The 133,809-nt window shown below is 42.7% G+C and overlaps 10 protein-coding genes across 16 annotated transcripts in view; 6 read left to right on the forward strand and 4 right to left on the reverse strand.

Moving 5' to 3' along the window:
- Nucleotides 1-1,009: 1,009 nt before the first annotated feature.
- ap3b1a (adaptor related protein complex 3 subunit beta 1a) lies at nt 1,010-40,051 on the reverse strand. 2 transcript variants are annotated; one of them, XM_088281657.1, is made up of 27 exons: nt 39,670-40,051; nt 35,245-35,320; nt 34,020-34,094; nt 33,683-33,778; nt 32,581-32,741; nt 31,910-31,976; nt 29,204-29,386; nt 28,345-28,500; nt 27,200-27,297; nt 27,071-27,125; nt 26,935-27,006; nt 26,807-26,869; nt 26,612-26,744; nt 25,329-25,438; nt 25,075-25,251; nt 24,812-24,998; nt 24,561-24,691; nt 23,182-23,332; nt 22,820-23,030; nt 19,745-19,889; nt 19,597-19,645; nt 19,108-19,214; nt 12,219-12,447; nt 10,142-10,226; nt 9,319-9,416; nt 8,850-8,988; nt 1,010-1,408 (listed from the first exon to the last, which is right to left on the reverse strand). In XM_088281657.1, exons 1-27 carry the CDS (start codon nt 39,789-39,791, stop codon nt 1,252-1,254), a joined length of 3,333 nt encoding a protein of 1,110 aa, XP_088137783.1. In that variant the 5' UTR covers nt 39,792-40,051; the 3' UTR covers nt 1,010-1,251. The 2 variants fall into 2 exon arrangements, with proteins under 2 accessions (XP_088137783.1, XP_088137782.1); XM_088281656.1 differs by lacking the exon at nt 39,670-40,051 and adding an exon at nt 36,512-36,847.
- A 983-nt stretch (nt 40,052-41,034) lies between these two features.
- On the reverse strand, nt 41,035-46,433 carry LOC148319503 (E3 SUMO-protein ligase ZBED1-like). Of its 5 annotated transcripts, none has more exons than XM_088280545.1 (8): nt 46,359-46,395; nt 45,302-45,452; nt 45,000-45,131; nt 44,583-44,902; nt 44,272-44,422; nt 43,954-44,100; nt 41,663-43,573; nt 41,035-41,577 (listed from the first exon to the last, which is right to left on the reverse strand). In XM_088280545.1, the coding sequence occupies exons 1-8, from the start codon at nt 46,377-46,379 to the stop codon at nt 41,168-41,170; spliced, it is 3,243 nt and encodes a 1,080-aa protein (XP_088136671.1). In that variant the 5' UTR covers nt 46,380-46,395; the 3' UTR covers nt 41,035-41,167. The 5 variants fall into 5 exon arrangements, with proteins under 5 accessions (XP_088136671.1, XP_088136672.1, XP_088136673.1 ...); XM_088280546.1 differs by having other exon boundaries at nt 46,352-46,369; XM_088280547.1 differs by lacking the exon at nt 45,302-45,452 and having other exon boundaries at nt 46,359-46,433.
- An 882-nt stretch (nt 46,434-47,315) lies between these two features.
- On the forward strand, nt 47,316-47,969 carry uqcr10 (ubiquinol-cytochrome c reductase, complex III subunit X). The gene is made up of 2 exons (XM_088281800.1): nt 47,316-47,488; nt 47,651-47,969. The coding sequence occupies exons 1-2, from the start codon at nt 47,348-47,350 to the stop codon at nt 47,696-47,698; spliced, it is 189 nt and encodes a 62-aa protein (XP_088137926.1). The 5' UTR covers nt 47,316-47,347; the 3' UTR covers nt 47,699-47,969.
- Nucleotides 47,970-49,442: 1,473 nt separating this feature from the next.
- Nucleotides 49,443-54,943, forward strand: eif2b1 (eukaryotic translation initiation factor 2B, subunit 1 alpha). Its single transcript, XM_088281375.1, has 9 exons — nt 49,443-49,645; nt 50,710-50,811; nt 50,882-51,018; nt 51,293-51,409; nt 52,060-52,172; nt 52,245-52,313; nt 53,362-53,437; nt 53,514-53,639; nt 54,479-54,943. The coding sequence occupies exons 1-9, from the start codon at nt 49,633-49,635 to the stop codon at nt 54,632-54,634; spliced, it is 909 nt and encodes a 302-aa protein (XP_088137501.1). The 5' UTR covers nt 49,443-49,632; the 3' UTR covers nt 54,635-54,943.
- On the reverse strand, nt 52,632-61,542 carry ddx55 (DEAD (Asp-Glu-Ala-Asp) box polypeptide 55). Its single transcript, XM_088281374.1, has 14 exons — nt 61,086-61,542; nt 60,934-60,984; nt 60,511-60,597; nt 59,910-60,001; nt 59,756-59,818; nt 59,010-59,159; nt 57,881-58,070; nt 57,725-57,807; nt 57,117-57,248; nt 56,944-57,036; nt 56,729-56,843; nt 56,419-56,587; nt 56,045-56,343; nt 52,632-54,803 (listed from the first exon to the last, which is right to left on the reverse strand). The coding sequence occupies exons 1-14, from the start codon at nt 61,191-61,193 to the stop codon at nt 54,666-54,668; spliced, it is 1,770 nt and encodes a 589-aa protein (XP_088137500.1). The 5' UTR covers nt 61,194-61,542; the 3' UTR covers nt 52,632-54,665.
- A 593-nt stretch (nt 61,543-62,135) lies between these two features.
- Nucleotides 62,136-69,276, reverse strand: tmed2 (transmembrane p24 trafficking protein 2). Its single transcript, XM_088280773.1, has 4 exons — nt 68,898-69,276; nt 65,690-65,882; nt 63,940-64,047; nt 62,136-62,913 (listed from the first exon to the last, which is right to left on the reverse strand). The coding sequence occupies exons 1-4, from the start codon at nt 69,075-69,077 to the stop codon at nt 62,789-62,791; spliced, it is 606 nt and encodes a 201-aa protein (XP_088136899.1). The 5' UTR covers nt 69,078-69,276; the 3' UTR covers nt 62,136-62,788.
- A 735-nt stretch (nt 69,277-70,011) lies between these two features.
- On the forward strand, nt 70,012-82,088 carry ptpn11a (protein tyrosine phosphatase non-receptor type 11a). The gene is made up of 15 exons (XM_088280772.1): nt 70,012-70,329; nt 70,975-71,097; nt 72,785-72,979; nt 73,949-74,141; nt 74,499-74,618; nt 74,759-74,872; nt 74,969-75,065; nt 75,765-75,862; nt 75,938-76,096; nt 77,119-77,250; nt 77,388-77,542; nt 77,611-77,678; nt 78,081-78,232; nt 78,787-78,905; nt 78,985-82,088. Exons 1-15 carry the CDS (start codon nt 70,316-70,318, stop codon nt 79,052-79,054), a joined length of 1,809 nt encoding a protein of 602 aa, XP_088136898.1. The 5' UTR covers nt 70,012-70,315; the 3' UTR covers nt 79,055-82,088.
- A 3,602-nt stretch (nt 82,089-85,690) lies between these two features.
- On the forward strand, nt 85,691-100,738 carry rph3aa (rabphilin 3A homolog (mouse), a). The gene is made up of 15 exons (XM_088282082.1): nt 85,691-85,881; nt 92,450-92,596; nt 93,731-93,860; nt 94,698-94,775; nt 94,859-95,000; nt 95,991-96,188; nt 96,327-96,406; nt 96,769-96,843; nt 97,555-97,664; nt 97,861-97,987; nt 98,989-99,042; nt 99,216-99,367; nt 99,731-99,812; nt 100,253-100,349; nt 100,463-100,738. Exons 1-15 carry the CDS (start codon nt 85,691-85,693, stop codon nt 100,597-100,599), a joined length of 1,800 nt encoding a protein of 599 aa, XP_088138208.1. The 3' UTR covers nt 100,600-100,738.
- Nucleotides 100,739-102,439: 1,701 nt separating this feature from the next.
- Nucleotides 102,440-125,165, forward strand: ttc28 (tetratricopeptide repeat domain 28). The gene is made up of 32 exons (XM_088281140.1): nt 102,440-102,602; nt 103,133-103,441; nt 106,174-106,321; nt 106,392-106,664; nt 106,916-107,046; nt 107,312-107,533; nt 108,115-108,303; nt 108,673-108,769; nt 109,266-109,462; nt 109,528-109,681; nt 109,763-109,934; nt 110,169-110,337; nt 110,402-110,562; nt 110,985-111,473; nt 111,570-111,762; nt 113,451-113,784; nt 113,905-114,014; nt 114,099-114,228; nt 115,739-115,978; nt 116,045-116,192; nt 117,346-117,486; nt 117,843-117,978; nt 118,147-118,829; nt 119,326-119,573; nt 120,091-120,215; nt 120,418-120,495; nt 120,951-121,104; nt 121,830-121,906; nt 122,388-122,517; nt 122,591-122,698; nt 122,910-123,411; nt 123,649-125,165. Exons 2-32 carry the CDS (start codon nt 103,181-103,183, stop codon nt 124,853-124,855), a joined length of 7,407 nt encoding a protein of 2,468 aa, XP_088137266.1. The 5' UTR covers nt 102,440-102,602; nt 103,133-103,180; the 3' UTR covers nt 124,856-125,165.
- Nucleotides 125,166-125,362: 197 nt separating this feature from the next.
- The window catches only part of pitpnb (phosphatidylinositol transfer protein, beta), a 10,193-nt gene continuing 1,746 nt past the window's right edge, over nt 125,363-133,809 (forward strand). The window contains exons 1-11 of one of the 2 annotated variants that reach the window (XM_088281142.1): nt 125,363-125,435; nt 128,843-128,873; nt 129,288-129,433; nt 129,518-129,609; nt 131,244-131,251; nt 131,699-131,773; nt 131,871-131,954; nt 133,082-133,159; nt 133,239-133,343; nt 133,573-133,695; nt 133,769-133,809. The exon at nt 133,769-133,809 is cut by the window's right edge and continues 44 nt beyond it. In XM_088281142.1, coding sequence (XP_088137268.1) covers nt 125,416-125,435; nt 128,843-128,873; nt 129,288-129,433; nt 129,518-129,609; nt 131,244-131,251; nt 131,699-131,773; nt 131,871-131,954; nt 133,082-133,159; nt 133,239-133,343; nt 133,573-133,695; nt 133,769-133,809 — 803 coding nt within the window. In that variant the 5' untranslated portion in view covers nt 125,363-125,415. The remainder of the gene's footprint in view (nt 125,436-128,842; nt 128,874-129,287; nt 129,434-129,517; nt 129,610-131,243; nt 131,252-131,698; nt 131,774-131,870; nt 131,955-133,081; nt 133,160-133,238; nt 133,344-133,572; nt 133,696-133,768) is intronic. The other variant, XM_088281141.1, reaches the window with a different exon arrangement.

The raw sequence follows: 133,809 nt of genomic DNA on the forward strand, positions 1-133,809 counted from the left end.
AGAAACTGAGAAATGTGGAAGGAGGTGGTAAATCTGTAAAACATTTCAAAAGTTTATTCTGACCCCACAGGGCTGTAATAGTTTGGGAAGTTTCATTACAGTTAGTCTTCCTTTCAGTTTGACCTTTGTTTTTAAATTTGTTGAATTTGAATAAATTTTTAAAGCACTTTTGAGTTTTTCAAAACATTTGATAATACTTCATTTTACTTTCTTTTTTTGTATTTTTTCTTTTTAGCCACTCCCCAACCACCAAACAAAAGGTAACTAAGTAATGTGTAATACGTTAGCTCCAATTACCAACAAACTGTTTGGACCTTCCTTCTTGTGTACAGATACAATACCGGAAGAAAAAAATAAATAAAAATTAGAACTAGAACCCAACAGCGGACTGAAGATGTACTTTCAGTTCGTTTAAATTTTTTGAAAAGCATTTTTGTATTTGATTTCGTTTTTTTTTAAATTTTTGTTTTGTTATTTTATTTGATTATTTTTCATAACCTTGATTAGCAATGCTATGGGAACATGTTTTTGATGAACCCAACCAGGAGAGTGGAGACTTTTCCAATCCACTGTACGTGTGCTACCATTTCCTTTTTATTTTGAAGACGTCAACACGGCTGACGAGGACATGGAAAATGCGCTTGGAAAGCATCAGCGTGAGTAAACAGCTGTGCTGGGGAATGAGTGCGGAGGTGATGGATGCGGGCAGAGTTGGCGTGACAGACGAGCTAACAGGTGTTAGCCGTGGCCTGGCACCAAGTCAAGCATTTCATTTGATCTGTTGCGTAATATCAGCAGTTTTCCTCTGTACGGCTAAACTAGCATCTGCCATATTTGGGCGTTTAAAAAGACAATATTCTACTTGAGGTAAACTGTAAATGTTTTGACAAATTTCTTGTTTTTTGTCAAACCTTCATGCATATGAGGGGAAAATGTTCCGGACCAAAACCTGTAACGGAATTATTTGCACTGCCAATTTGAAATAATGATCTGCTTTGGAATCAAGGGATAGAATTGAAAACACACCTTTTTAATCTGATACAATGATTAATCGATAATTAAAATATTTGTTAGCTGCAGCACTAGTCGACATTGATGTGAAAACAAGAGACTTGTGTGTTTTCAAGGACATTTACTGCAATGCAATTGTGGACAATTCTAACACCTCAGACTAAATGTCAACAAATGTGTAATGTGGCTGGGATCGAGTTTAATGAAAAAAAAAGGGGGGGGGGGCGAGGAGGCCAGGTTCTACACCTGGGTGAGAGCCTGTTTGAGGTCTCGCAGCAACATGGACGCCATGACACTCTTCTCAGTGTTGATGATTAGCTTGCAGACGCCCGCCTCGTCCTTCAGATCCAGAAGAACCAGAACCAGGACCTCGCTGCTCACCGTACGACCCGCAAACCTGCACCGGGCACAGAGGAACAACACCAAGACGCATGAGTTGAAGACACAAATGTGATGCATTCTGCGCAGAAATTGGGCATGTCAGGTTTCATGTTCTTCGTTGTAGAAGAAGAGGGGGGGAAAAAAGACATTTAGAACGCCAGTGACAAGGAAATGTCACATCTCGACTGATGCCCATGTCATACACGGAATATATTTGAATAAAGTCACAATATTTTAGGTTTTATGGACATCACAAGTCATGATTGCTTCTTATTTGTTCGAGAGAAATGACATTAACTTCATGTCACGATCGATCCTCACCAAAATTTGTGTATATGCATGCCCACTTCATTTTCTGAAAATATTTGAACAAGAGCCCCAATATTTTGGATTTTATAGACCTCATTAGGTCAGTGCCTCCACAGGAAGTCCTCACGAATGTTTTCCGATCCCACTCTGGTGATGCAACCCGTATTTTGGGCTCCAGATGGCGTTGCATGTCGGATTTGACAAGAAAAAAAAAAAGGAAGAGAATCGTGCCATCCAGACTGTCAAAAATAAAAAAAATAAAAAAAAAAAAAGATACATGCCGCATACGGGAAAAAAAATGTTGGACGAGGCACGGCCATGGTAAAGTTGAAACATTATTAGTTGGGCATGTCGTAATTTGAGGACTTCCTGTCTTTACATTGAATAAGGTCTCCAGTCTATGAAGAGGCAACAGCTCTGCAACGTCAATAAAATCCACATACACACACACACGCACGCACAGAAACGCACGTATATACATATGTACAAGTTGCTTGTTTATCACCGCTGTGCTGCTTTGAAATGGAGGTTTACATTAAGTAATTGTGCGCAGCTATGCAGTTTCTTTCCAGCACAGACATGAGAGAGCAGCTCTGGTTAACATGGGGTTGCAAATCGATTCTTTCAGAAACTCTCAGCCTGTCTTGCGTGTGTAATGCGCCAATACACTACTTCGGACCGAATGTGAAATACCACGACTCGCCGCTCTCCTGCGTGTTCGCGTGTGTAATTTAAAGGACGAGGATGGACGGGGACACAGGATGATTATTTTTATGAATAAGGACGAAGTGACAATGACGGAAGGGTGCACGGGCTGCGGACGAACCGGCAAAACAGGTCTTAGTGTCAATCTGTGCAATACTTCATGCCCTATGAGACTTTTTTCAACAAAGTTTCTTATTAAATTGTATCAAATCCTCCTACATTTGAGAACAAGTGACTCTCTTGCTGGACTCAAGGTTCCAAACAGTATTGGATGCATTCTCATGCTTACACATTACTAGTAAATAATCGGGTAAAAAAAAATAGTACGTGGGATTTTAAGTAAAAGAGGAAATATTCAGTCGAAAAACAAAATTGTAAGTGTTCGTTGGCCAGAAGAGGAACAGGAACGGAGCGCGTCTATTATCTTGTTGACTGACAGACAGCTGATGGTGTGAGGGCCCCGCCCCAGCCGCCACTCAAACCCAACTTAAAAACTCATTTTATGGACTGCGGCTGTCTATTGAGTAGGTGGGGTTCCCTTATGGCCCCCATCCGTCGCACTAGGGGAATTCCCAGCTCGTAATTTCAATGGAAATGGTCCCGGCGCACATGGTCCCCCCTATTGAGGGTCCTAACAAGAAGGCTGCGACCCACTGCGAACCCTCACCCTTACGCCTACTGCATCTTGGGGTCTCCCGCCCATCCCTGCCATCTGCCACCATTTACCACGACAAGAACCACAATTTCCCCCCGCCCTTCTTCCCCCCACTTAGGCCTGACAAACAGTCCACAAAGGCAGCCACTTAGGCCCGACTAAGGCCTGTCAAGAGCCCCCCCCCCCCCCAACACGGTGAGGATGGGAGCAGGCGTCCCCCAATTAGCATGGGAGGGGCCGGTGGGGGAAGGGCCGACCGTACACAATGCAACCGTGCCCGGCTACCCAAGTGCCTCCGTCGGTCTCTGGGGAGCGTCTAAATTAGCGTCAACAGACCACAGGGAGTTTATCATCCGCCTGTCGCTTGGCTCCCTCAGCCTTAATTAAAATATTAGCCACTTGTCTTGACGCCTCTTCAGGCCCCGCCGCGCTAAATCGGGCCTCAAATGCATTTGCTGCTGCCACGGTCTTCTCTTTCCTGCTTTCCTTCCTTCCGTCGAGGCATTCATCCACGTGCGCGGCGGGCCCCTCCACTAATGGATTTCGGAAATAAATCTTCCATTTACTGGGCCTGTTAACACCAGCCCGAGGTTGCGTTTATTCCGGCTTTCAGGAGATGCCGCTTCAAGTGTAAATAACATTCCTGAAAATTGGCTAGTTTATTTACTCAACTGCAGATGGAAGTAGGGGCGTGTATTTTTATTTATTTATTATTATTATTATTATTTAGAAGATTCTTTATTATGCTAGCAGTGTTCAGCCAACCAGATCTTTTGTCACTTATTTATTGCTAATATATAACGTAAAACACGACAGATTGGTGAGCGCAAACTAGCATGAGAAAGAGATCATACAAAACGTTCTTGGTTCATGAATAACATTTAACCTTAAAAATAATATTTAACACATTTCAATCTATTATATAATTATGGACAGAAAACAAGAACATTGTGTGTTTGAAGAGCAAAATATTCAACTAAACCAAATCATTCAAATAATTGGCTAATTTATTTACTTAAATGCAGATCGAAGGCGTGGCGTGTACGTTTATTTATTTATTATGATTATTATTATTTTTTTTATTTATTTTTTTTTAGAAGATTCAGGGGTGACCCGATACAACATTTTCCACTTCCGATCCGATATTGATATCGCGACCTTGAGTAATGTCAGATTCCGATATCTCCCGATACAATATGAGCAGGAGTGATACATGCTGTAATTTATTTAGTATGAATCGTTAGAAGAGACTTGATCAACCTTTGTTAACCTCCAAAATACGTTTGTATTTTTTAAAATTCCCGGTGACAAATCTAGCACACGATATTATATGGCGTTTAAATAGCAAAGCTGTGGGCAATTTGTGACGGAAATTAGTAAAGTATTTATTTACACGTTGCGGGCGCAGCACTAGCATGCTAGCTGTCCCGTTCCTCCATGATGACCAGCAGTCCGGATGATTTTGACACATTTCTTTGTAAATCTGATTTAAAATGAATAAGTCCTGAAGTGAATAAGATAAAAAAAAATCACCACCCACTCCCTGATTGTTTAGCTAACATATTTCATGAGCGGCGAGGACTCGGTTGAGCGATCTCTCTACCCCACGTTAAAAATGTAATTCTGAAAAACTAATCCAATTTTTTTTTAATTTCTATTAAATGTACCTGTAATCTGATTGGCTTTTTCTGCAACAGTAACGGAATACAGTTACAGTTTTTTTGTACACTAAATACATAACGTTGGTAGATGTCTTTCCTTAAATATATACAATATTACGATATACGATATATTGTGCGGCCCATATGCAGAAATTTTAATCCTGGCAGCCCACATTGGGATCATGATTAAAATTGGATACATTGCGCGGCCAGATAATAATGGCGAGTCAGGGTGGCCGACCCGGGACCATTTTCAAGCGGTGTCAAGCGGTGCGCTAAACGGGTCATTGGTATTCCTGTGCACTTGCCGCAGTTTGGGGCCTAAACGCCGCGTTAATTGCACCGCAGCAAATAGCAAAGCAGAGCAGAGCTGAGTTGAGCCAAGCAGGCAGATTGGCATCGATCGGCGGGGCCCTCCAATTACCCGCCATTCGCCTCACTTCACAGAGCCCGCACGGGTGCCATCTGCCTCCCCTTCACCCGGGATAAAGCCGGCCTCACCTTTACACCGGGCCCCGGTGAGAGTGTGAGGTGGGGGCGCGCGGGACTTACAGGACTTAACCCGTCACGACGGCACAAGCTGCCCAGGAAAAATGGACGCCATTGTGGAGGCGCTCCAGCCGGACGGACGAGTGTCCTTCAAAAAGGTGGTCAGCCAGGCGGGGGCGGCGGCGGCCAGATGGCTGGCGGATATCAGGCCTGATTACAAGCATCAACCCTCCAAACTTGGCCATGAAGCTGTGTCAAGCCACATGTTTTCATTCGCCACATTTCAACCCTCAAGACAGGCCTGGTCAAACTTTGACGTGCAAAATTCTAATTATTTACAGACGGACCGATATACTTTTTTCATTGGCGTCAACATTTTGAATTAAGACGAACTCCAACACCTAATTTGCTGTAAAAGTCTTTCTGCACGTGTTTATTCTTAATATATTAAACAGCTTTTCACATTTGCAACAAGTTCATTTTTGGTCTTTTTTTTAATCTTTGACATCAGATATCATTGTCAATTTTTTTTAGCAACAAATGAAGGCATTATGTCAGACTTAGAAAGTAAAAAAAATAGACCGCTTCGGTATTCTACAGTCAAAAACCACTGCCAAAAATTTGCTTACCTAACGTAACTGCTTTTAGTTCGAACCAAAACAAAACAGGAACAGTTGACAGAACATTGAAATCAATCAATCAATTCAATCATCATCTAAAGATTACACACTCCAGATCATTTATCAGCACTTGGATTTTCTTGTTTAGCTTGAATTTATTATTTATTTTTTTCCCAAAATGTCAAATTGTCAGCCCGATAGTTGCTCTATCCCTAAAAATATTAATTGTCCTCGCCGTTAGGCAGAAAACAAGATGTCCAAATACGGTCAATTTCATATTTTTTCACAAATCAATACTATTGTATGTTACTACATCATGTGTTAAATGTATGCATTACTAATAGGGACGGACATCGCCCCATTAAAAAACGATTCGAACAGAAAACTGTTTGTTTTAAAGTGGAACGATTTGATTCAGTTCGATTTAATATACTCACATCTTTTCACTCATAACCGATTTTCAACACGTCAATTTTTTTTTTTGTTACACTTCTCATGACTAATCAATTTAAGAAGTGGAAAAATAGCTTGAGACCAAATCTATTAGCGCTCGAGGACTGGAACTGTCTGAGAAGTCTGGTCAAACTCTGCATGTCCCTCACTGCCCGGGAGCCGTATGGCATTACATCGAGTCAAGCTTGAAAGTCTGAATGCTTTTTGGACAACAACATCAGAAAATTGCTTACTTAGATACGGTATTTATACAGGCTTGCTTTGTCAAGAAAACTATTGCTGTAATGCTTCGAGAAGAAGGAACTGGTCAATCCGAAGAGGAGCGCATGCACCATCATTTCCCCCAAATTTTATTTACGGCATTAGAAATTGCTTCAAGACCTCGGGGAAGGGTTTGGAGAAGATAATGTCAAAGAGACTTTGTTACGAGGGGGGGGGAAAAAATGCTGTTTATCTTTGTGTAGCTTTAACATTTTAGAACAGCAATGACAATTCTAAAAAGATATTTGGGATTGATTCACTCATTACTGGTTGACCACAGTCAAAGTGGCTTGTGGGAGGAGAAGAAGAAGAAAAAAAAAAGTGAACAATGGCTCAAGTGGGTGTATTAAGGGTTAAATCCTAATTGACGTGTTTTTCTACACAAAGTGCTGGCGTATTTGGGGGCCGGATAACACTCCATCACATTTGCCTTCTAACGGACTGAAAAATGAAGCGCATTTATTTTATTCCGCTTGTTTAGACACAAACAAGAACAGCATTTTCTACATTTGCTTTCTTGCTTGATTTATTGCCATCCTCCCTCGCAGCAATCAATTTGGGCGCTTGGGCAGGCTTGTGTTCCCCCCTAACACAGACACACACACACACACTACCAGCCAACCAACCGTGCACTATCAACCCACCGCCCCCCCACCCCCTCTACCATAAGAAACACTTGGCCAACGTTTGGAGAAACAGCGCTGCACCCTGCTGATCAATACAAGAACTGCGTCTGTTAAAACTGCAGGGAAGGACATTTGTTTTTGACTTATTATTATACATACATACATATACATACATACAAACGCACACACATACATACACATGCCCATGCGCACACGCACACACATGCGCGCGCACGCACTACTACACCCCTTTTGTGTTTGCCACCATCTCCTTCCTCCACCTTCAGTTTTGGGGAATCACTCACACGTGAGTGGGCGACAACCACCAAGCCGAGGAAGCACAACTCTGTCCAATTATCTCTCAGGTGCGCGCGACAGAGAAGGAAGCTCATTAGCACACCCTATGTACACCAATTACACAGCCATCCATCCTGGGGCATTCCCCCCGGCATGTAAACGCACACCCGCACGCAACATGTCCACCTCATTTCAAAGTACCATGGACCGTTTGGAGAAAGGCGGCTCATGAACACCTGACAGTGCTTCCAAGTACTTCCATTGGTTGGATACACAAAGACAATGGAGCCGATTTTGCCCCTTCGCGACCAAGAACATCAAACATGCAACGATCTTAATGTCTTCTCAGATTGTGCAATAAGATGATCCTTCTGTCTGAGGTGCGCAAAGAGAGGATTTCTCATTTTTGTGAGCTCACGTGAGATCACATGTGATCACCCCAAATTTCTGCTTCAAAGGACTTTGTTTCGAGATGGATGGAATATGCAGGCTACTTTATGGTTATATTATCGGCGCAAACCATACGGTAGGGGACAGTGACAGAACAATGCGGATGCCAAAAATCCATGAGTAATCGCTACGGTTTGGTACGCTACGCTACGGTAAGGTGGTCGCAAAGCACTACTTTAGTCTTTATGAAGTCTCTAATCTCAATTTGAAATAGTTCTTTGACACCGATGCAGCAAAACACTACTTTTGTCTAAATGAAGCTCCTCAAACTCACATCAACATAATTCCTTGGCAACATGATGGCACGAGACGGCGGCAAAGACACGTTTAAGTGCCCCGAGGAGGAACGCTGCTCTCGCCCGCGATCAGCAAGTCAGTATCTGGTTAATGTTCTGCCACTTTCACAATAGCCAGAGTGAGGATTGAGAGTCTATTTGTATGTGTTGCTGCGCCACGTATGTTAACATAGCAGTTGTTTGAGGGGTTACGTTCATTTCTGATTAGCCTACATATGGAATTTCTCATTCTATGTCAGAATTAAGATAATGGACTTTGGTTAGAAACAATGACATGGCTTGGTTGAGCATTTTTAATAGCATGATTCTTGATTCTCGTTTGTGTCAGATTTACACAGAGCGGAGCACTTGACCCGTTTATGACGAGCTGTCCTCCGCCCACTGGCCGCGATCACTGTACCATAACGTCCTGGCCTCGGCCCTCCGGCCTTATTCGGACGGTGTTGAATGAGAATGAGAAGCGGCGCGAAGAAATACTTTTAAAAATATCGCTTAAAATTGGTTCAACTGAGTTTAAAGCATGTGGGTGGGGTAAAATTACTTTGAAAAAATGTAAAAGGTAGTATGTATTTGCTCTTCTGCAAAAATGCTGTGATTGCCACATTTTTATGGGAACAACTCATGTTTTGGCTGACCTGTGTAGATGACTCTCAGAGGAGGCCACTGTGCCCACATTGGCCACTGACAGGATTCGCTCGGCGACGGCTTGGCTGGAGATGTCAGTTGTCGCCATGGCGACGGTTGCCGATGTCTCGTTCATGCCCCGGAGTTTACCTGTCGGCGGGAGAGCACAAAAGTGGGTGTTGTTGGATGCTCTGTTCGTATCTTCTCAGTGTGTTTTAAAGCAGCAGCTGTTTGAATGATTACAATGATTACAACATGTATGGAAATTTCCAATCGACTGTATATGGCTTTTCACTGTACATGCTAAAATGAAGCTTTTTTTTCCTCCATACATTCCTGATTTTCACCAATTGCAGTTGTGTCTGGAACGTTATTGCTTGCGACAAACAACAGTTTACTGTACTGTTGTCTTCAACAGCGTGGTTAACTTGTTTTTACACTGTATGAGAGTTGGTCATCGTATTTGGGCTGTGACCTCACTTTGCTCTTGGCAGAAGTCCTTCTCGGAGAGGCTGCAGGGTGTAAGCAGTTCGCCCACAGCAGGCTGGATGAAAACACTGAAGTGCTCCTCTTTGGTGCTGAGCCGACATAAAAATACACGTCACATGGGCTTCACTTTGCAAACAAATCCAATTGCAAACAACATTATTTTTGGAGGGAGGTTTTGTGGCAGGATAGATTCCTCTGTGTCATGGAGATTTTTTGCTAAGGTTATTGACTGCCGTTTAGCGAGTGGACGCGGTCAAGATTATTGGGAGAATAATTGTTATCGCAGAGAAGCGCTGATCAATTACGGCTGCAGTCTCAAGTGAGAATTCTGGCATATAGTGGGATATGAGAAAAGAATGGAGGGGGGGGACTGGAATTATGTTGAAAGAGTGGGGGGGGGGGGGGTAAATGGTGCGGATAATGGATGGAGGGATACTGAACGATATGGAATAATATTAAATGATGCGGAATGAGAAAGCATGGGCAAATTTTGGTGGGACCAGGAAATCTCTGGCATGTTGAAAATTGTCACCAAATTGAATTGAGTGAGCTCAATATCTTGGAATTTAAAATGGGAACAATTTGAATCTGTTATGTTGAATGTGCCATTCGGAATGAATAGGGAATTTGGGGGAAAATTTAATTTTAGGAACGTGAAAAACAATAGCCTTGCGTAGAGTCACATTTTTGGAATATGTTGAATTTGGAATGTGAATGGGATGAATTATGAAGAAAAAGTACAGTAGACGCATAAATGGCTTCTTCCCTGGCTGCAACCCTCTAGTGAGTTCTGTATGATATTTTTATTTTTTACCACAGCTGGAAGTTAGCCGCTTGCGTGGAGTCATTGAAGTCAACGGCCATGGAAACTGTCACGGAGGCCTCTGGATCCAAGCGCTCTGTGGGGAAGAGAGACAAAAGAGGAATGGGAGAGTTTGCTGTGAGTGACAAGGAGGAGGAGGGTGCCAGCAGAGTGGAACAGACAGGTACAGCTGATGCTAGCATTTGTTAGCTCGTAAGGCAAGGCCACCGGTGTGTGTGTGTGTGAGAAAGAGAGAGAAGCCTGTCCTTCAATCTCACAGCACGTTTCCACAACAACAAGATTGTGATGCATCAGCGTCAAGATGAGGTGCGACACAACCAGTTGATAGAATCAAGACAAAAATATAGGGACCACATTTAAAACCTTTTTCGAGATACTTTTACACCTCGTGCATACTTTAAAAACACATTTGTTACAAGACACTGCTTAAATTATTCCTGAGTGCTGTTCTCACTCTCCATCTCTCCAGAAATGGGAGACCATCGCATACCATCACTATGACTGGCTCACAAGGGTCTATAAAAAAAAAAAAAAAAGATGTAAAGAGTGCTTGCTTCAAGCCGTTTGCCACTCCCAGTTCCATCCATCTATCCATTATCTGTAATCTTTCTCCTCACAAGGGTCACGGGGGTTGCTGAGGCCTATCCCAGCTATCTTCGGGGGTCACCCTGAACTGGTTGCCAGCCAATCACAGTTGTTTGTTTCAAATTGATTGTAAAAGTGACACATTTTAAAAAAAAAAAAGGGGGAGGGCATAGGGGAATTAACATAGTAGTAAGGCTGTAAGACTAAAGAAAATAAAATAAAGTTTGGGAAGATGTAAGTATTAAATGGACTTTTTGGCACCTCCGAATTTCCAGTTGGAAAGCAGTGGCTTAAGTACAAAAACACTACAAGCCTCCAAACTTGAAGCTAATAATCATCTACCCCGCCCCCAATCAACACAGAAGCAGCAAGTAAAGATTTGACTGCGTGAATGCCTCCTTTTCTCCCTGCTGGTGTCTGCCTATCGATTCCAATCACCTGCCGTTTGGCCACACCACTTCCTCTGACGACCGATCAATGCGCCGCAATCGGCCGCTCGGCACGCACGGGTGCGAGAATTGGCGGGAGCCACGGCGTCATGCGACAGAATGAGCGTGGGGTTGTGATCAATGCTAACTAGCGGGAATTAGCTCTGGCCGCAATGATGGACTTGGATGTATCAGGACTATCTCAGTGTTTATTTATTTTTTTCCTGACACTACGGTAGGACTTTGACTTATGATTTTAAATTGTTCTGTGACAAAGCGTGTAACTCAATTTGCTGGAATATCAAATACATTTTCCCCATTGAATGAACTGTGAGCGACATCAGGAGCTGGAGTCCGGTTGGCTGGTCAGTCTGCTCGTGAGCGTCTGGGTGTTTGTTGTGATCTATATCAGCTCCTTGTGAATGTTGGAATTTAATAGTTGTCCTGTTCAATATATGTCGAAAAGTGCATTGACAGCTGTGGCTCTCCTTGACCACATGCCGGGGTATTATCGTACCTTCGTTGCATCCACCCCACTTCACTCGAGTGGTGATGCATCTGTAGCTGCATTATGTGTTAGCAATAAACCGCTATTGTTCTTACGCTATGGTAAAGTGTTTTCGTAGGCAATATTTAATTCTTTCAGGTTTTATATATCCGTTTTTATCTGTTGTTGCTCCCTGCGTTCTTAAGTTTGACAGTTGATAAGTGCTGTAAGATTTATGCAAATTTCTGTTAATCTATCTGACTTGTATGTTAGCATTAAACTAGGAGTACTTCCTTCCACTCCTTTCATTTAAAAACACAATGTGTGATTCCCTTTAGTTTAATGTTCGTCTCGCTGCAAACTACAACTGGGTGACAAGCCGCTAAAAGCAAGTGTGCCTGGCATCTTGTTTGGAGGCGTGCCAGAGAGAGCAGCTTTTCATAAAAGCATGTTTCAATAAGCTTAAACGAGTTTAAAGTATGTGGGAGGGGTACAACTACTTTACAACTGTTTTTATATATGGTCTCGCAATCGTGCCGATTTTCATCTCTGTGATGACGGAACTCACCGATGGTGTTAAAACAGTGAATCTTGAGGCTGGCAGGACTACGCTCTCCGACGTGAATCTCCTCTAGGGGGCGCTCACAGCAGTTGGTCAACGTGACCTGCACGGACACCATGCTGGGCCCGAACAAGCAGGGCTGCCGGGGGAAGAGGTACTTTGCAGACAGGCCCTTACCACTCATGTGGTGAAGCAACTCGTAGCTTTTCACCGGCCCGAAAGATGGACTCGTCACCTGAAAAGATTAAAATGAGAGGACATAACATCATTTCAAAACAAAACAAACAAAAAAAAAAGCACTGCTTCAGATTAGAGTAGCGCCCCTCAGGAAAAGCTCTATTAACTAGCAGAGGCCCAATTAAGAAATGCCCTCAGTGGCAGAGGGAAATGGACTAGATGTTCACTTGAATGAAATCCTAATGAATAGAAAGACGAGAGCTCACAAAGGCACTATTCGGAGGCTGCTTTTTTCCTTTCAAAAAGGAGCTTTTTCCCTTTCAGTCGCAGTAAATTACATTAAGCGGAGGGTAAAAACAGCGAGCTCTGACGCTTTGTGGAAAGCCGGCACTCTCAACTTCCCAGGTCTTCACTTGGCCTCTTGATTACTTTAAGAGCACAGTTGACGTCAAATATGTGAATACATCTCTTTTTTTCGCCCTCGCCCATCACTCAGTCCGGGATTTTTTTTTATGATAGACATAGTCCACATAATTTTATGCTCATTGGCGAATCTGGTGGTGGGGGCTGATTTCATTCATTATTTTGTTAGTATTTTAAGGGCATTAATGAGCAAATTTGCATAAGAAGACCACCAACGCAAAATGAACGAGTTCCTGTTTAATTTTTCTGACATGGGTCCAAGTTATTTTTTTGCTGGGCCCCATTATGATAGAAATGGCCATCCAACTTTGTGTTCATCAGGAAAATCTGTGCCGGGGGATTTTTTTTCCTCCCTTTGTACAGCGTACAAATGAGTGTACTCGCCAAAAACTCAAACTGATGTAGCGACAGAAAAGGACCGTAAGTTGCCGCTACAATATACTAATTTTGGGGATGAGTAGGAGAGACTTGTGTGTGTCCCATTAGGATGGGAATGCCCACTCAATTTCGTGTTGATAAGTAATACTGCTCTCTGGGGTTGATTTGGTCCCTAATTTTCAAGGGCACATTAATGAGTGACTTTGCACAAAAAAAAAAAAAAAAAAGAGAAAATAACCAACCACTCTTTAAACTGGTTAATATTTCTTAACTTCCTAGGCAGGCGCAATTTTCAAATTTGTATTTATTTATTTTACTAAAAAAGTAAACATCTCCATGGAGCCAGCAAGGCAGGCCAAGAAAAAAAAAAAAAAAATCTGCGTTGGTGAACAGTAGCAGTAGTCAATGTTTTCACACTAAACATTCACATATGTCAGCCATGTGTGTATATATGAATATGAGTACTTCATAACACAACAGACAAGTGCAAGAGTATGGATGAGTTTCTTTTTTTTTTTTTAGCATGAACAGAAAAATAAACAAGCAACTCATGAGGCTAATTGAATATGGCAGCACAGAAACGTTCATGCAATGTCAATAGGTTTCGTACACCAAACCTAAAAACTAATAAAACTGATATAACACTTTGTGGACCAGTTGAGTGGTTAACACAAAAATATGAGATGGCAGTTTGGTACTAAATCACCTGTGACACGATATCAAGGTTTCAGCAATTGAAATCTGTATAATGTATTTAAAAACTAAGCTCCAAATTCAAATCCACAGGGTCTTAAGTGATAATTAAGACAATCCATTTCTATTCACTGAAAACTTCACAGACACCACCAGGAGTCCTTGACGCCATTCCAATAACAATCTCCTCAATATGCTGTAAAAGGAGACCAAGCAAACATTAGTTAGCGTGGGCGACTATCACGCTGGCAAATTTATCGGAGCACTTTCAGACGTGTCGGTGTCAATAAAGCTGGCCGTAATGTTGGCCGGAGATTTAGCAGCTTGGCTCAAGGTCCCTCGGCACGCGCCTCGTTCGAGCTGCCTTCCGGGAGTCCGGACAGCTTTCGCAGGGCTTATTATCACCCATTTGACACAGTGGACAGTTAACGTCTGACAGCAGTGCCAACGTGAGCTCTTGTCCTCTTCCACAGGCCATAACACCTCAAGTGTAAATAAAGGCAACAAGAGGGATGTAACCTTGACTCCCTTGTCAGCCGTGTCTAAGCCCCCCCCCCCCCTATCCTCTCTCCCCCTCGTCACCGTCATCGTCCTCTTGGCGGACAGCATGAAAGGGAGGTGACAACGAGGGAACACGTTGATTGAGAGGCTCCATTATGCGTCAACTTAAAGGAAGGCAACGTGATGGATGACGCCCGCCGCCAGTCACCTTCAGAGCGGCGGCCGGCGAGGATGCGCTTCCGATGCCTCCGTGGCAAATGACCTGAAAATCCCGCTGACATATCCGAAAGGGTTGACGGGAGCCGGGCGTAGCCTCGCGCGCATGACGGCCCATTTACAAGAAAAGGATGCCGGTGGGGAGATTTATATTGAAAATCCATTTCTGGTTTCAGGTTGTTGGAGGAGGGGGGGGTGTTGGGCAGTAAGCAGCTCGTCTTGCCCTCAGGCAGGAACTTTAAGGTCTAATTGTCCCCTTCAGTGTGTGGAGATGACAATTAATGGAGGGAAGGCGCAAAGACCTTGATGGCAAATTGAATTAAATAAATGTTTGCCACAGCCTAGCGCACCTACTCGCTCATGTGAGTTGGAGTCTCGCTGCGAGGTTACTTCATTTATGCCAATTTATCAGCAAATGAGCTACTCTTAAACCATTAATTACCAAGACTGCGAGTGGCACACGTTAGCACTGATAGACGGAGAACACAAAGTGACACTGTATGCCCTTCATTGAGTCATGTCAAACTATTTGATGGATCCCACCGTACAAACGCTGATGCACGAATGTGCATGTTTAGAAAAACAATGCAATTGACAAGGAGCCCCCATTTCGAAATAATCAAATTACTCAATCATTACAATTTTCATCTAAATCTGGTGTCTCGCAAGCACTGGTAACTGCCCGTCATGGAGAGGTATCGTTCAGTATTCATGGGATGGCAACAAATTAATGGACACACAACCCCGTCGGAAGTCATGCCACACCACAACAACAATTAAATTCTTCTACGTTGACAATTCAATTTGTGTTTTAAAACAGGGAGCTCCTTTCCAATCACCTTGTTTATTAGTGTGACACTAAACAATATATTCGTACATTATTGGATAAGAATCATTAGCTAGCGGCCAAGCCAACAGAGTGAGCGAGCGGCCAACTGCAACCGTGGCTCAATGGATTGTAAAACGTCTTTTTGTTTCTCGTAAACATCTTGATAACACTTGTTTGATAGCAGCCCAGTTGAAGACGACCATGACCGTGACTTCTTCATGATCCTTCTGCAAAATTACACACCCAAAGTTGCATTGCATGTAATCCTACAAATCGCTTAATAAATGGTGCAACGATGATCTGCATCATTAGCTCAACCATCACAGGATTGCGAGTATTGCACTACTGATCACTTTATCGGCGCTCTTATGACTGACCAAATTGTTGCACAGCTGTCATTGGGGTGCTATTACTGCACCAAAAAAAAACAACTTCTACGGAAAGACTTTCTGTACTTATATGTCACGTCGTTGTTTATCGCAGTCTCCTGTTACTGTAATACTAGTGGCGCTCATACTGCCGAGACAAATTCCTTGTGTTTGGCATACTTGGCCAACAAAATGATTCTGTGAGTGTTAAAATACCTCCTTCGGTCCATGCTTTTTTTAAAAACTCCTCTTATAAGAAAAACGAGGCTGTGAGAGGCGAGACAGTTTTGAAAGGAATTCCATAATAAACAATGACAATTATTAAATTAATTGTCGACTAAATCGCATAACCTTGGTACCACCATATGCTTCTGAAAAACAAGCTAAAAAGAAATGATGGAAGACGCAAACATTTCTCAAAGTCAGCTGACAAGCTATTTCCAGTTTTTTCCGCCCATCCTTGGCGAGAGGCAATCGGCACCGTTTGAGTGGCGGCGAGAGGTTTGCTCACAGAGTTCAGGTCTAATTTCGAGTCAGCAGGAGGACTGGGGCTACCCGTGCCGGGTGGTGGGGGGCAGGGTGGCCTGATGGACACCAAATGAACAAATTATGATGGCCCTCTTCTAGGCGTGATGGGGTCAAATGCCACTGACAGTTCAATTTCCCTCCCACTAGCCGCCCGGGCCGACTAATTATGAATGAGACATGATCAGGATGAGGTCTGCGGCTACGCTTGGGATTTAGGGAGGCATCGGTGAGAGTTCCTAATGTCAAAATGTTATTAGAGGGGAGTCGGGGAACACGAGAGAGTGGGGGAGGGTGGCGCGGGTCAAAGACAGTGACCAAGGTTAATCTAAATGCCTTTGATAACCATGCAGTAATTCTCTAAAAGGGCCCGAGCGCTCAGCTGAGACTCGCACGTCGCCTCCGTGGGCAGATTGAGCAGAAATAGAAACGACACCGGGGCCAGACTGTGTGTGCGCGCATATAAAAAGGTGAACTTATTTATCCCGCCGCACATATCATGTATTTATGCAGGGAATTGGCTCTAAATCAGCTGTTAGAATCTGCATTTCTGTCGGTCGGCCTTCACCCGCTCCGCAGGCCGAAAGCGACTGTCAATCATGCTGAGTGGCGGACGGGCGGGCATGGAAAGTCAGAGGGCTGAGAGTCACCCAGCGAGCTGAGGAAGGCGGCATGTTCGGCCGGCCACATCATTAAAGCATAAACTTCGTCTTCACATCACAGACAAACAGGAAAGTCAACAATGCCGTGTTCATCACAAAGTGTACTTGCCATTTCGTTACACTACAGCTTTAGTCAACACTCAAGTAGCCATAGATTTATTAAAAAAAATAAATAAAATAAAAACTATGCTTCGAAAGGGAACTTTCCATTGGAATTAATAGGGAATCAATAGGAATTCACCAGGAACTTATCAAGTTGAAGGATGAATCCTACTAAGAAAATTAGAGGACAGAAAAGCCTACACGCCCCTTAAAAATTTGTTTAATATACAGTAATCCCTCCTTTATTGCTGTTAATTGGAACCAGAAAACCCCCACCAGAGGCAAAAAACTGCCAACTAGAGATTGACTATTTTTTCCTTAAATGTGTAATTTAGATTTGGGGGTGGATTTATGCTTCTATATGCCGTTGCGACCCCCCGAGATGGTTCCCAACCTTTTAAATACTTACACACCAAATTTAACTTTAAAAATGGTAAATGAAAACTCAAGTGCGATCATTCAGTCTGGAGTACACACTGATCCTTAGGGACAATATCACAAAATTTCATGCATCAAAAGTACTCAATTAACACATCCAGGCAACTGTAAATGAAAACCGCTTTTTCTTTCGGAGGCAGATGGTTTGCCGATGTGTCGAACCACCACAGTGTAGCGCCTACTCCTGGCAAGGATGACTTACTCAATGCCAGGGTTTTTCTTTTTCGTCTTACGCATCGTGGCTGGTATCCATAGCCTTCACGAATACCCAATACATTGACAAATAGGTTGGTATCGGCTTGATACTGATATCTGGTATCCGTACGTACGTATTGTCATATCAACTGGACACTTTTTTTTTTAGTTAGTTTTTTTACATTTTGGTTTGACGGTGTGCCTTGGCTCAATAGATCTTGGGAAAGCCTGTGTTCGAGAAAGGCTCTGAGGTAGAAAATACACACAGCTGACGGCGGGGAAAAAGGAAAAATGATCTGGACATTTTCCACCCTCGTGGGAGCAGCAGACGGGATACAAAGTACACACGGCGGCCGAGAGACAGCAGGAAAGGTCGACCATCAGATATACACAAGAAGGACACGTGGGGGGGAAAAGCAACGGAGAAATGGAAGGCAACGGATGGCGTGCGGCACGGGAGAAAGGCCCGGCAAGAGAAATAGAGTTCAAGGGTGCAGGCGAGACAGGCGGTGCGATGGAGGAATCCTGACGGGCCATAAATAGAAGGCGTCAGAAAAGGTCAACACGTCGGCGTCGGGAGCACAAACGTTCCGCAGGGAAGGAGAAGCTCATTTCACCGCCTCAGCTGCGAACAATAGACTCTCAGCACACCTTGATGGAGGAAGAGTTGCCTGACACTTTTTATAATGCGCCAACACACACACAAACACATGCACATAAATCAGGGGTGTCAAAGGTATGGCCCGCGGGCCAGATAAAATCCGCAAAACGGGATTAATCCAGCCTGCAAGAAGATTTGGTAAAGTATAGAAATATGAATAGCCTGATTGAATAAATAGCCGCCCTCAAATTTGCCCAACTGGCCGATATTGCACACAAGTAACTACATTTTATACACTTCACTTTTCCCATAGCATTTAGTATGCATGAACAAGCGAAACAGTAAATCTGTGAGTGTTTCATTCCGTTTGTGTTTCACTTGACATTTACAAATAATGCTCAAGTGAGCAAAGTAAGATGATGGCTGGGGCTATTTAACACACAACCTTAGGTCACTGTTTGTTTAGGAGGGAAAAAAAAAAAATAAAAAAATAATAAATAAATAATTAATAATCAAGTCACGCGACTTGCCTGTCATTTTTAGACAGGTAAGTCACGCCCTCATAAAACAGCTGATAAAGACGAGTCACACGGCACCATCATGTGACACTCTGAAGAAGGCGAAAGACTCGTCGAAACATGTCAGGTAAAAAGATTAACCTAAAACGAAATTGTCTGCTCTAAATGAATCAGTCAAAATATAAATAATAAGAAGAAGACAAAATGAACTTAATACAAATACATATACATACACACACACACGCACGCACGCACCCCCCCACACTCACCGGCATGGTGGCAGCAGAGATGGCAGAGAGCGAAAGGCCTTCCAGGTCGGACAGCAAACTGGAGGAGAGGACCGAGGACTTGGTTGTGGTTGTGGGTGCGGGCAAAACTGACAAACAAAACCACATGATATACAGTCACACAACACTACCAGGTTTTGTGGGAAATCACACATTTTGGGGTATCCCCTTTGTTGGCAGACTGGCTCAGTATCTCCATTTTGTTTTGACCATTCCAACACTGAAAAGAAACGGCTTGAAGGATATTATGACAATAATAAAGGGCTAAACCCGGAGATTTGAGCCGCTTAACATTAGCACATTTACTCTAACTTGGGGCATATTTGATTTGATCTGCAGGCTTTTTACCAGCAATTGAAGTTTGCAAAAAAAAAGTAAAATAAAAATAAGACATTTAAAAAAAAAAATCTATATATATATATATATATATATATATCTATATATATAGACATATATATAAATAAAACTCACAGTCATCGAGATCCAGCAAAGACACTTCCTTTTTGGGCGTGTTTTCCATCTACAAAAGAGTAAATACAGTCAGGTTGGCTAAGTTAGCGTAGAAAGCTAGTAGAAAAAGAAATTATTTTATGCTAAAAGCACAACTATAAAACTTTACCTGAGGTTTGGACTTGGCGCTGTTTTTCCTTTTTTGCTTTGTGGCAGAAACCGAGTCCGAGTCCGAAACAGACTCTGACGAGGAGCTTTCGGCCGACGAGCTGCTATCTTCCGGCATGGGTTTGTCACTACTTTGATCAGAGTCGCTGGAAGACGAATGAAGAGCGTTTCATGTTACCATAAATTCGGGTTATTTCAACATTTACATCGTCCTAATTGATCCAGACTGCTGCTATCTTAATGCATCAAATATCTGCTAAACCCGTTTGGAGAAGTAAAACTACCTAAAAATGTATTGAATGCAGATGCCATTCTTCTGTTCTGGCCTTGCAAAAAAAAAAAAAAAGAAAAAAATTAAACTGCTGAAAATATGCATCGATGTGATAAATAAAAGAACTGATTTTCAACACCATGTTAACCAAAGCTGCTCTCTCATGTCTATGCTGTAAACAAACTGCATACGCACATTGCGTATATTACTAGATTAGTGGACCAACCATGACAGCGTTGACATTCAAAAGCGCCGACAATTTATTCCTACATTTAATTATTTGGCGCTGTCACGTCTTCCGCTGGCTGCTTGCATGTCTGCAACGCACATGTACATTTATGGTAATGTGGCTCATCAGTGATATAAAGCAAGGAAAGAAGCATTGTGGGTAATTGAATTTCATGGTTAACCCATGTTAGCAACAGAGTTTGAAAGTCTGTGCATATTTCACAAAATTGCTGAATACGATGTAAAGGCTCCCTTTCTTAGCAGCACAGTGGTGCTAAACGTGCACTAGTGTGCATCTGAAGGAACGCCACATGCGATGTTCTGTTGTGGTACGCTAACATATTGTAGCGTCTATTATGGATTATGACGGCATTAGTCAGCGAATGTTATTAAAAAACAAAACACCGTTTTTGTACACTCGAGGTTGACGTCCTTCGATGGCGACCACACACTGAGTGTTGTGTTTATGACCTGAAACATCTGCGCACTCAAAGTAACACAACATGACCCATTTGCCACAAGACATTAACTGCAACACGCGCCAATAAAACATATCCGTCCTAGGTTAGAATATACCATTTTAAAATCCTAAAAAATGTTTCAGCTACTCTTTAAAGGTTTTTTTGGGGGGGGGAGTGCGGGGGATTCAGGAACATGCCACATTTTGAATGTGTAAGGTTATATTGTGCATACTACAGAAGCAAAACAAAATGTTTTGTAGAAAGGTTAAATAAAGAAAATGAAAGGGGGGCTATAGGTTATGTTGCTCACACGAGGGCCGATTCGTGGGCAGGATTAAAATCATCCTTCGGCCTTTGTTAATCAAACGCTTTTTTAAAGTTTTTTACTCCCCGGCCCAAAAATGGGCATCCAGCCGAGCCGGACTGTTACCCCCCAGCGACGGACTGCCCAGCTCTGAATTTACAGTAAACTTAACTGAGTGACAAACAGCTTGAAGCAAGCATGGGTTGCCTCTCCTTGGAAGAGGTGCTTGAATGAAAATGAGAAGAGGCGCAAAGAAATATTTTTATCAGCAAGTCTCTATAAACAAAATGGACACGGAATGAAGGTATAAAGGAGACCTGAATGAATTAGTCACAAATGTTTGGGTTCAATAGAAAAGCGAGGGAGCGTTGTTTTAAAAAAATCTGGGAGTACCCCGATTCCCACCAGAGTGCGAACGATTAAACCGCGATAAAGCAGGGACCATCGACACAGAATGTGGCAATTTCACGGCTTAGTTGGTCACGACTGAAGCCCCAATAACTCTGACCATCCTAAAAAAATGCCCTCCTCCCACATGAGTCCCATTAAGGAGCTAATCAAGCAGAATGGTCCTCCACCGGCGTGAGCCACGTTTACATGGCTAATCGCTAATGATTTGTGATTGGCCACTTAGCAACCTGGTGTTAGCAAAACTTGCTATTTGACTCATTACGGCGCGCTTTTCAAATTCACATCCTTCACATAAAGTGGCAGCCAATGCCCGCGCTCTGCCTGACCCTGTTCTTGCCATTTGCCGGCGCAATTAGCGCCGCTGCCACACGCACGCACTAATTAGCGCCGCTCCCCTCTTCCAAGTGCTTCCACTACAAACGCGACATAATGCCCTCATTACAGCCCAACCTAATCAAGCCCACCGTGATTTATGACTTTTTCCTGTTTGCCGCAGATGAAATCTGTAGGCCAAATGAATACTGGCTTTTCATCATGGCCCAAGTGAGAGAGCCGGTTAGCAACACAATTCCCCTCATTAATTTAACAGTCGAACGTAGCAGGCAGGCGCAGCGGTGTAAACACTCATTATTGGGACAAATTGAAGAGACACGGAGCCAGCCAACGAAACGGACGGCGCTGGAGAAATGTAACATTAAATTATCTTGGCAAACGCATTGATCGGTTTGTTTTTCTGACCTACTTTGGATTTTCCAGCAAGGAAATTATTGCGGGGAGGAGCTATGTTGCGAACCCTCTCACAATTGGTGAAAATCCCCAGAGTACGGCACAGTGGTGCTTTGAGATACGAGCAGCCCACTCATGTTTTTTTTTTTTTTTTTTGTGGCTTTGACTTGGTTGCAATAATTTTAGATGCAAATGCTGTATAGTGCCAGTAAATTCTTTTCAAGGCACTTGAGAACAAGCAGCAGTTTGGCAGATAGTGAAAAATTCCTGCAAGGGATGGGGAAAGAGGTTTCATGCTTTTTACAGTCTACTGTTAAACTAAACAAAACATTTGTGTGAAAACAACTTAAAGTCTGTGCAGCTTAATGGTGATGCAAAACCTGCCCAACTCTGCTAACTCACAATACAAAATGCGATCATGCGATAAAGTGGCTCATGAAATTAGCATAAATGTTACAATAGTAATAACCCTCCAGATATGTGAACACAAACACATAAGGCAGCTAATATAGCAACACTCTCAGGCTTATATTTGTTATGCTTTGCAAAAAAAGGCTTTTTGAGCAATTGTGAATGTCCCCTTCTTGTTTGATTCTGAAGACGAAGAAGAAGCAAAAGAACATCAGGGCTTCTTACTTTCACCCGCTTTGGTTAAAACTTGTGCTATTTGAGTACCTGTCAGCTGCGGTTTGTTGGCGTTTCTCTGCCCGAGTCTTTTTCTTCACTGTCTTCTTCTTCTGCAGCTGCTCAGATTCTTTAGAGCTCTCTTCCGATGTGCCGGAACTTTTCCCAGAATCGGTGGAGCTCTTATCAGACTCATTGCTGCTCTCGTCGGACTCACCGCTGCTCTCGTCCTCTTTGTCACTGCCGCTACCAGACTCTGACGCTGTGCACATCAAGCAGAAAATTGCATCAACATGTATGAAATAATGTTTCCCAGCAATATCACAACATCATTTGCACCATGTAGCAAATTTTAAAACTAGTTGTGATCATATAATAAGAGTGTAGACCATGTAATTCATATTGTAGTTAACCTTCACTGCTGCTGCTGCTGCTGCCGTCGTCATCATCGTCGCTACTGCTGTCAGACGCGTCGTCCTTTTTGTCTACGTCCTCATCCGAGTAGAACTTGTCATCCGATTCAGGCGTCTTGGCCTTCCCGACAAGCGGCGCCCACTCGGTCACCTGAGATCGCAGAAGGAAGCACGTTTTAGCCCAATTAAAATTCAACTTTCAAAACAACTTGGAAAAAGATTTTGGGCGTAACGGGCAGAGCTGGGCAGTCCGTCCGGAAGCCCATTTTTAGGGTAGGGGGTGACAAATTTTTTAAAATGGGGTTTAATTAAGCAAGGCCGGAGGTGGATTTTTGTCCGGCCCAAGAATCGGCCCTCGTGCGTGTGATGTGGTCGCAAAACTGCCAAAAGTTCATCTCAACCTACTCGCCAAATGGGCAAACGACAAAAATTGCCTCAGAACATGTCAAAAGCGCCACTACCAACTGTGAGTATTTACTTGCATTGGGTAATCATCTTTTGAGTTTTCCGTGTGGTCCCGGAAGTGCACACAAAGATGATTGCCTGTTAGGGGGTGAGTGAAATGTTATGTTCTATGTGAGATGCCGATTAGCTGCGCAAGGCTATCCAGATCGCGGCCGGAGGGCGGGGGGGCTGACCGGCAAAAAAAGGTCGCAAGCCCAGCTCTGATAATGGGTAACCCAGAACCCATTAGTTTGCTGCAGAAGAAAACATCCAGAAAGACGTTTTCTTCTGGAAGCGTGCATATTCACAGTTCACCATTTGTGATTTCAACCCATTCCCTCATTTTTGGGGGGAACCTATGCCCCATCATTTGTGTAAAACCCACTTATTTGCATGCATGTATATCCTTATTTATTCTTTTTTTTTGCACCAATCCCACTTTGGCATTTTAAAAAATAGTTTTCTCCATGGAAAATAGAAGTCGCATCAATTGTTCATGGATTTTGATTATTTATGGACAGACTGACAGCATGTTTTCACGTACTGCGAAAACAAAATAAAAAATTAATTAAGCTGGAGGAAATTGTCAGTTTTATTTTAAATTGTGTATTGGTTTTATAAATAAATGTGAATTTAATACAGTAAACACAAATAAAAAATTATATATTTTTGTCAGTTTGTCTTTAGAAAAGTACGCTAAATTTTTTTACAATAGAAACATAAGATTTTAAATAGCAAACAGTTTTACTGTCTATTTTTTTTACATGGAAATAGCTAGAAATATTTGTTAGGATTTTAATGGATAATAAAATTAAATGTGGATCCAAATGATTTTATTTAACGTAATTTTTTCATATAGCTCATTTCACTGGGAAGAAAGCAAGTTTCCTGCATTCTTTTTCTGTTTACAGATTTGTGGTATACTAGTAACTTACTGACTCAATGACCTCCACGTTTCTGACTGCCTGGTCAGGTGCCACCGCGGGCCAGTCCGAAAGCTCCTGGTATCCGGTGGCTTTGCTGTTGAGGCTGTGCGAGAGCGTGCCCAGTTGGAAACGATCTCGATCTGAAAAATCGGCAGCAGAAGCAAAACATACAAATAGTCATTGCAAAAAAGGCGGTTACCGCTCTCTTCATGCAGGCCTGGTGAAATGGCAGCGACTATTGTAACGTCCGTGCAAAGCACCTTTGAAGGCAGACTGGAGCACAGGGGCGGGCTTGGGTGCCAAAAGGATGCGGCGGGCGTACTTGTTGAGAGCACCACTCTTGTCGCTGGGCACGATCAACTGCCTTATAAAGCGGGTGCGATCCCGGATGTCGTAGTTCTGGTCGTACTTGCCCAGGTTTAGGATGTACTGGGTCAGCAGCTTGGTCTGGAGGAGACATTACAAAAACACGACACAACTAAGAATCTTCCTTAATTAATTCTGAGCTTGGCATCACCGTCACCTGCTTCGAGTTAGTGAGGTAGAGCTTGGCCGCCAGGTTGACAGCCTGCAGCTTGACGATGTCTTCCTCTGCCGTGAACGTCTTGGCGATCTTGCGCAGAACGTCGGGCGCAATCTTGGGCACGCGCTCACAGTACTCGCCCATGAGCCACAAGATGCTGGCCCGAGCCATGGGCACCTGCCGAGGCCGGCCGGGAGAGTTGAGCAGCACGTCCGTTTGTGGAATAATCTAATCACATCCATGTGGAATCTTACTGTGATTTTGTCGAAGAGCTTGGCCATATGCTTGATGATATCACTGTGCTGGGTGGGCTGGGTCAGCAGCAACTTCCGGATGACCACCACGCTCTCAGCCACCACGCCCTCTGCAAACACCGTCGCAGGCAATATGAAAACATGATTTCTCCTGTGTAAACAATTTGGAGGCGGCCACATCTGGCTCTCATAAGCAAACATTTGTTGTTTTAAAGTATTTCTAGGGATGGAAATATAAACTGCATTTTTTATTTTCTTTTTTTTTTTAAACCGGTGTCGCTACTAGACAGGGGTCCTTCGTGGCCTGCGTGCCTACTGATGACGTCACACTATAATCACTTATTTCTCAAATATATTTCTTTGCCTCTGTTTTTTTACCCCTGGCTGTTCGATTTGCATATTTTGAGTCGCTCAATAAAAAAATTAAATAAAAATACTGGATTACTGTCACATTGGCAAGGCAGCTCCTGTATCACTTCCGCCTATTCCGCATGAAGAAGCAGCTGCTGCAACAGTGGTGGAACGTTTAGGTTTCTCCTTCTGAACCTGTAACAATGAAGTGGTTCACTCGGGCTGCAAGATTGTTAAAACATTTCAGTCTTTACCCTCCGACCATTAATCCGTCTGATTCTCGAAAGCAACGGATCATTGACGTGACGTCTTCAATAGGCATGCAGGACACCAAAGAATGATCCTTGCAAAAGTAACAGTAAATGTATTTTAATTTTATTATTATTATTATTTAGTAACACAGAACAACCAAACACAACAAACAGGGGGGGAGGCAAACATGGAGGCGAAGAAATATATTACGGTACACAGAATGAATGGAAGGATTATGAGTGCACACTGGATATAATGCATTCTCTGTCCAAAGCAAAGTTGTAAGAGCTGCTGTCTTACGTCTCTTCATACACAATCAGTTGGTAGTGGTGCTTTTGACGAGTTCTGAGGAAATTTTTGTCATTTGCCCGTTTCGCGAAAAGGTTCATCATATGCATGAGGGCCGATTCGTGGGCTGGACTAAAATCCACCTCGGGCCTTTGTTAATCAAACCCTATTTTAAAATTAGACAAGCCCACTTGAAAAATGGGTTTCCGGCCAGGCCGGAAAGCCGGACCTTTCCACCCCCGTGACGGACTGCCCACCTCTGATAACTGCAATTGCAGTATGACGTTGCATGTATCAGAAACATTTGGAAGTTGCTTCTAAATCCATCAAAGAAGAACAAGACTTAGAACAATGAGAACATGAGGAGAAGAAGAAGAAGAATGCCACTATACCATCTCTGTTGGACAGCAGCAGCACCAGACCGTTGAGGCATGTGTCAGTCACCTCAGCGATGTTGGTGGCGCACCTTCCGATGGCCTGGATTGTGGCCGCTGCAAAAGCTTTGTCCTGGCTCTTGACATACGTCTGCCGAGACAACCAAAGTCAAGGCCGTCCGCACATCTGAAATTGTGTAGGAGAAGCCAAACCTGGAACTCTCTCAGGATGGTGGAGATGTTGGCCTCATTCGCAAGGTTGGTCAGGATCTCCAGCTGCAAAAGACATTTTGTCATAAAAAGCCAGTCAATTAATAAAATATTGCCAATGCAGATCGTACCTTCAGTGTTTTGATGTGCGTGGTGTCTGTGGATCGGACATAGAAGCTCTTCATGAAGGGCTCAAACATACCCTGTTTAGATTGAAAAATCAGAAATAAAAACAATCGGGGTGTTCTGCATTTGACTGGCACTTGCCTTCCTCTGAATGGACATGGTGGCAATGTTCTGGAGAACCACGTACTGCACCTCTCTGCGACACATGACAAGACAGAAGGAGTCAGCAGCTGGCAGTCGAGTGAGCAGAGGTTACGCTCAAATGTTTACCTGTGGCTCCTCAGCAGACGCACCAGCGACTTGGTCACCACATTGACTTCCTGTTTGGGCGCCAGGTGCCAGTAAAGCTGCGCCACCGCCATCACCACCTCAAAGTACATCATACGCGTAATACATATGTAAATACGCACACATACACACGCACACAAATACATTAAAGACACACGCACACACACACACACACACACTTCCAGTCAGCTTCAAATGGGACACGTGTCCATCCTGCGTACGTGTGCGTGCGTGTGTGTGTGTGCGTGTCAAGGCATCAATAAAGATGGAGAACGTTGATGCGTTTCTGTCATCGTTGGGAAGAAAAAAGAAAAAAAACTTGCAGTGTGTGTCCCATTTTTAATCATTGGGAAGCGGCGAGGAGACCTTGAGGCTGCCGCGTGATGGAGAAGTGCTCTTGACATGTGCGGCCATCTTGTTACAGCAACCAGTTTGTCCATGTAGCTTTGTGTTTAGACAAAATGGCAGCCAGGAATATATCATTGCTGATGAATGTGCGTTTGTCAAGGTACGATGCGCCTCTGGGATTTGGAAGCATGAGCTGCTATATAGTTAAATATTCTCAAGTTAACTTTGCCAGCTACAGTATGGTTGCAAATTTAGCATTTTTCTTTTTAAAGTGTCAAAATCATTAATCCCAGAGCTAAAAAAAAAATAAAAGTAAAAAAGGGACTTAAAAGTTATTTAAATTTAAGTAACTCAATATACCAGGGTTATTATTGTAGTTCTAGAAATGTATTTATTGTTATTTTTTATTTAATTTTGACTTTTTTTATTTAATTTTGTGAGTTTTCAGGGCAGCTTTGTTAGTTATCAATTTTATTAAAAAAAAAAATAGTGTTTTACTTATGTGCAAAAAAACAACCATTTGATTTTGTTAAAATATATATTTTTTAAATTTTAGTTTAGTTATTTAGTTTGTGTGATATAAAATATACACAGTAATATTGTAAAGAAACGTATTACTCTCTAATGCAAGTAACTAGCAACGTACTACATTATGGAAGTAGCTTGCCCAAAACGTTTGGTGAAACATTTGGTCTTCAAACTTTTTTTTTCGTTTTGCAGTATACTTCAACTAGTAACTAGTAAGAAACGGCTTGAAGAAAAAACAGGTGTCAACTCACTGCCGTGTTGCGGCTCTGCAGCAGCGGCTTGGTGTTGCGTAGCAGCAGCCGGTGATCCGGGTCCATCACGTAAGGTTTTGCTTCCGCCGGGTCTTTTTTATCCTCCGAGTCTGAGTCGTAGAAGGTCTTGTCGTCGTTTTCCACAAACACAGCGCCCTGAGATTCATGGCAAGTCAAACACGCAAAGGCACTTTACATCATCGTCACTGACAAATTCTCTGCTTAAAAAATGACGTTAGGTTTACAAGGTTATCCGTACTCGTTTCATTCAAACAAATTAAGGTCCAATGTCGAAGGTAGGAATATAACGGTACATGTACAGGAAGTGGCTCAGGCCTTTGCAAGACACTCATTTCATGAATAAACAGTGCAGCTCAGTCTCTGGCTAACTAACTTCTTGACTAGCAGAGTGCTTATGGAATATGTGCAACTTATTTTTTTTTATTCTTTCTTCCAAAAAAGAAACTCTTAATATTGAAATTTCCCAAAAGACTCATGACATGTGTGCTGCACTGTCCAAAAAAGACAAACATTTGATGTTGCAATTTTCCCAAACAAATGAATACACTTTCCTCAAAAGAATACAATCTATTGTTTTGTTGCACTTCCTTGAAAAAGACAATTGATGTTCCCCCAAGAGAACGGAATACTGATTTTGCACTTTCCAGAAAAGATAATGTTCCACCATCCTAAAAACAAGAACACAAACTATTGATGCTGCACTTTCTAAGAATAAAAAAAAAAGAAATGATTGCTGCTGATGAACCGACCCAATCTGTTAAGATGGCATGGCTAGAGCTCTTCAATTAGAATTCTTCATCCTAAAATATCGTGGTACAGATGGACTGTAGCTGCTCACCTCCTTCCAGGGGCTGGTGAACTGCGTGCGAGCGTAGCGCGTTAGCATGGAGATGATGACCACCTGACCCCACTCCTCCACGTCCACCAGCAGGTTGCACAGCTTGCGGTAGTTCTTGTGGATCAGGTCGATGCGATCCGGACACACCTCCTCAAAGGCCATCACCACGCTGCCCGCCACAAGCTGGCCGGCACCAAGAATTAAAAAAAAAAAAAAGCCCCAAAGTTAGACAAAAATCAACAAAGCGCGTTGAGTTGCTCAGGGGAAACAGACCTCATTACGTCTGCAACGATCGGGGGTGTGGGCTATATTTTCAACTTTGATTGTAGCGAGCGGATCAGTATTGGGGGGGAAAGTGCATGTCAGCGCTTAAAAGTTTAAATTGAGTAATTTTCACAAATGAGAGAAGAAAAATCCATCAATTATACCTCTCCTACAAATCAAAGCAATTCTTTTGTGCGATTCCCCGAGAAGCAGAACTCTATCATTAATTTGTTTGGCTCCATACCTCATTTTTGTATTTGTTTCCTACAGATGGGGTGGTGTTTTTTATTTGTAAGAATAAAAACAAACAGCATGACTGGTATACTACAGGGCATCCAGAACACTCAGCAACATTCAGGAAGACTCCACAATTTATAAATGTGCAGTTTTGGGTACCAACTAAGCACAAGCATTCCCTTCAATGTCAGTTTATGGGAAGTCCAGTCGCTATTTCTAGATGGGGGAAACTGGAAAGTGATTGAAGTCAACCCCCGATATTGCAGTTATTTTGCAATGGGGTATTACTAGAGCCCGACTGATATGGACGGTTGGAGCTCGATTCAGATTCTGATATTTGGCAACAAAATCTTGGAAAACCAATTAATTGGCTGATCAATTACATTTGGGCCACGTGATGCTTACAAAAATAAAGATATGAAAAACAGGCAGAAGATTTGACTGTTTTACAAAACTTGACCCCTTAGTATTTGTTTAACTTTACAGAGAAAAAATGTAAAAAACAAACCCCCCCCCCCAAAAAAAAGGCTGATCAGAATGTCAGACGGCAGCTACTTGTCATGTTGTCACTATGTGTTGCCCCACCATTTGTATCTGAATATACATTGGTCCGCAGGTTGTGACATAGGTAGATAGATTCTATTTGTTATCTTAATTTATGTTAGCAATAAGCGAGTGGAATTTCTTAAAGTGAAACTAAGCTTGTTGGATTTATATGGTCTGCATATCGCGGGTTAGGATGTGAACCACTAGCCTCCAATGCTCAGCGATAAACGAGGTCTTTGCTGCATTTGGCTTGGCGTAATGGTGAGCTCTGTCCCAACTTTCAGCCTCCGAGGTACACGCTCAACGCTATCAAGAACAGTCTTGAGTGGTTTTGAGGCGCCTCCTGGCCACTAGCTACCGGACTCTGACAAACCGGTAATTCGGGACCAAAAAAAAAAAAAAACATGAAACAAATGGCTCTTTTAATAATACATTTCCTCAAAAAATAGGAGGGGCCAAGAGGGCTTTCTTGAATCTGCTAATTAGGCCAGTGGGAAGGCAGAGAGTGCTGGGTCATCATGCCAGTGACAACACTGCACTTTTCTTTTTTTTTATGGATGCTGCATCGTGGAGTCGGACGATCTGCCCGTCCTTCTGAAATTAATGGCCGTCCTACCAAGCCCCTAACCATAGGCCCGCCCTCTCCTTTTCTTTTGCTCTGGTTTCAATTTGGCGACAGCCTGGGTAGGATCCATCATTTATCTTGTAATGGCGACATAATAGATCCATCACGCTAAAACAGCTGCACAAACTCCGCCGACGCTACTGTCAGCACGCCGTCCCATTTTGTCTTTAAAACAGCACCCCCCCACCCCGCAGCCGGCAATGTGTGTCAAAGCCATTTAAGCAAGTAGGTATATTTGTAAAGGTACTGGAAGTGTCTTAAAACATTTTTAAGTGTTTAAAATTTATTCCATGGTCTCACTATGTTGCCAGTTTTCATGCGTGGGTCTGGAACAGTCACTTTAATATGCGGTGGTGAAACATTGCATTTGTTGCATTTCTACAAAAACAAACAAACCGCAAAAAACAGCATACGAAGTCGACTGCCTGATCATCTCATGAGACTTGTAAAACCACACACAAGCATAAAAACCCACTTGTGACATCCTTTAAACATTCACAAGGGGCTTTCGTCATCAATCAGCAGCGGCTAGCGCTTGTGCGATGATGGCATAGTCCCCCGCGCCCCCGATTCCAAGCCTCACATGTGTGCAGAGAAGTCATCTGTCTTCGTTAGCTGGCTCCGGCTAAATATGCCATACATCTGCTCTGCGGCTCGCCGTCCCACACCAGCAGTTGGACTAAGTCGCTTTATTTGTTTGTATAATCACAAGTGTATTCTATGAATACATAATCACAACACACTGCGCATGAGTATAGTGCAGCAAACAAATTAATCATTTTTTCATTGAGACCTGCTACAATAAACATTTTTTTCCCCAAGACATCAGAGCGTGATGGTTTTAAAAAGGGGTGACACGAGCATGTGGTTCAATGAAGGCTTGAGCAGGAGCATGTGAGGACGTGGAGATTTAAGTGGCTGCTAACAAAGCGTGGCATTGCCAGAACAAACTGTGGCGCAGGGGCTGTTGGAGACACAAAAGCGGGCAGAGGCCAAACACTTGACTGGGGCGCCCTCCGGTGGCCCGCACTTACCGTGCTTTTGTCCTTGAGGAGCTTCTCGATCACTTCGATCAGATGCTCCTTCTGCTCTGGATCAAGGCTGAGGAGCAAGATGTGGAAAATAAAACAGAGACCCCATGACATAAATGAAGCACTTCTCTTTACATAAAAAGCCACTGAACTTGATGACATGGAGCTACAAAATTTTGTTTTTAAATGTTACTCTTTGTGCATTAGTTGTCATAGTGACTCCTCAGCCAGCCCCTCCTCAACAATATATCTATAGTAGTTACTATTCATCTTGTGCTTGCAAAAACAATAGCTTTGACTACCTTAAAGTAGACTTTACCCTGCACAGCTTAAAGCAAGCACAATGAACCATTTCAATAAAGCAAGAGCGAGAATAGGAGATAAGGAATATTGTCGCAATTAAAAATTTTATGCGGCTTGACTAGTCAAAACATGGCATTCTGAATAATATTGAGTTTGTGGAATATGAGTTCATCTCAGGAGGCGGCCATTTTGTCACTTCGTTTGAAATCAGTTGTTCAGGACTCAGCTAACAACCAATCACGGCTCACCTGTTCTTAGAAACTGAGCCATGATTGGTTGTTACGTTTGGAGATGCGAGGATTGCTAATATTTGACCAACATCAACAAAATGATCAAATGAACAGTTTGAACGTGCAGTTGTGGGCAGGCACCTGTACAGCTTCTGGATGGCGTGGGCAGAAGTCTTCCTGACGTAAGGCGACAGGTCGGCCGCTGCCTCCTTGATGGCCAACATCATGATGGGGACGATGATGGGGACGCGTATGCTGGACAAAACCCTCAGCGCACTGGCCCGGATCAGCTGGTTTGGGTCCTGTTGCAAAAGATGCGCAACAAACAGTATCCTTTTGTTTAAGGGAGCTCTGCAAGCTTAATGCTAACCAGTGTGAGCCTTCTGGACGAAAATGCTTATTAGTTTTCGTCACATTTAGTCATTCCTATTTGTAATAATTTTAGTCGACAAAAAAATTCAAAAAGGTTTTAGTCTTGTTTTAGTCCATTTTAGTTCAAAATACTCATACAAGGTTTCCACCCAACAGCAAAAACTTTCTCATCAACTACTAAGGATTATTACGCATTACGAACAGATGAAGTGGTAACCGTGGAATCAATGCTCATTGCTCCAATAGGAATAGGTGTCATAAATGTTGACCATCTGACGGTCGTCACCGAAAATTCACGTATGTCACGTCATGTTTTTGTCATCAAAGAGCCACATTTAGCTCATCATCGTCATGAAAAAAAAAAAAAGTTGTATTAACGAAATATTTTGGTCATTGTCATTGTTGACGAAAACAACACAGATGCTAACATATTGACAAATGCCACCGCATCATCCCAAAAAACATACCACCAAAAGGACTGTGCTACTTTCTTATTGGTTATGACGATTACACGTTAGAGCAGGTGTGGGTAAACTATGGCCCGGGGGCCACATGCGGCCCGTTATACGTTTTAATCCGGCCCGCCGTACTTGAAAAAAATTAAACGAATAAACCTTGTTAATGTTTTATTTTCTAAATACTGTGGTTTTTCAGAGACATATATATTGTTATAATGCTTTTGTTCACTTTTATTTAAAATTAAATGTATTTTTTTTCTCCGATGAGGTGAGGTTACCACAACGCTCCAGCCATCTACTCCTGGTCCTGAGCCTCTGTCAAATTTTAGAACCCATTGTAGCGCGCCAATCAAAAAGTTTGCCCACCCCTGCTTTGGAGTGTTACAGAAAGAGCAGATGCTGAACATAGTTACCTTGAGGGCACGCTGGAAGGTGCTGATGGAGAGCAAGGCAAGGTCCTGCTGCTCTTCTGCATATCTCACCAAGTAGACATACACCAGCTTCTTCAGCTGGCAAACGACAAACAAAATGCAACTTGGGAACAAAAACTTTTTCCATGTCCTGAACTAACAATGGTGACGCAGGAAAAATGATGATTATGTTGCCTACTGAAGTCACTCAAGGAAGGTCATGTGCATGGCTACAGATGCAGCAGCCTACTTTCTGAAGCAACCAGTATTACCGTTTTTTTTTTTTGTTTTTGTTTTTTTTGGTGTTCTCAATCACTTGGCTCGGACACAACGGTCATACCTCGATGTTCTTACTCGCTACGTTCTTCACCACGGCGGGAAACAGCTCCGATGCGTTTTTTCCTTTGGCGATCAGCTGTGGAGAAAACATCCATTCGCGTTGACAAGAATAGTTATGTGGAAAGTTCAAAATCCTTACAATAGCTTTCATTTGTCTCTCCAGGTTTTCCAACCGTGTTGCATGGAGGTCACCCTTGCACTGTAATTCCGACCCACAACCATTGGACTCGAGCCCACACTCAATTTCGACGTTCCGGTGAATCACATCACTAAAATGTGGTGGTACAAACACAGTTCCTGACTTCCATCCATTATTTGTACCGCTTCTCCTCACCAAGGTCGCGGGGGGGGCTGGAGCCTATCCCAGCTGTCTTCGGGCAGTAGGGAGGGTACATTCTGTACTGGTTGCTAGCCAATCGCAAGGCACACATCGACAAACAACCATTCAGGTTCACACTCACACCAAGGGACAATTTAGAGTATCCAATCAACCTGCCATGCATGTTCTTGGAATGTGGGAGGGAACCGGAGTACCCGGAGGAAACCCACGCAGGCACGGGGAGAACATGCAAACTCCACACAGAAAGGCCGTAGCCGGAATCGAACCCACGACCTCTGCACTGTGAGGCCATCGTGCTAACCAATCGACCACCATGCCGCCCAGTTCCTGACTTCTTCTTCACATTTATATTGCAAGAGGCAAACTTTGAATCGTTATTCCAGCCCAGAACCACCGGACTACACTTTGCAGTTCGTTTTTACATTCCTGTGAATCATTGACGTAACTTTGTGGTCCAAACATGGTTTTTGACTACTGCTTAACATCAGTATTGCATGGAGTCCACTTGTGAACTAATTGTTCAGCCTCGGATGAGTGGACAACACGCCTTGTTCTTTTTTGTTTCCGGTGGATCACTCAAGTAAAATTTGGAGGACTGTTAGTGATGACTGCTTCACTTTACATCTGTGTTGCATGGAGTCAACCGGTGAGCTGCTTTCCCATTAACCATTAGACTACATGTCACGGTCTGCTTTCCTGTGGACCACTTCACTACAGCAGGGAGGCAAAATCACATGGAATCACCTTGTGAACTGCTAGTCCAGGCCACGGCCACTTATTTTCGCATCCTGTGAATCCCTTGACTAAAATGTTGTGGTTTTGACACCATTTCCGTCACATGCTTGACATCTGTATAGCATGCAATCCAGGGGCACTGCGCACTCACCCCGACGACTCTCTTCATGGCCTCCAATTTGAGCGACTCCTTGCTGCTCTCCAGCATTTCTTTGAGGTCTTCATTCCTGAAGGGGACAAAACAAGATGATAAGTAGCCGGGTAACCCGACGGCACTTTTTCTTGTCAAGGACTTTCCAGTCGCGTGTGAAAGGTCCATAAGGTGCCAAGTGTGTCAACAGACCAACTTGGAAAAGAGAAAAGGAAGCAAAAAAAAAAAAAAAAAGCGGCATTAATCACTTATTTGCTGGAGCAGCTCATTCCTGAGCTAACACCAACACTGCGGCAGCATTGTGTAGCAGTACACAGACGTTTGTTGTGGTCAACATTCCCTACACGATGTACAACGGCATATAGAGCAAATGGAAATTGGCCATTTTTGGCGAAAACGGTATTTTAAATTAAATAAAAATAAATAAAATGGAATTTTGCTTAATACTGAGAGAAAAAAATTATAATATAAAAAAATCCTTAATTGTTCAACGGGTGTTTCAAATGGTCAAAATACATACAAATAGAATCCTTTAAAAACCTGGTTGAGCATTTCTGAGATTTAGAAAAATTGTGTTTGTTGAATGTTTCAGACATCAGAAAACAAGTTTTTTCATTTTTTTTTAGCATTTCAGATAGAAAAAAATACATTTTCTTCATATTTCATGTATTTTTCACTGTATTTTTTTGGGCTGGAGGGGGAGTTTTTGGTCTAAGCAACAGCAACAGTTTTTCTGATTAGGAAATCAAAGGACAAAAATAAAATTCATTTGGGTTTCAGAGATCTGAAAAATATCAAAATTACTTTAAGTTACCAAGAAATTCGCTAAATCTGATCCTTAAAAGTTTGAGCAAAAACATATGTCTTTTAGTGTCTCTGTTTTCATTTCATAGGGTTTTGGATGGCTGACATAAAAAAAGAAAAATGCCTGTATCTTTTTCTTACCTGTAAAACATTACAATTTTGCCGGTTTCCAGATTTTTCTTTTTTTTTTTTAAAAAACATTTTAGTTTTAGATGTCACCAAATGTGAAAAATACTTTTTCAGGATCTTTTCTCCCCTCCCCCCAAAAAATAATGTTGATGTTTCAGCAGTCCAAAAAGCCCAAATGATTTTGTTACCGTTTTAGACCAAAAAAAGTACAAGTGCCGAAATAGCAAAGGTGGTGTGGCAAAAGCCTTGTTGTCGGTCCACCAAACACGAAAGATGAACATTAAACACCAAACTGGACAAGCAAGGGACTGGGATGTCATCCAGACCATCGTACCCGTCTCCAGGCGACTTGTTGGCCGAGAGCGTCAGGATACGTTCTTCCTGGCTCAGCTCGGCCTTCCAGGACAGCTGCAGGTGCTCGGCCGACACCACGGCCGACCTGACGGCCACGGCGGCCTCCGAGCGGAAGGTTAACAAGCGCGCGTCCATGGTGAGAGGCTCTCCTCCCCGCTTCCGTGTCCGTGTCCGCCGCTCTCTGGGGCAGCCGGTTTTGTTTACACAATCACTGCTCGCCTTCTCCCTCTTGACTTTGGCAAATCAAGTCACAAGACTGAATCAGCTCGCTAATGGCGTGTCATTCTTCTGCCACATATCACGCGTCTTTCCGGAACAATCCGCCCCTAGTCACCTGCTGTCGCTATGCTGATTCGTTGGCTTATCTACTCTGGAAACCCAGCTGCTTTTTTGTCATCTCGCAGTGTGTTTGGCATCGCCGATAGCAAGAAGAATGTCAGGAAACAGCCGGGAGGACGTCACCGCCTTGACTTTGCCTCCTGAACTATTTTGTGGCCGTAAACATCTCATTGGGTTCATTCTTTTAAGTTTCAGCTATAAAAAAAAGCATCAACATTCATGTGTTATATCATTTTAGGTATCGGGAAAGACATTAAAAAAAAAAAAATTTTACCATTACAATTCTGATGCCGAGAAGCCACCAGAAAATGTTTTGGGCCTCTCTTATTGCACGTTTGCGGAAAACATCCCAAAATATTTTCTACAGGTTTACGATCGATATCCCAAATCTGCTCCCAGTATTTTGTAAATCCCAAAAAGCATTTAATACGATTAAATAAAAACCAGTTCTGATATACAAAAATCACTTTCCAAAAAAACTTGAAAGAAAAGATTTGACTTAGTAGTTTTGAAAGGTGATAAGCACTGCCTTCCCTCACCACGCCGTGGGGGAAGAAAAAAATCAGATTTTCGTCTTTTCAAATAAAACTTGCCGGAACTGTTATTTTCATAGTTCACAAATGCAAAAAAACATCAAATAAGTGTTTCAGACATCTGAAAAACACCCAAACAAATGTTGCCATAAAAAATAAATAAATAAAATAAAATGTAAATCCAAAAACATGCAAAAAAGAATCTGTTTTGGATCAGAAATATCAAATAATTTGTTTTTCATAGTGTTTCAGATATTTGGAAAACATCCAAATATATTTGTATTTGAATTGGACATCACCCCAAAAAAAACATAAATCCAAAATAGTTGTCATGGTGTTTCAGAGTTACCAAAAACGTCACATTTGGGATGAGTTTCAGAGACCAAAAATATTGTTTCTTTTTTATAATTTGTCTTATTAAATATTGTTTTAGATGTCATTTGATGTTCTTACTGTTCTATTTCTGTGAAATACTTTGAATTTCTTTTGTTTATGAAAAGTTCAATAGAAATAAAGCTTCTGGTTGCCTTGTGTTTCTGATACATACATAATTATAAAGACAATTTTGTGTAATATGAGATAGCTCCAAAAACATTTTAAAAAAATTCTAAAATATATACTGGCTCTCCAGAAAGCAAAGCTCATTTTCTTAGAATCAAAAAACATCAACAATGTTGATTACTTCAGATTTGCTGAAAACGACAAATGTTTTCTGGATCTCTTATTTAGAGGGGGGGGGGAACACTATGCCAAACACCAAAGCCTTTTTTAAATTTGTCGCAACATACTTTGCACGTACTTTTGCGTTTGAAGCAGCCAATATAGGCAACATAGTGTGACATTCCTCACTGCCAGCTCAACGCAAGAAATTCTGAGACGCTAGCTAGTGAGTTGGACCTCTGAAATTTTTGTAACATACCATTGCCCTCTGCTGGAAACTTGCAGACATGAAGCCTGAAAAGTTCCAAATTTCCCCCATCACAAATCAAATGTTCTCTATAGTCAAGTGTTCCTCCACTTTTATTGAGCCAAGGCAAGACTTCAAATGAGGAATTAAAAAAATTATGTAATGTGTTTTTTTGTTTGTTTGTTCATGGCCTATTCTGATATTCGGCAGAATAAAATTCCAACAGCCAATTCATTACAAAAAAATTTAAATAAAACAACTTTTTTTTTGGTTCCCTTAAGGCTTACAACAATAATATGAATTGCAGGCAGAACACATGGCTTTTTTACAATATTAAAATTTGCCTTTTAGTATTTGTATGAACCACAGAATAAAAACATTGTAATGAAAAATAAATAAATGACCAAAAATACATTTAAAAAAACTTTTCAAAAATCAGCTGATTTTTAAAATGTTTTGGGGGGCACGTTTAAATGAAAAACCTTTGTCAAAAAATGAAAAAAAAATTGGCCGATTTTAAAAGAGCTAAAAACTGTCATATAATCAGCCAGCTAACTCATCGGTTAAAAAAAAAAAGACACCTGAGAGTGTTTTGTATGCATTGTTTGTAATGATTGTTAGACGAAACTATGGATTGGTTAAACATCTTTGTGTTAAAATAGCCGACGTAAATTGTGTTTTGTGTGTCAGTTTTACAGTTGACTTCAATGGGGAAGCAATAATAAACGTTAAGTTCTTATTTGGTAAACGGCACAAACAATTCTTTTAAATTATTTCCTCAAAGTGCTTTCACATGCTAGGCTGTCATTAAATTTTAATTCCATTTGAAATCAAATTGAAGACCATCTTCCCAATATTCACAGATGCTACAGTACATCAATTATGTGCATCAGCCCTTAATCATTCCGATTAGAACAAAGTGAGTTGTTTAATTAAGTTTTTACTTACAGTTTTATATTTTGAAAGATTATTTTCAGACATTATAAGGCAGTGATTTTAGATTCGTGGTTCAATGCCTTTCGAGGTTCTTAAGGGTCCAGGCAACCCCGAAAAAGTATTTGAAAAAGTATTTTTAATAAGTTCAAAGCTGTTAACTGATACTAACGTTCTTAAATGCTAAATATCGCCGATTTTTTCGTATCACGGGTGGGCGCGGACCATACCCCGCGCGAGTAACGGGAGTTGGCTAAATCTGACATTGTTGACTAACCCAACTTTAGCTTCTATCACTGGTCATCATTGTAGCTAGCTAGCTACGACAATTAGCCTGCGCTGAGAACACGTCAACGTGTCTTACGTAGTTCAACTAGAATTCGTCAAAGTAGAACTGAAACATAACTAGTCGTAAAGTTGCCTCACTTTTTAAAGTCAGCGCTGAAGAGTCCAAAGGTGGCCCCGGTGGTAGCGGTATTCTCCTGGCCAGCCTCCACCGCAGCCTCCGCTCCTCCACCTTGGTCGTTGTACAACGCTGTCGTCGACATCTTCCAAGCTTTGTCCCCACCCGCGCAAAAAAAATAATAAAAATAAACTCCCACTTTGAAGCCGAAGGCTGACTCTAGTGTCGTTTTCGTCGGCGTAGCGACTGTCACAAAACTTAAGTGGGAAGCGGCCAAACTTCTCTCGAGATTTTCCTCCAACTTTTTTTTTTTAAATCATTCAGTTCCGGAAGTAAGCAGATGGCGTCACATGACAGGCTGAGACAACGCAGATGACATAGATCTGTGGAGACTGGAACAATTTGCCCATTGTGTTAGGCGTGGAAGGCGCTCTTTAAAATGTATTTCTTTGCTCAGTGTGCTTGACCGGGTCAAAAGACTGCCGCAAGGAGAAACATGTGACACAGATTCAATTGGGAGAAGGCTTTTATTTTCTTTCTTAAAATCTAGAAAATTATTATGATGAACATTTTATGAAATATTGTAGCTTTTCTTCGAACAGGACCACATCAGAATGTCTGTAAAATGTTTTGTTTTTCCAGTAAATGTCCCTTTAAACCAGGGGTGTCAAACATACGGCCCGCGGTCCGGATCAGGTCCACAAACGGGTTTAATCCAGCCCATGAGAAAATTTGGTAAAGTATAAAAATAAATATGGCCCAACTGAATAAACAGCTGCCCCCAAATTGGCCACATGGCTGATGTTAGTTGCACACAAGTAAGATACACATGTAAACTTAATTCAATAGACTTTTTCCAAAAACTCATGTGGCGCCTGAGCTAAAATGAATTTGACACCCCTACTTTTAACATTGCAGCAAAGGTACATTTTCACTTTCCTACAAACGCGCAATTTTCTAACTGGTTGGATTATATTCAATGTAAATACGGCATATCTAAATTAAATATGTCAGTGGAACCTGTGTTTTTCATTTTTCATACACTTTAAAGAGGAAATTAAGGCAAATCATTTTCTTTGCAACAGTAGATTGTATGTGCCCCCACTAGACTAAACACAGTATTGTAATTAGTACTGAGTTTGTGGAGTAAGAAGAAAGCAGATTAAGCCATTAAGCCGTTTTCATTTATCTCATGTTCTCCAGTACCGCCCTCTGTTATCGACTGAAACTGACATCAAAGTGCTGCAAACGTCGAGGCTTGCTGTTTTCTGGTCTTGGTCACGTGACGTTTGCAATGCCAGCCCAAGGGCACTTTCACGTCAATTTCAGTTGACAGCAGGGTGCGGTACTGGTTGACATGTCAGCACATTGAAATTGATGAAAACATCTGAATTAATCTGCTTTATTCTTAGTCCACAAACACATTATTGGTCAGAACACCGTGTTAAGACTAGCGGGTACACTGAACATATTATTGCCCCCATGAAATTGCCTGAAGTACCACTTAAACAACTCACGTACCTAGTCATAATCAGAGTCCTGCTCTGTCACAATTTCAGCGCGAGTTTTTGTTTTCTGAGCCCGGTTTGCATGCAAAAACACAAGAGTGTCGATGTGGGTAGCGTGAAGGCTGGCCCGCTGCGGTGTGATGATACTTGCGGCCAAAGAGCTGGGTGCAGTTGAAGCCGGGACAGCCAGATAACATTTGGACAATTTGGCCAAATGGGGAAACCTGTCCTCATTCTTGGCCCACCACAGCAGCGGGTTTTGCGTGGGCGGAATTTGCGCTGTTCGCAAATAATTATGGACCTCATCGAGTACGCTGGAATAATTCCCCACTCTCCTTCCACTTTGCGGGCTGAAGACTTGTTCCAAATTCCTCTCAAGCTTGGCTTTTTTCCACTCTTTGGGTTCCATGTCACTCAGCGAAGCTGCGCAGGAATAAAAGACAATGTTCTGTTACTGAATGAGCGTGACAGATATTTTATTATTATTATCTTTATTCAATGCACTCACCTGTGGCCGCAAGCGACTCTACCTCATCCTCAAGCAGGGCATTCAGGTGGCTCTGCGCGGCTTCTCTTATGCTCGCCGAGAGGAACTGGAGATGCTTAAAGCGGGCATCGAGCAGACAGGCCATGACGGGGATGGATTCGGGCAGGTCATCCGAGTCCAGTTGGAAACCTTTTTCTAACTGCTCTCGGACCTTGACCTTGAAAGCGAGAGCAGCTACCTGGTCGGATTTTTCAAGCCGAAGATTGTTGTTGATCATGTTGCAGATCACCGGGTAGATGAAAGATATGCCCGCGTGGAGCTCACCGCGCATCGCCTCTGCGGCCTCGGCCAAGGGCTCGAGTACGGCAAGGACATGTTTCACGAGCTCCCACTGTGACGCTCCCATTGCGAGTGATTTGTGGACACTCGGCTTTGTGACCGTTTTGTCGGAAAGTACAGCTTGCACCGCGATTCTTTGTTCCAAGAGCTGCCGGAGCATGACAAATGTGGAATTCCACCGGTTCGGGCAGTCGGTCTGGAGTTCGTTAGCTCTTATGCCGAACCGTTCCTGCCATCTCGTCAAGGCACTGGCGGCTGGCACGGAGTGGCGAAAATGGCTCACAACTCTTCGCGCCGCGTCAATAGCCTTCGCCACATCGGGTAAAATGAAACCAGTCGCAATTGCCTGCTGCAGCGTGTGCCCGCTGCATGCCAGATCGTTGGGGAACTCACAAGGCTCCACGGCTAAGGTGATGTTACTGGCGCTGCTGTGGACTGTGCAAAAAACCTTTATGCCCCACTCCTTGGTTACCTCAGCGAGGCATCGGGCAATATTTATAGCCGTGTGCTCTTTTGGCATCGCAGATGTGCGCAATACTCGGCTCTGCAGTTGCCAACCGTCAGTAATGTAGTGAGCTGTTACAGTTATGTACGTGTCCGTGGTGGCGGACGTCCACAGATCGGTTGTTAGCGTCACGCTGACGCCTTTCATTTCCTTCAAGATATCCTCCCGCAGGCTGTCAAACTGACCTTTTAGTGTTTTCCATAGTGTTGTAGAAGATGGGACGTCGTAGCTGGGCTCCAAATAATTGAGCAGCTGTCGGAAGCCCTCTCCTTGTACTGCAGATAACTCTGGACTATCTTTGACGATGAAATCAGCCAGCAAAGTGGTGATTTTGCGCTTTCTTTTCTGGGTTAAATGAGGCCGCTTGGTGAATTTACTAATGGACGGCTGACGCAAGGATTGAGCAAGTTGGCCAGTTTGCTTTTGCTGGTGCCTCTTCATATGGGTGTGCATGGAGCTTGTGCTTTTGGAAAATTTGAGGGTAAACTTGCAGATTTTGCAAGCGACTGTCCTCCCAATTTGTTTTTTTGTCAAATATTTCCACACAACTGAGGCCCTTCTGCTGGTTTGCCACGAGGACCCTTCCCACTCCTCGGCTGTTGTTTTCGAGGCATCCACATTGTTCCTGCGAATTTCTGACTGGCGATTAATCGACATCCTGTTGCGAGCATCATCACTTGGGGATAAAGTCAAAGCGTCCACTAATCGACTAATTGGTTCGACCCCAATCACAAATTGGGGTAATGAATGGTGATTGGACTTCATAGCAACATTTAAAGATGAATGACGTCTCTGAATGTGAACTTTGAGGTTCTTGGGATAAACATTTAAATTACAAAATCCACAAGTGTTTTTTTGGGACTCCGATTTGAGTGATTTGGGGATTCTTCCATTGGAAAGGTGTTCACTTTTGGGAAGTGTCACGGTATTTGGGTAGCAACTGCTGCTGGCTATTGGGTGCTGGATGTTTGCAGTTGCAGTGATGCAGCGGGGAGAGGATTGGCTCGAGCCCATGTCAATGCTCGATGAGACTGGAGGAGGCAGTGGTGAGACACTGGGCGGCGTAGCTATTTGGTGGTGGATCGAGTCTAGGGAGAGAAAGGGACATTTTTTCAAGTGAAAACCACGAGAAACAACATGATATGTAAATGTTGAAATATTATAGAAGTGTGGAGCTGCTGCTGTTGAATAAACACTTTTGACTTTTGAATATATTCAAAGGTAATTCGAGGCTAAATGCAAAAAGCATAGCATTTTTTACCTCAATGCCAATGGAATTGTCTTGTGCATGCGTATACCCTGCAGCATTAATTTTAATACGTATAGGTATAATGTAGACCAAATGCTTTAAAAAAAAAAAAGAAATACCCCATGGAATTATTTTTTTAGCATTTAGCCTATGAATTTACTTCACATTGGCAGCTCCACACGTCCATAAGATACAGACCGAAAATAATAGCATCACTACCCAAAGCCATAAGATTGGGTGCGTTGAATTTACATTTTTCAACATGGGTCAAAAATACGTTTGGCCTGCCTACAATCTTTGTACAGTAGCAGCAATGGTAATGGTCGTATTTGGCACAGCTGCCCTTGCATCTGTAGATTTTATAGCCTGCAAACAATGAGAGATCACATTTGCAAAGTAACTATTATGCACACGTTATTCTTAATGCACTGCACAAAACCAAGAAAACTTTGATTTTTCACACAGGTATAAATTGCTTACCATGCATAGAAAACAAAATGTGTAATGGAGAAAATCTAAATGGACTATATCACACACCTCCGTGACGAACAGCTGTTTTTTCATGGGTCTGCATATGAGCCACAATATATGCATACTCTCCGCTTTTGAAACAGATGCTGCATTTGTATTGCAAGCCTTCAGAAATGGGTGCTGGTAGGCGGCCATCTTTTAAGATGGTAGAATGGAGCTGAAAGCACACAATGGGAAGAATTTTATTTTTGAACTGAGTTTCATTTCAAGCGTTGCTGTGTCGTTTCGCTCAGTTGGTTGAGATAGTGATGGAACAAAATGTGCAAAAGCTTCCAAGCGTGTCACGTCATCCAGGAAATAATTTAGAAGGGGCGTACCGAAGTCTGAATCCTTGCAGGTAAGTGATGTCGTTGATGATGTGGCAACGTAGATATTTTGAATGCTGTCATGGTTTTTTGGGACTTAGATTTGAGGAATTTGGGGGTTCTTCCATTGGCTAGAGGGTCACTTTTGGGAAGTGTATTGGCATTTGGGGAGCAATGGCTGTTGGCTATAGAGTGCTGGATGTTTGCAGCTGCAGGGCTGTAAGGGGGTGATGAGTGGCTTGAGCCAATAGCAATGCTGGGCGAGACTGCAGGGGCAAGTGGTGAAACACTGGGCGACATAGACATTTTGGAGGTTGCACTGTTGATAGAGGCTAGAGAGGGAAAACAATAATTTTTCAAGTGAAAACCACAAGAAATAACATGATATGTGAATGTTGAAATGTAGGAAGAAAATAATAGCATCAATACCCAAAGCGAGGGATTTGCATTTTTCAACATGGGTCAAAAATACATTTGGCCTGCCTACAATCTTTGTACAGTAGCAGCAATGGTAATGGTCGCATTTGGCACAGCCGCCCTTGCATCTGTAGATTTTATAGCCTGCAAACAATGAGAGATCACATTCGCAAAGTAACGATGATGCACACGTTATTCTTAATGCGCTGCTCAAAACCAAGAAAACTTTGATTTTCACACAGGTATAAATTGTTTACCATGCATAGAAAACAAAATGTGTAATGGAGAAAATCTAAATGGACTATATCATACACCTCCGTGACGAACAGCTGTTTTTTCATGGGTCTGCATATGAGCCACAATATATGCATACTCTCCGCTTTTGAAACAGATGCTGCATTTGTGTTGCGAGCCTTCCGAAATGGGCGGTGGTAGGCGGCTACCTTTGAAGATGGTTGAATGGAGCTGAAAACAAACAATGGGTAGAATTGTATTTGTTCACACAGAACTGAAATAGAGCTTGGCCAGTCTCCTGCAACAAATACATTTATTTATGGCATATGAAAATAACTGTGTCTTCAACGTATGACGAAACTTGGAGTAGAGCTCTCTGCATATGACATATGGCATTATATGAATGTATTTATTCAAATTGGTTATTACTATAATGCAGAACCTTGTTTAATTCCAATTCCAAGTTGGTTTTGGTGTCCAATTCGGGTTTGATAAAAAAAAATGTCCCATGATTTAATTCTCTATTCATAACGGTGTGCATTCATAAAGAATGGCAAAAAAAAAAAAACGTTTCCCTTTTGTGTTTGTGGGAACTGTTTAGATTGTAGGCTTTACTGTAAAGTTAAACAATTTAAAACCAAACAAATGACAAAATAAACACAAACGCCTGTGGGTATACACAGATTATTAACGCTCATATAACCGTCGAGAAAGGTAATCGCAAAGAGCATTATTTCTTTTAATGCCAAACCAAATGATTTTCTTTTTCATATTCCATTGTTACGTCATAAAACGGAAAAGCGAACTGCCGCTAAAACTATTATGTCGGCTACGTGCTGCAAACACAACCTGTCGTGATGTCATGCTGGAAATAATAATTAAATAATAACAACGATAACAGTGTCACGGTGGATTCAGCATTTACAAGTCGCCACTTTTCAACTTAGCTATACTTTTCATGTAAACACACAGATCGGTTTAAGATCATGGAAAATAAATTGACGATAATAGACGACCATGAAATTGAATCGCTGACTTAATCTTATGCATCGTTTTGCTAATTGACCCGCAGTTTTGTAGCTATTTTATAAGTGCATAATATCCTTACATTCATTAAAAAAACAATTTACCACTTACGGATTGCACACGATCCGCCATTTTTGAGGGGCATATGTACAAAATACCGCCCACTCGTAGGTCGGAATATGCCTACGGGGCGGCCATGTTGGGAAGGTCGACGTTCCCATCAAATGCAATACAATTGTACACAACGTTGCCAAAGGTACGCATGCAGCTAAAAAGGGACACATAGTATATAACAAGACATATCTAAGTTGGATTAAATTTATATTACATATATATCTATATTGGTAACGTGTTCTAGTGTTGTTGGCGTAGTGAGCAATCAAAATAGGCAACCCTCTGCGGTCATTGGTTATTAAGTTTGAAAACAAATGTTAAAAATAGAAAAACAACTAGTAATTTGATTATTCATTTTAATATCGAAACAACAACATTTTTAATTATATAACGTAAATGGAAAATAGCACGAGACACAAATCGAAATACGGTTCGTATATTTGTTTTTGATTCCTGCAAGTTGTCTCCGACAGCATTTCTCCTACTTGGTATTTCTGTATTAAAACGAAACTCAAATAAAGAGTCGTTTTTCTATTTTTAAAATTTGTTTTCAAACATAATAACCAATGACCAAAAGAGACAAAGGCCCTACAGATTTATAAAGTGTCGCCCCTTGTTTTCTTTTTTAAATTTATTTAAAAGAAATTGAAAACTTGACAAAGCTATTGAAGAGCGTTAATTAACTATTTTTGTTTTTAAAAAAAAACTGACTAACACAATATATGATAACATGATGGGTTTATTTTCTGAATAGACTTCTAATTATTATTAATTTACTTAGGAAAGAGACTTACTCGGCCAATAAAGATTATTCTGATTTTCATTTATTTGTTTGTGTACATTTTTTTACCCACTTAATTTTGTTATACAATTTCTTTGTGTATTGTGTGTTTTGTGTTCATTTTATTAAAAAAAAAAAAAAAAAAAAAAGCCTCTCAGCGACGGAAGAGATTCACTGCGCATGACCCTTGAACTCCACTCTCAACATGGCGCTTGCAAAGTCCGTGTACAATTTGCTCTTCAGGAGAACGTCAACTTTCGCCATAACCATCATGGTTGGCGCTGTCTTCTTCGAGCGAATATTTGACCAAGGCGGCGACGCAATCTTTGAGCAAATGAATCGCGGGGTAAGACGCTTTTACCTGTGCGGAAATTGTGCTCTTCTCCTGACCTTGCCGACAGAGGGCGAAAGTGCCGCTAAATGTTAGCTAAGCTAACGTTGTCGCTGTCGCTTCATCGAATTAACTCTTTTTATTCTGTCATGAAACTGAGCTTGTGTTTTATTCTAGAAACTATGGAAGCACATCAAACACAACTACGAGAGCAAGGAGGAGTAGTAATGGTCACGCCAGTTTCCGGAGGCTGAAGTTGAAGCTTGTCATCATCTTGCCTGCTTGGACATTCACTCACCGAACTAAACATCAACAGACGCGGACTCAGTGTGCTTCAAATTGGGTCCAAAGTTTGAGGCTGAGCAGACCACTGTCAAGATGATGCACAGGACTCCCGGCATGTAATTCTCCCCATTCCTCTCAATTGTTCTGCCTTTATTATCACCCTATAAAATATTGTGAATGGTTACATTAAATATGACGATGTATTAACGGATTGTGCTGTTATTGTTTCCTCCTTTTTAATATTACTTATGGCTGTCTTTCCCAGCCAGTGTTGAGCCAAAGCACATATTTTACATTAGAAAAATCAGTGCACAGTGCCAATCAAAAATGCCTTAAAAGTATTCTTAAATGACAAAGATCTCGTCTCACTTTACTCACAAATGCACTTATGGTGATGAGTGAGCCTGTAAAGTTGCCATATGGCGATTACAGTGGTGCCTCGAGTTTCAAGTGAGCCAACATAAGAGTTCTTGAAACGAGTCATCATTCCGATGATTTTTTTTTATTGTTGTTTTGACTTGTGAGTGCAAATTTTAGAAACTAGCACTGAACGGTAGCATTTGATTTCAATGCCAAAATACACAACAATCAGTAATTTTGCAGATGAACAATATATCAAAGATGAGCATTTTGTTCCTGGGATGGAACGGTCCGTCCCGGACCGATGGCCATTTTGGGGATGGAGGATGAGATTTTGTTTTTTTTTTCTAAAAAAGATGCAAGTGTTTTTTTCTCTGTCCCTTAAGTTGTCCTGAATTGCGTGTATAGTATTAAAATATTTGCTCTCAGAGCAGAATGAAATCTTGTAATGCTGGGTGACATGCAAGGAAGGAAGCGCTTTAAATGGACGCACGACAGACCAGGACGCAGGACGATTATTTGACGAATAAGGATGGAGTGATGATGATAGAAGGGTGCCCAGCTTATAGATGGAGTATGGACCGACAAAAGATCATAAAGTGCCATACATATTCTTCCATCCATTATCTGTTCTGCTTCTCACAAGGGTGCTGGAGCCAATCCCAGCTATTTTCGGGCAGTAGGCGGGGGACACCCGAAACTGGTTGCCAGCCAATTGCAGGGCACACAGAGACGAACAACCATCCACGCTCACACTCATACCTAGGGGCAATTTAGAGTGTTCAATCAGCCTGCCATGCATGTTTTTGGAATGTGGGAGGAAACTGGAGTACCCGGAGGAAACCCACGCAGGTACGGGGAGAACATGCAAACTCCACACTGGATGGCCGGAGCCGGGATCGAACTCAAGCCCGATGCTGTCTCTCACGGTGAGGCCATCATGCTAACCAGTCGGTCACCGTGCCGCCCTATATATATATATATATATATATATATATAGAGAGAGATAGATATTGTCTATATATCTATCTATCTATATATATACATAGATAGATATTGTCTATATATCTATCTATCTATATATATATATATAGAGAGAGAGAGTGTGTCTAGACGTTTGGTTGTGATTGGCTGGCAGCTGAGAACCATCGCGACCCTCGGGTGGAGAAGCGGCTTGGATAATGGACGGTTGTTACAAAAAGATCACGCTAGTCTTTCTTTTCAAATGAAAAAGTTCATGTCCAAGGGGTGGCAGTAATTCCACACAATTCACATAAAACTGCCGCTAAAAGAAGAAGCCCGCATTCTGACGTCATTTCTACGCGACACGTCAAGTCGCAGTTTGGTTGCCCCAACGCCGTGTACTGACACCCAAAAGTTGTCCACAGAAAGCGAGTCACTTTTCTGAACGGTCACTGCTTTTCTGATTAGACCTGAAAGAGTTTCCGCAAAAATCCAAGTGAAAAACCAACCACGTGAAACTGTTGGCATCCTGGAAACGCAAGTGCACCAGCATGAATGAAGAAGGTAAGCAAAGAACTGAGACGTTTCGTGTGTCTTGTCATGTGTTTGTGTCGGGTTACTTTTTGCATTCTGCGTTTTTGTGTGTATGTGCGCGCCGCGATTTAGTTTGTTTGTGCTGCCTTACTATTGTCTTTTTTATACACTTATATTTTTCATTTTGTGCGTTCTTGTTACCTTTTTATAATTTGTCATCGTGATCTGTGACATTTTGTGTTTTGGGTGGTTTTGCGATTGTGTGCCGATGCATTTTGTGTTTATGCTGTATCGGTTATTTTGCATGTATGTGTATGTCATCATGTGTGTGTTTTCACTCACATTCTGTGTGTGCAGCAAAGACGTCTCTGTCCTTTTGGGGCTTGCTGGAGCACCTCTGAAGTAAATCCAAGCACTTACAAAATATTTAGGGATCTTAGATTTTTAATTAAATACATTTTCAAAAACCAGCTGGAGAAGTGCTAAAACCATACAGTACTAGGTAGGAACGCAATAATTTTGCTAAAAAAAAAAAAGAGTATTCCCCCATTTGACTAAACGAATTATTCGATCCGCTCAATCCCAGTACCTCTCAACAGAACTGCAACCCAAATTCTAGTGTCCTGTAGTTCAAGTAAGTTGCCCTACCTTACTTCACCAAGGATATGTGCCAAGTTTATAAACTTCTTCCCCTCAATATGAACATATGACGGACATTCTGGACCTAATGATGCTGTATTTAACAGTAGGTCACTGGTCCAACTAGAAGACATTCCAGGTGGCCAGAGAGTACCAGGGTTAATTTTGAACAACAATGAGAAGAACACATTTGGCAAAAATAAAGCCAAGGTGCGGCTGACAAGTTAATTGACTGGATGGATGTATGTGTGCACCATTTTTAAGTGGTAAAATGTGAAGCCCCCCCCCCCTCAGACCGAGATGCCAACTGAATGCCCCCCCCCCAACTGATGTGCGCTGGCTCTGAAACTGCCAGCAACCTGTCATCCTAGAAGTGCCCCCGATATGCAACCATTCCATCCTTTGACTGTTTTTGTTTTTGTTGAATGTTGTGTGTTTTCCTGTTTGTGGTGCAGAGCTGTTGGAATACTTCCGCGGCCAGCTGAGGCAGGACCCTGACGTGGCTTCGGCAGTGGCTGCCATCCGCACACTGCTCGAGTTCCTCAAGCGAGACAAAGGTGACGCGAACACACTCGCATGTGCATGCACGAGCGCTGATGTTATTACTGACGAGCTTGTGACTTTTAGGTGAGACCCTCCTGGGCCTGAGGGAGAACCTGACGTGGGCCACTGACCGCCTGACCAGCGTGGATTCGTCGGTGGCCGTGTCGTCGGGTGGCGAGCTCTTCCTCCGCTTCATCAGCCTGACGTGGCTAGAACACCAGGTGGGGCGCTCACTAAACTGCTCAAATCAACCGACGGATATATAACATTGCTCTACAGCAGTGGTGGGCAAATTTTGAACTTGTGTGCCAAAATGGAATCTAAAATGTAAGAGTAAAGAAAGCGATGTAGTTTGAGTTTGCTCCCATCTAAAAAATAATCAGATTTGACAGTTAAAGTGACAAAATCGTGCATGCATGTAAGTCTCTGGTCGCCACAGCAATGTGGCAGCATTTCATGTATTTGTTTTATGGTCACCATGGCGACGGGCGGCAGGAATTGTCACGCTGCAAGAAAGTGATGGAGGAGCGTGGGCAGCTGTTTGTGGACAAGATCTCCATGTCCAGGGGAAAAGTGGCCAAGTTGTGTCACACCTTCATCAAGGATGGAGCCGTAAGTCTCGCACTCGCGCCACAAAGACAAAAACAAAGAAACGAACAAGCAGCTTTTAAGGGCCGCCGTAACCCTGGCAATGTTGGGCTGCTGGCACATCATGGGACTAAAATAAAAGCTGCTCAGATATTAAAAGACTTTCGGTAGAATGGATTGCAGATATGGTTTTCTATTTTGTAAAATATTGGTGATGAAAAAAAACTTGCCAAGTTTGCCAGTAGGTGGCATTATGAGGACATAGTTGTTTGTAGATGTCCTCAGGCCAGTACTCTCATCAAATGTTTTTTGAAAAGATACAAGCCTCTGCAGACAAGTGTAAACAGCTTTTTTTTGTAATAGCAAAACATCAAAGTTAGCCATGTTGCCGCGGCAACAGCATTGTTTAGTACATTTGTGTTTAATCTTAAAAAGGAATTGCTTTTAATTTTTTTCAGTTACAAATGAAAGTCTAATGTTGATCATTATGGTGATCCTTAATGATTTATTTTGTTTGTTTTAGGTGGTACTTGATGTAAAAAGTTTGAGAACCACTGGATTAATCAGTTAGCAAAGTATTTGCTGATTCATTTGATTAGTTGTAAATAACATGCGGACATCCCACCTGAGGTCTACGTTGTGTGACTTACTCCCACCTGTGTCTTGTGGGACAGAAAATCCTGACGCACTCCTACTCGCGGGTGGTCCTCAAGGTGCTGGAGAAGGCAGCGGCTGAGAAGAAACGTTTCTCTGTCTTTGTCACCGAGTCGCAGCCTGATGGCGCTGGGTGAGTTGCCGCCGCCGTTGTCATACACCCTGCTACTTTTTCTTCTCACCCTCATTACTGTTGTGAAAAAAGTCGACTGATGGCTGAACACCTGAGAAACCTCAACGTTCCTGTCACCATCATCCTGGACGCTGCCGTGGGGTGAGGAAGCATATGAGTTATTCACTTGTGATTGGTAAATTCTGACCAATGCCACATGTCCAATTCTAAGAGGGTGTGTACATTTGTGCAGCCTCTGTAAAATAAGTATTTTTAATTGAGTAGTCATCTTAGTTTTTTTGTTTGTTTTTAATCCCCACCAAAACGGGCAATGAACGGGGTGAGAAGACGTTTTATTTCCACATTTCCGTATCAGTGGCGTCAGGTAGAGTCCTCGTACCTTCAAAAACAGCATGTTTGGTCAAAGAGAGCACACCGTTTCAAGCACTTTTCATTGGTCAATCATTTGTTTTAAAAAAAATAACACTCACACGTGTGGGCTGCCCAGTGGCATTGATTTATAAGAGAGCGGAAAAAAAGTCAAATTTACCAAATTATGACACCAATAATGTATTGTAAAAATGAATTAGGCAGGCAAGTGTTTCCCTTGGAAATGCAATTATTTGTCATTGCGAACATTATTTGTTCATAGTAGGCTTGGAAAATATTGACATATCATTTAAATTTTGGACACAAAAGCAGAATATTTATTAATATATATATTTATCAGGATAGCAGAGTACCAATACCAGGTATCGGTATCGGGCCGATACCGGCCTTGTTTTAAGGTATCGTACTTGTGGAGGCTGCCAGTACCAGCCACTGACACTTAATGCAAAAAAAAAAAAAAAAATCTGACATCAAGTCCTCCTAGGCAGTAGTTGGCGCAATACTACGGCTGTTTGACACATCGGCGAATCATCTGTCCAAAAGAAATGGCAAACATTTTTTTGTCATCATCGTAAATGAAATCTCATGCAACAAAAGTTGCAGAGGTATAAAAAAAAAACATTATCAAAATAAATGATAATCAAATATATTAAAGACTCATATAATGTTTGTATTTACCATCGACAACAAAGAGTTGTTTTTCCACAAATTATATACTTTGGCCTAAAACAACTACGTATTGTCAGATAAATTATATAGGTGGACAAAAAAGCGACAGTTTCCCCGGAGAAATGCTATAAAGTATATTTTCATGCGTCAGGTACATCTTGGAGAAAGTGGATCAGGTCATTGTCGGCGCCGAAGGCGTGGTTGAGAGCGGCGGCATCATCAACAAGGTTTGCCAATTGCCACCTTTTTTCTTTTTCTTTGTTGGTTTGTCCATTTCACCTCCGGTGTACCTCTCCCCCACAGATCGGTACCTACCAGATGGCGGTGTGCGCAAAAGCCCACAACAAAGCGTTCTACGTGGTAGCAGAGAGCTTCAAGTTTGTGCGCCTCTACCCGCTCAACCAGCAGGACGTGCCTGACCAGTTCAAGGTAAGATGAACCGACTTCCAATGTGCGTGATTGTGAATTGCCAAGAGCTGTGGAAGTGGAAGGAGCTAATGCCGCCATCTTGTGGTAACTTGGTGCCAATTAACTATGTTAAAGTAAGACCTGGAGCCGCATTCAGACAAAAGTAGTGCTTTGCCACATCCGTTGGTAACTTGGTGCCAAGGAGCTGTTACGAAGGTGAGAGCTTCATTTACAGAAAAGTAGCACCTTGTCACCATATTGTGGGATCTTAGTGCCAGGGAACTATGTTAAAGTTCATTGAGGAACTTCATTAAGCCAAAAGCAGTGATTTGCCACCATCTTCTGGTGTCGTGCAGAGGAACTGTTGAAGGGAGTTGGAGAGCTTCATTTTACCAAAAGTAGCGCTTTGCTGTCATTTTGTGGTACCCTGGTGCCAAGGAACTATGCTGAAGTGAGTTGAGGTGCTTCATTTTGGACAAAAGTAGTCCTCTGCCATTAGCCTAGTGCCTAGGAACTACATCAAAGTGAGATGAGGAATTCATCTTGTTGTAGCCCGGTGATAAGGAACTACGTTGAAGTAATCTGAGGATCTTCATTTGGATTAAAGGTAGTTTCAAACCGTTGTTCAGATTTTTATATTTGTTGCAGGGCAAATAACAGGGGGACATTCTATAAATATATCTGCATTTCTGTTTTTAATTGTGTCATAGAAAATGTGGAATTGTCATTTTGGGAATGTGAAAAAGAAGCGTGGAAGGACTGGAGTAGCGGGGGCGGTTACGAAAACCAAAGACTTTTAAAGTCACTCGAGCATTGACGTCACCGGGCTGAACCTAACAGGTGCATGTGTGTTTTGTCAGTACAAGGCGGACACTTTGAAGAGTCGGTCCAACCTGTCGGAGGAGCATCCCCTGGTGGACTACACGCCACCCTCACTCATCACGCTGCTCTTCACCGACCTGGGCGTCCTCACGCCGTCGGCAATCAGCGACGAGCTCATAAAGCTCTATTTATGAAACATCAATAAAAAGAAAACAAAAAAAGTGTCTAATGATGCGTCGCACCAGTGATTTGTCGCTCAAAGTCCTCCTCGCCAATTTGCCCCTTCTTCAGTTTCTTGAGCAGACGAGTGTCCTCCAGGAGTTCCTCCATGTCTTGGTCGTTGCCGTCGTCGTCATCGGAGCCCTGAGGAGACCAACGCAAGCTACGCGTCACACGAAAGCACATGGTCGTTTGTTAGCCGAATAGCACAAGTTTAACTTGCTGTCCCAAAAGCAACGAAACGTCGACACATGCTCACTAAAAAAGCAGTTTTCTATGCCTGTGTGGTCTGCAAGGTCATTGCAAAGCGCAAAATGTCAAAGCACGTTGGACTCTTTGGCTCTGTTTTTTTCTTGTTTTGCAAAGAAGAAAAAAGACTTCAAATTGTTTGCAAGTGTGTTCAGGCCTGCATTCTCATCTTATCAATGGAAAGATATGAGCATCTGCATACAGGTTTGAACAGCTTTTGTTGCCTATTTACTTTACAGTGAACCCACAGTGGCAATTATGCCATTTGGCTGAAAATGTCCATGTCGGGGGGACAACTATGACTGCATTGAATCTGGTTCATATTCTTTTCAGAAATCGATGCAACTGGTCAGTCCGCACGCGAGTTATTTTTACAAGATATTAACCGATCTAAAGTAAGGGTGCAACTAATGCCTATTTAAATAATCGAGTCTTGATTATTTTGTCAATGAATCAATTGAATTTGAAAAAAAAAAGTTAATTTCCATCTCTTCATTAAAAAATAAATAAAATTGACAGTCTCAAAAATGCACAAACAAATTGATTATGATTTAGTTAATAATTTGGCCCATGTCTGAAAAATCGGCAAACCTGTATATATCATTAATTTCTAAAGTAAAAGCAGAATTTTACAAATGTCTTATTTTGGTAAAAAAATTTGCTTTTTTTTTAGGACTACAGAAATCAGAGAACATTTAAATGATTTGGACAAATTTGCGTTGCACCTCTTAAGTGTGAAATTTAGCTTGAAAAGAATGTGAAATAACTCATGTTATTTTTTTGATTTCCTGAGACGATAAGAGGAAGAACTAGGGCTGCCATTAACGATGACATGAGATTATTTGTTGATTCATCAAATCATATTTAAAAAAAAAAAAAAAACATTTTCATTTACAGCCCTTTGGTCAAAAATAAGACATTTCAAATTAACAGTGCAAAAATGCTCAAATGAATTATGATTCAGTTCCCTGAAATTCAAATTGAAGAAGGCCTCCACGCAAGAAAATTTACTGTTGAGAGGCTGAAATTCTGAGGATTTGAAGAAATTCAGATCTGTAAATGCTCATCAAAAATCATGAGCAATCAATTTGATAATTGATTAATCGTCACAACAACCAAAGTCAAATTTCTGCTACCTGCGCCCGTTTCCTTTTAGCTGCGTTCTTTTGGCGCCTGCACTTCTTGGCTTTCTGTTTGGACCACGCTTGGTTCCCGACGCCTTTCTTGGCCCTCGGCTTGTCGTCATCCTGCCGCCTCAACGTGAGTGACGCCAGCATCTTTTGCCGCTGCTTCTCACGCTGTTTGTCCTTATAGCGAATGGTGTCCGTGTCCAACGCCGTCGGCTGGAAGTTGGGAAAGCTTTTCCCGCGCAATTCCGGCATCTTGGGCAGGCGAAGGAGCGCAAAGCTGCGGGCTACTGAGGAAAAGTCCAAATCTATGGCGAGGAGATAAGAAGAAAAAAATTAAATGACAAGAAAAAAGACTTTTTAATGTTGCTTGAAGATTCGACCTTTGACCCTGAAGATGAGGCTGCATTCATGCTTGGCGTAGGCCTGCACGTATGACACAAAGGCCTTCATGCCCTTTTCAAAGATGGCGCGGTCCGCCTGCGCCAGTGCCTTCACTTTGGGCAGCACGTCCACCACGTCCTTAACAGCGGGCATTTTCTGCAGCGGACACTGCACGAGCGAACGAGTTGAGTCCAAATTGTTGCATGTTATTACTGTGTGTTTCTTTTTAATGTCACAAAATCATTCCTGTGGCGTTTTATGCTTTCCATTCATTTCAAAGGGCAAAGGCAAATTGAGTTGTGAGCTCACCCTCTGGTTGATGGAAAGAAAGTTGACATAGGACTCCTCCATCGGCAGCAGGAAGACCAACGCGTTGCCGTGGTTACCGATACGTGCTGTGCGACCGCAGCGGTGCACGAAAGCGCTGGGAAGGAGGCCCAGATGTTACGTCGACTTGCTCGTGGCCACAAAGTGTTCAGGTGACACAACAGCTGGGGCTCGCTACGCTAACGAGTATGACTTACCTGGCACTGCTGGGAGGGTCGTACTGCAGCACCCAGTTCACATCGGGGATGTCGATTCCGCGTGCCATGACGTCCGTGCACACCAGGATGCCGCTGCAATGGACACATGGCCGGCGTGAGGGAGGCGACAGCCAGGACAGACAGTCGGGCAAATGAGTCAACGGGTCGCTCACCTTTTGAGGGCTCGGAAGTCGGCGAAGATTTTGTTGCGCTTGTGTTTCATCTTGCCGTGGATGCAGTGGACGGGGACCTTCTTCACCAGAGACTCCAGAGCGCGGCCAAAGTACTCCACGCAGGCACATGTGCTGTGGAGGAGGAGAAAGGAGAACGAAGAAATGGATGAGAAAGAGGCGGTGGACCAAGGAATGGGGAGGGAGTGGAGGCAAAGGAGAGAGGAGAAGAGGAGAGGAGGAAGATTGAGTGGCAGTAGAGCAGAACTAAGCAAGATTAGAAAAAGGAGGGGAGGTGCACAAGTTGGAGGGGGAGGAAGAAGAGGAGAAACAGATGGGAGAGAAACATAAGAAAAAGGGGAGGAGAGGAAAATGAAAAAAAAGTGCAAGGAATGACGGAAAAAGAGGAGGAGGAGGAGGAAGGAGAGAATGAGGAGAGGAAGAAAAAAGAGGAGGTAACGGATGATGAGAGAAGGATGGCGAGGGAAAAGAGGAAGATGACAAATGGGAGTAAAGGACGAGGAGGTGCAGCAAGATGAGAAATAGGATGATGAAAAAGGACCAACAAGAGAAAGGCGTGACATGATGGCCGTCATGTGACAATTTGGCACCTGAAGAAGACCAGCTGTTTCTGATGTTTGTGTTGCCGTAGAAACGCCACCAGCTGGTTGAACTTGTCCTCAGCGCGACACACCTGAAGCGAGAACAACGTGAGAGGCCGACGCGAGCACGTGCACGACACACGGAGGTGGACATCCCCGACTGACAGAGTAGTAGTTGCACAGTCTGGAGGGCGTCCTGAAGGCGGTGCCGTCGGCGGCGCCCTTCTCCTTGACAATAATGCGGACCGGGTTCCTGAGTCCGGCTCGAACCAGCTTCTCCAGTTCCTGCGTCTGTGTGGCCGAGAACAAGCCTGTGCGCCGCTGCTTGGGCAGGAAGCTCAAGATGGCATTCAGACTGCCGGGAAAACACCATCGTTAGCGCATTAGCCATGGTAAAAAAAAAAAAAGAAAAAAGGAACAGTATCATAATTTTTGTGCATTTTATATGTCACATCAAGTCCTATTTTGAAATAAAGGGATGGAATTGAAAATATTTTTTTAATCCGATTATTCCTCCTATAGGGCACTTTTTTTGCTATTGGAACAAGGCTATCCCCTGACTAACTGGAGCTCGTCAATTCACTTCACCGCAATTCCTACGCTCCAAGATGTCTGTAAATAACATTACATCTGACAAAATGAAGCTCCTTGACTCCAACATAGTTCCTTGCAGAACTGGGCAGGCCGTCCCTGGGGGGGGGGAACCACCCGATGCCCATTTTGCGTCTTTCCCCATCCCGCGGGAGTTTCTGTCACTTCCGGCACATTCGTCGTGTTGTGGCTTTTACAATTGTTGTGAACTTTATCGGGCACCATAGATGGGCCCAAAAACGGTATGAAATGAGGCCTATTTGCAAATGTGGAACCGCAAATATACGAGGGTTTCATGGAAGGTTTACAAGCTAACCTTCATTTACAATCTATATTCCCTGTTGAAATGAACACAAATGCCATTAATCCATTACAGTCAAAATACAGTTTTTTTTTTAATAATAATTAATACGATATTGCAATTGTACAAAAATACGATGAAACACTGTGAGAGAATGTAAAGAAAAAAAATATTTAAAAAAGTGACAAATTACGAGTCACACCAAAAACCAGCAGCGGTGTTGCGTGTGCCTTAAAGAGGGTGAGGCCCAGTGAGTGACACCAGAAATGATCAGGTTGATTTGATATCAATTCATTTGGAACTTGATCTCCGCACAAATTCATGCCTTCGCTCAAAGTAGCCTTGCTTGTTGTCATTTTGTGTTGCCTCCTATCGTGTGAGTGGCGACTGGGCCCATTCTACCTGTTTTCAAAGCCCATGTCCAGAAGTCTGTCAGCCTCGTCCAGAACCAGCACGTCCAGGGTCTTGACCGAGCTGGCCAGGTCCACGCCGTCCCCCTTCCTGCGGAACATATCCTCCAGGCGGCCAGGCGTGGCGACCACGATGTTAGCCCTGCAACACGACAACCATTCCCTGGGCTTGGATTTGTCAATGAATACTACTTTGCGGGTGCTACGCAGGGCTGAACAATTCATCTCAATGTAGTCATGTCATTTTAAAATTGCAAAGGATGCAATTTGTAAAAAAAAAAAAAAAAAAAGGACATTTTGGTCGGTCAGTAGGGTATGATTTTTTTAGGTATGTGTATATTTGATTAACGTGTTTATACGATGTCTACATAAGTAGAGGGCAAGTTGAGTCAAATAATAAAGTTGCTGGAATCTCTCAGTGACTCTTGAGCGCCTCAGTATGTTTTAACGTGCCTGCGCCCAATAATACGGGGAACTTTTTGCATGTGTTAAATACAGAAATAGAACCTGTAACCGAGACTGCATCTTTTAATGCGGTGCACCTTATGGTCGTGAAAATGCGGTATTATAAATTTGATAGTGCTTACTGGATTACAGATTAATTGATTGCTCGTATTTTTGTGAAAATATAAGGGATAGGGACCCCGAAAAAAATGATTGCATATTACATTGTAATTGCAATATTGAGGGGAAACAAAAGCCCCAACGCCTTCCCACGTGTGCTTCTGATATTATTACCCGCTTTCCTTGAACTTTTCAATGTCCTCCATCGGGTTATTGCCTCCGATCATTAACATCTGCCTGGAAACAAACAAGAAAGGAAGTGAACAATTGCTCAAAGACTTGCTGTTCTACCATTATTCCGTTTCAACTGACTAACGGGTCGACTTACGTGAACTGAGGAAACTTCTGAAGGAAGTGTCCGATCACTTCACTGATCTGCACGGCCAACTCACGCGTGGGTGTGACCACCAGTGCGCCCACCTACGCCCAAAAAGACATACACGAATACATGTCAATTCGTGACCAATGACCGCATCGCAAAATTCCTGGAATTTTTCTGGCAGATTTCCATGAGGTGTTAGGATGGGGAATTTTGGAAATATTCCAAATTACAAACTGTGTACTGCAGGTCATTTGATGGAAAGCTTTTATATCGTTATTTTAACAGAATAGAAGCCTATGTCACATTTAGAACTTTTCAGAAAACAAGAAAAAATATAACTTTAATTTCTTTGTTGATTTGGTAACAGTGAGTATAAATGGACTTAGGGAATTATACTATTAGGCTAACGACAGTCAGGCATGAATGTAAACTATTTGACTCGGCAGAAGCAGGTATCTATGCAAAATAGTGAGCTCTTCTTGCCCTCAGGCGAGCGCATTACAGTATATTAATTGCTGATTGCTAGCGCTTCAGACACACCTCTTTCCATTGAAACATTACAATTTTGAAAATTCACTGCATTTTTCAACCTTAAACACAGACACACCTGCATCCTCTTCAGCTTCTCTTCTCTCCGGAGTAGAAGCTCCAGGACGGGAATGACGAACGCCAGTGTCTTCCCACTCCCAGTCACCTACAAATGTCATCATAGCGAATCAGAACAAGACAAATTACACAATTAGATAGGTGGGTGGGTGGACGGACGGACGAGGTGGGCACGGTTCCGGCCACGACCCTCCGGCCGTATTCCTAATAATTGTCAGATGCCCTCATCCCAAAATGGGCGTTCGCGGTGTCGGAGGATCTGACCTTTCCGACACAGGGTCGGGCTGCCCAGCTCTGGCAATGAGCATCACCTCACAACCGAAGTACATATCACAAGTTGAAGAGATGGCTATCTTTACGCTTTGACTTGCTTTTTCGTCCCCTTTTATTTATTCCTTTATTGTTCATCAAATTAGTCACTCACCGCCTCAGCAGCCACATCCTTGTTGCTCATGAAAAGCGGTATACAGGCAGCCTGGAGGGAAAACACACACGCAAAACAAGTACAACAACTTAACGTACTATACTGCACTGTTTTGATTCAAGTTGTACGTGTTGATTTACAATTGACCATACCTGGACGGGCGTCATATGCGTGAATTTGAGTTCGCGGAGCGTCTCTAAGATGTTATCGTTTAATTTAACAACCAAAGTGTCCCACATCCCTTCGGTGATGTTCTCCATGCTGAAAAAGGGGCACGTGGCGAATGGAAGCGGCAACCTGCTAAACTATGCAACAATATGTTGGCACTTCCGGGTTGCGCGTCACATCGGAAGGAAACAATAAGACCGTGAAAAATTTTAACAAAAAATAGTGAGCATTTAAAACAAAATTTAAACTATTTAAAATATGTCAAATTCTTACATAGATACAAGACATAGCGAAAACAGGTTCGCCCGTTTTAAAGCTAAAATACATCCCCGAATCGGGTTGCGACCATGTCTTCGCTCCGGGTGGAAACTTGAGCACGAGGGAAACCGTAAACCCCCAGTAAAAAGTTAACAAACTAGAATATATTACTGTAATTTACAATTTCCATAAACCGATTCCTTGCGCAAATTGTTCAAAAATAAACAGCGCCACAATGCGAACACTTCCGGGTTGTGTCTGTTTACGTTCCGGGTGTTCATCAGAGTCCGTTTTGTGGTAGAATATAATTTAATGCTACACAAATAAAAAATCGTTTACGCCAGGGGTCTCTAATCATATTTCTTGAGATCCGCCGTGCTGCAACACATATGATCAGATAAATTCTGCAAGGTCTGCAGAAGTTGGATAAGGATCCTGATTATTTGAATCCCGTGCTGTAGCAGGGAGCGATATAAAACACGCTGGGCGACGACCCTCGAGGAACAGGATTGAAAAACCCTGATGTTTCCTAAATAAATTTCAAGGGTAGATAAAGTGCCTTAAATGAAGCCACCCCCCCCCCCGAAAAAAAACACCTGGGTATTCAAAAACATTAAATTGATCAATATATAACAGTACCTCAACTCAGGAACGGTTTGTAGATTTACATGACTTCATTAGACTTTTTGGTTTGTAGATTTCATTTAATTATGGAACAACACTTGCAAATCGTGATAGAAATGTTTTTTCACCAGTATTAAAACATTTGCAACCAGTCATGGTTTCGAGTTTCTTTATTATGAAACCTGGGGCTTGTTTTTAACAACCATTCTACATTTGTACAGATGGATGCATCAGAGTCGGAGTCTGAAAAGGAGAGACTGAGTGCAGATGAGTTTTCCTGCCTGAGCAAACACCAAAGGTTTTTTTTTTGTTTGTTTGTTTTTTTTGGGAATACAAAAACTCGGGAGCACTTCCAGTTGAGATGCAATGCACAGGACGCAGCCGCCAAAGTGAGAGACCCCCAGCGGCTTTGGACGTTTAGCAAGAGTCGAAAGAACAACGACACCCCACAAAAAATTGATGTCAAATAGAGCGCAACAAAAATTACATCCAAACATTGCGTCTCAGTGAAAATGCTCCAAAACAACAAAACAAGTCCAAACTCAATCGCATAATTTAAAATCCACCCCAACATAGTAAGCAGCCACAAAAAGCACACAGCAGTCAGTAGATCAAGATTGCCCCCCCACCCACGCCACCCGTTTAAAAAAAAAAAAAAAAAGACAAAAAAACCCATCCCACCTTAATCTTGCGGCTCTTTTATACTAACTAGCAAAGAAAATCAGAAGTGGTGAAAACTGCCAGTCTGCTTTGCAGTGTGTAAAGAATTGTCTTGAGGAATACGAGGGTTCCCACCGTGCCGCAATTACACCACCCGCCGCACTTCGAAAAACCTCTTCAGGTAGTAAATCTGTCCCAGCGTCATGGCCACCAGGACGAGGGCCTCGAAGAAGGACCACAGCACCACTCGGCTGTTTGTGTTGTCATTAACTGAAAAGCAGAAAGAACAAAGGAAATATTTGTAAGTCATACCTCCCCTTTTTTTTTTTTTTTTTTAAACCAGGTTCCTGGCGTCAATGCGTACGCTTACGATACTGATTTAGCAGATAGCGAACAATTCCTTTAAAAAAACAAGATTCAAGCTGTTTATTGCCACTCATGGGTAGAAGAGTGAGAATTAGCTATCTTAATGCTTGCACCTTAAAAAAAAACAAAAAAAACAGACCATTGTTGTTTTGGGCAGGTTTTTTTTTTAATTTAGACTTTTGCACAAAAATGCTTATTAGTTTTCGTCACATTTAGTCTTAACCTGTGTTCTAATGTCCAGCTAATTCATATTAACACATATGGAAAGCGCTTTGTTGGAGTTCCAGCAGTCATAAAACGCGCTATATAAAGTTGTATTGTATTCCTATTTCTGATAGTCTTAGTCTAGTTTTAGACAATGAAAACTCCAAAAGGTTTTAGCCTGATTTTGTTAAAAATAGGCATACATGGTTTCCACCGCCAAAGACATTCTGATTGACCACTAAGGATTATGCATTAAAAAAGATAAAGTGGTAACAGTGGAATCAGTGCTCATTGCTCCAGCCGAGAACCAAAACATTTTATTTGTCAAATGTTGTGGCTTAATTTTATGTTTTTATGAGTTTTATATGTGTTCTTTTTTTCATGCATGCGTTTGGGCGGAAACAAACTATGTCCAAATATGGTCAGCTCCATATTCTCCCCACAAATTGATACGACTGGTCTGTCACTTTTATGCATTATTAAGCAATCAACTCTCCTAGTCACTTGAACCGTTTGAGAAGCGCCCTAAAACTCTGCCACTTTGAATTACAAACTACTTGGTCTCGTGACGTTCGCAATGTGAGCCCGAGGACGCTTTAACAGCAATTCCAGTCATGGCAGCCCCCTGCGATGGTCGCAAACGGATGGATTCATCTGATTCATTCTTATGTGACAACTTGTATTTCGATGATTAGGTGCCATTTCCTATATTTTGTGTGCACTCACTGGCTCTGTGTATCCTCTCGCGGACCTCCATGTACTCCTGCTCGTGCTTGACCGCCGTCATGGCCACGGCCAGCTCGTTGATCATCTCCTCCAGCTTGTTTTGGTGCGCTGCCATAAAAACAAAACAACACACACACACACAGTCACAACATTGCTCCCCAAAACACGCGCATATGTTAGGCACAACGGCGCTTAGCTACACTCGTGCCCAGAAACAAGACAAGCATCAATCGCTGGAATGCCAAGCGTCAATGAAAGGTTCCCAAACGGCTTGGTGGGGACTGATGGAATTTTTTTTTTCTTTTTTCTCCAAGCGGTGTTTTCACAGTGCGACGAGTCAAACCACTCCCAATTCCTCATTCCTCACACGCAGCAATGTGCACTATTAGTGACGTTTAACTACACACAACAATTCTGGTTAAAGCAGCACTTCCCAACTTTGAATGTGCCAAATCACAGTTTACATGCCAAAAATCTTGCAAGACCGCCAATCCAAAATTACACAAATGTTATACTAAATTTACATTTTCTGCACTGTCAATTTGAAATGTATATTATTTGAATAAAGGGACGGAAATTAAAACAAGTTGTTATTTTTTTTACCCAAATATGATTGACAAAATACAAATGAATTGGTAATCATTAGTTGCAGCCCTCCTTAAATGTGACCTTGGAGAAGAATATTGTGACTTTGTTCCAGGTTATAATATTTTTTACTTCCTTGCAAGTTTCTGCCTTGTTTTAATTCCCTTAAATAAATCTGACTAAATAACTTTTTTTTTGTGAAATACACTTTTTTTCACGTAGTATGACCACTTTATTCCAGGTTATATCATTATAGCATACATGTTTTCTAATTCTTTTACTCACATTAACTTATGAGTTTATTCTCAAAAATAAGGGAAACTTATTGTAAAATTTGTCTTAGTTCGACAATACTTTTTTTTAATCCTAATACAACCAAATTATTTGAATAACTTTTTTTTACTATGGTTTTCATAACATACAATTCATCTAAAATAAGCTTTTTTTTTGTTATGTTACAATTTTTCTTCATTTTACTTTAGTATCATTAAATCCCCATAAACTAATTACTTCCCCAGACTTTTTTCTTGTCACAGTACTTTACTTGTAATATCACTTTATTCTCCTAAATTTAGATTTTTAAAAAAAAAATTAAAAATCTGACTTCCAAATATCCCCCCATTGTGGGAGTAATATTGTTTTTCCTGTTGTACAGTTCATTCCACCTTCCCCGCTCTGAATTGTTCTAATTTTTTACTGTATTCTCAGAAGTCCAACTTCTTAGGATAATATCAAAACTTTATCCTACTAATGACATTAAAACTACAGTATGATATTACGGTTTTATTTTCTTGGGAAAACAAAACTAAATACTGCTATTTTATTATAATAGAATAACTCTTTATACGACACTAATATCAATGAACAAAGATAAGTCATTTGTAGAGATTAAAATAATTTTTTCATGACCAATTAAGTGAAACTGAATTAACTTTGGCACTACAATAAAGTGCCGCGGCACAGTGGTTGGAAACCACTGGGTTAGCGAATACACACACAAAAAGAAAACCACATTCTAGCCGCCTACCATCCCAAGTGCCGCCACCCCCTGGAGGCAAGGAGGAAGAGAGCGTCCACAAGACGGTGAAACAAAAACAAACGAAATGAGGGCGCATGAAAGGAAAACAGCTGCATGGTTTGCAAAAGCAAAGTGGGGCTCAGTCACCTTCCGTCTCCATGTCCTGGCCTTTGGGTGCCTCGCCGATATCAATGGTGAACATGACAATCTTGGGCGTCATAGTGGACATTTTATTGCTGAAGCAGAACTTGTAGGTGCCGTCCATGTGCGCCGCCACCGAGTACTTGCCGCTTGACTCCCGGTCGCCCTTGTAGATCTGCTTGCCGTCGGGACCAGTTATCTAGAAGCAGCGACGCCACGCATAATAATCAGAGACAAAAAACTATCACGGGCATCAACAAGTACAGTGCGTACTTTAGTTAGCCCATGTGTGATGTCACGTTAGATTGTGCTAGCACATGATTTCAGCTTGTATGCTCACTAATGATGGGCGTCAAGTGAAGTTGTAAAGAATTGGACATAATAGACAAAATACAGCCGATCATGTAACATTGATTCATCATTGTGTACATGCAAAATGCAAATGGTGTTAATGCTTTACGGTGCTCTCAGTTTTAAGTGCTTTAACACCATCTGGTGACTTTAACACACAATTGCAAAACCGTATTTAGGAGGGGTGTCAACAAGTTAGGAAATTTCTCTGCCGTCGGCAGGACAATTTGGGACTTTTTATTACTTTTGTGCTCCTTCGGTAACATGGTCCTTCTAAGGCAGGTGTGGGCAAACTATGGCCCAGGGGCCACATGGGGCCCATTAAATGTTTTAATCCGCCACGCCGAACTTGAAAAAAAATTAATGAATAAACCCTGTTAATGTTTTATTTGTTAAATACTGTGCTGTGTCAAAGATGGATATTTTGTTGTAATACTTTTGTTCTTTTTCTTTTAAAATTAAATGTATTGTTTTTCTCAGATGAGGTGAGGTTACCAAAATCCATCCATCTGCTCCTGGTCAGGACCCTCTGTCAAATTTTAGAACCCATTGTGGTCTACCAATAAAAAAAAGTTTACCCACCCCTGTTCTAAGGCATGCTGGCCATGTTAGCAGAGGAGTAGCTGGCCTTGCGCTGCAGCTTGACAGTGAACAGCAACATAACCCAAGAGTCCAGTACGGGTCTGACAGGCAGGTAGACAGGGCTGCTTGCAGGACTGACGCCAGAGGAAAAACGTGTTCAACTTCATGTTGATGCAGGACAAAAAAAGTCTGGCTGGCTCTTGGCCGGGGTAAAAGTCAACAGCAGCTCAATGGAAGCTTCAGCTCCAGAGTCATTTTTTATTCATGCATTTAGAGAATGAGTGTAGCTATGCATCGCCGAGTCAACGGCGTCATAAAATTGCTAATAGGAATGTAGTAATTACAGGATGAGAAGTGACTACACACAGTGTCTTTGTATTTTGGGTACACTTATTTAGGGTTGAATCAAAACTGCCAATACTCGACATCTCCTATTTAAAGATCTAGTGTGCGGTAATTTCAAAAAATGGCAATTCAAATCTTTTTGTGTCACAAGTAAAGTAATTGCAAATGATTGGTATATTTGACATAATAATAGTTTTCCATACGGAAGTGTGATGTCATACCAATGGATGCATGGCAGAGCTCACCATTGAAAGTGTATTAGGCCAGTTTGAAATTGACTCAGAAAGCGAAATATCAAATGTATCTGAGGGGATCCAGGTATTTGAAGAGCTGAAGGATGAGGAGCTTGTTGGAATTATGTTCATCGGACCAAACATGTACAAGCCAGATGCTCAGGAGAATGAAAATATTGTGCCTGAACGACCGGACATGGAGTGGAAACTAATGCTCCATAATGCTCCGATTACTTTCAAATGGCTTGCATGGTGACATTTGGGTTTTCTAGTTGAAGAAAAGGACGGTAAGATATTCGCAGTTAAGACGAAGACAGTTTGTAAACCGCAAAAAAAAATACACCATACACCGCAGTGAACACGAGCTGTATACAAAGACATTTGCAGTGCTACCATGAAAACACGACGATAACTACGCCTGTAAAAACACCTCCAAACAAGCAAACGTTATTAACAAATGCATTTGCATCTCCATTGTCCCCATCGAGTGCGAGAGCTACCACAAAAACAAATCATATTATAGTGTACATCGTGCATGACAGAGTCATTTACGCCGGTGGATTCACCATTTAATCGAGGTATCAGATGCTGTCATGGCATCACTTTAGTTGCACAGTAGTTTCAACACGTTACAAAAAAAGATGCAAGTAACTTTTTAAAAGTGCATTCATCCACCAGGATTGTACCTTCGGCTAAAATGCACCGAGGGATAAAAGTTAAGGTAAGCTTTGTAAGGATACAAATTGAAACTGTAACATAGTTGTTAGCCATGTTCCGTCATAATCGTCCGCTGCCAGCTTTGTAGATCACGTTCCTCTCACCGCCTATAGCTTGATATTCATTCTTCATTTTTAAAGTAAAACTTGTGTAACAAGTATTTAGAAGGTTGGGAATCATGCCAGTGGGGTCACAATGGCGTAATACAGGTGTAAATCCAACCAAAAGAAAAATCTAAATTGCTAAATTCCAAAATAAATAAATAAACAAACAAAAATAGTCAACCTCTGCTTCGCGGTTTTTAAATTTTCGCTTGTCATTTTCTGCGCCCGATTGACTTTTTATTCCCTACGGAAAAAAATGTGCCCTGGCTAAAAAAAAAAAGTGCCCTGGTTAAAAAAATATTGTAAAGCAATACTCCAAAACATGCAGACGTTAGGGTATTCAGGTAATCAATTTTACCATTATTATTCTTATTTACCTATCAATAAACGTGCAACATCCGGGTACTTCACCAGTACAATTTGACAGTGTTGCTGAGAGAACATATGGAAACATCCCGGCTTTTCCATCAACAAGAATAACACTCAGATCTGACAAACATATGGAAACCAATACCTATGTGCACGTTGAAGGGAGCAAAAGTCACACTTTGAAAACTTTAAATACAAATTATAACTCACGATATACACAACGAAACCATATCGCGGATAAACGATTGCTAGAATGTCGAAACCGAATGTTGGCATTCACGCAGTTGATGTCTGTCTATGACGACAAGAAACAACTTTAAAATCATTGAAGTTTACTCTTTATTTAGATATAGAAGCTTGAAAGACAGGTTTCACGTGAGCGGCGTTGAGTTAGCCGCACCGCCGCTAATGCTAACAGATGGCGGCTGACGGGACAGGACAGCACCATCACGGCCTTCGCCGCAGATTAGCGTCGCTTCGCCGCCAGATCGCTGGTACATTTGGGTGTCTCACCTCAACGTCGATATCCAGGAAGCCTCCCTCGGCGACTTCGAACATGAGCCCCATCTTGGTGCCGGAGTTGACCCGCTCGTAGAAACACTCGTCGGCTTGGGCGTCGATGCTAACGAAGTAGCCGGACGCCGTGGCGGACAAGACGGCCAGCAGGACAACCAGCTCCGACGTGGTAAACATTGTTCGCGGACTTTAAGGGGGTGGGGGGGAACAAAATGAAATAATAGCAAATAGTATCCTCGGCGCGCAATCTCCCCTGCAGGAGAAGAGTTTCGAGCGGCTGAGTTAGTGCCGGAGAGGAAAAAACTAACGTGCCAAACTGCGGCGGCTGTGTGATTGCCACGTACGGTTTAAACGGCGAGCGGCCAGGGTCAAGTGAGAGAAAAACGCGATACGTAAATACTCGCTGGTCGCCATACTACGGTTTTGAACAAGTGTGTGTGGGCAAAAGTATTTTATATAAAACTAGTAACCGAACTTTTATCGCACACTTCGTTACAACGGGATTCATAACGAAAGAGCCAATGAACAATGGTAAAACCATCGATCGGTCTAAATACAAGAGAATATTAATTAGTGCAAAGCACCACTCTAACATAATTTCCTTTTTTATGACGTGATTGCATTGTGTTACAATGTTTATATTTATGTTTGTATTTTTACACAATTATAACGTGTCACATAACCTAGTTAGGACAGGGCCTTAAAATGTTTCTTGAAACTGAGCGTGCACATTTGGAAAGACTGAAGTTCTCGTACCAGGATAGAAAAGAAAAACAGACAAAGTGAATAAGTTGATCGTAAAAATACAGCAAATTGCACTAACATTTGATAAAACAACACCACGAAAAGAAGGTCAAACAAAAAAAAACAAGCCTGAAGAAGACCTTACACAAAATCAAGTAACACTTTACATGAACTTTTTTTTTTTTTACCGGTACCGTGATTAACAGCGAGTAATGTTCGTCAAGAGAAGGAACATACAATAACTTTTTTTCTACGCAAGCGCATTGTGGGCACACGAAAGTAGTATTTCATTTCATCATCACGGCACCCCGATGTATCAAGAGTTGTTGATTCAACACAATCGGGTGGCGTAAAACAGTACAGCGGCCGCACCATGTAGCAAATCAAACGTACACTTTAGTTCGTCGCAGGTTTGGTGACGTCCAACAATCGACTTCTTCTGAAGTCTCCGGGACGGGCCTAAAAGTGCTTTTTATGTCGTACTTGCTCAGACTTTCTTTTGTCGATGCCGTGATTTCGGCACGCGTATTGGCCGGATATGAGCCGATGAACGTCTTTTCCCGGTGACTGGAGGGAAAACAGTCGCGAAGGTTCTCCACCTAGCTGCTGGAAAGCTACTGCTAGCTGCCAAGTGGGGAAGGAAGTGAGGAGCGGAAAAAAAATAAAATAAAATGACATCTCGGAGGTAAGCGCTTCCCTGGAAAATAAAGTCCGCCGCTGGTGTTGACCCGGTCATCCAAGTTAAAATCCACGAACGGTTTTAGGGGCAGCGTGTCGGTAAACAACCTCCGTGTGTCCCCGACGTTTGTGTGTAAGGGGGCGCGGGGGAGCTGTTAGCTCACCGCGTTACGTTAGCCTACACCGGTGACTGCATATTTGCGACCAAACACGAACGCAAACTTACACACACACATTGTAAATCATGCAATAAAAACATACAATGATTCCCTATTGCCTGCGAGGCGTTCATGTTAGCCCCTCTCAAGTTGGAGGTCGGCTCATGATGGCAGTGTTATGTGGCAACATTAACCATAGAGCCAATGTGAGCGCCTTTATGTGCAAGAAGAAAAGCGCCCTTGAACGAGGCAAGCTGCGAAACGACTTGGGGTGAACACTGGTAGTGTAATACTGGCGTTTTATAAAGAGTTCAACTGTGTAAACTAAAGCTAATTCAGTCATCTCCATGTAATGGGAAATCTCTCCCATCACGGAGGTGTCATTGGGGTCAAATTGCACCCATAAAGGAGAGCTGTCAGTGGTGGGCCCTGAGTGCAGTCATAGCACCCCCCCCCCCCTCCAGCTGCTAACATTCATGTGTTTGTCTCTACAGGTGGTTCCACCCCAACATCACGGGTGTCGAAGCGGAGAACCTGCTGCTGACTCGCGGTGTGGACGGCAGCTTTTTGGCCAGACCCAGCAAGAGTAACCCCGGGGACTTCACCCTGTCAGTTCGGTGAGTGTGACTCTCGCACAGCCGATCCATCCATTATCTGAACCGATTCTCCTCACAAGGGTCGCAGGGGTGCTTGAGCCTATCCCTGAACTGGTTGCACACAAAGATTAACAACCATCCGCTCTCACGCTCACACCTAGGGACAATTTAGAGTGTTCAATCAGCCTTCCATGCATGTTTTTGGAATATGGGGGGTGTACCCAGAGAAACCCCACACAGGCACAAACATGCAAACTCCACACAGGAAGGCTGGAGCCGGAATCGGTCCCACGACCTCTGCACTGTAAGGTCATCATGCTAACCAGTCGTCCAACGTGCCGTCCCACATTGCACCTGTGTAAAGTTAATAGCTGAAAATGTGTGCCAAAACTAAACTTTTATTAAATTGTGGAAATATAGTCTAAAACTTTGTTTACCATACCAGTTTTCCTGGTCTTAGTTTTCTTCAGAGCGCCTCGTTGTTGCCCTTGAGTGTGTGCAAGTACCATATTGTGTGTAACAGTGTCACTCAAAGGTCATCAGTCCATTCAAAAACTGGGAAAGTTCATCACATGAGCAAATATGCACCAAAACAGACTTGAAAGTGTAAACAGATTGTCTTCCTCCTCAATGTGAGTGAGAAAGGTGAGGTTCTGCTTCTTCTTCACTTCTTTGACATAATTTCCAAAATAACCAAATAAAAGTTAAAAATAATTTGTTAGCTTAATCGTGGACACATGATTGCCATTTCAAGTTGGAGGAATACAAATAGAACATAGTCACCTTTCCATAAGATCTTTAGCCTAATAGTATTTAGTTAGTCATTTTTTTACTTACTGTCACAATATCAACAAACAATACCAACATGCTTGATGAAATTATATATTTCTATTGATGAATTGGGGTTTCAATGTCAATTTAAAAAATATGACAGCAAGGGGGCTTGTCTAATGTGCCATCGGAGATCCTTCCATAGTTTGGGACGAGCAAAAGAGACGTTCCAGGAAGGACTGACTAACTACAAACTATCATGTCCACTTTAAGTGCGGCGAGTATTATCAGAATATTTGATAGTTGTTCTTTTTTTTCGTTGCTCAATTTGGCTGCTTAGTCACTCATCCCAAGGTAGCGGTAATGACAAGTCACATTTGCAAGTTCTCCTTTTTTTTCTCCCTGTTTTCTCAGATGACAGTGCAGGACAGTGACAGTGACTCAGCAGCTGTTTCAGCAAAAATTGACATAATTCTACATGTTAACATTCTAAATGAATGCCCTTTGGTACCGATGGGTCACTGTTTTTATTCACCGAACCAGTTTGAGTGTCTTGGGTATGTGAAATTTTGTGTCAGGATGAATCACATTCACAACGATGGCCAATTTGGTGTAAGATCAGGTATGTCAAACTTGTTTTCCTCACAGGCCACATTGTAGTAAAGGTTGTCCTTGGGTGGCCAGTTCTAATTGCAAAACCACCAATGTATCATCACTTGCGTTGTAACACTATGCCAAAAAATACCAGTTCTCAATGGACTCACTTTTAAGGTCACGATTCCGTTAACATTTTGTCTCAACTAGGGCTGATAGTAGAATATCCACTAGAGGGTGCCAGTGATTGGTATTGGCTGCCTTGGTAGAACTCAAGCTGTTATCGGCCTTGTACGATACCTTACTATTGGCCCAACCTTAGGAAAATGTGCTCCCCACGCAGGCGGAATGGCGCCGTCACCCACATCAAGATCCAGAACACGGGCGACTACTACGACCTGTACGGCGGCGAGAAGTTTGCCACGCTGGCCGAGCTGGTGCAGTACTACATGGAGCACCACGGGCAGCTCAAGGAGAAGAACGGTGACGTCATCGAGCTCAAATATCCGCTCAACTGCGCCGATCCGACATCGGAGAGGTGAGCCCACTGCGAGACCGCCGTTACGCGTTTTGGCCGCTGGCATCTATCAACTGGACACTTCATTAGGTGCATGTTTGCATTATGCGCCTTACTATTTCGTTACTGTGAGGGGATTTCCTCGCTCTCGCTCTCTCTCTCTCTCTCTCTCTCTCTCTCTCTCTCTCTTTCTTTCTTTCTCACTCTCTCACTCTCACTCACTCACTCACTCATTCACTCACTCATATTTATATTTAAATGTATTTATTTCGCAACATGAGATCAAATGTTTAGTCAAGAAAGCCTAAGAATGGTCAAGTTGATTTGAGAAATGTATCATTTATATAAGAGTGTGAAGGGCAATGAAAAAAAAATATAGCAAGAAGTCAAATGTGGAATTAAAAACTTTGATTTTTACCTTTGAGAAAACAAGCCAGCTACGCTAACAGGTAAACCAGCTAAGCACATAATTAATCGACAACTAATTAATTATCAAATTGTGATAAATAAAATGTGATAATTGATTAATCGTCGAAAGATCTTGATTCTTTTAGAATTGTAAGAATCCTCCTAATTTCAGCCCCTCATCAATAAACAGTCTTCAATTTCTGTAGAATCTGCTTTTACTTTGAAAATCATAATCAACATTTTTTTTCCAGTTTTCCAATGGTTAACATCGGCCAAACTAGTAACTGAATCATAATTAATGAATACTTGTGAATTTTATGCGCTGTCAATTTGAAATAGTATCCTATTTTCAGATTGAGATGACAGCTAAACAAAGTTTCTTTTTTGTGAAATTACTCAGTCGATTAATCGATAATTGAATTAATCATTCGTTGCAGCCCTAATTGTCACACAAATGTAGAAAAAAAATCCACTGTTGACAGCAAAAAAGCAGTTTTGGGAATCTTAAGTAAGTGTCGCCAAAATGCTTGGGTCCCAAATGATGTGCATAACGGGGCCGTTATTGACGTTGCATCCCGGCAGATGGTTCCACGGGCACCTGTCCGGCCGTGAGGCGGAGAAGCTTCTGACAGAGAAAGGCAAGAACGGCAGCTTCCTGGTGCGGGAGAGCCAGAGCCACCCCGGAGACTTTGTGCTGTCGGTGCGCACGGGTGACGACAAGACGGACAGCAGTGACAGCAAGCCCAAAGTCACGCACGTCATGATCCGATGCCAGGTGAGCCTCGGCCAACGCCACAGCTCGGATTTTGCTGGTCAGCGTCTCGATGGCGTGCGCGTGCATGTGTGTGTGTGTATGTATGTATGTATGTGAAATATTACTTATTTTGGGTCTTTCAACACTTTAAACAATTTTTGCATTTTGCTATTTTTGATTTTTACTTTCTTTTTAGTCAATTAATTCATTAATTTCATGTGTTCTAAGATATTAGGAGATTCTGTAAAAAAAATAAAAAAATAATAATCGTGATTTAGGGAAAAAAAAAGGGCCAATTTTGTAGAAAGGCAGCGTATGGGGGCATAATGTACCATACTGCATGTGGCTGGAGTTTGACTTTGTGTCCTCCTCCTTCAGCACGACCTGAAGTACGACGTGGGTGGTGGCGAGAAGTTTGACTCCCTCACAGACCTGGTGGAGCACTACAAGAAGAATCCCATGGTGGAGACCCTCGGCACAGTATTGCAGCTTAAGCAGGTAGGTGTATTAATAAAAAAAAAAAAGAAGTCATCAAAGAAGTCACACATGTGAGTAGTTTATTCCACAACCTTGCTCTCCATTTCAGGTCCTTGCATTAGCTCGTGCTTTGTCTTTTTCTTTTCTGCCTCTTTTCACAGCCTCTCAATACCACTCGCATCAACGCAGCTGAAATCGAAAGTCGAGTACGGGAGCTGAGCAAGCTAGCGGAGGCCACGGACAAAGTCAAGCAAGGCTTTTGGGAGGAGTTTGAGGTGAGGCTGTCACTTAGTTTCATCCCTAACTTCAGCATTTTGTGTATTTTCTGCAAATGTCTAAAGATGCCCCACCATGGTTTTGCTTCCACGCAGACCTTACAGCAGCAGGAGTGCAAGCTGCTGTACAGCCGCAAAGAGGGCCAGAGGCCTGAGAACAAAAACAAGAACCGATACAAGAACATTCTGCCTTGTAAGAATCTATCAAACTTCAATTTAGTGGATTTTCACACTTACCATTTGTCACCCGAGAGCACACACGTGACGATAAAAAAAATGTGATTGTCGTAGTACCCACTGTAGCCTGTTTGAAGTAGCATTCACACTGACAGAAAATACAAAGAAGATAAAAATGGCATTGAATACACTGTCCAGAAACATTAAGTTAAACACTTGCTAGGCTGACGGTTAGCGGCAAAACCGTCACTGTACCACAATTTTGCAATGATATATACGAGAAAAATTGATGACTAGTTTTGACTCTTATTTAGAAAAGAAAAATATACTGTTTACGTAATCAGCGTCCAACATGAAACGCTAATACCACCGAGCGGCAGAAAAATAACTAACTAATAATAATAATAATGACTATAAAATTACTGTACCAATGAACTAAAAGATACAAACATATTTGCATTAACTCACCTTTATTTATAAAGCACTTTAAATGACAACCACGGCTGTAAACAAAGTGCTGTTCATGGAGCAAAAATAAGTCTAACTACAAACCATACAACACATTTATAAAGACAGTAAAAAGTTTTGGTAATTTTCCGGTTCGACGTGCCAACTTCAAGGCCGACGCGACAATTGGCTACGATGGCCGACTGCGGATAGGTGTTTAGAAGCCTTAAGTCAACTCCTGACCTTTGTTTTTGTTCCATGCGTGCAGTCGACCACACGCGGGTGGTCCTGACCGACGGTGACCCCAACGAGGCGGGCTCCGACTATATCAACGCCAACATCATCATGGTCGTATCCCCTAGCCTGGTAAACGGCCCTTCTTCCTCCTCACGTCGCTCACTTTGCCGCCGCCGCTGACGTTTGTGGTTTTGTCACGTTCAGCCCGAGCAGGACAACAAGTGCAACAGCGGCAGGCTTAGGAAGTCGTACATCGCCACGCAGGGCTGCCTGCAGAACACCATCAGCGACTTCTGGAGGATGGTGTTCCAGGAGAACTCGCGAGTCATCGTCATGACAACCAAGGAGGTGGAAAGAGGGAAGGTAAAGTGCAGCCCACCTGGGATTTTCATTTTACAACACTGTATGACACGACCACATATGTACAGGATTTTTGGGGGGAATTTTTACTTTTTTAATTCTGATCCGAGTATTTCCTTTCAAATTTTAACTTTTCTGTTTTATGCTTCCTTGCTCAGTTTGAATTTGGACTTCTTTTGTCCATTCTTTAAAAACGTACTTTCCTCTTTTTATTTTTTTCAATTTGAATATATACTCTTATATTCATTTAGAAGTCTTTGTTTTGACTATTTTCTTTAAAATTGTAATTTTATTATTTTTGTCATGGCATTTGAAATTTTACATATCTTGAAGTTGTTCCTTGATTTTTTCCTTTATTTATTTTTACTATTGTTTACTCTATTTTTCCTCTGTCATTAGAATTTTTACTTTTTGTAATTTCATTAAAACACCTGATTTCACTATTTTGGGGGAAATGTTTGTTAGATTTTTTTTACTTTAGTGTTTTTAGTTTTTTTACATTATAAATTTGGAGGGGTCCTTTGAAACCATATTTGATTTACTTTGTTTTATTTGAAATTTCCCTATTTTATTCTTTTCCTATTTGTTTATTTTTCCAACACAATACAATACGTTACAACTTTATTTATATAGCACATTTCACAACAGATCACATTACTTTTATTTTAATTTGTACTTTTTATCTTTGCTATTTAGAATTTTTTATTTTAAAACTCAAATTTGTAGTTTAATTTTCTACCATAATTAGATTAATTCTGTATGTTTTAGTTTTTTTTTTATTTGAAGTTTTCAATTTTTCTGGCTATTAGCATTTTCAATACAAATTACAACTTAAATTTTTTTTTTAGCATATTGTTTTTTTATTTATTTGAAATTGTACTTTTTTTTAAGAACCTTTTTATTTGACTTTGAAATATTTTTTTTCTTCTACATTTGTGCTTTTTTTCATGTTCCCATTACATGTGTTCTCCTGTTTGTTTTGCTCTGAACATTTTTTTTGCTGTGCTTGCTTGTGCGTTTGACAGAGTAAATGTGTGAAGTACTGGCCCGACGTGTCGGCTCTGAAGGAATACGGCGCCATGCGTGTTCGCAACGTCCGGGAGACGGCAGCACATGACTACATTCTCAGAGAACTCAAGCTGTCCAAAGTAGGACAGGTAACTTTCTTTCATTCTTGTTCTGTGTTTTCCTCCTCTTTTAACCTTTCAAACTGAAGGGATGACTTTTTTCTTTCCTTTTTCTTTTTTTTGTTCTTTCTTTTTTTTTTTTTTTTTTTTTTTTTTTTTTGCTGCAGGGCAACACGGAGCGCACAGTGTGGCAGTACCACTTCAGGGCCTGGCCCGACCACGGCGTACCCACGGACCCCGGTGGTGTTCTGGACTTCTTAGAGGAGGTCAACCTGAAGCAGGAGAGCATCCTGGATGCTGGACCCATCGCCGTACACTGCAGGTATGTATTTGTTCACCTAGGCAATGCCACCAGGCACGCATGCTAACCCGCTACGCTCGTGTTGGCAGTGCAGGGATCGGACGGACGGGAACCTTCATCGTCATTGACATCCTCATCGACGTCATCAGAGAAAAAGGTGTGTGTGTGGCACGTTTGTTTGTGTTAGAGGGTGACATGGAAGTGGATGTTCACTGCTGTGTCATCCCACTGCTTCGGAAAAAAATCCTGTCCCGAACAGTAGTAAAAATAAATAAATAAATCCTGTCCCATCCCGTCCTGATGAAAACGACTCCCATCTCGTACTGCTGCGAATTTTTACCAGCACATATTGAAAAGTTGTGAGCCTTTGCTATTATAATGGTCGCAGTGTCGAGACCTAACCAGATAATCCTGGCCATTTATGCACCCGTGAATTTTTTTTATCCTGTCCCGTCCCATTCTCCTCATTAAAGATAAATTGACTCCAATCCTACGGGATTGCTGAAAAATGTCAGCCTCTCGCGTGTGTGCTCGTGTGACATTTGTGCGTGGGTTCTAGGTGTGGACTGCGACATCGACGTTCCCAAGAGCATCCAGATGGTCCGTTCTCAGCGCTCCGGAATGGTTCAGACGGAAGCTCAGTACCGCTTCATCTACATGGCCGTGCAACACTACATCGAAACGCTGCAGAGGCGCATCGTAGAGGAGCAGGTTCTGCCTTCTCCTCCTTCTTCTTCTACTATGCGACACATAGCAGACTCACTGGTGACCTCTAGATACAGTTTTAAGATCCAGCTTGTTCACCTCAACTCGACTTGACTTGTTAGTCAATTTAAAGAATAACTGCAGCTGGCACAATGTGCTGCACATAGCAACAATCAAGTAAGAAACAAACACAATAGATGATAAACCCTTTTTTCAGCTACATGCCAACAACTCTACATACTAATACTGTCAAATACCGTGAATAACACACACCCTTGTCTGTATAATTCTGTTTACTATCTGTTTATTTGACACAACTCTGAACAGCACATTTGAATAACGTTCTGAGTTTCCCGATAGAACGCCGTTCAGGAGTGCCGTTTGTTTATTGACATGAAGGAGACTGGCACTTACATAATACAATTTATCCTCCTCTACACATTCTATAATGCATATTATAAATGCAGTTGAAAAAAAAGTTTTTGTAGAACGTATGGTCAAGTGTTCCCTAGGTGGTGTGTTAATTTTTTGTTGTCTTGTTTTATCTGTGTGCTTTCCAGAAAAGTAAGATCAAAGGACGCGAGTACACCAACATCAAGTATTCTCTTTCGGACCTAACGGGTGGCGAGCAGAGTCCGCTTCCTCCGTGCACGCCGCTGCCCACGCCCACCTGCACAGAGTAAGCATGGCCGCCTTCTGCGGCTTCCTCCACTTCGCTGGTTGCTGATTGGCGTCTCCGCATGCGTTTCGTGTGTCAGGATGCGTGAGGACAACTCGCGAGTGTACGAGAACGTCGGCCTGATGCAGCAGCAGAAAAGCTTCAGATGAGATCAGCCTTGATTCCGCGTGAGTCCTGAGCACAGCGCCATTTCACAGGAGAGGGTATCCAGACACAATGTGACTGACCGTTTATTCGACAGCCTCACCGCGCCGCCGACAATGGGACATCGCTACCACACAACAAAAATAACGAGAGAGAGAGTGGGGGAGAGAGCTTTTTTGGCCCTCCAGTCCAACCCCCAACCACTGTGATGCTTACGCCAGCCACAGAGCGGCGTCTAATCCCCACCTACCAAACCCAGCCAGTTTGTGTAGAATCAAAGCCAACCCCCATTTTCTTCTCTCTCTCTCTCTTTTTTTTGTTGTTTTTTTTAACTAAAGCTAAACTTGTTGATTGTTTGTAGAGTTAGCAGAGAAAGTTGTGTGCCAAATGTCAGACATTCTGACAATTGGACTGTTAACCTCGCCACAACTGCCTTGAAGACAAAAACCCGTGTCCTCTCATGTTCACGCCGCCTCCGCCGAATGTCCATTCACGCGGCGTTTCCGAGCCTCGTCTGATTGGCCTCGGCCGTCGTCCAATCAGGAACGTTGCTGAAACGTTCATTTTTCAAGTGCATATTACACGCCAGTCACAACCTTACGGGGCTGTTGGGCTTTGGAAGGAAATTTCAGGATACCAGTTGTGAATTTTGAGATCAATAAGTGGTGCAAAAAGTACTGAAACATTTGGACACATGCATTTAAAAGTTTACAGAAGGTCAAATTAAGTTCACCTGCACTTTAGGCTCATCCTGAACTTTCATCCCAAAGCGCAATATCACAAACTCTTGGAGTCCAGTTTATGTTGTCTTTTGTGTTTTAAATATACGTACTATATGACTAAATGCCTTGCGCGTACCATTGCCTCCGCCGCCCTGAGGTCACCAAAGGTGACGAGAAGCCCGATATCGCTGCCCGTTAGCTTAGCGTAGCTTATTTTAGCTTGCTTTAGCTTAGCATTCAGCTCAAGTGTCCCCAAACCTCTCTAGCTGCAAGCCTAACACTAACCCCAGTAAGGCAAATACGATATGGCAACAACACTATCACATTGTGACTTGAAACACTAACAAAGAGAAGCACACACACACAAAAAAAAAAAAACAGACATTTGGTCCCATGGATCACTGTTGCCTCCTTGAGGAACCTGGTGTTACAAAATATTTTCAGGCCAAAAAATAAGTGGTATTGTGGTCCCTTGAATTCATTCCATGTACCTCAAATTGTGAGGGAGATGCACTTGGCTGGGTAGATTTAGCCTCCTAGTAGGGTAATTTGGCACACTCATAGAAAGTAAGACTTTTTTTCCTCTTGCCTCCTTTGGCCTACTCATTCACAATGGAAACGTTGCAGCACTAGTAACAGTACGAGGCCCAACTAGTATATGTGTCATGCACTAGTAGCCTCCTGGACACAACTAGTACCGCCAGAAATCCCACTTGTAGTTTTGCCTTTCTTGACACTAGCTCTCCTACTAATTTGCTGAGATTCCATGCAGTAGTGGAAAATGCTTTACTAAACAGATGCGTTCGTTCTACTACTCCATCAACTTGTTGGAGCATTCATTTGATATCCAGCGTGGAGTCCATGTTCTACTACACTCTTTGTCTTCTCATTGGACAACTACATGTTAACAGTGAGGCAAAACTGCACTCGTTGACAATATGAGCTACTAGTGACGTCAAATTCTACTCATTTATGTCAACCAAGAGTAATTGAAGCTCCCAAAAAGGATTATAATTGTCTGTAGCCGTTGCAACTGACTGCAACATAGTTCCCTGACGCCACAATGCCACCAGGTGGTAGCAAAGTGCTACTTTTGTCTAAATGAAACTCCTCAACTCACTTCAATGTACTTGCTTGGTACCAAGATGGCAGCAAAGCACTATTCTTGTCTTAATGAAGCTTCTCAGCTTGCTACAACCTACTAAGCGCAACGTTTGCCTATCTCAAACTTGCTAACATCATTCCTTGGCACAGGATGGCAGCAAAGCATTACTTGTCTAAATGAAGCCCTTCAATTAACTTCAATGTACTTGCTTGGCACCAAGATGGCGGCAAAGCACTATTCTTGTCATAATGAAGCTTGTCAGCTCGCTACAACCAGAGATGGTTCCAAAGCAATACTTTTACCACAAATTAAGCAGGCAAAAGTTAAATAAAAAGTCTTTCTAGTGCGCTAAATTGACTCGATAGTGTGTGATGATACGTGGTTCTCCAGCGGGAAAAAGGTTATCCGTTAAGAGGCCGGGCAGATTTGGTCGCAGCATGCTCGGCTAGAAAGCGCCATCGGTCTTCTCGTCTGTGTCATCATCCGCTCATTTCAAACGTGGCCTGGAGATTTCCTCACTACGCCTTGGCGCCGCACAGCCGAGAACAAGAAGCGGCGGTGCTTCTCCTCGAGCAGCCTTGCCTGCCGGGCTCCGTCCACATTCACCTTGATACCACGCGTCAATTCATGGACGTGCCTTTCGCGCCGTCACGTGACAGCGACCGCACCGCTCTTTAACACTCGTATGTGACTCTTTGACGGCAAGGGGGAAGAAAAAAACCTTAACAAATGTCTATTTTTGAAGGTGTATATTGTACATGAACAGAATGTACTTACTAAAAAAAAAAAAAAAAAAAAAACATATCTACTTGCCAATAAGATAATGTGTATGTATATGCATAGTGTTCTCTCTTGACACACACACACATGACCAACAAGAGTTATTATAAATATATTAAAAATAAATAAATTTTAAAAAATGCAGTTAACCACGTTAACGTCCTCGCTAAGAATAAATGGCGAACTCATGCCTCATTTCACTGCTGTGTTTTGGAGTTGTTATTATTATTATTTTTTTTAATTTTCTTCTTTTTAATAAGTGGACCAAACTAAATGATGTACGATTACAAAGTCATTCTTGGGTTTGCAGGCAAAATTTGAGCCTTCAAAAGTCATTTTATCCCAAAATGACGGCCTTATGCTTAAAAATAACAATTCCTCGATCGCTTAAACATGTCTGACAAAATAAACTGTTTTGTTTTCTTTCAAAAACTTGGTGAAGAACTTTTTCATTTGTGTGTTTGCACTTTTCTCCTTACTATTGCCATTCAATAAGACATTTTTCGTCATTTCTATCAAGCACTTACACAACATAATCCTGGTTTTGTTTTCATCTCGCGTTAATAGTCACAAAGTCCAAATGCCCTTGCAGCCCTGTTTTCCATTCTTGGTTGCCCCAAACCCAAATTCTTGGGACTTTTTGTTGCTTGCTGTTATGACAGACATGTCCACCAAATTTGGTGTTGACTGCAAATATGTGCTCGCGGCCATTTTTTTAAAACATCCAGACGGCGTGATTATGTCACCTTTATAACAACCTTTAAAACAAAATGTCTGACTTCCAGGGTGATATTGCGCATGGGTCCTTGAAACGTTTCCATGCGTCCTGTTGTGTTGTGTGTCAGTGAAACTAGCGTTTGGGGCTGTTTTCTTTCCCTTCATAACTTACCATGGAGCGCTAATGAGTCAAGAGCTTCCATTTCAGGCACGTTGCCTTTAAAATTCTTCAATTGAAGAAAGGAAAATGAGGGCAACTGACATGTTTCCTCATTGAGTGAGAACAGATGTGAAATGCCTAATCTGATTTTGCGGCTAATCTGGTTAGCAATGTGAGGTCTTTTGTCGCTGCCTCCGGCTAACAAATTTGCCCTGTAATGAGCAATTTGGGTTGCTCTTAAAATTAGTGCTGTAAAGAGATTAAATTTTTAACTAATTAATCGGGAAAAATAATCTGTAATTAATTGCGATTAATCGCATTTTTTCGACTACGATTTCGATACTTACTTGAATAGTGTCTTGTAATTCATATAGAATCGCCAAATATTAAGTGTATTTTAAGTCAAAGACTCTTGTAATAGTTTTCTTTGATCCTTGAATATGATCTAAACGGTGTCATCTTTACAAGCAGTTTCTCAAAATATATACATTTAGTTGTGCCCACAAGAACCACATCCCAGGAGTGTTGGTTTGCAAGGTCATAACTTGAGCAGGGTGGTTTTTTTTGTGATGATGTACAACACCTAATATGGTACAGTATTTGAATTTGGCTTTGCAAGATAGGCAAAAAAACGTTAAAACATTTTGAAATCCATCTTGAGTGTACGCTTTAATTTTGACAGCCCTACTTACAATACACATATTTCCCACAGCCACATTTTTCGTAATATCTTTGACCACACCCCCAAACCTCTCTCCCCGTTTTGTATTTCCGTCAGAGACCTCAGGAGAGATTTTTTTTTTTTAGTCATATTCTTCAAAGGATGCCAACAGCGTGCCAACTAACACCACGGCCGAGACGCGACGTGATGCCTTGTGACATGCCCGCAGTCCCCGCACACGCCTGTCATTAAGTTGGCATTTATCCTTCATCGGTCATCCCTCGTCTGTCTCTTTAGTGATGGCACGGCCTGTCTCGTATCCTCAGGATTTTTACATCATGGACTTTTCAATTTCTCGTGTCACTTTATAAAAACGTTGGCTAAAAGTGAGTGATTGGCAAGAGCAAATGGGCATGAGGTGATTAACAGAACAATGTCCACACCTGCATCCGTCTAGCTGTGAATCCAATTTGGGAGCGATTGGACAAAATCTGCGGGAGGCAATTGTCACAAAAAGTTCTGAAGATTGACCACGTTGAGCCTAAAAGGGCAACTTCAAACCAATCATGCATGACTTTAGACTTTTTTTTTACGCGTCTACCTATTATAGATGCAGTTCAATTCAATGACCATAATAATTAAAAAAACATGCAGCATTTTGGACTGCTCCTGTGAAGACCTGAACGTGACGCAAAGAGCGAACCCTTGTTTGTGTTAGTCCACAGACCGTCATGGCAAATGGCTGCATGTGAACTGTGCTGCGCTGAATAGCGTGATGACATCACAGCTAATTGCAGCGTTGCGAGCCAATTGGATTTGCGTTGTGTGCGTATTGTGTTGACATAATGCAAGCAGCTGCTTGGCCTCAGGCTGCGTGCACACACAAAAATAGACTGAAAAGTCTTCCCTGGTGCAAAAGTGCCGCAATGCACGCAGGCAGATATTCGTGTCAATGCACGGCAACATTTTTAAAGGATGGCAAACTACACTTGCGTGCAAAATTTACGCTCACTTTCGAGTTTTCAGCCAAGATCTAATAAAAAGGTCATTTAGGAGTATTCATTCAAATTAATATTTTGTTTTAAAAATGCCTGGTTTTGTAATTAAAGAAAATTAAATGATTTTAAAAATTATTCCAGTATATTTATCAAAATTTGTAAATGACTTAAAAGGAATGATTCCACAAATTTCACATTTTCATTTTTTATGGATTTATTTTAAATGAATAGCTCCATTCCTAAATGTTTGTATTGCATATGTTATGTATATCATTGGAAATAAATTCAAATTAACACAATTCTGTTTAAAACATTTTTAAATGATCTACTATTTGAATGTTTATATTTTTGAACATTTTCCTGACTATATAAACTGAATTATGCAGTGCTTGAATTTTGTAATTTTTTGTTTAAATCATTTACAATAAACAAATCCTATTATTTATTATTTATACATGATTTTTAAAAATATTTTATACATGATTTTTAATTAAATTCCTACTTTGATATTTTTATATAAAATTGATTTGATTCTTTTGAAAAATGAAATTTTTATATTTTATTTCTACTTATTCTGTGTTTTACATACTTTTATAATTAAGACACTATTTTTGTCATTTTTAAAAATATATATTCTTTAAAATTAATTATTCCATTTTAAATGTTCAACATCCTGTTATATATTTATTTTTACTTCTTTATTTTTGCCCCCAAAAACGCTGTTGGAAAGCTAAATTGAAGTCTATTTCCAACGTGCATATCTCATACTTGTTTTCGTGGCTAAAAACGTTACTGTTTGTATAATAAGTCAACACACCCCTGTTCCAATAATTAACCTTTCTCCACCATTAAAATGACCTTCAACCTGTACAACTCAATTGAGAAAAAAAGAAACTTTTTCATCTGGCAAGTATGTGATTGCACAAGTGTGCACACCCTCTTATTAAGTCACTCTTAGCCAATCACACTAAAACTCAGATTACATTAAAATGGCACTGTTTAAAGTGCCTCAGAATAACCCCCAAAGCTTTTCAATAATAGCCTCAAGTAAAACTATTTAATATTTACAATTTAATTTTAGTTGGATTTTTTTTTCTCCAATAAAAGACGATACGAATCTCAAAAAATGGGGTGCGATACCATTCAGGGATTTCATTTTAAGGTACGATTCTGTTCAATCAGATGGACTCACATCTTTTGAATTGAAATCGATTTTATGAATCAAATAGATTGTCATTACACCACTAATATATATATATGCATGTTTCCATCCTTGTATATACTAACCATAAATATGATAATAATATAATACAATGTCAATCAAAAGTGATGATTTTCTATCGGCCGTCATTTGATGGCCTACTTAATCGAGTGACCAGTGACTCAGTCATCCTTGGAGCCTTTCTCATGACTTGTTGACATATTTGATAAAAAAAAAAAAAAAAGTCCCATATTACTCGATAACAATGTGACATAGCGGACAGGTTGCGGGCTGAAGATGGCCGGGGGGGCGCGGCTGGGGTTCCCGTTGACGAGATGCAAGAGGACGCTCTTGCTCAAAGTGAGCGTGAGACCCAGAGGAGGAGGAGGAACAGCAAAGGGAGAACGCGAGTACGGCGCGAAGAGGCAAACACATCAGCATCAGCAGTCGGCTGAGCATCGCACTGAATGTAACCGTCACATTGACAGGTGAGCACAGCTTTCATTTCTTTTCATTGATTATGTTGTCCTCATTGGTTCAACTCAACACAATAGACGACGCATTTCCTCTACTTACACAATACCACTGGATTTTAGTAGTTTTAAGCTGTATCATAGGGAATGAATGGATGAATATATTACACAGCGGTTTGCAAAGTATCTTTATGGTGATTTTCACATATGTTGACTCATCATTTTCTTTTTTTATGATTGAGTTATTCAACTTTACCCTAAGTTGTTTTATTTTATAAAAAAAAAAATATATATTTTTTAATGTGTATGACTCATTCTAAAAGAGCCATGAGTTGGTAAAATAAACAGCTTATATTTATTACTCAATAATTGGTTAATTGAATACAACTGTAACAATCAAGGCACTAGGGAAATTTAAAAGATTATGTGAAATAAAATATTTTAAAAGACACTTAACATTGCCTGCATTCCACATGACTGAATTAATTTGTTTTTTAAAACAAAGCAAACAATTTTACATTGGGTTATCATTTATAATATTCTGACAAACATATTTAAAATTAACAGGCTAAAAGAATATTTCTTATAAAAAGGGGCTGAATATATAAGATTTTCTTTCCATGTTTCCACGTAACATAAATAAGAATTAATGATCATTTAATTATAAACTGTTTGACATATTTTGCATACACTTTTTTTTCATGATCTAATGTTTTAATAGTCCAATGGAATGATTGTTGAATTTTTGGGGGGCAGGGTGGCAGTTCTTGCTGAAAGCTGCATACACCTTGCATTACAATATGATTGTGTGCCAAATATAATATGCATAACTTACCGTTTGTTTTTGACTGAGATCATTGTGAATTAGGCACTCATCCTTTTTCATGACTTATTTCTCCACTATGATAAATAAACTTGCGTTGTCTGCCTAATTGTAGTACACGCCATTTCATTGCCAACATACAAGAGTAAGGGTATAAATTATGTTTGTCATATTAAAGTGTCTCTTATTCTCTGTTGGTTGTGATTGATCAAAACTCGATTCATTGGCCTCCTTTGTGCTAAAAAGCTTGCGCCTAGCTGTGTTTTTATCGCTACAGTTGCAGCATAATCAAGATTTTATAACCATTATGTAATATTGCCATCAATCCATGATAGACCTTTTCTAATACAGTAAGCCAGATTCCAGTATTGCTTTATGCTAAGCTACGCTAACTTTTTACAGTCGCGGTCGACGCGTTATTCATGTTATATAACATTAAAGTGCGCATGCGAGATCCATTAGTGACCTTAATGGATACACCCACTGCTTTATGATAACTAAGCAATGCTAACTTAGCACCTATAAGCTTATTAAGAATAAAAAGGAAGCATGTAACTTGTGGTCTTTATATAGCTCCTGGCAACTGAGTGGCGTTAGTAATGTTAGATAACAGAGTGCGCATATAGGGCTCTTAATATCCTCAGTTGATGAAACCATCATGTTATGCTAAGCTATGTTAGCAAAACATACACAAAGTAAAAAGCTAGCTTGTAACTGTGTTGTGTTTATGGTTCCAGTGAACTATGTGAAATAATAAAGATTGTACTGTATAGTGCAACTGCTGTTTTCTGCCTATGCTGTGTGAATTTACGTAAAATTTACTAGGAATACGCTAGCATGTAGCCCTGTTACTTTTACAGAGCCGTGCAGTCAACTGTGGCTTATTAATGTTATGTAACATCAAAGTGCACAAGCAGGGGTTTCATTAATCTCCTGAGCTGATGAAACCATTGTTTAATGCTAAACTATGCTAACTTAGTTCCCACTAAGCATACAGAATAAAAATCTCGCATGTAACTGTTTTGATTCGATAGTTCCTCTTGATGTGGCATTTGTCACGTTATGTAACGTTACAGCGTGCATGCAAGGATTCCGTCGGTGATCTCATTTGACCCGAACACTGATTGCTAAGGCTAAGCTAACGTTCAGAAAGCAAAATTGTGGTCGACTCAGTCAGCAAAGACATTCGTTGGCAAAATTTAAGCGGTAGCCACAAAGAAAATAGAGCGGGCGGAACAAAAAAGGTAGTGAGAGGAGGAGGATGCGGAAACTGCACAGTAAAAGCTGAACACTGACGATGGGGGCAAGGAGAGGATTTATTTGTTTTTGTTTTTTTTTCCCAAGAAAAGCACTTTATTGACAAAAAGACATTGCTACAAAATTGCAAAAGAAGTGGAAGTGGGGAAAGCAGAAGAAAGCTGAGGAAAAAGTGGAAGTGGAGGAGGAGGCAAAGAGGAAGCGAATGAAGAGGTGGTTGAGGAGGAAAGGACTGGGATCAATTTTCACTCTGTCGTCTTAGTTTTCCATCCAGCTGACTCGCTCGCATTGATCGTCATACTCGTTCCCATGCTCCCTACAATCCTGCTCTTGACCCCTCGCCGCACAGTGCCTTGGGTTAAGCTTCAAGGTGAGCTGAAGTGGGATTTTTGAGAGATTCCAAGTACTATGCGGGAGGACGAATGCTGTTTATCCACAACAAAAACACGAATCGATTTGGAGAGCACACGCGTGTTGCCCGCTTTAGCTCATCTTGCCTACTGAGTTATTTTTACCAATATCATTTTGAAAGCAAATGACAGCGCCAATGACACGAACCTTATGTAGTAGACCCCTTTGATGTAAAACTTCAAATTAAGCGTCCCGTTCAATTCTGACTTTCGTTCAATATTAGCTAATCAATTCTGTGTCCAAACCAGGATTTCATCAATTTCAGCGTTCGACAAATTGTTACTGTTAGCAATAACTTTGAACATGAATGTCTTATGGGTGAAATTAACATTCAAAAGGGCAATTTTACAGGTGAAAAAAAAGCTGCCCGTTTGGTTTTGGGAACAATTGCCATAGCGATAATGCTAATGCTAACGCTGACCTTCTTACGCAATAAAACCTACGGAGCAATACCTCGTATAAAATGTCCCGACCGGTGTTTTTCAATTCTGACTTGTTCTTCTCTGTTAGCCAATCAATAATCCCATGAAACTCCCATGTGTCTAATTTGGCTTTTCGAGACTCACTGGTGCTAACTTTGGGAAGGATTTATTGATTTATTTTTGCTCTTTATTGACCTTAAAAGTGATCAATAAAACAGGCAGGAAGATATCAGAAGGTCAACTCTGATGTGACTTATTTATTGTTTTACATTCAAGGACTGCACACTTTTCATAGTAGCACTTTAAATACATTTGCGCCCCCCCCAAAAAAAAAAAACATTTTATTTGTCCTTCCTTTGCTGTAATAAGGCCATTGAAGGATTAAATCATTAAATGAATTAAACGTGATGTTTAAATCTGTCGCTCGCCTACATGCATCAAGGAGGTTGGCCAGAACACACAAAAAGAAATGCTTGGATAAGCTCCTTTCACCATATTACGCTCACTCTGTGTGTGTGTGTGTGTGTGTGTTGGCCTGCAGCTCTTATTCCGCCCCTCATGAAGCTAAAATGTTTGCTTGTACTTCCATTAGTGTTGCTTTGACTGTGTTCAACAGTCAAGCATCTCCTGCCTGCTCCCACTTTTTGTTAATGCGGGATGACATCGGTTACATGATGTAGCGATGGCAGCAGCGAGGCGATGCCGCTGCGCGACAGTGGTCAGTTGATGATGTCGCATGACAGCATTCAAGAGATGATAGCTTTGGAGTGAAGATGGTGCGTTGCTGGATGACAGCAAATTAAGATGCTTGATTAAAGAAGTGAATTGCTAACGGAAACGAATTGATGATGCAAGATGAATTCAATTTCAATGCCGGATGACAGCAGCGAATTGATGATGCTCAGTGACGGCAGCTACGTGACGGCGTCACTGAAACGATAATGCAACATGATGCTGGTTAAGTGAAGATGCCGAATGACATCATTGAAGCGATTATGCAAAAATTACATCTGATAAGTGATGTCACCCTTCATGCTGAGTGTAAATTGGTGTTAGCGAAGTGTCGTGCCTTTCACCTCCTTCATTACTCTGTGCCATTTGGAAGTAATGGCCTGTAATCTCACACACACGCACACGCACACTACTGCACATGTATGAGGTCATGATTGCTCCGTATAGTGCGGGGCTATAACATGAGGGTGTAAATTACGAGACAACGACGACGCGTCCCTGGTTCACGTTGACAGGCTTTCGGGCTTTGCAATCTCGTGTTGAGAACGTGTCCACCGGAAGCGCAGTCAATGTCCATGTATGACATTGTGGATGACTGCGGTGGTGTACAAATGGTCAGAGATGGGCATTTCGTCTCAGGAACAGAACAGTCTGTCTGGCCGTCGTTGACCGACAGCTATTTTTGGGATGGAGGACGTCGGACAAGACGGTTTTAAAAATGACGGAAGTTGCTTTTTGCCCGTTCCTTTAGTCGTCCCTAACCGGGTCAAGTACCATGTGTGTAGAATTAAATTACTGGCACTCGGAACAGAAGAAAATCTTGTAAATGCTGTTGTGTTTACTGGCCCTTTAACTGAGAGTTGAACTGAGATTGCGAGAGAAAGAGAGAGAGTGGGCAAAAACGCAAGTGAGGCGGCTGTGTGAAGAAGCAATTGAGAGCCAAAATAAGCATCTTAAATTGCGCTTGATAATTAAGAAGCGTATATATGATATTTTGATATTAAATAATATTGAAAATACACCATTTATTAACATGGAGACCCGCGGCTATTCATCCAAAGCAGCTAATGTATCTACAAATCAAATTTTCTTTCTCAATTCAGCTATTGTGGCTTTTAATCAGATGTGTTTTATAATTCAGAAATTACGTTAAGTGGATGTGAAGAGGAAATGAACCATCTAATGAACTTCAAATGATGTTTATGAATTATGAAACCTCTGCCGTTAGCCTCTCGTCATGCACGGACGCATTTTTTTTTCATTCTTTTTTGGGGGAGGCTGGGAATAAATGCAAGGATGGAAGCCCTTTAAAAGGACGCATGACGATTATTTTATGAATAAGGCTGAACTGCCCTGGGTGCCACGTTACTGACAGACCGCAGATAGTGAGCGGCTGCTGCTAGCTTGCGGCTGACACGTCTTCTATTAACAACTACAAAATGTGTTCAACCTGTTTGATTTGGCAACACACATCTGCTGAACCCTTTTCGACATTTTGCTCCAAACTCCCACTTGGACATATTTTTATGTTAATGATCTTATTATTATTATTATTTGTTTTTAATCATCTTATCCTGAACGCTAATAGTTAGCTCATGAGACTATGTGGTTGCCAGGGACATAATTCATGGCCGCTCTCACATATTACTGTGAAGAATTCTCATGCTCACTTCTGAAACACTGTCACACGCTACATTTTTATTGATTTATTTTTTTGCTCACATTAGTTAATATTTTTTTCATTGGCACAGGTTAAACACGCCTGTGTGTGTATGTGTGTTCGAGAGAGAGCAGTGATTCACTGACATCTTTACCGCCAATCCCACCTTCCTCTTCAAAGCCCTCCAGGAGAACTCGCACACGCACACACACACACACACGCACACCCACCCCCGTTTGTCATTCAAAGTGACACATTGTGCACCGGGCAACCCCTGACATTTCCAGACAGGAGGAAGAAGAGGAGGAGGTGGGAAATGATGAAGGTCAACGAAAACGATAATGAACCGAGAAGTTGAAATGTTTCATGGAGCCCCGCCATGACGATGACAATGACAATGGCGTCTATGACGAAAGGACAAAGCTGGTAACTATGACCATGATAACGATGACGGTGACGATGTCATCAGTCGTCACTGTCATTATCGACGACGATGACAATAATGACATCAATGAAGATGATAAAGACAACATTGATAACGAAGACGACAACAGTTGGGGTCTCAAAAATTCTGAGTCGTCATTGATGTCTAAGACGTAAAGCAGTGGCAAGGTGGTCCTGGATTACAACGTGGTTGTTGTCAGAAAATATATATACTGCCACATGCAGTATGGTACATTATGCCCCCATACACTGCCTTTCCACAAAATTGGCCCTTTTTTTAAAAATCATTTTTATTATTTTTTTTCTTTTTTTACAGAATATCCTAATATCTCAGAACACATGAAATTAGTTCTTAACTAAAAAGAAAGTCAAAATTAAAAATAACAAAATGCAAAAATATTGCCAAAATGGCTTAAAGTGTTGAAGGACCCAAAATAAGTTTATATATATATATATATATACACACACACACGCACACGTAAAATGAAAGGGCACAAGTGTTGCGGAGTTTGTGTGTGTGTGTGTTCGTGTGGTCAGATCTTGTTAGTGTCTGTTGTGACTCAGAGCTGCTGGACATGATGGCCTTTTCACTGAACTTTGCAGTTCTGTTTCCGTGTGTGTGTGCGTGTGTGCGCGTATTTGTGTGTGCCAGTGTGTTTTCTATTGTGTGCATTTGTGTGCATGTGAGACTGATTGTGGGTATGTATACACGTGTGTTTGGATATGCATTCCCCATTGTTTGTTCGTGTGGTGTGTGTGTGCGTTTGATTATGTACTTGTGTGTTTGTTGGAGTGCGTGTGATTGATTGTGTGTGTGTGTGTTTTGTTTTTCAGGTTCAGCACCATGATGAGCAGGTGTGACGCCCCCCCTCGCCCGCCTCTGAACCCCGGCGAGGAGCTGACTGATGAGGAAAAGCAGATCATCAATGACGTGCTGGCCCGCGCCGCCAAGATGGACGCCATGGAGCAGCAACGCATACGGTGAGACCATCATCACCAACATCATTGACATCATCTATCATCCTTCCATCATTCATTTGTCTGCAATTAATTCATCCATCATGTATTCTTTCATCATTCATTCATCAATCAGTAATTCATTGATCAAATTCATTCATCTTTTTGCATCCATCATCCATGTATTCATTCATCGATCATCCATCCTTCATGAGTTGAGTAATTCATTTTTCCATGTATCACCATTACGTTAGTCTTTCATCTGTCCATCCATCCGTCATCATGCATTCATGGATTTATACATCCATCCGGGAATCATTTGTTCATTACTCATCTATTCATTCATCCATCCATCGAAGAAGCATTCATCATCATAGGTCCATCCATGCATTTAATAATAATGCATCCGATTTATATCGCACTTTTCTGGACAACCGGACACTCAAAGCGCTCCCTATGGATACAGTATTCATGTGCTCACACATTCACGCTCTGGTGGCGTTTAAGTACAGTCAAGCGTGGTTGCCAGCGTGCGCCTACAGTCCCTCCGACCATCTCCAAACATTCACAGTGGGAGAAACACTGGAGGCAACGTGGGGGACGTGTCTTGCCCAAGGACACAAAGACACATGACTCGGACAGAGCGGGATTTAAAAAAAACAAAAAACGGACCCTTCAGTTACTGGACGGCCTGCTCTTAGCACTGAGCCACGGTCACATTCATTCATTTATTTAATTATCCACTCATCGTGTGTTTCCTCAACCATCCATCATCAAGCAGAAATGAATTTACCCATTCATCATCCATCCACCCCTCACTCACTCATCTGTCCATCATCATCTTCAGTTTATTGCTCCATCATCATGCATGAATTAATTTATCCATTCATCATCCGTCATGTATTTATACATCTGTCCATCGATCACACATTCACACATCCATTCATTCACTCATCTAACATCTTCCATTTTCATACATTCATAATTAATCCATTTACCATCCATTCACGCCTCACCCAACCACCATGCACTTATTCATTTATTACCTATCCAGTAAATCATCTTTTGATTCACCTGGCATGTTGCTGATGATGTCTGTGTGTGTGCGTGTGCGTGTGTGTGTGTGGTGTTTGGTGTGTGTGCGCGTGTGTGACACAGTCTCCTGTCCGTCCATCTGGACGACGCTCGGAGGATGGCGTGCGGCGACGGACGCTCGGCCTGTCTGCTTTGTGGCGCTGCGTTCGGGGCGGACGGCGTCACGGCCGCCCTTTGTGTCCGCTGCAGGAAAGTACGAGTGGCATCAGCAAAACAGAAACGACGACAACACAAATATGGCACGCAGCTCTTCGTGTGCCTGTGTGTGTGTGTGTGAGTGTGCATGTATGTGTGTGCTCCTGGAGGGCTTTGAAGAGAAAGGTGGGATTGGCGGTAAAGATGTATGTATGTATATGTATATATATATATATATATATATATATATATATATATATATATATATATATATATATAGATATAGATATAGATATAGATATAGATATATATATATATATATATATATAGATATATATATATATATAGATATATATATATATATGAAGAATTGTTCTTAAAAGCGGAAGAAATCCCAAAATGATATTGAAGTGATATTGTATTTATTAAACTGAGTTCATTCTTAATAGAATTTTTATTTCTTGAATGACAATTTTTATTCATTCAATGGCATTTCAATTATTGTAGGGCTTTTTTATTCGATGACGTTGTCATTACTTAATGATTTTTTTTTCCTTTTTTAATAATTTTGATTGGAATTATTTGTTCATTTAAAGGGGAAGTCAACGACCAAAGTTTGTATTAGTAATTAAAATGGGGGGAAACATAACTTATTAATACCTGAATTTAAAAAAATGCAATCGAGTAATTTGATCACTTTCTTTAATGTAGACATGTTTTAATTCATTCAATAAAATACATTGAAGTGCATTCATTACTCAAGTGTTTTTTTTGTTTGTTTTTTTAGTTTTTAATTTGTGACGTAAGAAAATCTGAAGAAGAAAAAACACATTGAATCAATTCAAATGATTGACGCCATGCTGGAAGCTACTGTAGCCTTTTTTCGTGTTTGCAGCAAATGTGTCGCGATTGTGCGGCCCAAAGTGACCCGACATCATCGTGCTTGTGTTCCATCTGCAAACAACATCAAGAAGTGAGCAAGTGCACAAGCTCCGCAGGCAGAACCCGATTTTTCCACCTGGCTCAATCAGCCTTGTACTCCTTCACTCTGCTCAGGTGCAGAAGCGTTCCGGAGCTTGGTTCTTCAAGGGCGAAGCCCCCCACGTTCTTCCCAGCCCGCTGCCGCTAACCCAGTCGCCACTCTCTGGCCCGGATGCCACTGATAGATCTGTGGAGGCGCCGCCACCTCATCAGCCTGGTATGTGGTCAGTGCTAATTAATTCGAGTGCTAACCTGCTGTAGCAAAAAAAAAAATGGATGGTTCTTTTCCTCTTCGGCCCGGGGGGGACACGGCGTCCACAATTTCCCAATGCAATTTGAAATGTGGCCTCGTCAGACCACAGTACACTTTTCTACTTTGCATCAGTCCATCTTAGATGAGCTCTGGGTGTTGTTGATAAATTGCTTTTACTTTGCATAGTTGACTTTGAAGCTGCTCTTACGACTGTAGCGCCCCACTGTGTTTACTGACGTTGGGTTTCTGAAGTGTTCCTGAGCACTTGTGGTGATACATCGTTGACACGTTGATGTTGGGTTTTTGATGCAGTGCCGCCAGGTGGATATAAGGTCACAGTTCTTGGCATATTGGGTTTTGGCCTCTCCGCTTACATGCAATGATTCTTGGAACCTTTTCATGACCGTAGAACGTGGCATCCCTAAATTCCTTGCAATTGTATGTTGTCATCCAAGCAAAGCAAAGTGTTTTCCATTGATGCCCCTGCTTATTTCGCCACGTCAATGCCAAACCACATTCGGCACGTGCTGCAAGAGCGAGCGCTGGGGTTGCCTGCCTGCAGTCCAGACCTGTCTCTCAAAATGAAAATGTGTGGCTGACGCATGATGAAGCGTAAAATATGACAAACGGAGATCCCGGAGTGTTGAACAATTGAAGCTGTACATCAAGAGAGAGACAATCAGTGCCCTCAGTTCCTCAAAGTTTATTGAGTGTTGTGAAAAGAAAAGGTGACGGAAGACAGACAGTGGTGTAAACATGACCCTGTCTCAGGTAGCCTTAAAATTCTAACTTTATTATTATTTGCGAAAAACAATGAAATTGATCAGTTGGAACATTTTGCAAATCATTGCGTTCTGTTTGTATTTGTTTAACACAACTTCCAACTTCATTGGAATTGGGCTTGCCCATAGCGTACGTATGAATGCCCTTCTGTCTGTTGTTGTGCGAGTACAGAAGGACAATGTCCTCCGCCGGTGATGACGGGCGCTGCCCAAAGCAGCACAAATCCGCCGGCCGCCGCTCAGGAGGAAAAGGGAACAGCGTCTGCCGCGCGCCCAATTTCAAGCAGAATGGACCCGCCACTTAGCGCCGAAGCCCCTGCCGATGCAATGTCGCGGGAGGACGAAGAAGACGAAGACTCAGACGACGCTAGTGAGTGTGCGTTTTCTCACTTTGATTTTGAGTGTAGGTCATGAACTAGCGGCGACAAATTCCTTGGCATTTTTTGACAAACGTGGCCAGTGAAGATGATTGTGGTCTCATGTAGTCTTTTTGCTTTTCTTGTAAAAGCCACACTGGGATGTTTGGAATTCAGTTTGCTGTACGACCAAGAGCGTCACCAACTGCAGTGTTGCATCATCAAGGCCAAGGTAGCCTTTTTTTTTTTCTTTCCATCCAACCATCCATCCATTATCCGATCCGCTTCTCCTCACGAGGGTCGTTGGCGTGCTGGAGCCTATCCCGTGAGTTTTCGGGCAGGAGGCGAACCCCGGATATGCATGCGATAGTCCAATGTACTCAAGTAAAATGTCCGTCACTTTAAAATAAAAACTTCTGCTGCCTAGGCAGAATTCAAAAGCAACTAAATGTTTCGAACCTTTACATACACAAAACACAAACCTTCTTCTTGTACTTTTTTTTGTATTTCTTTCATTCAAATATGCTTTCTTTTAACTCGAGTGTATTCAATTCACCAAAGTATTTTATTCACGTGTGTTTTTCCTCATGTCAGGGCTTAAAGCCGATGGACTCCAACGGCCTGTCAGACCCTTACGTCAAGCTACACCTGCTGCCGGGCGCCAGTAAGGTAGCCGCCCAGTCTGTCACTATCGCAACTACGGAATGCTAGTTAGCTTAGTGTGTGAAGTTTATGAGGAAACAACTTGGAGAAATGCAAAAGAAGGATCACAGAAAGTGGTGACATGCGTTCGGGACAGGAGGTGGAGTTCCCCAGCATGGCCAGCAGATGGTGCTGTTTTTCTTGGCAAAATTGTTTTCTGTATGTTTTATGGCACATACGCTACTTTTGTTTTTTTGTATGTTTTTGAAGACAAACTATTTTTTGTTTGTTTTTAAGCTTCATTGGTGATTTGTGTAGTTTAGTATATGTAACGTACAAGGAAGTAACTTAGATATGTGACCAGATAATGTTGAGTGTGTATTTGGGGTAGTGCCCCATCGAGGCCATGAGCTTGTGGCGTTTCCTCAAATTTTATATTGAACACGTTTTAATTTTTTGGAACTACTTTTCAAGTAGTGTTTTTCTGACTTTCTGTGACTGTTTTGATTCTGGAGACACACTGCTTTCAGCCCGTGATTTTTGCCATTTTTTCTAAACAGGCTAGCAGCTTTCTTTTTTTTTTTTAATTCCATGAACAATTTCTGCAGATTAGCACATTTAGGTTAGATTTGCTGTGTATCATGAGCGGTGCCCCTTCACAGCAACCAGATCTGGTCAAATATGATACAGATTACAGAGTAGTGGTTCAGTTTTTGTTTTCTGTCTTCTGTGGTGCAGTCTAACAAGCTACGTACCAAGACGCTGAAGAACACTCTGAATCCGACATGGAACGAGACTCTGGTCTATCACGGCATCACCGATGATGAAATGTCTCGAAAAACCTTACGGTACGACCACATTTTCTCATGTAGGAGTTATGTTAAGTGGTCACCTGGTTGATTTATTTTTTTGTATTGTGTTTTGATTTAAAAACAAAAAAACTAAAGGCACTTTCATACCTTGAATGTGGAACAAATGAAACTCAGTAAAGGTATGGTTGCAGTTGCATTGACTGTTAACCTCGATTGCGTCTTCATCCTTTAGGCTATCGGTGAGCGATGAGGACAAGTTCGGACACAACGAATTCATCGGGGAGACGCGAGTAGCGCTCAAGAAACTCAAGTTCAACCAGAAGAAAAAATTCAACGTGTGCTTGGAGAGAGTCGTCCCGGTAGGATTTCATCACGCGCCGAACAAATATGTATTTTGAAAACGCCCAACTGCTGTGATGAGGGCTGGGGGACTCAATCTAGCAACTTGTTGCTTTATGTTTAATGGCAAGATATGGCAATATTCAATATTGGCACAAATTAAAGTTCTTTTGTCTTTTTATTTGTCGCTCTCAACAGCTCAATACATGCACACGGTCACAACCGCCAAAACATCCAGTCTCCCTTACGTCATCACTAAGCGCACACTTCCAACTGGTTGAGAATCGCTTTTTTCTAACAGATGAGCTCAAAGTAGTAATGAAGAAATGGATTGTTCACAGGAGCCAGAGTTGGTCAGTTTGTCCCTGGGGCGGAACAGTCTGGCCCTCCGGACACTAATCTCGTTGCACACTTGAGTACAATGACAATAAAGGGATTTCTATTCTATTCTATTCTATTCAATAACAGAATAAACAGGCAAACAATTTTTTTCTAACAGATGAGCTCAAAGTAGTAATGAAGAAATGGATTGTTCACAGGAGCCAGAGTTGGTCAGTTTGTCCCTGGGGCGGAACAGTCTGGCCCTCCGGACACTCATTTTTTAGGCGAAATGGGGTCAGGGAACGACAATTTTTATGAATAAGGCAGGAGGGACAAGGCCAGAAGGCGACCCAGATCGTGGCCAGAGGGCGGGGGACTGACGGGCAAAAAAGGGTCAAGTGCCCAGCTCTGACAGGAGCTTTGTGGTTCCGATGAGCAACTTTGATGTTATGTGGAATTGTGGATGTTGGGACACAGCGCCATCTGCCCCACGCATGGATGCATGCATGCTCGTTTTTTCAACCTCTCCCAGCGTGAATCTTCACTTTTAGAACACTTCTTTCGTCTTTTACCCTGCAGCAAAATGTGGCGGAGACTTTGCATTTGAACCCGAAGGCGCAGTGCCCCATCACAACCAGCAGATGGTGGTGTTTCTTTACAAAATAGCCTATCTCACTTCGTTGTAATGTTTTATTGGCAGGTGAAAAAAGTTGTCGGAGGACAATCTCGAGGAATGGCGCTCTATGAGGATGACGTAAGAAACACCCGATTGTAAAAATGTTGTGTGTGTGTGTGTTTGTGGGGGGGGGGGGGTGTTTGTGTGTATAAATAAATGAAAAACGCCCAATCTGTTTTAACCCTGCTCACAACACACCAAAGATTATGCACTGCGTGTGTGCGTGCGTGTGTGTGTGTGCGCGTGTATAGGTAGACGAGGGCGAGAACTGCGAGGAGCGAGGTCGCATCCTGGTGTCTTTGAGGTATGATAGCAAGCAGGGTCGTCTGATTGTGGGCGTTGTCCGATGTGCCCACCTCGCCGCCATGGATGCCAACGGATACTCGGACCCTTTTGTCAAAGTGTACGATAAACACACAAGCGTACACACACACACATACTGTGGACATTGTAGTACCCGTAGAAAAACACAGGCCCAACTGATAACTTCCTGTACTATTTAATTCATCCCCTCATCTTCATTTTCATTTATTCATATAAACCCTCCAACCTTTATCTTCTTGCCTTTCATCTCAATTACTTTATTCATCCTCTCACTTTCATACCCTAATTTCGAACCTTGATTCTCTAATTTTCACTGTCTCACCGAAAACCTTTCACATTCACACACTCACTGTCATCCTTTTACGTGCAATCTTCACCTTCATCCTGTCATCTGGATGCCCTTGTTACATTCACTCACTTACCTTCATGCGGTCCCATTCAGGTGTCTAAAGCCTGACATGGGAAAGAAAGGCAAGAACAAGACGCAGATCAAGAAGAAAACGCTCAATCCAGAGTTCCAGGAGGTCAGTCATGTCCTAATGAGTGAATGAATGAGCAATATTATTAAATTAGTGTATGTATAAATCAATAAGATAAGTGAGTGAATTAATGTATGAATTAATGAGTCTGTGAATGAATAAATGAGTCAAATATTGACTGTTTGAATGACTTGGTGAATTAATTCACCCGTGAGTGAGTGAGTGTGTGTATAAATGTATGAAGTACTGGGTTGGTGACTGATTGAGCTAATTAGCTAATGAAAGAGATTAAATGTATGTGTCTAAATGATTGGCTAAATGAGTGAATGAATTAGCCTGTATGAAGGAATTTGTGAATAATGATTTAATAAAGGACTGGGTGAGTGACTGAATGACTGAACAAATGGGTGTTTTGAATGCGTATGAATGTTTTTGTGAGTGAGTGAGTGAGTTAATCGTTGTCGTTCTATTCATGATGTTCCCAGGAGTTTGGTTATGAAATCAAGCACGGCGAGCTGGCCAAGAAAACTCTGGACATTTCAGTGTGGGATTATGACATGGGCAAATCCAACGATTTCATAGGTGAGCTCATAGCACGCTGTACAATGACAATAAAGGAATTTCTGATTCTGATATGTTAGCGTGTTTAGCCAACAGGCTACGCCTAGCTAACTGTCCCACGTGTTTGCGCGCAGGCGGCTGTCAGCTGGGCATCCAGGCTCAAGGCGAGTGCCTGAAACACTGGTACGAATGCCTGAAAAACAAAGACAAGAAGATTGAACGCTGGCATCTTCTGCTCAACGACAACAGCGGCGGACGCTTTGACGACTGAAAATGACACTCTGCTCACCTTCGTCCTCTCTATGCTCTCGCCTTCCCGTTGGCCTCCGCCTCACATGACGGGTTGCATCACGTGTTCATTGGTCTCGATGCATGTTGTCTTGTGACGAATAAACAATAATGCACCTGAAGATGTGTATCAATGTGCTCTCATGACGCTAAACACTCAACCAATCAGCTCAAGCTATTGCTCACCTTGTTTGAGCACCAAAGTCTGTGTTCCACAACTAATAGATGAACATACGCCACCAAACTGACTCAGGAGCGCCCACTGGACAGCAGCAGTTTCACTAATCAACAAGAAATTTGATGGACACGACTATCAGAACAGCACACATTGAAAAAGTCTTCAAAAAGTCCTGCCCAGGCAAGCTCGAAAAAATCAGCCTCTATGACACTTTTTCCATCCACTGACACGAAAACGTCTTTATCATATTATCAGACTGCATTTGTATGAGCTTAACATTGTTACATATATAGTAGGTTTACATATTGAATTGACACCAGTACTAAAATGTCCCCCCTTAAAGACTCTGTAGTGATTTAAGGGTTTTTTTGTGATGAGATTTATGACAAATTGGCATGCCCCCTTTTGGAGATCGGCTTGTCAGTTTTTTTCTGGTTTCAGCGTCTACGTCACAGCAGGGAGGCAACCGAGAAATATTGGTTGTTCAGTTCTGTTGTCTAAAACGGCGACCAATTGCCACCAGAAGTCGGGGACAAGTCCCTGACTTCTCACCAAAATGCAAACATTTATAAAACGTATTGCTGGTGAAACAGGCACAACATACTTTTATATTGTAACGTGATAAAGATTGAATCACACAAAAGACTCAATCCACAAAGAAACTAATGAAAATAAGTAGCAGTTCTTTCAAATGCAACCTTGTCATCACATCGTGAGGGAAGATGGAAGTTGTTATGGAAGCCCAACAGTTGTGGCGGTGGCAGAGTGTGCCCATGACACAGGAAATTACTAAATATTAATAAATAGATGTGACTAGTTGAGATTAAATTCACAAATATACAAAAATAACTATGAAATATGAATTCAAAAACATAAGCAGGGAGAAAGATAATATATTAAGTACATTTGTAACTGTTACACAAGCACAAAAGATCCAGTGAGGAGGCCGACTCCACAGTGGAGTGTGGCTGCATTGGAACGCATCATTTTCAGGTGAGTGGTGTATGCGTAGCTCGGAACGGCCTTGGTGGGGGTGTGGGGGAATAAGTCAAGATAACGCTTGTAGCTTTAATTGTAGTAAAAAATGACCTACGACCAACGACCTACTTGCGTTGTGTTTGTGTTGTAGGTATTAGTGCTGCAGTGCCAAGGAGAGAGCGGAGTGGGGCGCGGCCATATTTAATACTAAAAGTATACTTTTTTTTTTTTTAAAGTAGTCACTTATTTCCTAATTGCTCCAAAACGAATAATTACATTTAAAAAACGATAACTAATTGAAATTTCCAGATTAAAAAAATACAAACTGAGCTTGTTGGTGAAAAATGGACCATCTCGACTGGATAATTCCTTTAATAATTAAATGCTATAACAAGTTTCCAGTCATGTAAAATAATACACAGTATATTTCCGAGAGCCATGAAATGTTTGCGCTTTTTTAAAATGAACGAGTATGTAATATACAAAGACTTAACAGGAGAACGATATATGTAACGCGTTTGCGCTTTTGTGGGGTCAAACTTCAGAGTGACGTCACCACCTGCTGGACATGAGGTAGAATGCAGGCTACTTCCACTTCGCCCCTCACTTAAATTACGTCATCACAGAAGAGCCTCACGCACATTCGCGCTCACGCGCAGAGGGGAAAAGAGGTGAGCTCCGCCAAACATGGTGCGCTGGTTTCGTTTGGATTGTACTCGGGGAAGAGTCGAACCACCACCCCGAGCTCCGGCCACTGTTATCCAGCTCGAGAACTCCGCGTGAGTGAGGGGTAGTAGATGGAAACTTCCTCAACTTTCAGGGAGAACAAGGTGAGGACGTGCACGCGCAACTTCTCAAGTCAAAATGTTCTGATTGGTCCAAGGGACAATTTGCACTCCTTCATGATTTCATTGGCTGTATTTTAATTAAAACAGAGAATTCCTTCGCTCTTCTGTCTTTTGTTTCACGTTGGCGATAATGTTTTGCTGCGCAAGCTGGATTTGTGACGTCACAATCCAGTAAACAATTTCTTGTTGAAACTGAAAAATTGCGCGTGACCCACCACATCTGCATAACAAAGAAAAAGTGACAGAAAAAAGGCAAAACCAGAAAAATTCTAAACAATCTGCACTTACAGAGGAAAAGTTTAACATTGCAGGTTTTAACTCAGTTACATTTTTAAGTCATTTTCCAATTATATATTTGTATTGTATCAGTTATGCTGTCATTATTGTTTATCAATGTTCAAATCGAATGATCAGGCCCAAACATGTCACACCTACATTTTAACAAAAATCTTAATATCTGACCTGACTTTCCTCCTCAGTTGTCGTTATTGGGCTCTCGCTTCTCCTTGCAGCCGGCAAGCAGGCCGTAGTCATTATCCTCATAATCGTCCTCAGCCAGCATGAACAAAGGGGTGGGGCTACCTCAAGACTTAGGTCCGAGCAACTGCGACATGTTGGATGGCGTGCGTGGCTGTGAGCAGGCCTGCCAGCAGGGGGACTTTGCCCAAGCGGTGCTTCTGTGCACCCAGGCTTTGGACACGGACCCTCTCAACTGCGTGGTGTACAGCACCCGCTCAGCAGCCCACCTTAGCTTGGGGAGCTACCGCCAAGCCCTACACGACGCCAACAAGGCCCGAGCCATCAACCCTAAGTGGACGCAGGTACGACCTCAAAAGTCCTGATTGCTGCAGTGATGTAAAACGGACACCAGGGGAGCCATTTACCCCAACACCTGTGTGACATTTGCAAGAACTAGACTATAGTGAGACCCACGGACTATTTTGCGCCAAGTAAATATGTTTACTTATGTTAAGGAGTTTCAGATAATAATAATATTGCCTTTATTAGTCCCACAATGGGGAAATTCGAGATTCGAACCCAGGCCTCCTGGGGAGACTGGGTCCTGAACGCGGCGCCTTAGACCACTCGGCCATCCTGGCAGCCAGACATACATAGTGCTTTGCCGCCATTTTGTGGCATGTAGACACCGCAGAATTTTGTTTAAGTGAATTGGGGTACTTAATTTGGACAAAAGCAGTGCTTTGCTTCCATTTGTGGCATTTTGGAGCCAAAGAACTTGAACTGTTGAAGTGAATTGAAGAGTTTAATTCGGACAAAAGTAGTAATCTGATGTCATTGTGGAATCTTGCCACAGAACAATGTTGAAGTGAGTTGAGGAGTTTCACTTGGGCATGAGTTGCACTTTGCTGTCATAAAGTGGTGCCAAGGAACTATGTTAAAATTATTTGAGGAACCTAATTCGGACAAAGGCAGAACTTTGGCACCATCTTGGCCCCTTAGGAGCCCTTACTCAAAAGCTTTTGCGGGATGCCACGTTGTCGTGGCAATAAAACACAACTGCGTTTGATAAAGCATTAGCACTGACAAAGTCGCAAACAGCATGCAACTGACCCAAGCTCAGTCATTTGTTGCTTCGCTAATTAGTCTCTTTAGCAAGGTCACATGACATCACAGACTGTATCAAATGGTGTTCGTGTGTGAGACAGAAACTTGACTTCCTTCCTCTGTGACAGAGAATGGACGGAAGTGTCTACTTTTTTCTGCTCTGGCACTTGGCCTTGGTTCTTAAAGACAATAACAGAAGCAGTGTTCCTTTGTGTGTGTGCGTGTTGCGTGTGCGGGTGTGTGTGTGTGTGTGTGCATGCATGCATCTGAAGCCCAATCTTTTGATTAGCCACAGTGAGGTCAGAAAAGAATAGAAACAAGTCAACAAAAAGATTTTGCAAAGTTTCTTTCCACTTCATTTCTTCCCACTGACTTTGCTTACACAAACACCCGTACACACGCATGCACGCACACGCACACGCACACCGAGCTTGTCATGGGAACAGAGGTTAGTGGCATGCCGCGCTGACCTCGCCTGCGTGTGTTTTGTGTGGAAAGCGCCGCAATGCGCTGCCTCGGGCCCGCCCTGTCATTACCGCTGGACTGGCATCGCATTGGCAACCCGATGCAAGACGTCGGCCGGTATGAGATTGGAAAGTTGGCTGTGGTGGCTGGGTCGCCGTCAGGCACGGGTCCAGGCGGCTCAACCCAAGTCTGGCTCACGATCCTCAACCTGAACTCATGCGAGGGGAACCACGCAACCAATTTTCAAATATCACTTAAGCAAATTCATCCATACATTGTTTTAACACTCGGGTGAGATGGAGTCCATCCCAGCTGACTTTGAGTGAGAAAAGTTGGGGTAACTCCCTGGACTGGTCGCTAAACTAAGACTACCTTGAATCTCTTTACACTTGAATTTGATGCTTTCCAGCAACTCATGACGCCCTTTGTGACATTATCATCATCCAGTCACCCAATCTGAGCTCAGTGACTTGACCTCTGGGGTAACAGTTCTGTAACATGACCTCTAACCCTGCATGAGACGGACCCTGTTTGAGACGGAGACAGAGACACAGAGACAGAGACAGAGAGAGAGAGAGAGAGAGAAAGAAAGAGACTGGGGTGGGTCTTGGGGTAAGAGTATCCCGCGCAGCCTATCAGGTTTCAGAGGCGGTCATGAGTGAGCGCTCGCAGATCCTGAGTGAGTGTTCAGGTGATGCGGTGGCTTTGGAAGCAGATGAACATGTGACGCTGAGTTTGACATTGTGACGTTGTAATTGGGCAAACATGATGAAGTGGCAACCCCGCAGGAAGGTGAGTATGAGAAATCATTGGCATTGCACTTGCATGCCTCCAAAGAAAAACATATAGGGAAACTCCAGGCAAACATTTTCTTTGCATTTTCTCTCCCTCCGCTAGTCTACATACGATATTCGGACTCATATTGCGTTCATGGAATAAGAATTAAGCAGATTAATACAAACGATTTCATCATCCACAGGTCGCTGTGATTTTGTTCTGTTTATTAAAATTGAAATCAAGGTGCCCTCGGCCTCGCATTTCTGACATCATGTGAACAAACCTGCAAAACAGATGAGCTGTGACGTTTGTAATAGAAGTCTGAGGGCATTTTGACGTCAATTTAGTCCTCGTAGCCATCGGAGCATAGTTGACATAACGGCAAAGTCTGTGTCAGACCGAAGTTGACATCTTTTCTATGTCCTGTCGAAGTTGCATTGGATCGGAGTCAGTCTACTCATAATCTGCATCAGACTAAGGAGTCTGCATCGAATCAAAGTCGTAGTTTGCGTCACATCACAGTCGGCAGTCTGCGGCGTCACATTGTAGTTGCTATCAGGTCACAATCAGCGTCACGCGGTGGTCAGCATCCGGTCCTAGCGAGCCTCAGGTTATAATCAGTGCAAATGATGGCATCAGGTGAGACACCAGCTGCTCTGCAATTTCATTACTTTACTTTTTGCTTTCATTGCTGTCAGACCAGGTGTCGACATGTACGTGATCATTTCATTTTCATCACCTGCAGGCTTACTTGCGCCAGGCGGTGGCGCTGCAGCACCTCGGTCGTCATGGAGATGCCCTGGCGGCCTTTGCCTCGGGCGTGGCTCAGGACCCAAAGAGTCTGCAGCTTCTGACGGGCATGGTGGAAGCTGCCATGAAGTCGCCCCTGAGAGGTAAGTTCGTCTCCGATTGGACCACTCAACACTTGAGTTAACCACCAATGACCCCCCCACTCATCTCTAGATTCTCTGGAGCCTACTTACCGCCAGCTGCAGGCCATGAAGCTGGAGCGCAGCCCATTCATGGTGGTGTCACTGGTCGGACAAGAGTTGCTGACACACGGCTTTCATGTCGCCGCTGTGGAGGCGTTAGAAGCGGCACTGCAGATTGGCACATGCTCACTGAAGATGCGCGGCTCCGTCTTCTCGGCGCTCAGCGTGGCATACTGGTCACTAGGCTCCATGGAGAAGAGCCTGGCCTACATGCAGCAGGACCTGGATGTGGCCCGCACATTAGGTAAGTGTCAAACCAAGTCACCATCAGGTTGTAATCAGTGCCAGGTTTCATCCAGTCAGCTGAGTCAGCTCTAAATCAGCGTCAGGTGGTAGTCATGCTAAGATCATAGCGAGTCAGGTCCTCGTCAGTCGAGTTATAGTCAAGAGTCTGTGTCAGGTTGTAATCTGCCTGAATGTGGCCTGTACGCTAAGTGAGCGTTAGCCATGGCAAGATGGCGAATATAAACCGGTGCTGCTTCATCTTGTCCACAGGTGACCAAACGGGCGAATGCCGTGCCTATGGTAACCTTGGCTCCGCCCTTTTCTCCAAAGGCAGTTACCGAGAGGCACTGGTCCATCACAGACAACAACTGATTCTGGCCATGAAGCTTAAGCACAAGGAGGTTTGTGATCATGTGTTAGCATCAACCTGCCCGCCAAGCAATGCTGCTGTGAATGTTAGCCTATTTGCATGCTGCTAATTTAGCTGCTAATGCATTTAGATTTGAATGCTAGTGCTTTATTATTTATTAGATCATTTTGAACCATTTACTTCGAAAGGACAACATTGGTACATATCTACCATGTCAATTTGTCTGCTAAGGAAGTAGCTCAAGATAGCATAACTAGCATGCTGATTGCTAATCGTGACTGGTGTACCAACCGCAGGCAGCGTTTGACGCCCTCGGTGGTTTGGGCCACGTCTACATGGTCATCGGCGACTACCCCAATGCGCTAGCAAGCCACAAGCAGTGTGTTGCGCTGGCCAGACAAAATGGCTGCCAGCTCTCCGAGGCCCGCCAGTTGGGCGACATGGGTGCTGTATACACCGCCATGGGGGATGTCACCAGTGCCCTGCGGTGCCACCAGCAACACTTGGACATTGCCAAGGTGCAACCCATTACAACAATTATCTTCTGTGATCAGCCCTGAAAACGACTGCAAGTTAGTGGACTGAAGTTAAAAAAGTGACACCCTATAATGTGTATGAAGTTATTTCCGCTCATTCACAAACAGAGACACATGCACAGATGATTGAAAATGTTTCTCCAAAATATGGTGAGGTTTTAGGTAAGGACAATCCAAATGACAGGTGGTTCTGGTTTCCGAGTCATCCTGAAAGAGTTCTCTTCTGGAGAGGAGGTTCTAGTCTCGAGAGCTTTTAGCCTCAAGAGAATGGTCAAGTATTCCCAAATAAAGATTCTAATCTCCCTCAATCAAGTCATGAGCGGTTGTAGTTGGAAGAGAATAGTCTAGTCCCAAGGTTCTAATGGCGAGACAGCAGAGAAGGTACAAGTCCAGGGAAAAGGTTCCAGTTCCGAGAGAAGGCTTTAGTCCTGAGACATACATAACATAGGTTTCGTCATGAGGTAAAGTACTAATTCTAAGTGAAATGTCGAGTCCTGTGTTGTTTCTTTGTTGTGACTGGATGAATAAGTGGCATTAACTTTTCACTACATCTCTTTTGTCAGACTCTGGAGAACCAGCGCGAGGAGGCTCGGGCATACAGCAACCTGGGCAGTGCTTACCATTCCCAGCACGACTACGACAAAGCTTTGTCGTACCACACCCGAGTTCTGAAGCTGGCTCAGGACCTTGGAGACTGTATCATGGAGATGAAGGCCTTCGCTGGCTTGGGACATGCCGCCCGATGCTTGCAGGTCGTTTATTTTTTTTTCAACAACATTAATGTACGTAGGTTCTTATCAGGTCATGATCATCCGCAAAAGTTGAATGGAGGTAACCTCTTCCTGGACATTGAAATTGCAGTTGTTCTTTTTTCTCCCCAAAAGTCATACTGTCATGAGATTAGTTGTTTTCAGCGAGAAAAAGTTCTAATATTACGAGGAAAAATAATTTTTTTTCAAGAAGTTAAAAATCTAAATTTTACAAGAATCAAATCAACAAAATATTTACTTACAAGAGTAGATTTGTATTTTGGGGAGAAAACAAGTCCTAAGAATAAGATAAAAATTTGATTTGAATAATCCTATTCATAACCATGCGAGAATAAAGTTGTACATGCTCAGGACCTGGAGGGGGCGCTGCGGTATCATCAACATCAACTGGAAATTGCTGAGGAGCTGCAGGACTCAGGGGCTCGAGGCCGAGCTGCTTCCAACCTGGGTACGTGATTCTTTGCTTGAGACTTGACACTCATGAATTGCAAATACAAGCGGTCCTCAGGTTACGCGTTACTCAACTCATGTCGTTTCGACTTTCTGACACTCGAGTCTCGTCCGCCATTTTGTCTTAAGACCCATGGTCTGAGTGTTTTGCAAAAAGAAAAAAACAAAGCAGGATCTTCTAGCGATTCTGGTCCTGCCCAGAGCAAAGCCATTACGATGAAAATTAAAATGGATGTCATCAAAAGATATTTATTTAGAGATTGAAGGCATATTAAAGGGTTCATTCATTCTGACTTACGTGGAAATTCGGGTTACATCACCAGCGTAGGAACGTTACTTGTTTGTAACCCAAGGACCTCCTGTACCCGCACCTCTGTTGTCTTAAATTGTCACACAAATAAGTGGAACAAGTTGGAGTGAAGCCAACATAATATGTGGTATCGAAAACAGCAAAATCGAGCCACTATCATAACTCAGTGCATCCTCCACATCAGGCATCATCCACCAGATGCAAGGTGACTACGAGGTCGCATTGACGCTCCACAAGACTCACTTGACCTGCGCCCAGGAGCTGGGTGACTACGCCGCGCAGGGGAGGGCCTACGGCAACATGGGCAATGCCTACCATGCCATGGGCCTCTACGAGCAAGCCGTGGGGTTCCACCGCCAGGAACTGAACATCTCCCTGGAGGTGAAGCTCCTTGGAAGGAGTCGCTCCCTGTGATGAGGAACACTGACCGACTAAATGTGTTCCAGGTGAATGACCGATCGTCCCAGGCTTCCACACATGGCAATTTGGCTGTGGCCTACCAGGCGCTGGGTGCTCCAGACCGGGCCCTTCAACACTACCTACATCACCTGACCATCTCACGAGAGCTTTGTGACATTCAAAGTGAAGCAACAGCCTTAGGCAAGCCACACATGAGCGTCAGCGATGGTAAAAACGACACTTTCTGCTTCGACTGCTTCCATTTTGTCTTCCATTTTCCAGCAAACCTGGGAAACTTTCACAGTCGCAGTGGTGACTACGAGCAGGCGTTGCCGTACTACCGGCAGTACTTGCTTCTTGCTCCTCGACTTCGGGATCTAGAGGGCGAGGGCAAAGTTTGCCACAATCTTGCCTACTCCCACTTCTGCCTGGGACAGTACCAAGACGCTGTCAGGTCAGAACTTCACTTCAATTGACCTATTCTGAACGGCAAGTGTAACTTTAATTGCATGGATTCCCACGCTTGAAAAGGGAAGGATTTGACCAGTCTCATGTTTCACTCTGTTTTGGTTTTATTGACCAGAAACAGGCCTATGTTGGGGCGTCACGGTGGGCACAAATTGAATTGTCACATAAAAAATGTACTTTAGACGCACGCCGCACTTGCCTTCTTTTATCTACTTCCTAGGTACTACGAGCAGGATCTGGCCTTGGCCAAGGACCTACAGGACAACCTTGCCCAAGCCAAAGCCTACTGTAACCTGGGCCTGACTCACAAAGCCTTGGGAGAGTTCAGCAGAGCAGAGGAGTGTCAGAAATATCTGCTCCAGATAGCACACGCTTTGAAAAACAAACAGGTAAGCCTTCATGTTGGAGTCTTCACAAAAAAAAAAAGAACTCTCCCTTGTGTTGTGTTTGTAGGCTATCTTCAGGGCTTTGGGCAACCTCGGCGATGTCAGTGTTTGTCAGAAAGATCTTCAGGGAGCCGCCAGCTTCTACCAGCAGCAGTTATCTTTAGCTCATGAGCTCATGGATCGTAAGATGGAGGCAGATGCCTACTCAGCTCTTGGATCAGTTCACAGGTGAGAAGTTCAGTGAAGACCTCCACCTACCTGCTTCTCCTTGGCTATCCTGAGAATCACTCCCAATCCACGATACTGTAAAGTGGCGCCTTGCCTTCGCGACTCATGTTTTGCTTTATGTTTGCTAAAATTGGACTTATGAACGAACTTCCAAAATGCCTAAAGAATGTCAGCTCTTGTAGCTGCAGTCCAGTGCCTGAGTTCTGTTAGTCATATCTGCATTGTCTGTTATCTACGATCAGATCCCACAGTGTTGAATTTGTTGACCTCGTGATATTTTCGGTCGCAACACTTGCGACATTTTTTCATTTTGCTGACGAGTCAGCTGTATAGTGAACTATATAACAAATTCTTTACCGGAACTGTGGAGTAGGTAACGAGTGAATGATTGCCAAAACAGCCCTTTATTCCATTCTCTTTAGGTTGCTTGGCCAGCTGGACACATCCTTGTCCTTCCACAGCCAGGAACTGACCCTGCGCAAGGATCTACACAACCGTCGGGGGGAGTGCCATGCTTTGGGTCGCCTGGCTGGCGTACACATGGCCCGGGGAGACTTTGACACAACCCTGCAGTGCTACGAGGCTCAGTTGGGCCTGGCGCAACAGCTCGACGATGCCCGGCTGCAGGCCCAGGTCCACGGGAACATGGGTATCGCAAAGATGAATATGGGCCACTTTGAGGAGGCCATTGGGTTTTTGGAGCAGCAGCTTGCCATGTTGCAACATTTGAGTTCCAGGGAGGGCATCCTGGATCAAGGGAAGGCTTACGGGAACCTAGCAGACTGTTACAACGCCCTGGGAGACTTTGAGGAGGCCATTCGGTGCTATGACAAGGCCCTGACGGTGGCTCACAGTCTCAAGCAAGTTCAGGACCAGGAGAAAGCCTACAGAGGACTTGGCAATGCTCACAGGTACCGTGCAAGAAAATCAAATAGCATTTTTGGGAGTAAGGCTACAAAGGGTTAGAACACTTCCGTTTTAGCCATCGTGTATCCTGTCCTGCGCAGGTCGGTGGGCAACTTGCAACAAGCCTTGGTGTGCTTAGAGAAGAGGCTGGTGGTGGCCCATGAGCTTGGAGGGGCACTACGTGGGAAGGCGCAGGCGTACGGAGAGCTGGGTGCCCTGCACAGCCAGCTGGGAAACTACGAGCAAGCCTTGTCCTGCCTGGAGCACCAACTCAGCATTGCTCGCTCAGTCGGGGTGAGCGATGGTCCTCCTTTCAGACACTTCATTGCTTGGTGTTGTAAGCAAACTTCACAACAGCCAGCCACCGTCGGTACAAGCTGGTTCTCTCGCAGAGAAAGAACAGGTCTGTTGTGTTTTGTCCAGACATTTTGTTAAATGTCTTGAATACTATACAATACAACTTTATTTATATATCGCATTTCACAACAGCTGGAGCTTTAACAAAGCGCTTTCCATGTGGTGTCATAAATTAGCGGGAAATTAGAACACAAATTAAAACACAGGAACACATATACAATAGATATCAGAAGAACAACAGAACCGCGACAGTCTCATGTTGAGTTGAAAGCTAAAGAATAAAAATGTGTCTTTGAGAGAGTTTTAAAAGTGGATAGGGAGGGGGCTTGCATAACATTTCATGGAAGACAAAAAGAAGGACCGGCAACAGAAAAGGCACAATCCCCCCTGAGGGTGCGCTTAGTCCTCGGCAGTATTTGGTTTGCAGACCTGAGGCAGCGGGCAGGTGCGTAGGGGTGGAGGAGCTCAGAGAGGTTACGCAGGGGTGAGGCCATTTCAAGATTTGAAGACGAATAGAAGTATCTTAAAGCAAACTCTGAAGTACACTGGGCGCTAGTGAAGAGAGGCCAAGTTTGGAGTTATGTGATCCGTCTTCCAAGCTCCTGTTAAAAGATGAGCAGCAGCATTTTGGACCAGTTGGAGGCGCTTGAGGGAGGACTGACTGACCCTAAAGTAAAGTGCATTACAGTAATCTAGCCTAGATGTAGAGAAGGCATGAATTACTGTTTCTAAGTGCCTCTGAGAATGAGAGGGCTTCCTTCACCTGAGCCAGCTGCCTAAGATGAAAGAAGCTGGATCAAACAACAGCACTGATTTGTCGATCTAATTTAAAATCACTGTCTAGTTTAAAACACAAGTTTGAGACTGTTGGCTTTAGGTAAGATGCCAGGTCAACAGGGTTGATGTAGAAGGGCCACTGGGACTGAAGACCATAACTTCTTTAGTGACATCCAGATTTTGATTTCTTCTAGATAGGACAAAAGTGGTCTCAAGGAGAGAGCTTCTTTGTTGCTCAGCGGGACATTGTTCTGACTGTTATCTGCAGAGCAATGGAAGGAAATTCCCTGTTTTTGTAAGATGGAACCTAGGGACAGCAAGTATAACGAAAACAGCAAGGGCCCCAAAACAGAACCTTGTGGAACACAATACGACAAAGGGGCAGAGCAGGACCAAGGCGAACAACAAAAGGTCCTGCCAGTCAAATGGGATCTAAACCATTTCAGAGTGCTACCACTAATGCCCACCTAGTGCTGTAAACGAGCCAGAAGAATACTGTAGTCCACCGTGTCAAATGCTGCAGTTAGCTGACAACCAGTCCAACGTGTACCACGCCTACTGCCCGAATAAAGGTGGGATAGGCTCCGGCATGCCCTCGAACCTTATGAGGGAAAAGCATTTTAGATAATGGATGGATGGATGTTGTGAAGTTCACTGTCGCCATTTAGTGCCAGAGTGTCTGATGCTTACGTGTAAGTCAAAGCCCAAAAAATCTAACATAAAAATCAAACAAGTGATGCGTGTAATTGTGAAAAAAAACTCTTTAATAGTGCACAATGAAGCCGAAAACTTAACATCATTTACAATCCAGGCTCCGAAAATGACACCAAACCCACTTTTCTCGTCAGGACAAATCCTTGGAGGCAGAGGCCAGCGATGTGCTTGGCGGAATTTACCAGCTGATGGCTGACTATGAGACAGCGCGGCAGTGGCACCAAAGAGCTCTTGACATGGCAGAGCAGACTGGATGTGGGAGGAACCAAACACGAGCCTACGGAAACCTGGGAGTGACCTATGAGGCTTTGGGCAATTATGAGAGGGCTTTGGTTTTCCAGGAGCAACACCTTAGCATGGCGGCGCAGACCAACGACTTGTTGGCCAAAACGCTGGCATACGGCAGCCTGGGGAGGATACACCATGTACTGGGCAACTACACGCAGGCCGTTATGTACCTGCAGGAAGGTAAGGAACTTAACGGCAATACCTATAACTGACCACCGGCCATTACTGTATCAAAAAATCCGTATGAAGTAAGTTGGGAATGATTGGCTGACTGTCAACGCAGCTATGGTTTGCTTTCAGGTCTTCGCCTGGCTGAGCAGTTGGCCCTTAGAGAAGACGAGGCCAAGATATGCTACCGCCTTGGTTTGTCTCTGTGGGCTACTGAAAACCTGGAGGCGGCCCAGCAGCAGGTCTGAAGCGTACACACCGCAGTGGTTCTTGTAACAACATATCGATTAGAAATGGTGAGAGCGGATTGTTCTGTGTGTTTCCAGCTGTACAGAGCATCAGCTCTCTTTGAGACCATTCGCCACGAGATGAGGCACAGTCCGGACTACAAGCTCTCCTTTTTTGACCTGCAGACAGACTCGTACCAGGCTCTCCAGAGGGTCCTTGTCAACCTGGGTAGGCAATTATCTTCTTACAGTGGCCCGCCATGCATTTGATACCTGGACCTTCAGTGGGGACTCACCCGACTTAATTGACCTCTTAAAACACACGTCGCAATTATTTAAAAAGAGAATACTATGCAAAAATTCAACAAGAGCATGAAGCTGCGCCGCATAGCGCTTTCCAAATGGTGTGATATAAATTAGCGGGAAAGCCAAAAATGGTACTCAAGTAAAAGTACTGTTGCTTAGTAGTAGAGTTAGTAGAAGTAAAAAGTAGTCATCCAAATAATTACTTGAGTAAAAGTAAAAAAGTACTTGGTGAAAAAAATAATCAAGTACTGAGTAACTGTAGTAACAGCTGATTTATTTTTGTATATTTTATAAACAACCGTTCAATCAACAAAAATATAAAATAATCATCCATCCATTATCTGGACCGCTTCTCCTCACTAGGGTCGCGGGGGGTGCTGGAGCCTATCCCAGCTATCTTCGGGCATTAGGCAGAACTGGTTGCCAGCCAATCACAGATTAAATAATCATCTTCAGGCAAATCAAAGTCTATCCAAACAATAGAATACATTACATTTAAAAAAATATAGCTTAAAATAATCATCTTAAGGTAAATTCAAGTACTTTAATTCATAATGGAAAAATAATAGGAAAAATAAAAGGAATAAATGTAGCGCTATACGGACTATATAATTGAAACATCGTTTACAAGCTCTCTGGATAATTATTGTTTTAATCTTGGCGGATTGACGTTGGTAACTGTTTTGCAAAAGCAATATTGCTTTTGAACCAGTGGAGTGTTGTGGATATTCTCCCCGCTGCGTGTCGTGACAGATAACAACCCAGGCTTAAAAAATCCATGATCCACTAGGTCTCAAGCCATATTGCTTAAAAATAAGCATAAATAAATATACTTATAGAAGAAATGTTATGACAAAACATTTGCATTGCAAACATTGCAATTTTAGGAAACTTACCGCTAGTTGTTTCCTCAAGTTTGATGTTGAGTTTGTTTAGGCAAACAAAGTATAGTGTAGCTGGTGTTTCGCAGCCTTTTTAAGGGGAACATGCTTTTGATGTGAGGCCACGGGTGTTCCTCCTCTTCTGTGTCCGCATTGTCGGCATTGCTGAGTGACATTTTCGATCCGTTCAGTCCAAAAATCCCTTTTTGCCGCTGCTGAATTGATTATGATCATGTGACGACTCACGAGAATGCAGGGCTACGTCTGATTGGTGAAACACAGTCACTTCGAAGAACCTGGCGGAGCTCTTTCTCTGACAAAATAAATGTGCCTTTCTCTGAGAGAGGGACAGATGCGTACGTACACGGAGGGGATTTAAGTAACAAGTTCAATGTAGCAGAGTAAGAGTCCAGTTTCTTCTTCACAAATCTACTCAAGTACGAGTAAAAAGTATAGTGATTGAAAATTGCTCCTAGAAGTACACCATTTCCCAAAACTGACTCCAGTAAATGTATCGGAGTAAATGTAACTCGTTACTACCCACCTCTGCAGGCCGCCATGAGGAGGCGCTGGGCGTAGCAGAGCGCGGACGAACGCGTGCCTTCACTGACCTACTGGTGGAACGGCAAAAAGTACACCAGCAGGTACACCAGCAGTCACTAGGCTCGGAACAGTGTGCCCCGGTTACGGTGGAGCACATCCTGGAGACGGTCGACTGCCAAAAGGCCATGGTGCTATACTTCTCCGTGGTGGGAGGCTTCCTGTACAGCTGGCTGCTGGCCCCTGGCTCAGGTAGTCAAAAAAATATCACACTTGAAACGATACAACGTCTCACCACACGTCATGGTGATGCCACAGGCATTGTCAAGTTCAGCCAGGCTCGTCTCGGAGCTGACGCACTGGAGTCCCAAGATGGTTTGAGCTTGCAGGATGATGGTCCGCTCTTGCTGGAGCAGTACGTCTGCAACGCCAGACAAGTTCTGGGAGTTGACGGAAACCTCAGCAGGTAACACACTACACCAGTGGTTCTCAAACTTTTTTCAGTGACGTACCCCCTGTGAAATGTTTTTTCGGCCAAGTACCCCTTAACTCTCTCTGCAAGTGATTGGCAGGGATTAACGAGAGGTGGCACGTAACAAGTTGGGTCGAAGCATTCTAGGTTGGGGGGGAATTTGGGTTTTTAAAATACTGATATTGAATAACCTAATGAACATAAAATTCGTTTTATGGCCTTATTTTTTCTTGAATATTATTTTTTTTTTTTTTAAGATTTTGTTTGTTTTATTTCAAATCTTGCGTACCCCCTGGAGTTCCTTCAAGTACCCCCAGGGGTACTAGTGCCCCCATTTGAGAACCGCTGCACTACACAACTTTACTGGGTAACTAACACAGGAACTATGATCTAAATTTAGGAGCAGCTTTCTTGATCAAATCATGGTAATGTCTATTCAGTGGTTCCGGAAGAGCAGGTCCATCAGGGTGCCAAACCTCAGATTTAGGAAATGCAATCTGGATTTCGTGTGGAATCTGCTCCAGGGGGATGTGGCACCTGATCCTGTTTTTTTTGTCCCTGTATGTCCGGTATCAGAGTCAGCATTGTTGGCAGTTAGTCAGACTCGTTTCTGGTGAAGGTTGAACTCCATCAAGGTTGCACTTTGCACAGATTCTCATCATAATGGACAGAATTTTCAGGAACAGCAGAGGCGTAAAAGCATTCCGGTTTGGTCTTGTGAAAAAAAAAGTCCAGAGTCACCCCCTGGAGGGGAGGCGCCATATAGTTTGGATTGAGCCACTGGTTAAGGATGCGTCCAGAATGTCTCCTTGGTGAGGTATTGTGATGATGTCTCGCTGCGAGCGGGATCCAGAGAACGCCGAGGACATCCTTCGAGATTATCAGATGGCTCGGCAATGTTGACGATTTCCCTTGAAAAACTAGACCAAGTGGCTGGGGAGAGGGAAGTCTGGGCTTCTCTTCTTAGTTTAGTGCCCCCATAATCTGACATGGAATAAATGGAAGCTAGGTGGAGATGGTTCTTCATCTGTTACAGGGGCGCAGTCTCTTCCATTTTTGTCTTTCTTCTAGCACCATTAGCAGCATTAGGTTGGATTTTATTATTCTTATATGTAGAAGTATTCTGGAATATAATATTCCCTTGCAGGCTTAATGCGGGCAGTGAGACAGAGAGCGAAGCTGGAGATGTTCCGGAGCGACACTTTGACGACCTCAGTGACAGATTGAGCTCAGACGACGACCCCAGCGGCTATCTGCGCATGGTGTCCAGGAACAAGATCTTCAACAGGTGCATCCTCCTTTTAGCAGCTAGTTTATCATGCTAATCTGCTGACAAAAATTGCTTGTGGAAGGGATTAGCTGTTTTGCTGCAACTGTTTGTACTTCACACGTCCAAGATGGAATCCTGACATTACTTAATCAGATGAGTCAGTGCCAGTGTCTGGCCCCAGATTTCCACGGTGCGGTCACTTACAGGGTGCATCTGCTATGCCTTTGATTCTACCCCAAGAACTGGCAAAGTTGCAGGTCAACTTTGACTCTCCATTCCGTAGCAGCACCTTACACACAGGCTAACGAGCTGGAAATAGTTTGGCTTCGATGCAGAGTTTGCAAGTGCTTTTTTGTTTTTGTGTTGGTGAACAGAAGCTGCCGCAGCGCGAGCAGCATCAACAGCGTTTCTTCAGTGAGGCACGCCTCGCCTTCCCCTGCCTGCCTGCTCGGTATCGAACCTTCTCCTCTATGCGCTCTCTATGACTTGCTCATCGCGCCAATGGAAGCGGTACGTATGCGGGACGACAAAGGTGGTCAGTACATTTAGCAGTGGTGGGAGTAAGTCATGTTCCAAGTTTGAAGGAACGTTCAAGTGTCAACCTTCAAGTTTCAGTCCTGAAATTGGGACTTGGTTCTGGCTCGAGTAAAGTCAAGTCATTTGTGTATTTTGAATCAGGCCTTGCTGCATGGAGGTGGGCTGGCGGGCCGACCACGGCAACTAGTTCTGGTCCTGGAGGGTGACTTGTACCTGGTGCCGTTCGCCTTGCTCAAAGGTGGCTCGTCCAACGAGTTCCTCTATGAGATGTTCAGTCTGCTTTGCGTGCCGTCATTAGCAAGCCTCCGAGCTTCCGGTAAACATTCTCAGCCCAGTGCCCCCTTGCCCGACTGGGATGCTAGCTCAGCGGCCGGTGTGGTGGGGGCGCCCCGCCTGCCATCCGGCCTAATGCGCCGCTGGTTGTGGGGGCCGCTACCATCGGCCCAGGATGAGGCTCTGTGTTTGGGAGAGCAGCTGGGGTGTCGCCCGCTCATCGGTGCCAACGCCACAAAAGAGAACGCCATTGCCGCCCTCACACGGGCGCAGTGTGTTCACTTCGCCACTCACGTCTCCTGGAAGCTCGCCGCTCTGGTGCTCGCCCCCAGCCGGGAGCGAGCTGACGCCCAGGAGGTGGAGGGAGGCCGGAGGATGATTGCTTCAAGTGTGGAACGCCGTGATGGAACGAGGAGGGGTAGCGAGGATGTAGACTGCGTTGGTGAGAATGCATGTGAAAGCGTGTGCAGCGGTCCGCCGCTTCAAGACTTCCTCCTCACAGCGGCGGATATCTTGGAACTTGACTTGAGTGTCAAGATGGTGGTCATCAGGTCAGTGGTTAAGGTTTCTGTTCCCGAATGTTCTTATTTCAGCATCATCAGACATCCCTTTATTGTCATTGTACTGTACTGTACAATGTACTGTACATAAACATAGTTTTTTAGTAATTGGATTTCGATTAATTGCACAGCCCTAGTATTAAGGTGTCTAACTAATATTAATATTAGGTCTTCAAACCAGGGTTGGGGTTTCAATTCAGGGTTTTAAACAACTACCAGTGTTTCAAGACAGGGTAAATTTTTGTTGTAAAGATATAAAATATAAAGAAATAAAATTTGTACATTCTAAATATTAATTCATATTAAAACAAAATGGACAAGGAAAACTAGAGGGTTAGTTTTTAAACTAGGATTAGGATATGAGTCAAGGGCTTCAGACTAAAATTAGGGTTTTTAAATAGGCCTTGAAATCAGGTTTAGGATTAGGATTAGGGTATCAAAATGGTTTTAGGGCGTTCTGGTTTCAAAGCTGCTGCCCATCTCCCAGGTTGTACCCCGAGTGTGGCGTGCAGCTGACGAGTGACGGTTTGTTGGGCCTGACTAGAGCCTTCCTGTCGGCGGGCGTGCGATGCGTATGCGTGTCCCTGTGGCCCACGCCGCCGCCCGCCGCCAAGCTCTTCATGCAGACCTTCTACTCGGCCCTGCTCAACGGTGCACCCTCCAGCGCCGCGCTCAATAATGCCATGAGGACGCTACACGACAACAAGGACTTCGCACACCCCTCCAACTGGGCAGGTGACTGCAGTCAAAACCCTAATCCTCCTTTCAAACCCTAACCCTGGTTTGAAACCCCAACTTCAATCAGAAGCTTCTTTGAATCCCTGCCTTGAAGCTCTGACTAACCTTGGCTTCATGTTTTAATTCAAACCCCAAACTTGTCTTTTAAAGTCTTCATTTGAAAACCTAACTTGTGCTTTAGATTGTAATTTGATAGGCAGATCCTTGTTTGAAACCCTAACCCAGGCTTGAAACCCTAATCCTACTTTGAAACCCTGAACCTGTTTTGAAGCCCTGCTTTGAAACTCTAATCCTTTTTTGACACCTCAGGCTTGAAACCCTTACCCTCATTTGAAATCCAAACCCTGGTTTGAAACCCCAACCTTTGATTTTTTTTTTTTACTTTAATTTCAAACCCTACTGGTGATTTGAAACCCTAATTTGAAACTGTAATCTTATCTTGAAACCCTCTCCGGCTTGCCCTCTTTGATGCCATGCTTTAAAATCAAGACAAGTGCTATGTGTCATTGCTCAGGTTACCTTCTAATTGGCAGCGATGTCACAGTCAACGGACCCGAGTCTGCGCTGCGACACGCCCTGGCGGAGGTCCTCCGGCAAACCGACCGGGCCAGGGACGCCCTGAGGGTCCTCCTGCACCTGGTCAGAAGTCAAGCCGTGTGGCGTGACGTGACGTCGCGTGGAGTGACGTGACATGATTTTCGTGATGTGACGTGGCATGATGTGACGTGACTTGACATAACGTTGTATAATGTGGCATGCCGTGATGTGGCGTGATGTAGCATGCCATGGAGTGTGACGTGAATCCTTCTGAATCATCTGATTCTACAAAAATTAATTGCAGGTGGAGAAGTCTTTGCAGCGCATTCACAGCGGCCACACTAACCCTATGTATACTTCGCAGCAAAGTGTGGACAACAAGGTGTGCGGCTCTGTTATTTTTTTGTGTGCGTGTGTTTTTGTTGTTGCATGTTTGTGTGTGTGAGTGAATTTGTGTTTGTTTGCTTGTTCGTGTGTATGGTTTTGTGTATGTGTGTTTTTGTTATTTTACATGAATGTGTGTTTGTATGATTGAGTTTGCTTGTTTGTGTGTTTTTTTTTTTGTTTTGTTTTTTTACAATTTGGTGTCTTTTTGTTTGTGTGAGTGAGTTTCTGTTAGTCTGTTTATTTGAATTGTTTTTGTGTTTCTTTTATATAGTGTGTTTGTGTTAGTTTGCATGTTTGTGTTCTTGTTTTGTGTGTATTTCTGCCAACGTGTGAATATGTGTGTCAATGTACCCTTGTGTGTTTTTGTCCATGTGGTTGTTTTGTTTTTGTGTGTTTGTGTGTGTGTGTTCAAATGCTAACCTTCACTTGTCTGTTGTGTAATGTTTAAAGGTCAACGGCGTACGCGGATGGCGCTCTCTATTGTCGGCGTTGGGATTCCGTTTCGACGAGGGTGGTTCCGGCCTCCCCGCTGCTGTCTTTTTCCCCAAGTCGGACGCTGGAGAACGACTGCAACGCTGCAGTCTCACCATGCAAGCCCTGCTCGGTACTGGGCTCTCAAACCACAGTTAAGCTTTCAAATTTGCCCATTGAACTTAGGTTCAGGTTTCAAAGCATGGTTTGAAACGAGGGCTAGAGTTGTGAATTATGATTTGAAGCCAGGATTGCAGTTTCAAGCGAGGGTTAGTTGCTGTTTTTGAAGTTAGATCCTCAAGCTATGGTGTTAGGGATACAAATGCGTTATTGTGTCAGTCGTCTTTTATGTTTTTGAATGACTGATTAGGTGACACATTTTTAAAAAGTGTTTAATTAATCGAGGCCGGAGGTGGATTTTAGTTCGGCTCACCTATCAGCCCTCGTGTGTGTTTGATGTGGTCGCGAGGCAGCCAAAAGTTCATCTCAAACTACTCAGCCAAATGGACAAAAATTGCCTCAAAAGCGCCACTCCCAACTGTGTGTACTTACTTGCATTGGGTAATCTTCTTTTGAGTTTTCCGTGTGGTCTCTGAGGTCCACACGAAGGTGATTGGCTCATGTTACGGGGTGAGTGACAATTTTTATGAATATGGGTGGAGGAACGAGGCCGTAAGGGTGGGGGACTGACCGCCCCCCCCCCCCCCAAAAAAAGGGTCAAGTGCCCGGCTCTGCAAAGCGTTTCAAGATAGGTTTATGTATTTCCAATTCATGTTTGAAGTGAGGGACAGGTTCTGATGGAGGGTTTCAAGAAAGTGTTACAGTTTCAAGTTGCTGACGTGCTGTTTTTGTGTTGAGGTATGAGTGCTGCAGCACTTCAGGCTCTTGGCAAACTGGTGTCAGCCCCTGAAGCAGGAGAGCAACTCACACACAAGGTAACCAACAGCACGTTGTTCACATTTGCTTGCCAATGATTTTCCCTGAGGATCCCTCTCAAATACTTTATCTATATATCCTTTGCAACAACTTTTCTCTTCCCATTTTCTTTCCCCGAGTATCCTTCCGCACATCTGTCCTTCAAGATAATTTTCAATGACTTTCCTTAAGTACTCTTGTAAATTGCTTTCCTTATCCTTCTTAATGACTTTCTTTAAGTATCCTTCCTCAACGTCTGTCCTTACATTGCCTTCTCATTAATTTTCCTGAAGAATTCCTGTCAATGAATGTCCTTACATATCCTTCTCAGTTACTTTCCCTAAATATCCTTTTCAATTTCTCTCCCTGAGAGTCCCTCTCTATTACTTTTCTTACGTATCCTTCTCAATGACTTCCCGTAAGTATCTTGAACAACTTTCCTTAAGTAACCTTCTCTGTGACTTTCTTTATGTATCCTTACAAATTACTTCTCTTGTGCAGCTCCACCAGGTGCTGCTACAGCTGCAGTCATGTGACGGCGAGCTCGACCAATCATCGGCTGCCATCCGAGCGTCCCTCAGCGTGCATGCATGGAGGCTTCCGGGCTGCCACGAGTTCCTCGCTGCGCTTGGTAGAAACAACACAAAGTAAACGAATAAAGCCCATGACATTATGACAACACTTCCAAAATGTTTACTTGCCAGGGTTCGACCTGTGTGAGGTTGGTCAGGAGGACGTTGTGTTGAAGACTGGGAAGCAGGCCAGCAGGCGTGTCATCAATTACGCCCTGCGGTCACTACTGGCACTCTTTGGTGAGAACACCTCATTGTGTGTTGCCATTTCATTTCTTTTCTGTGTGAAGGGTACCCACGCCGAATGGTGATCGACTGGCGAAAAGTTCAGATTGACTGTCGAAAACAATTCAGTTTCTCCCACCATATCCAGGGTTCAATGCTGACCAATCCGGTAGTGTAGTGATTGAGCCCATCATGTGTGATACGCTTCTTCTGTGTTCTGTTTTAGACTCCACGGATCTTCCCAAGCATGTGAGCATGTATAGCTCCTCCTCTCTGGAGTCGCTCACATTCTCTCCGTCCACCGCTCAGCACCCATCTTTTCCCGCCTCGCCAACTTGTCCTTCCTTCCCAACCACCATCTGCCCGGATGTACTGTCCAGCGACGCCATCTCCATCTATAGCCTCAGCTCGCTCACCGCCTCGCTCGGCTTCTTGCCACGACCCGAGCCCGCGGGAAGTGATGTCGTCAGCCAGTGCGCTCAATCGCAGGTGGGGGCAGAGATGCCTCGCCGCTCCAGGCCAATGACCAATCAGAGTAAAGGGGAGGCGAGCGATGAGGACTACCAGGGCTACGCCATCATTAGCAGTGAGCCTCTAAGACAAGAGGTCCGTGACACACCAACTGCAGGACACCACCACACCAAAAGGGGCAATGGACGAGGGTCCACCTTTACTTCCACAGCAGCGTCTCCGAACAAACAGCCACCGCCAGAAGTTCCTGCTAAGCTGTGAGTTTTGGACTATGCCACAAATCACAACTGTTGTCTAAAATTAGTTTGCAGATAATTTACTTGTACAGTGGTTCCAGGAACAACTACATTCGGTGCACTTTCACCTTTCAACATTTTCTGAATTGTGTCTATCCTCAAAATTCAACACAAAACTCTCCATAAATGGGGATTTAGGATGTTCTCAAGCTTTTAAACCTGACTCGCTGATTCCAATTTAAATATTTTTCTTCGCAGTTCATCTCTTAAAATGAGCATGACACCCAGCAAAGGGAAGATAAGAAGCTCAGAGTCGGCCGTTAGCACCATCAGGTCCCAGGAGGAGCGGAGCATACCGGTGGGACAGATGGACCCGCAGGAGCTGGCTCGCAAGATCCTGGAGGAGACCCAGGGCCACATGCGAGCTGTGGAGAGCCTTCAGAAGGCCCCCGGGCGGCGCTCTCTCTCGATGCCCAGCACGCCAATTCTCAGAAGAGGGGCACGTACCTTTCAGCCATCTGAGACCAGCGCCTTCACCAGACCGCCAAGTAGGACGAGTCTCAGTGCTATTAACCTCAGTCCTCTCTCTCCCAGACCACCATGCCGCTCCTCTTCCCTGCAGAAGCTCGCTGCGCCCTCGTCTCCCAAACATCTCAATTTACCTGGAAAAGCGTCTCAACTCAAACCTTCAACGAGCAGTGAGTTTCACCTGAAACTACCTTTCAGAGAGTCCCACCTCAAACCTTTGCCTCAAGGCGAGTCTTCCCTCACACCATCAACTGGGAGCGAGCCCTTCCTCAAACCACCTGGAAAAGCGTACCAATTTAAAACTTCATCTGCCATTGAATTGCATCCCAAAACTTCACCTGGCAGCAAGTCCCACCCCAAACAGGCTGGCAGCCACTCCTTCCACAAAGCTTCACTTCACAGTGAGTCCCACCTCAAACCACCTGGCAGAGATTCTCCCAGAAAAACGTCACTTGACATCGACACCAACTTCAAACCTTCACCTCACAGCCAGTACCACCTAAAATCATCTTGTAGAAAGGCCGACTTCAAACCACCTGGTAGAGAGTCACGCTTCAAACCGTCACTTGACATTGAGTCTCACCTAAAAACTAAGTCCCATCAGAAACCATGGGGCAGTGAGTCCCACATCAAACCCTCCGTTTCACCACCCCCTACCCCGATTACTGTTTCTCGCTCCAAAGGCTTCAAGGAGGCTCGCCAACACGAAGGTGTGGCCCCCGCCAGCCTTCTTCCGGGAAAGAACATGAGCACAGTGCAGAAAGACGTTCTTGGTCTGCTGGACCTTTCGCTGCAACATGAGCCCGGTGAGGGTCTGAACCATCTCCAAGGTGTGGACGCCAAAGCGCCCTCTGCCTCGAAACTTTCCAAACGTACCAAATTTCCTGCTGGCTACAAATTTCTTGGAGGGCATTTTTTCCATTCTTCGAAGTGTTGACAATGGCACCTTGTGCCAAGTTGATTGAGTGAACCTGATGTTCTGAGAAGGTCGGGGAGATGTGATGTGAAAGGATTGGTTGCTAGGTAACAAATGCTGGTGTGAGTGAAGTGGACAAGAAGAAAGAAAACTATTGAGGATTGGATTTGAGTTAAGATGTGATATATATATATATATATATATATATATATATATATATATATATATATATATATATATATATATTTCTGTGAATTACATTTCTGCAAATAATTTTAACACTTTTTTCATTGCCAGATTTGATATATGTTGTCGTTTCCAATTTTCTGTCATTATTAAAACATTGAATACATTGTTTAAAATAATAAATCCTGCCTTGCAACTGTTAATATTTACGGTAGAGCGAAGCGCTGCATATTGGCGGTTTGGTTGCACGGGCTCATGATTGATGGTTTGGTTTCAAGGTAATGATTTATCGATTGGCTCAGCGAATCGGATGTCTCCCGGAGGGCGGGGCCAATTTGTTGCCGGTGCTTTCTCGTTTTTCATGCCACTGCGCAGCCGCAGACCGGCGGGTGAAGATGGTGCTCATCAAGGAATAGTGAGTCTGACGTGTTGTTGTTTCCCCAATCCCCCCTCCCCTCACCCCGAATCATCTTTTTTTCCGCAATTTCCTCAATTTAAGGGTTTATTGGCGAGCAGTGAAGATGTGGCTTGTTTTGCTTGCTTTGTCAACCTGCAGGCCTCCAACGACATATTGAGAGTGGGCAAGATAACAGACGCGGATAACGGGACACCGGTCTTTTTAAGGCGTTGCTAGCGAAAAGCTATCGCTAGCTGCGAGGGTGGGCACTACGCTTCACATTCAATCTGAGTCATGTATAAAAAGCACACACAACGTCGCGTAGGCGTGCTAAAATGGCTAGCTTCGGCTAACCGCTTAGCATCTCGTTATAGCCCCAAAGTGGCGTAATGTTAAGCTTTTGAGGGACAGATTAAGGCTCCGTCGGATTTAGCCTTAAAGGCTAGCAGGCTAGGCTAGGAGCTTCGCAATCAGAAAACTTCCTTAACCCCACTGCCCACATCCATGGAGAAACGTAACAATCGCTGGCAGTGTTGTGAATATTTTAAACGACAATAGTTAACTCCAGTTAGTCCCCATTTACGATTGGGTGGTTAAATGGCAACTGTCTAATCTGTAAAACAACGCGGCGTTTCAGATTGAACTCGGTGTTTTAAAGTCCTAGCACGACTACACATCTAACTGGATAATAAACCATCTAAAAGACTGACAAGAGATTTGATCTGTTTTTGGTAAATTTACCTATCACTCCCGAGTTCAAACAGCCGAGAAGCACAACATCAAATAAACCAATTAACAAACTCTCTAAGGTAGTTTGAAGTGTAACAATTCATAGGAAAGAAATCAAAACTGACCACTCAGTTGACGTGACTTCCTTTTTGTTTCCAAACTTTCTAAAATGTTTTATTGAGCTAGCTAATGACTCAAACCACGACTGAGATTTTATTGTGCCAAAAACTCACAATCCATCTCAATCTCAATCTACGCACGTGTATCTTTTGAATTCAACCAGACAAATAGCAAAACAAATAAAATTATAATAATAAAATGTCCTTTTAATACTACATGGTTACAATTTTGTCGTGTGTAGCACTATGTATTCCTAATGAAGCTGTGACTAGAACATATTCAAACTGATCAAAACTGACTGTTCAGATGAAGTGACAGTTTTTCAAACTTTGGGCCCACGTTGGTCTGTGTTTTTTTTTGTCACTTTAAAATTGTGTAATCTGTTTTAATGAGCCAACTAACAAGCTAATAACTCGAGCCATGGAAGACTGCTCTGTAGCTCGTGAACAAGATGGTGATTGTGCCTGTTGTCATGGATTGATTATAGCTTGTGAGTTTACAAGAAAAAAAAATAAGCCTTTTTATAACATTAAATGGTGTACACTTGCTGTGTGTATTGCTACATATCCCTAATGTAGTTGTAACAGATTCCATGGATGGGATTACAAAAATGCATAAACTAGATGAAACACACAAAAGTGGGGTTTATATGTAGCTGTTAAATTCAGTCCATGAAAGCTCCTATACAGCCTGTTTTAGATGTCTCCGATGATCAGGATCGTAATCAGATTTCTTGCACAGCTTGCTGATGAGTTGCTCATTTCAATCTGATGTGTTTGAGGAGGGAGACATCTAGAGCATGCTGGATAAGGGCTCTTGAGGACCAGACTTGGGCACCCCTGAGTAACGGCATGTGTTCTACATTGGAGTCATTTTGAGTCCGGGGGAAGAACTGATTTAGTTGTCGGACAATCAACAGACACCCGAAAATGCTGTGAACCGTTCCAACAATGAAAGGTGTATAGAATAGTGATAGACCTATATGCTTCTTTCATGGCCGATACCTATTATTAGTACTCATGGAGGCCGATAACCACTATTTGAAGCCAGTGTTGATTTGTAGAAAAAATAGGAACATTTGGGGGAAAAAACTCCAAAACTTGACTTTGTTTAATTGCTTTTAAGCACATATTTCTAAAATAAATTTAGTAATTTAAAACATGTTAAAGCTTTATTAGATCTTAGAAATAAGAAAATAGACAACTTTGTTTAAAAAGTACTGTCATTTTTTGCACCATAAAGTTAAGTTTAGTTTTTCATGATGTGTCTTACACGCACGCATATGCTGATACTCACTTTCTTACTTTTATCACCATTTCCCTCTCAGTATTATCATCAACTTTACTTAACTCTGGAGCCATGTCGATCAAGAAACAAAATTACCTCTGCAATGTGACAATGGGGAGTGATTAGATTTAGTCTCAAGGCAAGACAGTTTACTGTGGCGAGTAGAACTGCCCCTTGTGGTTGTATGACATAAAAGGGCTGGTTGTAAGTTGTAGTGGACTCACATTTATTAAAATTTGGGGAAAATCTGTCGCTTTACCTTCTTCTGCTGTGCGGGACCTTTCCCATAGTGCATGTGAATCGAAAAAAAAACCCCACCTGTCATATTCCTGATTGGCTGCACAAGGAACCAGACAGATAGATAGCTAGATTGATTGAGAGAGAGCGTGAGAAAGAGTGCGAGAGAGTGCAGGGGTCGCTCTATCACTAGTATAGAAATATACTTTTATTATCCTACGGGAAAGATCAATGTGCATATTACACGTGTTACAACCACAGATTAAGCATGTTAAATGTAGATGCAGTAATAAACATTAAGTATGCTGCAGTCAGATTTGTATAGATTTTTTGGCCTGAGTGGCATAACATTGATATACCGCTACTAATAATAATTATTAATATTAATTGTACATAATTGGTGTATAGGGGCGGCACGGTGGTCGACTGGTTAGCACGATGGCCTCACAGTGAGAGACAGCATCGGGCGTGGGTTCGATCCCGGCTCCGGCCATCCTGTGTGGAGTTAGCATGTTCTCCCTGTGCTTGTGTGGGTTTCCACCGGGTACTCCGGTTTCCTCCCACATTCCAAAAACATGCATGGCAGGCCGATTGAACACTCTAAATTACCCCTAGGTATGAGTGTGAGCGCGGAAGGTTGTTCGTCTCTGTGTGGCCTGTAATTGGCTGGTAATCAGTTCCGGGTGTCCCCCGCCTACTGCCCGAAGATAGCTGGGATAGGCTCCAGCACCCCCCGTGACCCTAGTGAGGAGAAGCGGTACAGAAGATGGATGGTGTATAATTTTACGTAATTGATGTGTAAGTGTCGAGTATTTCAGTGGAAGTCACATGATGCTTTGGGTATATACGTGTGCATTAAGGAGGTTTTTAAGCTTTTATTTTGCAGCCTTTTAGCTATCTATCTATCTATATATGTGTATATATATATATATATATATATATATATATATATATATATATATATTTTTTTTTTTTTTTTTTTTTTAAATTGAATCTTTGATTTGAATTCATATCACAGTAATAACACCTCTCTTTTTGTTCTGTGTCCGCAGTCGTGTGGTGTTGCCCATTTCAGTTGAAGAGGTGAGTGTTATGCATGGAAATGTTATACGGGACTCTTGTGCTGCGTTCAAGAATGATGCCAAATATTCAATAATCTCAACTCCAACGTAGATATTTCCTTTCGCCCAGTAGTCCTGAAAGCAGCAATTTATAATCATTGCATTGACGACATTCTGAAGAGGTTGTTTTTATTCAAGTTCGATACTTGTTTTCCTCTTACGATCACCACCTCAAGTCATGTCCTTAAGACAAATCAAGTGCAGCGGTGTGGCTTAACAAGGTCTAATGACCACACGGAGAACTGAGATTATTTTTTGGCAATAAGAACGGACGTTGGAAGGTGTGAAAAAAGAAAACAATGTCTCGCAATCATGAAGAGCTGCTTTTTTATATGGCTAAGTCCATTCATTCGAGGCTGTGTTTTCTGCTCACCAGTATCAAGTGGGCCAGCTCTACTCCGTTGCAGAGGCCAGCAAGAATGAGACGGGCGGCGGCGAGGGCATTGAGGTGCTGAAGAATGAACCCTATGAGGAGGATGGCGAGAAAGGACAGTTTACACACAAAATCTACCACCTCAAGAGGCCAGTCTGCCACTCTCACTGTTCGACTTTCCAACGGTCGCCCTCTGCCGCCCTCTCACTGGGCTTTTTTTTTGTCTTTTGCAGTAAAGTCCCAGGATACGTGAGGATGCTCGCGCCAGAGTCAGCGTTCGTTTTTCACGAAAAGGCCTGGAATGCATACCCATACTGTCGCACAGGTAAGTCACCAGGCACATTGCAGAGTGTTGATTGGTGGACGTTTTGTTCAATGGATACGGAATAACATCGAAAGATGGTTGGAATCTGGTTCACTGTCATTTGTTTCTTTGGAATCAAATTGTCCTTTGTGTATTGGGAGGGATACACAATCTTTGTCCAATGTCAAATTGTGACCTCGATCAGTGTTTTTTTTACATTCTCATGATAAGACTTTATTGATCCTACAGAAGAGCAATTACCTGATAACAGCTGGTAAACAATATAGGAAAAAAGAAATTAGGTTGCGTTAAAAAGTTACCTTTTTTTTGTGTTTTAATGTTCATTCTGATTTTTGTTTTTATAATGAATTGAATTAACAATAATTTGATGACATAAGTAAAATATGTTAAATGTATGTTATTTTATTCTTGAAAATTAGCCATTTGTAACACTTGTGGAATTAGTATACAGATATTGAACTAATTAGCAAAGGGATTGAAATATACTATGTTTATATCTTACATTACACTTTCCCTGGGCTCGGAGGTCTCGAGTTCAGCTCAGGGAGGAAGTATGGAAAATCTTCAAAGCTCAGGCACAAAATTTGTGATGAAAACTGCAAGTGTATTAACTAAAGAAAATACAAATATTTACACTTATTTATGCAACAAATAAACCCCCAAAAAATCCAAGACCCCACTTTGAGAGTCCTGCGCAGTTGCATAGGACATATAAATGTTAATGTAGTGGATGTTCAGTAGATTATAGTTAAGGAAGAGTCGGTTGCAGTACCTCCTCCCAACAGAATATTGAAGTGGTGTGAAGTTCTTCAGGTTGAAGTCGGTGGTAGCTCACAACCAACTTTCATCAAATTAGAGTAAAAATAGGAGCAGAGAAAACAGGACCAATTTGTAATAATTAGAAAATTATTTAAATGACATCCTTTCGATTTCAATTCTTAGTGTATGTGCGTCAAAGTTCAAGTAATCCTGAATACATTACTTAGTTTTTTCATCTGTACTTCACCATAAATCAATAAAAAATACGTCCTGTACATTGTGTCAACTATTAATTCAAATGTTCAAAAAGAAACAGCATAAATACTAAAATGTCATCCACTCAAAACCATTTCAAGAAAAGAACCACCAAAAGAACACAATGTGGGAATTAACTTAAACAAAACTACTGGTACCTCAGGACGACATTATTAGTGCTAGCGCCCAACAATTTCCGTCCAGGTCCCATTCCGCCAGATAGAAAATTAGCTGTATCATTTAGCACACTGAAACAAACAAATGAGTGCGCTCACCAGTCCCCTCTTGTTTTAGTTTTCCAGTCGCATGGGTAACGAGCGATACTCCTCTCTGTGGTAGAAGCTCCTATCTGCTCCAATAATTGGGCAAAGGTAATACTTTTGAAGTAGCTAAAACCCACCTCCCTGCAACTGATGCGGTCCGGTCATCAACCACTCAAACATTCGCCGGTGTGCAACTTGCGCTGTGATTTGAAGGAAATTACGTCAGACGCTATGCAAGCTAACTGTAGACGTACTACGCAAAAGTGTTTTTTAAATTGAAATGTTTGTACATATGAGTGTGAGCATTCATGACACTAACATCCTTTGTTTTTCTTTCCTCTTCACCGCCGGCTGCAGTCGTGACGGTGAGTGTCATCTTTCTCTTTAGCGGCACAACGCCATCTGTCTTCTGGCGAGCAGCATGGTGGCCATCTAAACGTTTTATTGGTTTATTGGATTTAGCCATAAGTCCCGGCCTCCATTCATGGCGCGCTCACTAAGGTTATTGGCTGAGATCAGCTACAACTGTCAACACCACCTAATAACGTCAACATTATTCTTATAAGATCATGTTCTGTTCTTCTTTCAAGCTCTTGAAAAAGTAAAAGTACTACTGTCTCATCAAATTGCATCATTTTGTTGTTCTTGTGAAAACACGTTATCCTTTTGAAATTGACTTCTAAAAACAAATACAACTTAACTCTCTCAAGATTTGGTCTTTTTCCATTTAATATCGGCCTCACTTGGCTGAGATCAACTTCAACATGGCTTTCGGCCTGATAACTCACGTGCGCTCCTCTCCTGCCTCGCAGAACGAATACATGAAAGATGACTTTGAGATCAAGATCGAGACGTGGCACAAGCCTGACATGGGAACAGTAGAAAACGTGAGTAGAGCTGATTCAGCGCAAAAAAAAAAAACCACGAGCATTTGCCAGCATTTCAAGAATGCTGACTGTGATCCCGTCCTGCCTGACGTTACAGGTGCACGACCTGGATGAGCAGACGTGGCGAAGCGTGGAGGTGGTTCCCATAGATATCGCCAACAAAGAGGAAGTGGCACCAGGGGTGAGTTCCCAACAGCTTCAAGCAAATTCAAGATTGCTGATGTTAAATGAGTCTTTAGAATTTTCCATTGTGATTTTACGCCATTCAAATGAACTCGGTTCTATTTATAGAGCATGTTGAACCACAACTGCATCTGAAACAATGAGCCATAAATAAATATAAATTGAATATAAGATGATAGTTGACATCAAGTTGTATTGTATTGTGGCGGCGTTGTAACACTTAAAGGAACCGATATTTGGGCTGTCCGTTACACTGTACGGCTTAGATCACACTTGCGCTGGTTTCAATACAAAGAGGAGGCGTTGGGGCGCTGCTTTGGGATGCATTTTGTCACATGAGCCTGAGTGCAGTAATGACTAAAGTGGATCAGCACGGAGGTGCGGCTTAAGCGGCACGTCCATCTGCTGCAGGTGCTGGCCACGCTTTCCTCCCGCTGACCTGGCGGATTAAAACAGCACCATGCAAGAACAACAGCAAAACCGCCTTTTAGCTTCTTGGCTAGGAGTGCAAACCTCATTAAGTCGAATTTTTTTTTTTTTTTTTTTGCTTGCAGGTACAGTTGCTATAAAAAGTGGCCACATCCCTTTTCCAATACCGGGGTTTTGTGATATACTTAAAAATAAGTTAAATGATTTGAAAACTTGACCCATAACCAACAATGTTTTTGAAAAGGGAACTAAAAACAAGCAACCGATAATGTGAGTGTACAATTGTGCACACCCTTGCATAATTGGAGAGATATCTGTGCTCAGAATGTACAATACTAGCAAGATTTGAATGTAGCAAATCTGCCCTATTCCTATTTTTTGCGAGTCATATGGACACTTCTTGGCAAATGGGAGGTGGATGTTTTTTTCCCCTCCTGGAAGTGGATTTACTGCCATTGTTTCAGGAAAAAATGATGTGCCAAAAGGAACAATTTCATACATCATGTGATTGTAAAAAATATCCAATTTATTGCGATGTCTCTGATGCGACCATTTTATGGAAAGGGCTCATTTGTGTCCATGTATTTTCTGGAATGCATGACAAAGTACTGGTGATGTCTACTGGGCTGTGTAATTGTCATCCACAGAATATAAAGTGACATTTTCAAACGGGCACCGCATGGTCTTTTATTACAGGACTACAAAGCAGAAGAAGATCCCTCCCTCTTCCACTCAGTCAAAACTGGAAGAGGCCCCCTCGGCCCTGAGTGGAAGGTAAGTGACACAGGAAGCAGAAATTAATTATTATTATTATTTTTTTTTTTTTTTAATTCTATCTCTCTGCTCCGCGCAGAACGAGCTGAAGACAGATTGTCCGTATATGTGCGCGTACAAGCTGGTCTCGGTCAAATTCCGGTGGTGGGGCTTTCAAACCAGAGTGGAGAACTTCATCCACAGGGTAAACACCGCATCTCGGCTTCTTGTCATGTCCAATATCTGTCCGTTCTTATGGAAGACCACAGGAATCTGAGGGTATTGACTATTGGGAGGCTGAAATTGAAGTTAAATAAGCTCTTTAAACGATGAGTCGATTTCCACTATAGTTGGTGATGAATTTGATCATGGTTCAAAAGTTGAATTTCATCTTCAAGCATGCCATATGATTTTTGTTTGTTTTGTGTCCACAGCAAGAAAAGCGCATTTTCACCAATTTCCACCGCCAGCTGTTCTGCTGGGTGGACAAGTGGGTGGGTCTGACCATGGAGGACATCAGGCGCATGGAGGAGGAGACCCAAAGGGAACTGGAGGAGGTAAAGAACATCTCCCTGGCTTTTCCACCCAAAAGGCGCAACGGCACTTTGTAACCTTGTAATGTCACATTAGATGCGTCAGAAGGGCGACGTGCGAGGCACCTCAGCGACAGA

This window comes from Idiotropiscis lumnitzeri, chromosome 18 (assembly GCF_059441095.1).
Source record: "Idiotropiscis lumnitzeri isolate Australia: NSW breed Sydney's pygmy pipehorse chromosome 18, RoL_Ilum_1.0, whole genome shotgun sequence".
In the NCBI taxonomy this organism is placed as follows: domain Eukaryota; kingdom Metazoa; phylum Chordata; class Actinopteri; order Syngnathiformes; family Syngnathidae; genus Idiotropiscis; species Idiotropiscis lumnitzeri.

What these genes read in the sequence shown, in the direction of transcription:
- ddx55 (XM_088281374.1), bottom strand. Translation starts at nt 61,193, where the DNA reads ATGGAGAACATCACCGAAGGGATGTGGGACACTTTGGTTGTTAAATTA. An exon ending in GAAAAGTTCAAGGAAAGCGG is followed by an intron (nt 59,160 to 59,755) that starts GTAATAATATCA and finishes GTCGTGTTGCAG; the next exon opens with GGCTAACATCGTGGTCGCCA. An exon ending in GACTGTGCAACTACTACTCT is followed by an intron (nt 57,808 to 57,880) that starts GTCAGTCGGGGA and finishes TTCTCGCTTCAG; the next exon opens with GTGTGTCGCGCTGAGGACAA.
- ap3b1a (XM_088281656.1), bottom strand. Translation starts at nt 36,666, where the DNA reads ATGGACGCGCGCTTGTTAACCTTCCGCTCGGAGGCCGCCGTGGCCGTC. An exon ending in CCATCCTGAGAGAGTTCCAG is followed by an intron (nt 26,745 to 26,806) that starts GTTTGGCTTCTC and finishes TTGTCTCGGCAG; the next exon opens with ACGTATGTCAAGAGCCAGGA. An exon ending in GCTCCAGTCTGCCTTCAAAG is followed by an intron (nt 24,692 to 24,811) that starts GTGCTTTGCACG and finishes CCGATTTTTCAG; the next exon opens with ATCGAGATCGTTTCCAACTG.
- uqcr10 (XM_088281800.1), top strand. Translation starts at nt 47,348, where the DNA reads ATGGCGCTTGCAAAGTCCGTGTACAATTTGCTCTTCAGGAGAACGTCA. An exon ending in TTGAGCAAATGAATCGCGGG is followed by an intron (nt 47,489 to 47,650) that starts GTAAGACGCTTT and finishes GTTTTATTCTAG; the next exon opens with AAACTATGGAAGCACATCAA.
- ptpn11a (XM_088280772.1), top strand. An exon ending in TGGTCGTATCCCCTAGCCTG is followed by an intron (nt 75,863 to 75,937) that starts GTAAACGGCCCT and finishes TGTCACGTTCAG; the next exon opens with CCCGAGCAGGACAACAAGTG. An exon ending in CCCACGCCCACCTGCACAGA is followed by an intron (nt 78,906 to 78,984) that starts GTAAGCATGGCC and finishes TTCGTGTGTCAG; the next exon opens with GATGCGTGAGGACAACTCGC.
- eif2b1 (XM_088281375.1), top strand. An exon ending in ATCCTGGACGCTGCCGTGGG is followed by an intron (nt 52,314 to 53,361) that starts GTGAGGAAGCAT and finishes TTCATGCGTCAG; the next exon opens with GTACATCTTGGAGAAAGTGG. An exon ending in GCGGCGGCATCATCAACAAG is followed by an intron (nt 53,438 to 53,513) that starts GTTTGCCAATTG and finishes TCTCCCCCACAG; the next exon opens with ATCGGTACCTACCAGATGGC.
- rph3aa (XM_088282082.1), top strand. Translation starts at nt 85,691, where the DNA reads ATGGCCGGGGGGGCGCGGCTGGGGTTCCCGTTGACGAGATGCAAGAGG. An exon ending in ATGGAGCAGCAACGCATACG is followed by an intron (nt 92,597 to 93,730) that starts GTGAGACCATCA and finishes TGTGTGACACAG; the next exon opens with TCTCCTGTCCGTCCATCTGG. An exon ending in ATGTCTCGAAAAACCTTACG is followed by an intron (nt 97,665 to 97,860) that starts GTACGACCACAT and finishes TTCATCCTTTAG; the next exon opens with GCTATCGGTGAGCGATGAGG.
- LOC148319503 (XM_088280545.1), bottom strand. Translation starts at nt 46,379, where the DNA reads ATGGCGGATCGTGTGCAATCC. An exon ending in TGGCGGATCGTGTGCAATCC is followed by an intron (nt 45,453 to 46,358) that starts GTAAGTGGTAAA and finishes GTTTGTTTTCAG; the next exon opens with CTCCATTCAACCATCTTCAA. An exon ending in AACAGCTGTTCGTCACGGAG is followed by an intron (nt 44,101 to 44,271) that starts GTGTGTGATATA and finishes CATTGTTTGCAG; the next exon opens with GCTATAAAATCTACAGATGC.
- ttc28 (XM_088281140.1), top strand. Translation starts at nt 103,181, where the DNA reads ATGAACAAAGGGGTGGGGCTACCTCAAGACTTAGGTCCGAGCAACTGC. An exon ending in CATGAAGTCGCCCCTGAGAG is followed by an intron (nt 106,322 to 106,391) that starts GTAAGTTCGTCT and finishes ACTCATCTCTAG; the next exon opens with ATTCTCTGGAGCCTACTTAC. An exon ending in GCTCTTGGATCAGTTCACAG is followed by an intron (nt 110,563 to 110,984) that starts GTGAGAAGTTCA and finishes CATTCTCTTTAG; the next exon opens with GTTGCTTGGCCAGCTGGACA.
- tmed2 (XM_088280773.1), bottom strand. Translation starts at nt 69,077, where the DNA reads ATGTTTACCACGTCGGAGCTGGTTGTCCTGCTGGCCGTCTTGTCCGCC. An exon ending in TCCTGGATATCGACGTTGAG is followed by an intron (nt 65,883 to 68,897) that starts GTGAGACACCCA and finishes CGCTGCTTCTAG; the next exon opens with ATAACTGGTCCCGACGGCAA. An exon ending in CCAGGACATGGAGACGGAAG is followed by an intron (nt 64,048 to 65,689) that starts GTGACTGAGCCC and finishes TTTTTATGGCAG; the next exon opens with CGCACCAAAACAAGCTGGAG.